This window comes from Cuculus canorus, chromosome 1 (genome assembly GCF_017976375.1).
Source record: "Cuculus canorus isolate bCucCan1 chromosome 1, bCucCan1.pri, whole genome shotgun sequence".
Taxonomy (NCBI): Eukaryota; Metazoa; Chordata; class Aves; order Cuculiformes; family Cuculidae; genus Cuculus; species Cuculus canorus.
Genome location: NC_071401.1, coordinates 71394936 through 71519320, shown reverse-complemented (window position 1 = coordinate 71519320; position 124385 = coordinate 71394936). Strand labels below are relative to the sequence as shown.

General features: G+C 38.6%; 1 protein-coding gene across 1 annotated transcript; it reads left to right on the top strand.

Moving 5' to 3' along the window:
- Window positions 1-3607: 3607 nt before the first annotated feature.
- On the top strand, window positions 3608-69300 carry LOC104063741 (dnaJ homolog subfamily C member 15-like). The gene is made up of 3 exons (XM_054059734.1): window positions 3608-3734; window positions 68875-69108; window positions 69209-69300. The coding sequence occupies exons 1-3, from the start codon at window positions 3608-3610 to the stop codon at window positions 69298-69300; spliced, it is 453 nt and encodes a 150-aa protein (XP_053915709.1).
- The last annotated feature ends 55085 nt before the right edge of the window (window positions 69301-124385 follow it).

Below are 124385 nucleotides of genomic sequence, written 5' to 3'. Positions count from 1 at the left end.
ACAGCAGTGTTGTTAATATAATAATGGATATTATATGGTGAACTATAAGCTATTTTAATTGCCCAGTTATCTGGGTATAAAACAATCCCTGACAACTTAGGAAAAGAGAGCAGAACCTCAGGTGATATAAATCAGCGTTTAATTTTATAAGTTTCTTTACTTGTGAACTTCTCCCCATAAGTTGTTTTCATACCTGAATAACATTATTACAGCAACAGTTATAGCAAACTGTAACACAAGTCATCTTTAGGTTAGATTTTTATTTTTCATTGTCATCAAGGAAATAGGAAAGTGTTTGATAAACTACAAATGTGCCTAACAATTTACCAAGTATTAGTATGTCCAAATCAAAATACCATGCTGTTTTAATGTTTATAAATAGGTGCACATATACTAACAAGCACCATGCATACTTATAGGTTTCAAAACTGGTAATCAAACTTCAATGTATTGCAGAGGGTCAAACAATCAGCAAATATTTCACTGATTTATGGCAGAATATTTTGGAATAATAAAAAAGAAGTCTTATTTCCCAACCTATAACATCTCCATGTTTTCAAACAGGAAAAGTGAGAATAGATATGACCGCAGCACACATTCATTATTTGTACAGATATACTATTTTCAGCAAGCTAAGTAAAAACATTCAGCAGCAACAATGTGTGGGAAAATATTTTACCAACAAGGGTTCATTTTCATATGGGTTCATTTTTACGGTAATTTTTTCGGAGACTAGGGTTAAAAATGTCTGGATAAAGTTGATTTTAGCCTAGGTTACTTGTGAGGAAAAACACATGCTCAGACACCCAACTGCCACTGAATAACATTGTTTTTGATCAGCCAAATATGTGTGCTTGGAAAAACATACCATAAAGGTTATTTGGAGGGAAAAAAAGTGATCAAACAGTATACAACGATACAACTGCAGGTTTTTATTTTCTTCATAAAAACACTCTTTGGAAACTGCAGAGTTTTTAGTCTGACACTCTATACTTGCACACATAAAGCAAATGAAAGTCTGATAGATGAATTCTTCCATTTATAAACAATCTAAAGGGGAAGTATGGAAAAAAGATTATACTGTTTAATGTATTTGTACATAGCATTATAAAAGCTACAGAAGACTGTATTCTGGTTTTATTGAAATATAGCATTCCAGAAAATGGCATTATATTGTCAGATGAATCCACCATTATAATAAAAAACAACGCCTTTGATTTCAGGGAAATACACCTTCTACTGATTATGGAACATAAATTCACTTTAGACTTTTGAAATGCATCCAAAAGAGCTGAATCACGGTAATTTTCAGTGGAAATACCAATAAACAACATGGTTTTACATGCATATGTAAAAATTAAATACTTGTTTAAGGCTAAAATGTGACTAAACCATTTTAAATGGCTTCTCCATTTTGCAAACCACAAGCATCTACACAAAATTATTCAGCTAAGACATCTAATGATTTTAAAAATCACCAAAACAATAATCATAAAACTTTAACCTCATCCTGCCATGCACTTACTCCTGCTATAGATTTACATATATTTAATATAAGTACTTATATTGATAACTGCTCTATCATTCCTCCCGTTCTTGCCTTATGACTCTATGTCTGCTGTTGGATCTCATTCTGAACTCAACTTGCGACAATAATGGCAATGAATAATGTAACTGTACAATTTTACATCTGCAAGTAGTGCATTGATATTCTCTACACTCATCTGCCACCTCTTACACTGTGGATTTAGGTGCAAATTACTCAAAGATTTGTTTGCAAGCTTGGCTTTATGCTATATGACCATTTCCATTGAACCTCCTAAGCTTATTTGTAGTGAGTAGTGTCAAGGATTGGGCTGGTGAATTCCCACAAGCCTGGGACCACAGCTAGTTTCCTAACAAAGAGGGAATGAAAAAGTGATGGAGAGAGCAGGGAGGAGATCAAAGAGCACCTCCTTTCCACCTTCACAAACAATGCGTGCTGAAGCTCATGTACGGAAGACGAATGAACAGTTAACTTCTATACAACGCAGCAATGCATATCAGTAACTTTTACAAAAAGCGACACAAGACCGCTGGCACCAACAGCAGTCTACACAAGCATAAGAAATCTGCATGTTTTAACAGACATTGGTGCAGAGTCAGGGCCAAGTGCTGAACCACACAAACACCTTTCACAACCTGCCAGTTTTGCTTTCTGGAGTGTTAATGAGCAACTGCTAACAGGTCACACAAAGGCTGGTCAGAGTGGGCTCTTTGCTTGCAAACATCTGAAAAGCACTTGAGCACTTTAGGAACATGCAATGGGAAGTTCCAAGCATGCTTGGTGGTGCCACTTAAGTGTACCCACTAAACACAGAATAGAGCTCGATTAAAGAGAAATGAGAACATGGCACCAGCTCAGGATCATTAATTGCAGGATAATGATGTTGCAGCACTCAGAGAAGCTATGCGGTGCACTTATGAGTAAACACAGCTTGAAGAAAATTGAGTATTTTCACATGTAGATTATTAATATACATCCTGATATTAAATTAATATAATGTTTCGTAGATAAGAATGAATGTCCATATGCATACGTGACTGTGAGTATAAAATTGTGTGTATATATATGTGTTTGTGTCTATATAAATAGGCATGTACATGTGCATAAGCAAAAAGATTTTCAGCATGGATAAGTATAGTTTTATTTTCAAACCAGATAGTGGCATTTCTGGGTGTGCATATATAATCTTTGGTGAGTAGCAGATGTAGTTAAATTAGAAACATTTCTAAGACTTTCATATTTTTTAAGGACCATTAGTCTTTTTAGCGCTTTTGCTATGTGAATAACGAATGTGTCAGTCACACTGCAAAGGATAAACCAAACTGCAAACATAAACTTTTAAAGCCTCACTGTTTCTCTCTAAAGGAACTTTAATCTGTGCTTTGCCAGTCTGTGTGCTTATTCCTGGCTATTGAGTAGTGCGCTGTGCATGTTTCAATGGTTTAGCAACACTTGCAACCTAAAAATCTATTATATGAAAAACAATAAAAAATATTCTTATTGCATGCCATAAAAAAAAAAAAAAAGATACAAAAGGTTAAGCAGAGCAGCCAGCATCTGCACACTAATGACATGATTGTTATGATAGGTGTTTGCTTTACCCTGGAGTGGTAACATTATAATTCATCCACTGCTGAATGAGTGGGGACAATTAATGCAGTCAATGTGTCCCACGTGTTCCCTGCAGCATTAACAAGGCAGCTCCAGGCCCCTCAGCAGACACAGGGCTGAAAATTGAGCTGGCTCCCCCATTGAATGTGATCCTGATTACCTCCGCGGGGGCCACCTGCTGCTTCGTGCCTGCTGGTTTTGTGCGCTGGCCGCCTGCGTCCATGAGGTCCCGAGGGATCGCCGCCCCGGGCCACAGGCAGTTGACACCAATCTGGCCAGCCAGGGAGGAACAATCACACCCCGTGTGCCCACCAGCAGCATGCTGCGCTTGGCCACACCGAGCCTGCCACGGGCGCAGGAGCTCGCGTGAATGCAAGATATCCTGCTTTTGTTAGTCATGACAGGCACGACTCACGCAGTACGTGTCTCGCTGTGCCTGCCTACGCCGGGATGCTGGCGTGCTGGTGTTGGTGGGATATTTTTCTGGCATTCAAGATGCTACGAAATTTTGGGGATGAAAATGACTGGCGTCTGCTGTACAGTGGGAGGTTGAAAGCTTGCGCCCTGAAATCTATCCGTATCCCATGATAACGGAGATACAGTTTCCTTCAAGTTGTCGTGGTGCTCATTAAAGTAAACCCATGAAACAAAGTGAAAACCGATTTGCTTCTTTGGGCCAGCAGGTGACGGGCACCCACTGGTATTGGCAGGCATTGACAGACGAGGATCATGCTCACAGCAGAAGCCTGGTGATTTTCATCCTCCCACGCTGGCTCTGAGGGAAAACAGGAGGGTTTTGGTAAGACTGTGATTGGTTATGCACGTCTGTGCCACTGCAGTTGTGGTCAAAGGGGCAGTGCGCAGCAGCAGTGGGAATCCACGCCTGAAAATAGGAGGAGTCAAAAGGGAAGAGAGAGGTGAAAGAGTGCCCAGTTAGGACTGCATTGCAGAGTGACAAACACAGGCTTCATTATTCTGTGGCACGAGCTTCTCACACAGGAAGTTTGAAGGAGTTTAGCAATCTGCTTTCCTTTGCCCTCCACTAAGTGAAGGGCATTTGCTTCATGAATATTCCATTACCCTGCTGTTCCCTGCAAGCCCTTAACCAGCTTTTGAAAATAAACAAGTGTACACACTTCTAGGCAGCATCATCCAGACCTTTCTTTCTTTTTTTTCCTCCCCCCTCTAAATAGTAAAAAATGCTGGTTGGCTTTTGCATGTAATTCAGAATCTCTTAGATACATCTCACACGTAATACAGAAGTGTATGATATGTATGCCCCAAGGAACTTGCGTCTTCTCGTACCAGGCTATTCATCTTCAGTTTACTGATTTACATTATTTTAAAAAACTCATTTCTTCCTTAAAGCTTTCCAACAAGAGCCTCAAAACTCCTTTCAAGAGTATGCCACAATTCCTGGATAATATACCACCAGTCAACATTAACGTGTTTGAACTCTGATGTTTTCCTGCATTACCGTCCAAACCAGATGGAACACGGCCAGAATGATTTTCTCTATTTGTAGACCACACAACGTAGCTAGCACTTAAAAATAAGAAATTTTCCATATATTATTCATATTAATTATTTGCATTCAACCAAGGCTAGACTCATTGTGGTAGGTATTTTAACAGATGTGTCATTTGTATAAATGTGGAAGAAGTGAGATGCCAGTGCTGGAGAGATATTTATGTTTCCAGACCTTGCTTTTCATTCAAGATGGGCACAAAAACCTCTCCAAATTAATAGGTGAAAAAATAAAATCAATGTTTTGGGGTCTCTTCTCCCTTCTACATGCCTAAGCACACCTGGACTTTAATCTAATATTTAGCTGATTCAGCCATTCTTACTGTGCATAGGGATGTCAGTGAGTTTGAGATCCTAGATTTCTGTATCTCATCAATCCTTCAAGAAAGTGGAAAATGGAGATTAGAGGACTTGTTTGACTTAGAGAGAGATTTTGAAGATTGGTATGATGTTGTCGTGAAAGGCTTGAATAACTGTGTCTGCATACTTCTTGGTAGACATAGGAATATTTGGTAGAAATTCTCAAAAGAAGTAATAAGGTTACATCATTTAAAATTTGAGAAGCAGAAGGACAGGGGAAGGGAGATGATTTCTCCACAAGTAATAAAAGTTAATTGATAAGTAAAACACAAGCTTTCAAAAAAAAAAAGCAAAATCAAAACCCAACCTTTTATTTTCCTTCTGCTTACAAAGGAATAATATTGTTTTAATGAAGAAAAAAAAAGATTTAAAAAGAAACAAAACTGTACCCTGAGAATTGTCACTCATTAGAAGTATCTCTCAACTTGTTCCACAGGGCAGAAAACTCAAATGCCCTAACTCCCAGACCAGAGCCCACTCACTGAGTTATCTGCCTCCCCAGAGGACACACATAATTTTGATGTCATGAAAATAATACTAGTGCAAGAAATTCAAATTCCTAAGGATATTAGAATCTTTTCAGTCCTGAATTAATGAACAAATTTAGTTCAGAGCATTCAAGCATTTTTTTACTGTGATGGCTTCTCAGTAGCTGATTCTAAATTGATTTATTTGCATCAGTCTGCTATTTGCTATTACAATAAATATCACCTTTACTAAAATTAGAGATTGTAGAGAAGAAACAAGAAAGTAGCAGAGGTTGAACTCTGAGATAGAAACCATACCTGGTAGTTCCAGGCTGTAACCTATTCCCTTTCCCCAACAACTGCATAAAAAGTTGAAGACATAGTGCTGTGCTTCATTAATAATACCAACAGTACAGCTGGTTGTCTGGTCGGGACGCCCAGAAGAAAGGCTATGGCAGGGTGACCAGCGCATAAGTTGCCGCCTCAACCCAGAATCTAGCCTGTTTTTCTGAAGAATATGGCATCACCTTACGGCCAAGTACACAGCACCGTGCTGCAGAGGTTTTGGTCAGGGCTCTGTTCAGGCTTACGAGTCTAGGAAACAAAAATTCAGCATGAATAAGATTAAGTACTTTATTTTTAATCAAACCCTATGGCATCTGAGGTTTTTCCCAAGTCAATTCATTTTATGGTCTGTTCAGCAGGAACAGAATAGAGTTGAAGAGAGCTCAGCCCCCAAAGCTATGTGAAGTTATGTTTATCTGCTACTGTTGGACTACCAGATCCTAGGAGATGGGAATCTTGAAGGTTCAACGTTTCCTTTACTTTAGATCTGAATATATTTTGAAAAAGCCACACAGTTTTTTTGCTAAATCCAGTCCAGAACCTGACTCGAGTTGAAATAGCCTTTATAACACTTTCTCCTTAAAAACTTAGCTTCCTCCAGTTTTGATATGTATTGAAGCCTTTATTTGAATCTTGTGGAGAATATCAATTTTCAGTCAAAACATTAAAGATCAGGAATCATTTTCGTGCTCTTCAACTTCACTTATTGGAGTGTCCAGTTTGTGGAGTAAAACCTTCTTTGTTGTGATTCAGCAAACACTGGCTATTGGATTCTTCCCTGTGTGGTATACGAGACACCCATACAGAAGTAACCTTTGTCAATCAGGCATAGTCCTGCCTCCATAATGCCTATTTGATAAATTATACATGGATACCTAATGTACTCTCATAAATTATTATAGGCTCTTATAGCCCCGCGTTTTATGGTGATATGTCATGGCACAAGAGCAGACAATATATTGTCCCAGAAGATGCCACAGACTCTGAGATGGCATTACATATTCTGCCAGTATAACATAACAAATTAAGAGCTCTAAAAGTAGAATACTTGACAATACCTCCCTTAATTGAAGACAACGTTCCTAATGAAAGCTAGCTATTGCAGCGGTCGGTGCATTGCTGAGTGAGAGACAGGGTTTGATTTAGGATCCCCTCTGGCTCTCTTGTTCCCCAAGCAATCAGGAGCTTTGAGCGTTGAGTCTCTGGGGAAAGGAATGCCTTACATCACTTATCAACCACGCCTCATGTGATTAAGGGAAAAGGTAGAAGCCTTCGTCCAGTCCTCCTCACTAGAAGGATCCTGAATAATATCTTCAAACTGTGGATTTTAAAAATGTCTAGAAAAGTGTGACAAAGAAGAGGAGGGATCAAACAATTGCAAGATGGAATAGCCATATCATGTCCCAGGGACAAAATGCAATGAGAAAACTGAGGACCAATTTAAATTGGCATACTTTTTTTCTCAGGATTAATACTCATCATTTAGGGTGCTGCTCTCTAATACGTTATATCTATACCTAGAAAAGGCTGTCGAATGACACTCAGTAACAGGTATAACACAGGGTCCGAAGGGCTACCGCAACTCAGCTCAGGGACACTGAAGTTGTCCTTCTGCACCCAAGTGCAAAAATAATAGCCTTCACAGAGAAGTCACATTTAATTTTATTATAAAAGCCTTAAATGATCTGAAACGCAGAGGATGCTGGAAATATCTCTTTAAATGTTGACATACTTTAGGATTTGGACGTATTTTTCTTTTAATGGATTCTTTTAATTTTAAGTCACAGGCACATTGATCTTCGTCCAGTTTTTCTCAAACGCATTTAAGCTGTACAACAGAAATTCACTGTAACTAATATAGTTTCCCACGTATTTTAGTGGACAAATCTCTTTTCCTTTCTCCCAAAAAATTTACTTCAAGGGGATTTTTTTTTTCCTTGATAAAGAAATTAATGTGTTTGATTTACAGGAGAAATTTGAGGGTTCTAGGGAAGATCAACTCTTTGAGGATAACATGGAAAAAAAAATCACTACTTATATAATTCACACTCTGTCATGTCAGCTATAGGAAAGAGCTTGCCGTTCTGACCTAAACTTTTATGGCTGTGGATTTAGAACTATAGTCTAAATGACACTACTGTCAGGAAAAGGCTTGTAATGAAATCAGAAATCCCATAGACTAGAGACTGGAAAAAGTTGTTACCACCAAAAATTAAAAATCCTGTGTCCTTACTTCTTAGGCTGATGTAGAGGTTCAGGGATTCTTTTAATAAACTGATTCAGCAGAATTCTAGCTGTCTGTGTGCTTCGCTATCTGCAAAAGAGTAGTTTTCTTGACTGAGTGTGGAGGGACTGTAACCTTTATTTAAGAAACACCCAGTGCTTTAAACCTCGGGCAGCAGATCCTTCCTTACAATATGTCAGTGGATATTTGACCTGTATAGTAGGGACTTGCTTACCATTTGGGTTGTTTATGTATTAAGATGTTGCAGCAGTTAACACTATAACCAGCTAATGACAATTTTTAGGACGAGCAGACATACAAAGGAAGTTGAGTCGTTAGAAATGAGATGGTTACCAACGCGAGGTTATGTGGCAAACGTGAAAGTTAATAAAGTAACAAGTAAAGACGATAAATGGTTAGGAAATATTATTTTAGAAGACTTTTAAGCTGCCATCCAAGAAATAATATAATAAGAAATAAATAAAGAAATATGGAACCCAATAAAGAAAATGAGACCCAAAAAACCCCACAAAATGCAGTGGTGACAAACGCCACTGCATTTCTTGTCTGTCTTTGCTTGAATAGCCAATGCAAATACTTGTCAGTGACTCACCATGAAAAAAAATGGTTGAATAAGAAGAATAATTTGACCAAAATTAATTGCACGAGGGTGCATATTACACCACGCTTAAGAGAATGTTAACAGCATCACTTCATGCTGGTATAGTTGATACTGGAAAAAAGTGTTAGGTAGAACTGTCCTCTTGGGATCATCTACTGAATCTTTGGCAAGTGTAGCCAGCCCTTCTCCAAAGGTGTGAATAGAATGTTTATCCCAGAATTCACTGCAGGAGGGCTGTTGATTAAAACAGGGATATACACCTAACCACTCTGAAGCACCAGGCAGCTGCCAGTGTTGCCAGGCGGGGAATGAGCCCTGGCACAGAGACCCTGGGATGCTCAGCCCATCCAGTGCCCACTCCACCTTCCAGGGAAATCCACCACCACCCCACTGCACTCATCACGGGCATGAGACCTAGCTTGGCAGACCTAGTTTGGCACCATGTAAACAATCACTACTAATCGATGACGATAGAATTGTTTTAACGGCATAGTCTGTCAAGGTGGGAAGACTAGCATTATGCAACCAAGTGAAGAGTGATGGAGCACCAGGAGACTGTGGGAAAATAAGGAGGCAGCAGTAGGTAATACTGATAATCATGGTTATTTTTTTGGCCTCTGTCTGAATGCAAAGCAGGTTTATAGTGACACAGAGAAGGGAAACATGCTCAGCAACGAGATCAACGCAAAGCCAAGGAAGTTTTAAAATGAACAGTGACCGTTCATCTTATTACATTTTAAGTCTGCTTCAGAAGAAATGAAGAGTGACACAGGGATATTCAAAATAGTATTTCTCTCTAGTGTTTTTATTTTTTTGTGTGGTGGGGGCTATTTTTCCTCAAATAAGGAAATGATCCTCAGTGGCCTCAGGTATCTCCCACTGATGTTAGGCCATTGCAACAACTTCAGTACAAATTGGATTGGGCCAAAGCAGTCTAGGAATGAAAAAGAGTATGGAAGAAAATCAATTTGCTGAAATAGCACATCATGACTGTCTGCTACAGAAACAAAGACTGACAACAAGAGAAGGCTGCTTGGCTGTCATCTGAAAGACAGTCTATGAAGAAGAGGTTATCTCACTGTTTACAAACGCTCCTTATAATAAAAGATATAAAACACAAGCCTGAAGTGAGACTTCAATGGTTCTGCCAAAGGTTTTTTTTAGGCTGAACTAATGGCTACAGGAGACTTAGTCAGTTTAAACTGAATGTTGCCTATTTTATCAAGAACTACAAGTGTCACGGCAGCTGAAATTTCATTCATTGGTATATTTATGCTCGGAAACAACTAGTTAGGTGATCCAACATGGGTAGCTTCATCCAATGGAATGTTTGTTTCTGTTCATGTTAACATGCTGTTTACAATATTTTTCATATTTACTCCCTGAAAACTCTGAGGATTTTTGCTAATTTATTTTCCTCTGGGAGTGGTCTCTCCCTACAGCAAAAAGGGTGTCTTTGAAAGCTTTTATACCTCAAGGGAACCAAAATTCATGCAACTACATCAGACCAGCAATGAATAAAGGAACATCACCATGGCAGAATTTACAGCCTTCTCTGACCGCTGTTAAGTACCAGATCAACAAATCTAAGTTCTGGTCGCATATGGAAGGCAGCTACAAGGATTGGAAGCTGGTTGGAAAAGGCTTTGCATCCCCTTTTACTGTCATGATGTTGTAATGCTGATGTACACAAGCATATGAGTGCAACTGAAAACAAGATGTACCAAGAAATACTCTGGTCTGCAAGGAAGTTCACAGCAGAAGGACATCTAAAATTGCTAGAGAAATAAGACAATACTGTGCCTAACTTTCTGCCGCTCACTTGCAGTGTGTAATATTTTACTTTTTGAAAAATTTCAGAATTCAGTTATTTTATTTCTTAAATATGGTTCAGAGCTTTAACACATCTAATAACAGCAGATCAATAGGCTCATTGTCCTACAGGGTATCGCAGCGCCAGCAAATACCTGTGTTATGAAACTAAGTGAATTTACGGGAGAGTAAACCCCCAGTGAGTTGTCTGTAATCAGCTAGCAGGGCTTCAGGGCAAGAGAATTAATGTATTTTAATATTTTAGGTTATCTTCCATATGGCATAATGCTATACCGCATCTGTATGTGTGAGTGCGCAAGCAAATGCAGGAGGGTTTTTTTCCAGAAATAGTTTTCTCTTAGTAGAAGATCACCTGCCTTCTAAAGTCTTTATCGTCTACTGCTTCAAACTCAGAGAAAAACTTGGAAGACGATGAATCTACAAATAAAGTTAATGTCTACACTGATGTAAAGTTGAATTCAATTATTCCAGAATTTTTCTCTTTATAGTGTTGAAATTGGTGTTCTATTTTATTATAAAGGACTTAGCCACTTAAAAGTCAAGAAAACATTTAAAGATATTTCCATATTTTGTGGAACTTATCGCTGAATCATAAAACAGGCTCAAGGCTCCATATAATCTTTGTAATAGAACTGTGCTGAGGAACTTTACCTCTAAAGTATCCCTTCATAGATATAATGGCATGGCAGCCACCAGCCGTAGGGTCTCTAGTTGACTCAGGAACACAGTTCTCAGTAGAAGCAGGTGAAGGGTGATGCCAAAAGAGAAAAACATAGACACATTCATATTTATATAGGTATTACACTGTTTCCCATAGAGTATTACAGAGAATTTTTAATAACTCTTCCAGCCCAGAGGAACAGTTGTAGTGAAGCAGCAGGAAGGAGAGAGCATCCTATGCTGCACCTTCATCTCCTGATCAGTGACTGTGATTTCACCTATTTCACCTCCTCTGGTGCCCTTCCCTTAGTTTATGCAGACCCATTGCTCAGTGAGCTCAGCAATAGAGGTGTCACTGAGAGCTCTGGCAGGGAACCACACATATTTCCCATATTTGGCTGCATCATGTGGAGTGAATACTACAAAGTAAGTGTCTTTGACATCAGCAGTAAGTAATGTCCCCCATTAAAACAGGTAGATTTCTAATGATTTAAATTCAGGCTTATTCCATGCACTGTACAAATTAGGACAGCAAGATGCTGAGTTTGTACTTTCACTAAAAATTTTAAAAGACGGGCTTTTAAAGTGAAAGGAGAAGCCACAACACTATCAGCAGTACCACTGATTTGGCAAAAGAGACTGCAGCCTGAAGATCACACATCAGTGCTCAGGTGACTTTGAAATAGAGGTATTTACTTCTTAAGGAATAAATAAGCAGCACCATGTGTTTCATCTGCAACTCAGAGAAGAAACAAACTACAGAGAATTAAAGAGTGGCACTGATACTCTTAACTAGCACTATTGGATATTTTCCTTTCTGAAGAAAGAAAAAATTTTAAAAACAAGTTACATAATAGATTAGCTTTTCTAAAATTTTTTTCTACAAATCCTGGAATTAATAAAGCATTGCCAATACGCTACTTAACTCATTCAAGCACTGATGTTGTGAACAGGAAGGTGGAATTTACAGAAGAATATTCCTTTTCCTGAGACATGCAGTCCAGGTAAACATATGAATTATTTTGTTATAACCTGTGAAAAATACCTTTTTAAAAGACTTTCCTCCTTCATTTTCCTTTGGTAGCCATGCGGACAAATAGATTTTGCAGGAGTGTTGGCAACAAAAGTGAGTTTCACAGATGCAGGTTTACTGGCAGGAAAATAGAAACTGTGAGGAGTTTTCATGCAATCCCATTAGCACTACACAGTTTGACAAGCACTTTTGTGTGCTGTGGTGCAGCCATGCACCATGTATCATGGTTTACCACCATGGTACAGCCTGTGCTGCCTCTTCTCTTGGTCTGTGTGAGGAGAACACCTGCAGCACAGAGACGTGCAGCAACCAAAGCCTCAGATTTTGCAGAGCCTTGAGTTGGAGACCTTGGTGACAAGTAAAAACCAGCAGATTTCAGAACAGGAGGTGATCAAATCCAAACAGAAGATAATTTTTTATTGAATTTGGGGGAAGAAATTAGAGCAATTTTGCATACCAAATGATTAAGCCCTCACACTTAATCACACCCCTACACCACCCCTATGTAACTTGATTTAGGCCATGTCCTCTGTGTTCCTGTAAGCCTAGAACCAGTCTTTTCCCACAGCACTACATATTTTTGCATAGACTTCCTTGAAACTATTTTTCAAAGTCCTTATTTTGGGGCTTTGCCTAATGAAAGAGGTTACGTAATCATGTTATCCATTTATGTATGTCTGTGTTTCATACCCTTATTCCTGATCCTTTCTTCTTAATGCAACGTCTGTCTGTATTGTGCAAGTACAACAGCAATGGTAGTGTTAACTTTGTTCAAAACCAAGGTAAAGCTAGGAGAGGTTTGGACATTTTTTGTCATATTTTTTCCTGACTGATCTAATGTTGCTGGCTTCTTTTCCATATGTGACATAATTTATAGTTCTCTATTTTTTGTTGATTTTCTGCAAGAAAAATTGAAGAAAAATTGTAATAGAGGATAAAAAAAAATTAAAAGCAGTGTAGTAACCAAGAAGCATAATTTGAATCTATAGTGCATGGAAAGTACATGCTTGGATCAAAATTATCAGTAATATTTGCAATTTCCTCAAAGCAGCTCCCAACCTACTACTGCATTTAAATTTGATTAGTTTTTAAGTGTACAAGCTCTAAAAAATTCCTTGCAAAAATTAATGATGCAGATCACAGTTTTGACATAAGATTCTTCACAGCTCGGCACTGACAGTTTTAGCTGCTTTTTCCTTTGATCTGAAAACTTGCTTTTAATTTCTCCAACTAGAAATGTTGTTTGTTGAGGTCTTTTTCAGATAAATAGGTCTAATCCTGGAAGCTGATGATCATCCTGTTCCCAACAAAGTTGGGACAGCTCTGTCTTAGAGCAGGCACATTCACCTCAGTGTGAGAAGTTTTCCTTTCAACTACTTATAACTATATCTATATAAACAGCCATTCTAAGATAATATTTCATGAGAAATGCATATGCATAGACATATACCCACCCACCCCGTGTTTTTTGTCTATAACTGTCCCACCTTCAGAATTTCAACTCTGTTGATCCAGATATAACACATATTTCTCTTTAAAGAAACTTTGAACATATCATAGACTTGCAAATACACCAAGTCACAATGATTGATAATGAATATGTATATTGGGAACTGGAAAACAAAATTATTCTCATGAAGATTCTAAAGGAAACAAAAATGGAGAGCAATCCAAGAAGTAAATCTGAGCAATATACTCCTAAAGAGGGTTTCCTCTGCATTGAATGTTAATTGTTCATTAATTTGTCAGATTCTACTTTAAGAGTTCCTTGCATGACAAACATTGCATCTTGGTCAATGCAAATGAAATGAAACTGTGTCAGTGTAAAACAAAAGCAGGAGAATTGCTGCTGCTACCTGTACAGATTGCTGGTTCCATGGAAAGGTACACTGCCCTTTCCACTGCCAACTGAAAGGGTATGCAACCAGAATGAAAGTAATGTGTCTGGCACTCATTTTTAGCCTGTAGGAGATTTTGTCTCCTACAAAAATCTCAGAGTATATTTTCTTTATTATAATTGTAAAAGGAAGGACAACCATACTTGTTTTATGGTTAAGACTGTAGACTTTTGAATTACATTTCATTGGCGCCAACACTTACTTGCTCAATGCCCTTAAGCAAGGTAGCTGAACGGCCTGGGTGGGATTTTCAAGCATATTAGGGCCACGCTTCAGAAAGCTATTTAAAAGCCTGAAGATGTAAACAAGCATACAGTTCATTGAAAGATATGTATTTTGCCAGTTCAGGTGCTTACGAAGATTCTCCAGGGCAACTAATTTTTATCTTTGAGTGCCTAAATTCTAGAAACGATTAAACACTTTAGGTGAAAGAGTTTTCTATCAGAAAAGGCACTTCTTGTGCTACTTAAAATGTTTCATAGAGATGTGTCAAAATGTTAGCTATTTTCCACTAGTCAAACTAAATTGGCTTGTTCTTCTTATCTCATTGTAGTAACTAGCCAATATTTCATGCAAATAATGCTATAACTTTACTGTTTTCTTATATTTTATTTTGACAATTTACTGCATAGTCAATAATATAAAAAGCTAAACAACAAGCATAAATACTTCACAGTTTTAACAACTATCTGACAACTGAATTTTTTGGTGCTTCCAAGTTTTAGATCTAGGAGAAATTTTGAATCTATTTTCCAATTTGGCATAAAAAATAATTTTCAACATTTCCTAAGCAAAACAAATTTTTTTTTTCCAATCAGCTCCATTAAGATCTCTGAAAGTCTAGCCCTTAGATCTGGCTTAACTCTGTTGGCTTTCGTGTTCTTTGTGATATTGCTGCAGACTTGAAAAGAATCAATCATCTTAATGCTAAGTATTTTTTAAAATCTCATTCTCTTTCTGTTCACAATCTGTATAATATGGAAAGTGATTAGAATATGTATACTACAGAGGTATTCTGAAGTTTTAATTAAATTCTAGAAATTAATTCAGAATTCTGAGATGGGAGAAATAGAAGGAAACAACATCCTCCTGTGCACTGGAGCCTCTGGCTGCAAACCGTGAAGCTGTAGCCACTTTCACCTTTTGAAAATCAGGAACTTTTAACTCCCAACCATATGATCTGGTACTGAATGTCTCTCTCTCCCAGTTGTGAAGCCCCTTGCATATGTTCTTCTAATTTCTCACTCCCCTTTCCATCTTGGTGGACCTCTTTATTTCACTGATAACACACCTCAGGCACTTTTATAATTAGTATTTTCATAATTTCCAATGGTGCCTTTAGAAATTCTGTTCCTGTTTGAGAATGGTTAAGACTAACCCCAAATACCTTTGGGGATGGGTGAGTTTGTCTCACAAAATGGGACACATCTTTAGGGGAAAAATTATTCAAATGATTCCCTTGTTCACTGAGAAATCAAAAGGTCCTCAAGTCGTGACACTGTCAGTCTCTTTGGAAACAAGTCTTAAGTGCAAAAGCCCTGTGTGATTGGAGGGAGTGGGAGAAGGGCTGCTCCTCCTCCTTCACTGGTGTTCAGAGACGCAGAAGATGGCACACAATCCTGCTTTTATTAAGACATTGCTTCCCTATAATCCTCACAAGGCAAAGGTGGATCAAATCTGCTGCACCCGCCTCCCTAGAACTGAGAGAAGAGGTTCCCTCCGAAGTAGACATGCAGGAAATGCCACAAGGAGGTGGAATTTTCCTTGAACTGCTAAAGAAGTGGTGAGAGTGAATGATCTATAGACAAGGCACATAGTCAGGAGGTTTTCAGCCAGAGTCATGTGACAACATACAACAGTTGTCACCCCACTCAACAGGTAAAGTAAACGAGGTGGTTTATATCTGCAAACTGATAGTACATGCTTAAATGAGGCACACAATGAGATACAGTTGCACAGCCACCCACAGTCAGCTGATTTTGGAAAGTTTCTAGGCAACCTAGTACACTACTTGTAATACACAAAGCTGGACAACTCTCAGTTTCATTTCCAACGGATTCTAATACTCTGTTTCCACCCCAAGTCTGACATTGAAATTATCATTTTAGAGTAAAGATATTTCTGTAACTGCCCTAACCTTAGAGCTCAACTGTGGGTGTTTTACATATGGGCACATTTCTACACTCTGTAAAGAACCTACCATAAACAATATCTCAGGAACCACTGGTCCTTACAGCATCCATTCATGAAATACCTCTAAAGTGTCAGCTGTTACTGCCAGCTGGGGCAAGTCGGACATAGCTGCAAAGGCGTTGGCAGCACATGGGGCAGGAGTGTGATGGGCAGGGCGATGGGCAAGGCTGGCACACACCTGCAGCCCTGCCACAAAGCAGAGGAGTTTGGGCCACCTCAGCAGGTGTTAATGAGTTATGAACGGGTCATAACTACTAGTTAAAACCCTCACTTGCTGCTTTGGTTAAATTGCATCTCTAAGATCCTTGTGATCAAGCAAGTTAGAAACCTGTCTAGCTTTAAATGGATTGCATCGGTCTGGGTGGAACATGCAAGGGCATATTATCACAATAATACAGTTGAGCTTTGAAGTTCAAAATAAATTTTGGCTGCTTAGGTTGCCCAAGGTCTAGCAGTTTCTACCCAGAAAATACACTAGGAAAATTAAGAAAAAATAGCAATTTGCTTATTTGCATTCTGTATAAATGGCATCTAAGAGTTTTCAATTTAGAAGTGGAAAATTTGAAAAATGACATCAAGGGACTATTTTCATCCTATTTTTCCAGAGCATTTAGTCTCTGTGAAAATAAAAAAGTACGTTTTAAAGAAAAGCAGGTAACAATTTAAAATGCAACAACCATAAAATCTGAAGTTTCTTTTGTTTCTGCAAAGTGCTCATTTGGTTATCTTGTTTGTGTTTCAAATATCTTTGCCTTTAGAACTAACGTTTTCTTCATCTTTTGTCCTAAACTGTTGTATATATTACACTTTCACACACAGAGTAGCTGCACTGGGGGAATAGATGATATAATCCCTACTCTCATAGTTTCTGCAGTGTTGGTTGTTTTATAGTCATGAAGTGCTATGTTTCATGATTCATCAAGGTATTTGTATGTCAAAGATTTCAGATCCCTCCATGACTCATGAGTTCGTCTCACAAAATAAGACCTTTGCATGATTCAGGCACTCTTCTGTGTAAATAGATGCTAAGAAAGAGCAACAAGTTTCTTTGAGCTCTATTTCATTACTGTGATGTCAGACATGAATGCAATTCTTACTCTGCAGGCACCTCTCTCATTTTCTTTTTCATGTCGCTTAGTTACTGTCGCCAGGATGGGGAAGAAAAAAATCAAAATTCTGAGCATAGAAATTTAACTGAAAGCAACAATTCAGAATCCAAAGGGTTGATCTCCTGTCTATGCAGTATGACTAGGAAAACTTTGAAGTTTTTGCTGTCTGTTCCCTCTCTTCTTTCTTTCCCCAAGAATCTCTCCAGCAAACATTTATGGTTATTCAGTTGACAGCCAATAAATACCAAAGTGTTTGGGGGAAATCTGTAGGTTTTTTGGAAAGAAACCTATAAAAGAAAGAGATGCAGAGAGAGAGAGAGAGAGAGAGAGAAGGAGAGAGAGTGTAATCTGTACACCATCTGTTGCCTAGTGCAATTCATGCTGACACAGGGCTTTTTGACATTTTATACCCCGAATGCAAGCACATATATCATTTCTACCTTGTACTTTTCCCGTCTCATTATCGGAATTTATTCCCTCGCTTTGTTGTTGGTGGAGTCCCTATTCTAATTGTTTCTTACATGTGCTGTAAATCTGTCCTCCAATCAGTAAAGCCCTGGAACATGAAACTGAGACCTAGCAATTTCCTTTGCTTACCAGTGCATCTGCTGGAGCATAGTGTTGAAATAAAATGAAACATGTTTGCACTCTTTTTCTATCATATTGTAATGCGCCTTTCATTTTGCTCAAGGAATTTTTAATATTCAAGCCATACCCCGTGCATGAAGTCATTTCCCTTCGATATAATTGTAATGGTAATACGCATGGCCTAACTGGCAGTGGCACAGCTGGCTGCCTGCCACAGCTGAGCCTCTGACTCAAAGACTTTAATTCTGTCATGCCTCATCTGGTTTTATGTACTCTTTTGTAGTTAGTTCACAAATTTATTCTAGGGTATCCATTGAGATGGGCAGGCTATCGACTTTTCTCTAAAGATAGCACACTAAACTAATGAAGGGTACCAAATATGTGCATTGATAACCCGTACACACACTGAATAGAAGTCAGATTATAAGTCAATGTGCCTGTGTGGTCAGGACTTATTGACAGATGCTTAGGCCCTGATTGTACAAAGATTTAGTGGTGGCACATAAAGGCAAGCCTAGGCAAAAGACTTGCCTCATCGCTGCCTGCAGGGTCTGCTGTCACAAGTGGCGAGTGGCATAGGGTCTGCAAAAGCTACATTAACAAGCCCACAGGACCATTTAATGAATTAATAGTGGTGGTTTATTTTGCAGGTTTTAATTAACAGAGTCTTGCCAAACCATGGCATGACCTCAGCCACGAGGAGTTTATAAAGTCTCTCTCAAGGTTTATTTTCACTTGCAGTTTAAGAATAAATTTCTTTGGCCTTACCTATGATGTCCTGCTGCTTTATAGACTTACCACACCTCTTTCCTTGCATCTATCACTGAGCCCAAATTGTACGCTCCTAAAGCAAGGTTCTGTTTTTGTCTTTCTGCTTTCATGCCTTTCAGCTTTCACTGAGACCCTCCATCTTTCTCCCTCTAAGTGTCCTAAAAAAACTGATTGTTTCAAGAAGCCAGAATATCTGACCCCTGCTTCCAATTAATCATTGGGTATATACTTCAACTGGTGGTTACCATCTTCATCCATCCTCACCTTTCTGAGTCTGCTGTTTGTCTCCTCTCTGTTTGTCCATAATAACTTAGAGAGAAGATTTGCTTTTGTCTATAAAGCTCAATTCATATCTACTGAGTTACAAGAGCAATAAAGTGTTATTTACCAGGTTTATGGATCACTCACTTTTAGCCTATCATTCAAATGTAAGCCCCTTCTGAAAGTTAAAAGCTGTTGGTGTGAATCGATTTCGACTTCATTTTATGCTAGCTGAAATCAATGACCAAGCTTGTTTCTTGCTGTGAGAGAAAGTTTTTACTAGCTGAACACGCTGCAGTTTTTCTTGATTTGATGGTCAATCCATAATGCTGAAAAAATGTTATTTGAACAAAACATTTCATTCAACCTGAGGTGAAAATTCTTTTTTAATAGTGGGATAATTATAATTATTCTAAAAGCATGAAGCAAAATCCAAAAGTAAAAGCTGATTCAAAACAAAAAAAATATGACTTCAGAAAAAGAAAATAACTCTTTCCTAGAAAAAAAATATTGTCGTACTTGATCTTTATTTACAAATAGGTTGGGCTTCTTTTAAAATACTTCCTTATTTGGTTTGGTTTTCTTTTTTTAATTTAAAGAAAAAAATATACCAGATCATTTTATTAGGACTTAAGAAAGTGCAGAAAATACAGCAAAGCCAGAGTTCTGTCAACCTCATGTTTACTACCACCCTCAAATGGTGATTCCCCCAGTCTGCTGTATAGATCAGCTCTGAGCAGTAGTTCAGTATTCAGGAGTATATAAGGAGACAGGAGACAATGTTGGCATTTAGTCAGGTCTCATCCTGTTAAGAAACCAAACACACAGTATACACCTAAACCAAAATTCACAGATGCCCTTGATTTAGGTGCAGTGTAAAAGAACAGACTTGGAAAAGAGCATCTCTACCCTTTCGAGAACATAGTCTGCTATTCTCTTTTAAAGACTGCCTTGGTAATAGCAATTACCATAAAGAAGAAAAAATGTTTTTGTAATTTAAAACCTAGGAGCTGAATGAACCTAAAAAAACTGCTGGTATATAAAGGCTTACATTCTCAAAAATTAATGCCAATTTTTATTTGAAGCATCTATTGTTTTACTTACTTACCCACTTGTAAAAATTCAGACAATTTATTCACATGCTCCAGTTACTAAGGACTTTACTATAAACATTTGGTTTGTAAACTTCTGTTTCTTCTCTCTGCTGTACTAATCTTTCCCCCTTCCTTCATCATGAAAGAATCTAAGTTTGCAGTGCATGCCAAATAGCCACTTTGCTAATATTTCTGATAATCCACGCAGTTGACTGATATGGTAATGAGGTACAGGAGTCAATTACATTTGGTGGAAGCACAAAAAAAAATCATTTAATGCCTCCTCCATCTCTGAAATACTATCCTGTCCCATGCTGTTCATACATACCCATGTCAAAGGTAGCCTAAGGAAAAAAACCACTTGTGCCTCAAGTACGTGCTTAGGTTTAGAATTTTCCAGCCCCTGTTTCTCTTTTCACAATTTATTTTCCTCATATCGGCTTTAAATATGAAGTAGGTTCCCAATGTTTACTTAAATTTTTCAGTTTTTAAAAATAGTATTGCAAGCATATGATTCTCATAAAACATCTTGTGCAGGGGGAAAAGTAAGCCTAGAGGCAAATCCTGTAACTCTCCAGACTGTAAAGACAGAATGATGACAAATTGTATAAATATGTGCAAATTGTCCAAATGATGTCATGTATCCAGGCTTGCAAAAGTCAGGAAGAATACTTGAGTGTAGGTTTAGCACAGACTCTTTCTTTGAATAAAATTGAGCAATTATGTTCAATTTGTTTAAATTCATCACCAAGAAAAATGTTTTGTTTAATCTTAATCTTCATTTCGTTTTTCAAGCATTTTAGAATCTATGGTATTATTGCATCATTGAAGGCCTACAGTAAATTCAGGCAAACCCTGATTGGTAGCAGCATGCATTAAGCCTGCTGCCTGATGGTAAGGATTGGTGAAATAGGGCACCATACCTGTGACCTACTACATGAAAATCCTCAACGTAGCTTGAACAGCAAATTGCAGAGGCTTGTAAAAGTCTGGGGGTTTTTGTTGAAACAAGCAGCACTTTAGATTACTTTAGAAAATTGCATATTGAAACATTTTGCAGCTAGAGGACAGGCATGTGTCTGGACTCCAACTGGTCTGTAAAAGCTTATACTGAAATCTTTTCAATTTACATTACACAGATCTTCATTCTTGTCTTCCTCTTTCCCTCTCTCCCTTTCTCTCTCTCTCCCTCTTTCCCTCTCTCCTTTTCTCTCTCTCTCCCTCTTTCCCTGTGTCCCTCCCCTTACAGTACTGGAGTCAACCTTCTCCAATTATTCTTCTGCAAACCATTTATTTCTTCAAGTTTTCCCATTTACATTACATAGACTGGTGTCTGCTTGGGTCAAGATGCTTTAACTTCCATTGCAGCTCCTGCTCACCATTCAATGCTTTGCTTCCTATCACACCATTCACTCCTAGCTCTTCCAGGATCTCCTAATCAGGCTGATCAGAGACAGCAAATTAACATAAAAAGGAAAAGAAACCAGGATTATTTCTGTTTCCTGACAAATTTCCAGCTGTAATCATCAGAACACAGGCCCAGCTAAACGTGCAGCTTTTTTTTACCAATGCAATGAGCTGTTCATTGTCCTTTCACATATACACTTCCTTGTAGAGGTAACAAAATTCATCAGCTGTCGTTTGGGTTGTATGCCTTGGTGGTGTGTGTGAATGCCTATGGATATTCTAAAACCTGTTGGTGTCAGGACCCTTTGGAGCACCTCAGCAATATTCGTGTAACAGACTGTGAAAAGGTCACTTCTGAGAGTAGATCTCTATACCCACCATCAACTATACTTCAGTTCCTGTTATTAAAAGAATCAAAATTATATTTACTTCTTTTTACAGGTGTATGAATCAGTGTCCGAAAAAGATGACAAATAGAAAAAAAAATTTAAAACACGTCTGTTCTTGACTCTGCTTGTGTGATTCACAAGGTTTGATATATTAACAGTAGTGCCCACTGCATTTTGAAAGGTCAAACAGATTTGTTGTAAACATATAACACACACTTGCCTCTATCCAAGGGCCAGACTGCTTGCACCCTTTTGTAAGCCATGACTCACACAAAAAGTAGATGTGAATAAAGAGTTTGCTTTCTAGTCTGCCTGTTTAGTCAAGAAATTAAGAACAGATGGAACCTGTTACTAAAGAATTTCTGAAGTACGAGCTTTAAAAATGGAGGCTCTTTTTTAATTTTTTAATTTTTTTTTGAGAAAAAGAAAAGCTCTTGCAATGTTAGTGAGATGATATGTAGTGTATGGCTAATTTGGCATCATGCAATCCAATCTACAATCAAGTTAACACTTAAAGCATCTGAATAAGCCATTCTCCAAACATGTTTCAGCTGCAAATGTTAAAGTCCCTGTAATTGTTACTTTTAAGAGTGCATTAAAAAGGTTGTGAAAACTGGTCGTTGTAATGATTTCTACAACAGGATCTCTGCAAACACACAGCTGGAGGCTGTCAAACACACACCTCCCTAATAGACAGCACTGTGTGTACAATTAACACATTAATTTATGGAGTAAACCGATCAGGGGAGACTAGAGCTTCAAAGTCAAAAATTCGCCAGTAAAGAAGAAGGGAAGTTACGTGGAGTTGCATTGCTCACCACAACCCTTCCTACCACAAAGGCTGTGCCTGTATTGAGAAGTCCAGCGTTACACCCCAGCTCTCACATCTACGTGCCGTGCTCCATTGGACCCCAGTTCCACATGGGTAGAGGAGCAAGGCATGCTTCTCTCTGTCATTCCTTCCCATCCTCCCCCTGGCATTAAAGGAAACTTCAGGACATAGACCAGACGGGCATGGTGCAAACAAATACTCCGTATGACTGACTGTGGAGGAGGTAGGTATCACATACCCTTCATTTGTGTCATGCATCCACAGAAATGCCAAATCTGCCAAAGACAACATGAGATGTATCACCATAATAATTTAACAGAGGAACACTTTGCACCTTGGCATGTGTCTGTCCGAGCAGAAGGTAGTTTTCTGGCTGGAGCTGTGCTCAACTCTTACATGGAAGGCGGGAAAGTATGGTGCAGAATGGGACCAAGACAGCTTTCATTAGACAGAGAGCCACCAAAAGATGGTCCCATTCATCATGCCAGGACTCAGAATTAGCCAGCAGGGAAGAAACATGGTCTGCCTAACCATCATCACTTCTCAGTGCCAGAGACCTAATTATGAATTAAAGACGCAAACTCTGGAAACTTCTCTTAAAGCAGGATGTTTAGGCTTCTGCTTTACAAGACAGCCTCTCCTATTTTCCTTTACTATATGAGGATTTAGGCTCCTTTCGTATCATAGTCTGCCAGTTATAGCATTCACAAGGAAATGAGTGACCCATGCTGAAATCTCAACCAGAGACATTGAGATTCATTTCTACAGCAAGGTGTGCTTTACTCATTTTGTTGAAGGCCATTTCAGAGAGCATCACTCTGTCTTTTCCTACTCTTATCCTTTCCAGATCCACCTATTTTTCAGTAACTCTGTCTCCTTCTCATGCCTTCTCTAGGCATGCATCTGTGCACGTGCAATTACCCTGCTCTTAGAATCACAGCCTCCTTTCGTTTCTCCTGAACATCTCCCATCAGGAGACAACTCCTATGATTTTCAAGGCCAAAATGACTTGCTGGGTTTCTGTTCTGTTTCATTAGCTGAATATCTGTTCTGCTTTTTCCACTGTCTACAACTGTAACTCCTCAGAGGAGAAAGAATTTGGATAATTCCTCCCACAGTTTTCAGAAAGATCCTGTGCTGCCCCACTACACACTCTCGCTTCACTAGAGGTAAATGTAGTGATTGTGGGCAGGGTATGTAGAGCACCAAGAGCTAAACAGATCAGCACAGCAGTGACGAAAATATATGACCTGCCAGAAGGAAGAGAAGCTCAGCTTTGGGTAACCAGAGAAGTAGTCTTTAATGTTACTGCCTCTACAGAGAGTATTCGCTGGCTGGTCTGGCCAACATTTATTTGTATGGTTGGTCATTAGATTCATTTTTGTGGTAAAAATAAGAGTATTGCTGAGAGTCGGATACTTGGAGGTTAGGGGTTTGGGAGCTCAGCCTTTTTATTTCCTTCCTTCTGCCACAGTAACAATAGATGCAGGCCAGGTGTAGCCTCCATAAATGCTTTCTTCTTGGGGTTGTTTTCTGGGTGTTGGTGTTTTTTTGAGCAGAACCTGTACCTGCCATCTCTGACACTCCTGGCCATAGATTTTTCTGAGAGTCATCTGCCTCCCCTTTCTCATATTGATGTTGACTTCTTGTGGGGGCAAAAGGAATTTGGTCATTTGCTCATAGTTTCTGAATCTAGTGAATTTCTGGGCACTCGCAAATCCTAGACAAATGCTCATGTGCCTGTATAAACCTGTTTAACATCTCACATTTATGCTGGGTTCATTGAACTTGCTGAGCATAGAACATACATTTCACAGTGACAACACAGGAAATCAGGTGTATCCTGGGTGTACTTGTATTCTTTGTCTATAAAACTGTGTATAAGTCCTGAGTAGATTGATGGACCTAGTGCACCAACCTACTGGTTTTGCATTTCATATAGTGCCTATAGACTCACAAGAATCTCTACCCGCCAGGGAGAAAATGATCTGTTTAAAGCAAAGCAGGACTTTTAAATCCCATTTGGGGATCATAGATCTGAAATCAATTCCATCTCCTATCCTACTTTGCTTCATGCCTAAAAGACATTTTTCTGCAATGTCTAGTGCATTCACCACTCCCCTTTGCTAAATAACATGGTAATGGTTCTGTTAATTAATTCCCTTTGTAATATATATTTCCACTTCTTTAACTGGTGTTCCTTTCAGTGCCCTAGAAATATTCCCGCCAATGCTAGACCTCTGGCCCAATGTGCTCATTTTGCAAAATTTCTGCTGCTGCTAAAATGATAGGCACACAGTCGTTGAAGTAGGGTACCCTCCTCAAAGGATCAGTGGTGTCTTGCCTCTTCAAACAATGGCAGCAGGAAGATTCAAGGAGGGAGTGCATGATTTTCCAGGAGAGAAAGCCAGCCTCCAAGAGCAAGAAGCTGCTGACCTCTCCAAGAAGTGTGGAGAGAGAGGGCAGGAAGCTCTGCAGGAGCAGGCAACCATAGAAACCAGACTCAGCCTATCTGCCAAGTCTACCACTTTGAACATTTGAAATGTTGGCAGGTTTGCAGCCAAAGCATGGTTTCAAGAGCATTTGTAACACCCTGGTCTTCTCTCACACCTCTGATGTTCACTGACAGCTCTCATTAAATTAATCCCTATAAAGCAGTGGGGATTTGAACAATTTTGCCACTCTCTCAGAAGGTGTTACACCACTACTTCACCACCATTGAGAAGCCTGGCCACCCAGTGTCTTACCCCAGAAAAAGCAACTATTTGAAAAAAATCCCATCAACATAATTCTAGGAAAAACAGAGGTGCCCTGGGAAGTCTCATGGACTCAGAATAAACAGAGACCTACAAGAAGCTATCATAAAATTAACATTTTCATGGAAACTGAGGGAGATATGTTCTTGTAAAATTCAAAACAGTTTCAGCTGTGGGATATATCAATGTCTTTAGTAAGAAAGTTTTCAATACAGTGATTTAAAGCTTTGTAGTTGCATTCTGGATTTTAAGATTTTCACAGGTAATATTTGGATGTGTACAGCCAACTGTCATTCGGACATTAGTTTATCAGTGGGCATAAATGATGAACATTTTGCCTTGGTTAAACCATTTCTGCCTCCGGATGGAGATAAAAACCTATTCACTATAATTTTCAAGCTACAAATGCTTAGACTCTGCCTCAACTCCAAAAATTACTTCATAGAAGTATTTTCTGCCAGGAGGTCATGAGGTAAAATTAACGACAATAAATTCTTTGCCTGTCCTCTCCTCTTGCCTCTGTAACGCCAAACTGTCCTACGCTATAATATACATCATCAAAAAACCCCAGCTAGAAGTAAACCTATGAGAGCCCTGCTGTGATAAGATGATGAAACACAAGGGAATATGGAGAGCATGATTCGTCTGCAGTGACTGGCAGAGAGATCATACATTCACCCTGCCAGCATCTTTTACTGGAATAACTAACCACTTCATTACACAGTAAGGCTCAGTCACATCTGAGAAGTCTTACTAGCCACCAGGAACAAATCAAAAATAGCCTAGAAGTGTAATATTCTTTGTCCAAGGACATGACTTCTTCAGACAAGTTGTCATGGAACATGGAATATCGACAATTCACCAAATAAACTGTTCAACTGACCCCTGGAAAGCCAGATGTAATAGAGAACACATGTGATCCCTCCCCATGGATACCAAAGACAATTTTCATAACTAACCAGAAAACAAAAGCCCTGTTTTCAAGGATGCCTTTTACTGTAGACTGTGTCCTATTTAAAGATTTAGAACCCCTCTTTAGGGTGTTTCTTAAATATTTAGTTTAGATTTGATGTTTAGCACAGGATCCCACAAGTGGATATCTTAGCCTTTAGCTCTTATCTGATCAATACCCAGAATATGGATTCAACACCAAAAGAGAGAAAAATCACTTAACTTCACTGGTTTCACAGCTTAGAGCAGACTTTTCCATTTGTTAACTTCTTGAAAGTTTTCATTGTACAGAGTAACTAGAAGTCAAGTGTTTCTTCCTCAGTAGGGGAGAAATTTTGTTATTTGAAGTTCTTTTTAATGCTTAGAAGATCTGAGGGGCTCCAAGTTTAAAGAAATTTAGATTGGGTAGCATCAATCTGCTTAGACTGGTTAAGCTGCAACTAGATTTTGAGGGTTAAATTTAAAATGCTTTGCACACTCCAGGCAGAGGTACTTAGCAAACCTAAGTCAAAAATAAACGTGCTTTGTTGACTGTAAAATTCAAGTTGGAGAATTTTCATTAGCTTTGCGCATTTTGCTGTTGCCCCAAAACAAATTCAGACCAAAATACTTTCGCACTTGAGGAGATACCTGTTCAAACCTTCTCATCCAATTCATTACCATTAGAAGCAGGATTTAACACACAATTCCAAATCCATAATCCATGGGTTACATATAATATGAAGTAATATTAATAATTGCCAGCTATTAGCCTGACTTCTTAAGGTGTATGATTCTAAATAAAAGCCTTTTATTTCCTTTGCATTTGAACCTTACAGTAGGTGTGTGAAGGAGCAAGCTTTGAAACATATGACAGACATTAGTCATCTTAATGTTGATTCCCATTTAGCTAGAAGAAAGAATGTAAAAAATTTGGTAATCTTGTACATCTGACTAATAGGCAATGATAAAATCTTCACTGGCTTGAGTGCAAAAGTGCATTTGATATGTAAAGGGTCAAAAGCATCTGTATTGGGATAAGTGCAACAAAATCCAAGGAGATCAACAAATACTTATGGAGGCGCTGTTTCAAACAAAAAGCCTGGATCATTTTTAACCCTTATTCACTGAGTAGTTTGCATGTTCATATCAGAAATTAACTGAGATCAGGTCTCTAAATTTGTGTTTAGTTTAAATTTCTGAAGCTAACAAAATATCTGAACAAGTGAAAAATTCATGCTTTATCCTGGGTGGATGATGGTTTTCTGGACAGGATGGAATCACCAACAGCAATTTGAGGGAACCTCATCATCCTCTAGATATCCTTACTTTGAAACACATGCCATTTCTTTTTCTTTTTTCTTTTTTTCTTAAAAAAAATTGGGAATTTCTACCATGATGGAAAGCTAGCTATTCTATTCACCTCTTGGTTTGCAGTACTGCCATGAATTTCAGCTTTGTGCAGCTTATCAACCTCAACATTATCACAACTGGTAGTGAAAAAAACAACAAAGCTTCTTAGGTTGCCAAAGTGGCAATTGGAAAAGAAGATCATTGTTGTAAAATGGAATTATGCTGGGTTTTTAGTAGTCATCTGCTAAAGAGTGAGTTCCTCTTCTCACACTGCCTTGGAGACACCTGTGGCAGCTTGCACGGGGGAATTTACCAATGGACTCAGGGCAAAAAAAATTGGCTTAGGCAGGAACCATTTGCTCCTAACCAATTTACTGTTGTTTCGAAGTTGCTTTTTGCCAACCTGGTATCAAAGAGATTTTTAATTCTTTTATTGCTGGCACCCTCAGAACAATCAGCACAATCACAATTACTTTGACAGGCATGCTGGAATTGGAGTAGGCAGAAAATGGCCTTAATGGGAATCTTTTACAAAGCAGCTGTTAGAGTGTGGTAACAAGACCCTGAATAAATGGCAGCTACATAACTTCCCCTAATCAGATTGGAGCAATCAGCTTGAAAAATTTTCCCATATGTTGAAGAGTGAAGCTTAGGCCCAGGGTTATGGCAAGGACACAGGCCATGGTAAGGTTACAAAGTCTGGCTACAATTAAACACTCACTGCAGAAATTGTGATGATGCTTCAGGGAGCTATTGCACTTTAGCCATTTGTAATTGCACATTCGGAAATTACTCACTCCAAAATTACTCGGGGCCCAGTTACATGGTTTACAAACATACATTCTCAGTGAGAGGAAAAAACATTATCCTTCAAATGGGCACCATTTATAGATCTGTTTATAATTATTAATGAAATGTAACTTTGTGGGATTGTTTATTAATAGCTGCATGTGATTTTGGGGTGTTCTGTTTATCATTAATTTAACTATTAAGCAACATTTCTGCCTAGGAGGGGCAAATCTGCAATACTTGCAGTCTGTTAATGCCCTGGTCTAATGCCTCTCCTGTCAGCACCCATTGAGTAATCTAGCCAGAGAGTTTTCCTTAGTCAAGGTATTTCTTCTTAATTCTTTACAGACTAAACCATGCTTCTGTGGGTCGCATTATCTATGGCAGGATATGCAGGCTGGCACCTGATCTGTGTATCATTGCTGCTATTTCAGATATTTTAGGGCTGATAAAGTGTGAAAGTTACGTAGAAAATTAGCGTTGCACAAGCTTTGTAATTATACAGCTTTTTATGAATTTAATGAAAAAAGACAAGGCCTTCAGGGTGTCTCTTTTTTTCTGGTAGCTAATGCAAGGAAATTTTCCATTGTGTTCCAAAGCCTATCCTTTGCCTATTCCTGCATTTCCTGAACCTGGGAAAAAGACAGCCCAATGCACTTTGCAGGTCTAAAGAACAAGATGTACTAGTGACTGACAGCATTAATGACCTTTCCATTTATTGCATGTGAAAGTAGAGATGTAGGTCGCCGAGTATGTTCATGTATGTGAAGGAGGATGATCATCAAACCCACCAGAGGAGGTGTGTTGTTTGGAGTCTTTTCTCTGTACTGTAAGACCTCCACTAGTTTCCAAATAAATTTTTTGTACAAAAAACCTGGCATTACACTCTATATACAATGGAAGTCTCTAAAAGAGAGAGAATTTTTCTAGCGTTGTGGGCCACCTGCTAAGATCTGCAGTGGCGTCTGATGACAGAACCTGGATGCTAAAATAAGGCAATGAACAGCTATATCATTTGCTTTAAATGGCATAGATATTTTTCGTGATGGCTTTATTTATTTAACTTCCAACAGAGGTGCAAAGTTAAGTAACTCAGAGAGGAATTTGCAAAAAATTTGTCCTTAAGTAGGTGACTGAAGTTAAATGAGTGGTCTCCCTCACATTCATACCTAGTTAGGAAACAGAAATCAGCTCTTTGTGAAGGGAATTTAAATCTGCTCCTCTGAATAGACATGGTTTGACAACAGAACACATTTAGGTCTGGGATGACACCTCACAACATAAGTGCCTTCCCATTAGCAAAGGAGCTTCCTGCAAGTATCTGTTTTTACCTCTCTCCATGTGTAAAATAAATTGCTCTCACCTTCTCAAGTGTTCTGCTAAATGGCATAAACTATTATAGGATCCTGCTTTAGGATTTCAGATGTCGCAGCCCTCCCTTTTCTACATCTGTTTCCCAAAGAGCAGAGTTAAATCTGTTAATTTTTTGTAAATTTAAATTACTTAGAATCTTTTCACAATCTGTTTGAGTTCACCCATCAGGCCAGATGTTTAGTTTTGCATCTTTTTTCACAAAAATGTTTCAAAATAATTTCACAATTCTTTTATTCATAAAGAAGTTGTTCTAGCTTCCTTGTGTCTTCGCATATGGTTTTGGTGGTTTTTCATCCTTCTCAGTCTATGTGCTGAGATATAGTAGATGGGCGGGACACCATTAGAAAGTCCTCCTATTAACAATGTGCTGATACCTGTTGCTACACTTTTTATTGGAAACAGAAGCTACTAGATTTGCATTGCAGTTTCACTTGGAAGTACATGTTGGATAACAGAGATTATCATGGAAACCATACTAAAGTGTACTGTACTTTGTCCTTGCATAGATGCATAACAAAATAATGTGAAAAAATATTTTTCTTTTGGGAAGAATTAAGAAGAGGCCTGACAAGATTATATTTTTAATTGAAAATTGTTTCCTTTCCAGTCTATCTTTCTTTTCTTTCACTGTTGTGAAGAAAAAGTAATTCAGATTTTGCTAAAGTGTCTTAAATCCGTTTGGTGTGAGAATTCGAAAGAAAAGGATATTCGTATTTTTCAACAGCACTTGTTTAATTTTCACTCCATTCTGATGCTAACAGAAAAAGAGGGGTGGCATAAATAGAGAACACTTTAGTGTAGACAGCTTTCTGGCTCAGAAGCTATTTCCAGGATACGCCGAGCACGCAGAGCACTGCCGATGGCTCCTGGAGCCAGGCAGCTGTCTACACTAGGGTTCACTGCCCTGTTAATACCAGGCTAGTGGAATAAGTGCCTCTTCAGATTTTAATCAAACTGCCTGAAATGTTGCTGAATACTGTGTGAGCTGGGGGACAGAAGGACTTAAATTGTTTTTAGCACTGTTCAGCCACAGTCACTGTTGACACTGGTCGTCAGTAGTGAGTACTTTACCCAAAGTACATGAGGCTATAACATCCTTACAGCTTAAAAATCAGTCATTCTCACAACACCCACACATTCTCCTTCACGTGGTACATTTTCTTGGGGCGGGGGGAAGAGAGTCCAAGTAAAACAGATTCTGGCATTAAAAAAAAACATGGCTATACACAGGGGTTGTAGAAATGTACTCATTTGTAAATTGGTTGCAAGGGTTTGAAAACTTAAAGAGACAGCCGCAGCTTGCGGTTGTTAGACATATGGATTTCTCTCTCCCTCCTAGAGAAAAGAAAACATTTATTTTCGGCTTGAAAATTGGTTTGGGAACTGAGCTGCAATTGTGCATATTCATTGAAAGAGATCTGAAGTAGGGTGGAATAGTAGTCTGTCACCTGAGAGCCCCCAATGTAAATGAAAATGTTTTAGAAAAAAATCATAGCTATCCACCCTACTATCCATCAGTGAAGTGTTAAGGCTAAAAATGCATCTCTCTTGGTACCATGTCTAGTATTTGTGTAATGTGAGGAAAGTGCAGAGCTAGACCATAACCCGATTCATCGGTACTTACAAACACAAAGTTTTCAACACCCTGGCTATGTGCCAGGAGCAGAAAATGGATCTGTTTCTAGCTGAACAAGGCATAATCAGCGACATAAGCTCTTATGAGAGTGCATGGATTGTTCCCATCTTAGGCTAATTCTTCTTTCAGAGCTACTTACCCTCTGGGTTTGTGCAGCCACTAAGTTCTCTAACCAGCTGCCATGTACAACCTATGTCTCCCAGCGTACTTCAGCTGCCCCCTCTTTTCCACATGGGCAACTGACTTGTCCCTCAGAGGGAAGGTAGAACTGCCACCCGTCTTGCTTATGGGTCTTACACAGCACGTAGTAACAGCAGGGGCAGTAATTCTGAAGATAAACATGGCAGTCATCTCAGCGATACCTGAAGAATGTGAAAGGCCAGAAGTGAATTTCAGAGAAGTTGCTGCATGAAGGGTGGCAACTTCTGTTTGCACAGGCATTGAGACCATGAAGGTTTAATGTATAAGACTCCACTAATGGTTCGATTAGCTTATATTAAATGTAATATAAGCTGTATTGAGAGAGAGAGAAACAGAGAGAGGGAAAGAGAAAGAGAAAGAGAAAGAGAAAGAGAAAGAGAAAGAGAAAGAGAGAGAGAAAGAGAAAGAGAGAGAGAAAGAAAGAAAGAAAGAAAGAAAGAAAGAAAGAAAGAAAGAAAGAAAGAAAGATAGATTAATTTCTGGTGGAAATTTACAACTGGTTAAAATTTCACAGGTTTGACTCCAGTGCTGTTAAATGTGTTAAAGCAAGTGGGACCCACAACCACGGTTTTCATTAAACTTATTGGAAAAGTAAAGTAAAATGGTGGTAAAAATAGCTATATTCATAGACGTCTTGTCTACCTTGTGGCTCTTGCCAGTGGGAATTTTTTCCTTATTCGCACATTTCCACAAATCAAATCAAGCCTATAAGCATGGACATAAGGTATTTTACAGCCATGTTAGGCTAAGCACTTCACATTTCAATAGTTTAGACAAAGCTTTAGGAATTGAACTAGAAATGAAAATGAATCCCTAGTCAATCATAATACTTTCTGAAATGGTACCGAAGAGTTTTTGTCTGGTTTGCTGTACTCTGCTTCTTTTTCCAACTGGTTCAAGGGAACCTCTGGTTGCAAGAGATTCTTCCATATTTCTTTATGTGATCCAACTTAGTGTGATCCATTTTAAAGTCTACCTCAGTAAAACTTGCAGAAACATACTTTACCATTACAACAGTGGCAGCTCTTACAACCATCATATTTAAAAAGCAGAACGATGTACATAGACATCTCAGTTTTTGTTCATAGGTCCTGCCACTCTGAAAATTACAGTGATTATAAGTCAGGAAGTCTGATGGTTAGCAATCATGGAACAAAATATCTTCCCCAACCTAAGTAACTATCTAATTTTTTCAAAGGAGAATCTGCAGCTCTATTTGTCTAACTTCTACTTACACAAAGGTAAAGTGTTATTCAGCTCTTCAGATGGCATTAATAACTTGATGGCCAGCACACAAGCCATTTATTCCAATTGCTCCAGTTTCTGAGAAATAATAGCTGAATCTACTTTCTCTTTTATAGCAATAGGAAAAGATGTTGAGTAGGTATTTCTCCACTAAGTTGTCAAGAATCTTTAATATGCTAATGTATCTTATCTGTTTATAGAACATACTGAACCACATCCCCTGGTGTCCTCTTCCAATGTCAGATTACTTCTGTACCATATAACTGGAGGAGGAAGGGAAGGATTAACAATGAAATTCTGTCCACGAAAGAAAGCTGGGTACCCCTACTTACATGTGAAGTTCAGCTGTTTCAAGCACTAGAAACACTGTCATATCTCAACTTCTCAATAAATGCACTGTTTGGATCCCCCCACCAAAGTGAAGAGCTGTTGCTTCTTTAAAAAGGAGAAGATTTCTTGATGGAGTCTTACTTGTTTATTCATATTGTCTTGGGTGTTTTCTCATGAGAATAATAATCTGCATTAATGTTACTTTGGAAAATTTTAAGAATTTCATAAAGATGAGTGATGCAGACAAATCTTGAAACACAAACTATGATCTCGGCACTGGCAGTAAGAGAGAATTTCTATGGTCAGTGTTAGGAGCTGTAGTAGAGTTTTTTGCACCTGAACAATACACATACACTCTTTGCATGTATCCCCTTCTACAGCCCTCTTTTAGTGACAAGTCTCTTCCAAGGTGGGACAACCACCAGGCTCCAGACCTCTGTCCAGGATGTGAGGAATAAGGTCTTCACATCTGCCTCTACCACTGGGGAGTCCTTGGTGAAGGTGAAGCAAAAGTAGCTCAAGAGAGACCAGAGCAGAAAGTTGCAGTTTCCCAGGAGGTGGAAACCTGCATATCTCCAACGACATTAGTAGAACCACGCACACTAACAAGCTAGTTGTCTGCCCTCAACAGCACTCTGTGGTCCTATGCTGTCCAGTACACAGGCTTTCACTCTGCTCCCACATCCTCCCAGAACAGAACTCATGTGCCAGTTGAATGCGTGCTTTCCCCTCCCTTTAAAATCCTAGTTTCTTTCCTCACTTCAGAGCAGTAATAACTTCAAAGGGTTTACACAAGAGACACCAATGATAGGCTCTGGATGAAGCTGCTGACTTCAGCAAAGACACTGAAGGTCTTAGGGCTTAAGTTCTCTGTGCTAATATATTAATGATAATTCAATATTTACAGCCTGAGAGTCTGAGCTTCTCAGTTTTTGGTGGTTTTTTTTTTTTTTTTTTAAGGAAAACAACACACACTTATATTGTGCTCCAAAGGCTAACATCAAAATATTTCAAGGCTGATTGCAGCTATGAGTTATCAATATAACTCTGCAAATTTAAGTAACCTTTTGTAATATTTTACCACTCATAGGAGAAAGGGCCAAATTCTCCTTACTCTATGGCAGCTGATACTCTTCTTGAAGTTAGCAGAACTATTCTTTTGAGCCCAGGGAGAAGGTTTTGTTCCCCAGACACAAAATTTTACAGATTAGCAAAACTCAAAGGAGTCCAAGTAGGCAAAACAACTCCTTTGCAAACTGTGTGCCTGCAGGAATGTTTGAGCTAACTGAGCACTCCAGAAAAATGTGCATTGAGATGCCTGGTAATGGGAGCACTTACTGCATTCCTGCTCGCAGAAGCAATGTGACACAGAGGCAGCAATGCACATTCCACCACATCACCCACAGGTGTGGCGCAGTAACTGTACAGCAAAAAAATTGTTTCCTGTCCCTTTAGTTGACAGCCTTCCAGTCACAGCTGCCAGCAATAACTGGAATTATTATGGCGATTTTAGTTGTAACTCCACAGTCCAAGTGAATTTCAGTTGGCAGTAACAGAGACTACATGAGCACCTTAAATTCATGAGAAAAATTAAGTACTTTTCTTTACACAACCTTGCTGCCATCAGTAGCAAAGGAGAGGAAAATGATTAGTTCCCTGTTTTTTCTAATTTACATTTTAATTCAGGCTTGGTTGTTGGGTTTTTTTTCCTCCTGACTGTGAGCTTGCTTTTTCCCCTTTCTTTCAAAGCTTCCTTAAGACAATAAGACTGTCACAGATCACACCGGGCAGAATTCAAATTGAGATCTATGAGATGCTGTGAGCAACATTTAAACTTTGATCATCAGCTTGTCCAACTTCCTCTGTTATTCTTTATTTCACGGTGGTTGAAAGGAAAGTAGCATTAGTAAAAAGTGTCATGTGTAAAATATTTCGCAAAGCCTGGTGTACAATTAAATGATTACTTTCATATGCTAACTCTGTGCCTGACCAGGTAATGAATGCTCTGCAAATGGACATTTCCAATATTTGTGAGGAAGAGACTCCTTGAAAAAGGTTCATGTTAGCATTCCATGTCTGGGAGATAATTACTAGTTATAGGTTAATAATTTATGAGAAAAATCATATTTGCTGAATATACGTATCTGTTCATGGATTGTCTCTGAAAAAAACTGATTTTGTCAAAAGTATTCATAATTCTAAAAAAATGTTAATTATTCTGCAAGTTCTTGATTAGCATGTAGATTATGCCTTATTCATCTCTACCTAATTGTCAATATATTTTGAGGTGTGAAATTGGGATTACATGATATACATTCCTGTGTCCTGGCTAGACAAGAATCAGCTTAGTTAATCAAATACTTGCAATTACCAGTTTCTCTCTCCTGTAAATATTCTGTAGTCTCTCTGTATATATATATTTGTTAAATAACCACCAAGAGTAACTAGAAAAACACATGAACTTAATTGAACTCTATAGCCCAGAAGACATCACTTTTTTGATTACAGCAGAATTGAACTAAGGATCGCAACATAAAGCCTTTAAAAAGAAAGGGGATAGTGCCTAGTCAATATAAGACAGAGGCTGAACAGCTAATACCATCTTGATCTGATTATTAATTTTACCACAGAGAGGAAAAATGGGCAGAAAGATTTTTTTATTTTCGTCTACATTTTTTGTGGTCTTGTCAGGATTTACTTCCAGCTCTGGTAAAATCAGTTGTAATCCCGCTTCACCCTCATACAATTTGATGTATAATGTTAAAATATTGGCCCTAGTTTCTTACAAAAATATGAAGGGAATGACTTTCCAACACAGACATTGCATGATGCTCACAAAACCATTGAAATCCCAAATTTCTGGATAGGAATCTGAAAGTGCATGCCCAGGGTATCCGTAAGTGTACAGATGTTTAAAGTCTGTGTAATATTAAAACTGTAAAGGATCCCTGATTGCTTACAATATCAACATCGAGGAATGCATCAATGAGCTTTTCTGAAATTGGAATTAACTATAAGACACTCACAAAATGTGTAAGACATTTTCTAGGGAAATTTTACTGAAATGAAAATGGCATGAAAATATCCTCTTTTTATTAAATGAAATTACCTGTGTCATTAGAAAAAAATATGTACTTTTATGTTTAGCACCTTTCTGATGTTACCTATACAATACACAAACATACTTTCTGCTCATTTAAGAGGACAGATAATTGGTTTTGGCTCATTTATGCACCATGAATCATATCATATTTGCTACATAGAGTTGTACAGTTCAGGAAAGGAGCAAACAATGAGACAAGAAGAGTAGGAAATGATCCAAATAGTCATTAGTTAGTCCCCAGGTGGAAAAATCAGGAAGACAAAAGTATCAGTTGCATAACCTAAAATCTGTAGACAAATTAGTACCAAAGAACTCCTGCTGTTTCATGAAAAGCTAGCAGACCTTGTGGACATAGAGCTATCAGCATGTATCATTATGTTCTTTGCAAACAGTGAGCCACCTACAACTCTACAGAAAAAATGTAGTTGTAATCCAGAACATGTAGCAGATAGCCCAGATTTATTTGTCTGCAAATCACACCTCTCTAGAGGAAAAGATGTAAACACCTCTTCAAAGTGCTTTTAGCCTAGAATAGCCTAGGACACACTGAGAGAGAGTCATCCTCACTTTCAGGGATGAGTTGTAGGCAATGTCAGTAGAAAAAGCCATAGTTAAAAGTTTTTCAGCACATTTTTCAGTTCATGTTGTTGTCAAACTTAAAGCATTTTCAACTAAATGGTTTCTTTTTGTGTCTGCCTGCTTCTGAAATTATTACATTGACAGTATTGACAGTTTTGAGTACATGAATGAGCAGTGCTAAGTAGCAAGATTCAGAGCTTGCATAAAGTTTACCCCAGAGCAAATGGAGAACATAGAACCACAAGACTCAAAACTGCCTAACAGTTGAGCAAATTAAATCTGTCTACAAGGAGATTCACTTGTTGCAGTCTATTGCACTAGTGAAGGAGTTTTTATAAACCGGATAGGAAGAGACTTTTTTTCTGGCTAAAGACGGCTGAGAGGATTCTCAGCTCAAATTCACTAAAAGGATGTTCAACTAAAAAAAAAAAAAACAAAAGAAATCACAAATGTGATTTATATCTCTATACTGCACATCACAAAAAAAAAAGATACTAAAAAAAATGCAGAGAAGAAAGTTATCAGTTGCTATATGGCAGTATTTGCTCACAAGCCAGAGGAGTCTGAAGTTCTCTTTGCTGAGGAGAAATGCACTGCAACTGAGAGGGGACAGAGCTTTATTAAAAACAACTTCTCTTCTCTTTGAGTTTTTCCCAACAGAAAATGCAATCTGTATATTAGGGATCATTGGCCTAAAAAACTCGTGACTAGCAGGCAGTGGTTCAGAGGGAAGGGAAGGGAAGGGAAGGGAAGGGAAGGGAAGGGAAGGGAAGGGAAGGGAAGGGAAGGGAAGGGAAGGGAAGGGAAGGGAAGGGAAGGGAAGGGAAGGGAAGGGACGGGAAGGGAAGGGAAGGGAAGGGAAGGGAAGGGAAGGGAAGGGAAGGGAAGGGAAGGGAAGGGAAGGGAAGGGAAGGGAAGGGAAGGGAAGGGAAGGGAAGGGAAGGGAAGGGAAGGGAAGGGAAGGGAAGGGAAGGGAAGGGAAGGGAAGGGAAGGGAAGGGAAGGGAAGGGAAGGGAAGGGAAGGGAAGGGAAGGGAAGGGAAGGGAAGGGAAGGGAAGGGTCCACTGAGACTTCAGATTAGACCATATAGATAGGAATGCAACACGTTGGAAGTCACATTTAGAATTAGAAGACTGATAAACTGAAGCAGAGTCCACGAAAAATGATTGATTCATGACTCAATAAAGAAAGCTACAGAGTTATGCTCTTAGATGGGAATAATCAAATAGTAGATAGAGAATGATTTGTGATTTTCGTGTATTATAAAATAACAAAAAATCAAAATATAGAAATAAAATCTTAATAGATTTGTATGAGTGTTAAGAAAGCTCCTAGCAAACTGAGTAAAGCAGATGCTGAAATAATCTCCTGAATGAATAAGGAGACAAAAATTAACCTTCCATTATTGGTTTAACCTGTCTATCTCAGATGACTCAATAGTTAAATGGGGACAGCAATATTAACTTACCTCATCAGAACTTCACCTGGGTTAACTACGTAAACCTTTTAACACAACGTGATCAAAAATATTGCTAAATATTCTGACATGTTATATAGAGTGATATATAGATGTGTGTACATATATATATATGCGCATTATGTACTGCTACACCTTCGCAGTCATCTGTCACAACTCTCAGTTTTGTTGCATAGCTCACTCCTGATACGTTGTGTTCACTTCTTGTCTTATTTTGTCTTCTAATTCTTTTCTAAAACATAGAAGAGTCTTTCTTACTGTAATTTTTTACTTAATACAGCTTTTTGCTTCATTACAAAGGAGCAGAGGTTGAATATAGTTTCTTTATTGTATGTTATGTAGTTTCTCTGATGCTCTGGATCTGGTTTTGACATCTCTTCCACCTCAGAGTGATCTCCCAACTAAACGATAAACAGGGCTTTTAATCTGAATGTATGAGTTAGCCACAGGGATTTAAAATAGACTTTTTGACCTAAGACTGTAAAATTCTATGTATTGTTATACACCTCTCTGTGGGATCGTTTGATCACTTTATTATTTATAGATTAAAGAACATTGTTGCTAATTAATACTGTTCTAATTGTTGGCAGTGTATACGTGCTTGCTTTGATGTTGGTTTTTTTTGATCCTGTATTTGGGGGATTTCACTTACTACTTTTTTTTTGGATGATTTGGGATTTTGGAACCAGTATTTTCAAGCTCCTGTTTCATTTTCTTATTACTGAGGTCTTCTGTTTTCTAACTTCTTTGCTTCTCATCATGGCATTCCTTTTTCATTTTAATCAAGTCTAATGAAATGGGGCAGCCTCAATTAATTCTTCAACATTATATGAGTAAATTCATTTTTCATTGTCTTTTGAAAAAGTGGATTGGTATAAAGGTTAATATTTTGTTACCTATATCACATTATCCTTGTATTGTAGCTTGTTAGGAAGAAAATCTTCCCAGTTAATGCAATGCAGTGATTTCAGGCTAATCATTAGGGGCAAGCTAGCAGTCTGCTAACATTTAAGTTAGTTCTTCTCATGAAGTAGTTCTCCTATGTTCTGCTGAATCAAGCTGTATAACCCAAAAATGAGTTATAAAGCAGGTATGTTTCTTTCCAGCGCTGGGGTGCAAGGGGGTTCTCCTCCTAGCTTGCACACCGCATGACTTAACAAACAGTTACTTATAGCTGTGAAGTGTAAAGTGTAAAGACATGCATAGTTATAAGCGCCTACTACATATCCATAACTTTTCACTGCTTCATATTATAATTAGTTCTGGAAGGTTCGCTCCAGTCTTGTGCCTGTGTAGTGCTTCCTGGTGGCCATGGGCCATGGTCTCAGGGGTGAAATAAGAAGTCTTCCTCAGGATGAATTTTTTCTCCTTGAACCACGCACAGGTGCAGTCCCTTCTAGTTGTTTTCAAACTACTGAACCAAATGCAGAAATGCAGTTCTGCATTCCAGTGCCCGCTTATCAGTAAACTTCTGCAAGCTAGCTCTCTCTTTTTATCAACTTCCAAGGTCTTCAAGGCCGTCTCTGATGAGCAGTGCAAGTTCCAGTGAGCATTCCCAACCCCTTTGTCTGCTTTTGCTCATCAGTTCCCCACTGTCCTTTTAACATGGGCAAATTCACTTGCCAAATGCATAATCTATTTCTCAAAGGGGAATTGGATAATATTTTGTTTGAAAATTATTTTTAACACATTCTCATGGGCACTAGACATAGAAGTCAAAATTGTTACTCATTGTAGCATTTTCCAATTCCAAATAAATAACATAGCAGAGAAAACAAAGATAACTAAAGCTAGCATCAAAAGGACAATAATGGGGTGACATAACTTATTTAGAATACCAGTCGCGGTAGGGAACCATACAAACAGCACATCCCACCAATGATGATTCGCGTCTTCTTTTACCCTTTTTAGGACCCTATTTCTTTCCTCTGTGTCGTTGTGGACTGTTGTCAGGGTCTTTTCCCCGTTTTCCTGGACCTTGTCCAATATTTTCATGAAGTCCTGATGTTTCATTAATTGTTTCACCAATGTAAGATTTATTCCAGTAGGTACAGGTGATAACTGGTGATAATTTGTATAATTGGATTTTATCAGCTGATGGGATATGACCGGTGCTAAATAAGAAAAGTCAAACCCAACAATCTTAACAAAATTACAAATACAGAAATTAGAGTGATTCTTATTATCCATAATTCTCATCTGTTACTATAGAGGTACAAGCAGTTCTCAAACACACAACCCTGGGCCATATATACAAGTACAGCCCTCTGATTAGTGTCTGGTTGGATCTCAAAGTGACAGATGCTTTGCTCAGTGTCGAGGCAGATTTCTTGAGCATCGATTGTATTACTTTTGCAAATGAATCCTTGTTGTTTTTGTCTAATGCAAGACTCTAAATTTACAGTTTGCCATCTCCCATTCACCATTCGTGCCCATGTTCTGTGTTCAGAAGGATAGAGCACAGTTTTATCATGCTTTAATCCTAATGCAATCATGGGGTGGATTACGTATTGAAGCATTACATATGGTCAACACAAAGGCTGTGGCCGTATTAGTGATGGGGGTCATAAGTAAAATTTACAAGAGTCTACCGGGATTGAAGCTTCCTCTCTAAACCAGTGGCACTGTCCCAAACCACTTTCTGGATTTCGGTGGGGAAAGTACCTTCACCACCTTCTCTTATAATTAAGGTGGCCACTGATTGCATCCATAATTGTGCCTGTGTACAACTGAGGGCCAAAGAAACATTATCTTGGACTGCTGAGTTCATTTACTATCAATTCATGGTCCTGTTCCTCCACCTTTTCCCACTTTGGTACCACTTCCGATAACAGTCAATGATTAGTTCCTAAAGCTAATAGAGAAGACTGAAAAGTTTGTCTTAATTTTGTTAAATCACTAGTTGTGGTGGCCAATTTGTTCATTAGTATTTCTGAGTCAATTCCATTTAGGACCCCCAATCCTGTCTCTAACACTCCTCTTAGGCCCCTTTGTGTTCTGCCCCTGAAGGGCACTTGTTTTCACAGCCACGTTGTCCAGCCCTTGAAGGATGTTTTTAGAAAATGAGAGCATGCCGGCTGAATTTCAGAAATATTAGTTTGTATTAGCAGTTCAACACGTTTAAGAGACCATTCTGGGCTGAACAGCTTTTGCTGTTGGCCTGTATTCTTGATTATATACTGACCATTCTCATAAATGGTTATGAGTAACAGGCTTTATTTTAAATTTGAATGAGAGCCCAGTAGTACCATAGGCCCAAAGACAAACCACTTTAATGGTCTGTACTAATGTAAAATTATGCCAACAGTCTAATTATGCCAACCGGAAAAGGTACCAGTTAATACCAATAAGTACCAATACTCCTCCCCCTTTTTTCTTGGGAGTTCCGAAAAATCAATCTGCCATTGTTGCCCAGGCCCATTGCCTCTTCCAATCTGGCCCATTTCTGGTTTGGGGTAATTTTGGGATTAGTCTGGAGGCAAAGGTTACGCTGCTGAGTCACTTGTCTCGCAGGGGTGTATAAATTTCTAGCTGCAATCTCATTAACTAGGTGTTTATATAGAGCTTCTGCCCCCCCCCTCTTCCTGTGTTCCTCCATCATCAAAGACCATGTTAAATAAGAAGGAACAATTAGTTTCCCTTGTGGTGTGAAGACCCACCCCTCTTTACTATATGACCCTTCCAGGTCTATAATAAGTTTCTGATTATCTGATCTTCCTTGGTATGTTCTGGCTTACCTTCTAGGGAGATTCGCCTGTCAGGGATCAAAGCCCCTTCTGTTTTTACCTCATCTTTGGCTGCCAGTTTTGCCTCTCTGTCTGCCAGCTCATTTCCTCTCTCCAATTCCGAATTCAGGTTCTGGTGTGCTTGATGTGCATGATTGTCACTTTCTCAGGTAGCTGGACTGCTTCCAGCAGTCTCAGGATCCCTCTGCAGGCTTGATATTTTTGCCCTGGCATATCTTTCATTGCTTAAGACATAGCTGATTCCATCTGTGAACCAGCTCTCCACATCTTCCATGGGACTCTCTTTCAGGTCTGAACGGCTCAAGTATGTGGCCTTGATGGTCTCTAAGCCGTCCTGGTGCACTGGTTCTCCTGTATTTCCACTGAGAAAAGAAGCTGGGTTGATGATGTTAGTAACCACAATTCCCACATCATCATGTTCCACCATTCTAGCTTGGTATTTTAGGAACCTTTGTGGAGAAAGCCCAAGCCAATCTTTCACTTCCAGACACTAACACAGTCATTTTCTGGCCCAGAGTAAATCTTCGCGCCTCCTGGATGTTTAGCACAATGGCAGCAACCCCTCAACCGCTCATAAACAGCCAGGCCCTAGGGCAATCCCTTGCTTCTCGTGAGAGAAAAGGAAAAATGGCTTACTCACATCTGGTAGTTCTAAGGCCGAGGTCAACACCTGGGCTTTCTTCAGCTCTACAAAGGCTTGCACAGCCTCTTTGCTCCATTGAAGGTATTTCTGTTTGGCGGTGGTTAGTGCATACAAAGTTTTAACAAGCAGTCCATAGTTATAGATCCATAGCCAACATCACCCAGTCATCCCCAAGAAAATTCATAACTCTTCCACTGTCTACGGTCTCAGAGTTTGGTATATTGCCTCTTTTCAGGCCTGTCCCAAAGTTCTTCATGCAGCACTTATTTCATAGCTCAAATAGATCACCTCATGTTGCACTATTTTGGCCTTCTTTTAGCTACATGGTATCCCTGGAGCCCCAAAAAGTTTAACAGACTCACCATCCAGGTCATGCAAATCTACTGCAACAGTCTCCCTTCCTCAGGTGGGGCTTCCAGGCCTCAAGATCCTTTGCAAGCTGATTACCAAATATCTAGGTGAGTTGAGTTCTGCTCATGTTTTCAGGGTTTTCCATTCAAATGCAAATATTTTCTGGCTGGTTTCATGGAGAGGGACGCAAAAGTAGGCATCCTTCAGGTCTAAAACAGTGAGCCAGGTTAGTTCAGGTATTAATACAGTCAACAGGGTATATGGATTTGCCACCACCGCGTAGAGGTTTTTGGTTATTTTATTTACAGCCCATAAGTCCTGGGCACATCGGTGGCCATACCTCGGGGTATACCTGATTCATGATGTCTTTGCTGATTTTTCCTTCTGTGGGAACACTGGCTAGGGATAAACTCATTATTTATATATACTGCTGGTCATTTACCTCCAGAGTAATCTCTCCCTTTTCAAATTTAATTATTGCACCGAATTGTTCTAATAACTCTTTCCCAAAAAGTGCCTTCAGGGAGTTGGGCATATACAAGAATTTGTGGATGCTGTATGGTTTTCCCAGTTTATATCTTAGAGGTTCACAAAAATACGTCTTTTCACTTTGGCCAGTCCCTTTTACCATGATATTGTCATTTCCTAGGAGCATCAAAGCTTGGTTCAAAACCAAATACATTGCCTTTGTGTCAACTAAAATTCTACTTTCTTCTTCTCTTTCCCTGGCTTCATTATAACCAGTGGATCTGCTAGGGTGGATTCCCCAGGTCCCCATCAGTCTTCCTTCACATGAGCCACTATTCCTCTTTTAGACTGGCCCAAACCCCAAAAAAACTAGTTGTTGTATTCCTACCCCTGACCCAGCATCCTGCGGTGTGTTGCAGTGCTTTATATCCCTCAGCCAATTTAGGAATTCGGATGGTGACTCAGAGGGCCCTTGTTTAGTTGTTTGGGAATGGCCCTTTTCATTCCCTTCAAGATTCACCCCTGGTACAGCTGTAATTTTTCTACATGTTTAGATCTGTCTGATTCCCACATTGAGATTTTCCCTGCTTCGTATTATGACTAGTCCTGGCAAGTTTGCTTCAGTCTTGCGCCTGTGTAGTGCCTCCTGGTGGTCGTGGGCCATGGTCTCAGGGGTGAAATAAGAAGTCTTCCTCAGGATGAATTTTTTTCTCCTCGAACTGTACACAGGCACAGTCCTTTCTGGTTGTTTTCAAACTACTGAACAAAGCGCAGCCAGCTTTCTGCATTCCAGTGCCCGCTTATCAGTAAACTTCTTCAAGCTAGCTCGCTCTTTTTATCAACTTCCAAGGTCTTCAAGGCCATCTCTGACGAGCAGCAGAAGTTCCAGTGAGCATTCCCAACCCCCCTGTCTGTCTTCTAGATGCACACATTTTGTAGCAAATACAGACACAAAAAGGGAATTTCTCTTTCACTCTCTGCCAGATGAGCATTTGAGTGCATAAGGTCAGACTGCAGGATTACATCAGTTCTTATTGATCTTAATATCTATGAATGATTCAATCAAATATCCCAGGTTTTGGATGCTATAATCAGAAATCTTTGGGTTTAGCACACTACTAAGATGTTAAGTTGCTAGGATGTATAGCTACTACACAGAGCTTTGCATCACTATTTACACTCACTAAGTAATGTGTTTCCCTAGTTCAGCATGACCAACACGAACTCATTGAAACACTGTTGTTGATTTTGTTTATTCCTTTCTTTCTCTTTAATGGTGAGAAGAAATTTGAACTTTTCAACAGACAAATAATAATTTCTAGTTTCATGAAAAAATCCTACACCTACCACTCAATATTAGAATTCATATTTATCACACTCTTAATTTATATATATAGAACATGATACCACATTTTTAAAAGTACAAAAATAACTGTACAGAATGTCTCAAATAAGAATATTAGAAGGCATTAGGCAGACAACTACAGTTAAGTTATAATTAGTTCCATTGTGAGTTTCAGCTTCAAAGAAACCCAAAACTTCTAAGAAAAAATTCAGCTGACTCTACTAAGCTTTGCCTACATGTTATGGCCTAGATCCATGGAAAGAATTAGGAGTCTAACAGCCATTGTAAACATCTAAGTCCAAAATGTAGATCTTCAAAACCCCAGCTGAGATTTTGCCTCACCCCAGGGGAAGATAGTTGCCTTCTTATGGCATCTAAATTTCTGCTAATAATGTTCTGTAGATATGTAAGACCACATCCAGAAAGACAGGTATGTGTCTCTAGCAGAAATTAGGAAAAAGTGTATTTATCTGTATGCTAAACTGTAACCCTAAGGAGCTTCACTAAGATGCCACTTGACCTGTCTGGCATTGATCGCACCCAAGCAGCACTCTTTCCCTAAAAGTTTCTGCAGGAAACATACAACTTCTCCCTCTGTAAGTGCCCTGATATATCTTAGTTTTGATCTTAGTCTTGGGTCATGCTTACGTGTAACCAACATCCAGAACTTTCTGTTCACAGTTATGTTTTCTGAGGATATGGCTGCACCGCTAGCTAAGAGTTCAAAGGAATAACTTTCTGCATAGCCCACACTGCTTTATTGTTAGTGTGATCCCTGGCTCTGATTTGGACTGCTCCTAATAACTTTCCACCAGGCAATGCCTGCACAACAGTTCGGGGATCAGCCTGTATGTTGACAGGAAATATTGCACCAGGTCTGTCTCGTTCCAGCCCACACAAGACAAAGTATTATCTCCCTTGTCACTGTCTCAACAGGATTTACACCCTTAAATATTGCCACATCTTCCTCATGACACTGTCCAAGACATGCAATGTGTGCCCTCAGATTTACACCATAAAATCATCACTCTGCTTGCAGGCAATACAGAAATATAGGAATATTTCTGTTTTGGAGCCACCTGTTCAGAACACAGGTATAATGTGTGAGGTCAAGTCTGAAAGCACTGCTTACATTTTGGAAAGATGCAGCTCCACAATGGGCTCATGGGTTTGGCTTTACTGAGAAATGTAACTACAAGAAGAGGGACTCCACCCACACCCTCTCTGCTTTATTTAGTAGCTTAGTCTATGGTCAAAAGTTCTTGTCCAGGGTGTGAAAGACCCTCTGCATCTAAGGAAAATTCAAACACACATATCCCAAGAGCAGGTGCATATTCATCCTCACTTGCTCTTCATGAGTCAGAATGGATTCATCATGAAGAGGAGTTTGTTTTTAAAAGCTGGTGTAGATTGTTAATTCAAGTTGAGAGTTAAAAGCTGAGACAAGAATTTAGAGTTTCTCTAAATGGTCATCTTATGAGGCTGCCGATGTAGCACACTGGATTTCATGGAAAACATTTCTGAGACCTATCTCATCTCACACGGCATATAAAGTTAGGGCATCTATCTCAGACCTGATTATTGAAGATAAGAATCACGCAGTGTTAGGTGATGTTCCGTGCAACTATACATACATTTAATTTGCCATTTGATTAAGTGAAAGCTCTATATTCTTTCGTACTTCTCAGCCCTTGAAACACGAAGCGGCTTCCACTAAAAGTAAAAACCAAATCAGGGACAACCTAGAAAACTTCAATGAGCTTCTAAAATGGCAGAAGTCAGGGTTTGAGTTTGATTTCCTTTGCAGGATCTGCATATCTTCTGCAGAAGCAGTGGAGGTGCTAGAATAGAGAAGAGAGATGTCTAGGACATAAGGGCAACCTTAGTCGTGGACGATAAATGTAGAGACTCCTATCTACTTCAAGAAATGCAGAATTTCATTCCCATTTTCATAGATCTTCCACACATAATCTTCAACATGTTAGTCTGCTTACTATCTTCTCATTCTGCAAACCTGCCCTCTGATTTTTTTAGACAGTTTTTTTTGTGGAGTGTGTCTACTCAGACCTAAGTTGCCAGAATAGTTTTTAAAGTACCCTTCCATTTGATTTAGTCTATGAGGGGAATACAAGATATTCGTTTCTGTAGGAAGTGGAAGTATAGAGCACAGTAAAGAGAAGAGTCCCATGATAATGCATGCTATTAATGATTAATGGTTTTGCCTGCAAAAACGGTCTCTAATTTACACTCCTTTATGTCTAGAAGACAGTTCAAATGAAATACTTACATTTCTTTTTGGCGTAGAAGAAAAGAGCTAGATTATCTTTTAGTGGGGAACTCTGATAGGTGATTGTGCTCTAACAGAAATGGAATTTAACTTCTTTCAGTATTACATATTAGCTTACTGACACCAGCAGTTTCTAAAAAAAAACAGCAAAAGTTTGATCCTTCTCCCAGACACCAGAGTTAATAAATAGAGAGACTCTGGCTGAACTCTATTCTGATCAAAGCTTAAAAGAAAACTGTTAAAGAGGTTAATAAGAGCAAAGCTAGGCCAATGTTGAAAGCACTTGCAGATCTCCTATTACTTACATAACTTTCTCCTTTAGTTTATTTTGCCCTCATAGAATGGAAAATTATTTTAATATTTTGAACTTTCAGGAATAAAGCTCTAGTTTCCCATATAGCAAAAATCATACACCACTGCTTCATCTCTTCTGCTTACATAATTCTCTTGCTCATATTTATAGTCTTGTTATAATTTGGAGAATTCTCAGAATGGCTTAAATTAAAATCTTTTACATTTTATTTTTTTAAGTAAAGAGGGATGCACAGGCTTTTCTAGGCTAAACCTTGTAACTAATAAAACATCAAAGAAAGATGATGAAAGAGATACAAAGATAGTATATGTAAATGCTACCAAGTGATCATTGGTTATAAGAGGAATTTAGTATAGCAAAGATTTGGAATTGCCAACTGAGGTTTAAAAAATATGAACCACTAAAATCTTACCTCTAGATTCACTAAGGAGCTTTAACTATGTATTTCCCTCTAGAATCCTTGGAAGTTGCCTAAATACTTCTCTGCTTTGCTTTCTAATTTTACGGCTGGTGCGCATTCCTCTCACATACTATGCAAAAAGTGACCCAGGCTTGCCCTTGTGGTACATTCCTTCCACAGGCAGAACCCCAGAACCTCATCCCCAGCAGTGCTGTGTGGGGCTAATTTTCAGCTGACATGGACAGGTACCATGACCTGCCTGTCTTTGTTGAAATTCTCTACCTACCCTTGAGCTTGCAGGGAAATTTATAGAAATCTGTGAAGGGTAAGCAGTGCAACTTCTAGCTCCACTGCGTGATTGCCCTGATCCAATTCCTCTGCTGTTAGGCAGTCATCAATCATTTTTCCACCTCAGTTATGGCCAAATTCCACTCTCAGATGCGCATTTGCAAATCCCATTGACGTCAGAAGTTAGCAGTGTACCAAAGGAGAAAAATTTAACTCTTCATATAGTTTTGTCCCCTTCTCCCCTCTCTGAAGGTGCTTTTTGCCTTTCCCAAGGCAAGATTTTTCCCTAGTATTATATCTAGGCTTAAGAGTCATAAAACATTACAAAGTATGGCATTGCTACTCTCAGGTATCACCTCACTGAGCTGTATCCTTTAAAACTTTGTAAAGCTGATAGCAATCTCTTTGCATTCCTGTTTTGCTCGGTATGAAATACCCTGAAAGGGAACAGGGTACAATGGCAAACTGAGTTTTACAGAAGCTTCAGGGGGAAAGAAAGATAGAATCTTATGTCTTAGAACACGTTAAAAGAGAACCAAGGAAAAGAGTCTGTTTAAAAGAAAAACTTACAAACATTCAGCATTTCTAAGTACCTTGCAATAAGATCTCAAGTCATCCAAAGGGCCATATCATTAGGGACAAGGCTGGGGTTTTTTAATAAAACTTATTTTATGTGACTGATATGTAAGCTAAGAACTACATTATCTTCCTGAGCATTTAGTTACTGTTTCTAAGGGCTAGGATGAGTCCTGGTGAGTCTGAAGGTGTTTCAGAGACAGATATATTCTAGTTTTGAGAGTCACAATTTTGTTTGTTGGATTCTTTTTCCCAAGCTAGAAATGAAAATGTTCTTTAATTTCAAATGTGGAAAGTGTCCTGGCTTTTCTATTCATTCTCAATAGCCCAATTTATGGTTGATTCAACAGTTTTAAATAACATTTGGAACTGACTCTGAGGCTTGTGGCTGAAGTGGGAAGATGTTTTTAATCCTCAGACCTCAGCTATTCCTACCAAGTAGCACTACCAACTGGTAAAAGGTAGTCCTCCAGAGCTGGGTCACCATGACACATCAGATTTTCACCAGGATGGTCTCACTTATTCTCAGAGGTCACAAAGTATTAAAGGGAACATCATCAGTCTCTGGGAGGAAAAAAAAAACCAAAAGAAATGGAGAAGAATAATAAGGATTTGATCATTCACGGCTCCTTTAAAAAATCTGGATTTCTTCTCTTCCAACAGTTTTCTACTAGCTGAACCTGATTCAGGGCCAGCCACTGAATCCTCACACTGTAGGCTGCAGCTCAGCTGCACAGTAGTATCTTTACATCTGTGCCAGCTAGGGTTATTACTGAGTTTTATAACTTCTGCTATAAATAAAGCCTTGTCATCTAAGCATTCAATTTAAATACCTCTCAGTTTATTTTTGAACACTGGAAGTTAATAATAAATATCATCTTTGTTTTCTAATTTTTTTACTGAGTTGATTTAAATGCTCTTGACAGCTCCAATCCAATCCTCCCATCCAAGCTGACAAGCATGACATGCATCTCTGCATACAAGCTCTCAATTATGCATAATCCAATGTTTTCTAGGGTTTTAATTGAATCACTAGTCTCAAACTTGTTATTTTTAATTTACAACATTTGATTTCTGACACCGGCCCCTCTATGTCATAAATTATGCAGGCAAGAGCCTTAGTTGTGTGGGTGATTAAAAAAAACTAATTAGGCATGATTAAAAAAAAATAAAACAGAGACCTCTTAAATATGTGCATGCTACCATGTAAGAGAGGCTTATTTTACTGGAAATGCCTGGGTGATTTTTTTTTTTTTTTAAGATATTATGTTCAGTTCGGTACAATTTGATTGATTTTGACAGAAATGAAAGAAAATGTAGGATTTTTTTCTTCCTGCATATATACTAGAAATTGCATTACATGGCCCGTTGATGTGAATTTCTCCCACAGCTCATTGAATGTAATTTTGTTAAGTGGGCAGGAAAATGAATATGAAGAAAACTGAATAGAATCCAACATTTTCCTTGGCACCAGCAGCAAAGCTGAGACATGGCATATATAGATATAAATATATGTGTATATATACATGAGGTACAATTAGAGGGATTAACCTTTTATGCCTCAGCTAATAACAGCAAGAAGGAAAATGTGCAGAATGTTAAACACCGCTAAAAGGTAGATAGTAGAGGAATGATGTGTCTGCAAATTCTGTACCACTACCGCAGCAAACTAAAGGAAAATAATGGTTTTGTCTTAAATGAAGTTACAAGTGTACTTGCTACATGAACTTGCAGATGCTTGTAGTTTATTCACTAACAGCTTAAATCAGGCTATTTTAAGTACACCGTGTCAAAAAGAACATGAACTCCCCCCTTTTTAACATGTTGTTTTTCCAGCAATCATGGATAAAAGTGAAGAAGAATCATTGCTTCCCTTCAGCTGTGCTACATGATCTCTGTTCTCTGAGGTTCCAGTCCGTACACCACAGACATACAGAGTAGAGCTGCTCTGTGCCCCCTAAATCAGGCTGTGATGATAATCTGAATGAACTAAGGAGTTGCTTTGTCAGAAACTTCCAGTTCAGGGAAGCATTTATACTTCTGCTCAATGTTGGACCTGTACACAGTTCCAGCAATGCTGCTCTTCCACTCACATAAAACCGTATGCTTATACAGTTTGCTGGATTAGGACCAAAGACTCAGATGGAGGTGCCTGAGGAAGAGCTGGCAGATTTGTTAGTCTGAACACCCTTAACAGCTTAAAAATTTATGGTGCTGTTGGAAAATGGAGGATGATCAGCTGATCCTCAAAAAAACTCACTGTGAATTCTGCAGCTGCTATGACATTTCACCTGCATCCAGGGGGAGGAAAGCGTTTCATGAGGACAGGGGTCTTTTCAATTGCTAATGTCCCCAGAAACATGGCATTGAAGAATTATCCTTCTTTTCCCACAAGGAAGCCAAATCAGAAGGAAGACAAGAGTGTGGAAAAAGGCTGAGGGGAGACCAGAACACTCAGCTGAGCCCATGCTATTTTTCTACAGCGGGCAAAGCTACTTTAGGCATTCTTCACTGACATTTGTAAAATGGACAACAAGACAGGAGCTGCTAAGCAAAAGCAAGAGAAAAATCCATCCCTCCTGCTCCACCATCCTGGGGTGCCACCATGGAACGGTGGAGTCCTGGGAGACTCTGACAAGTAGGAGTTGTGGAGCACTCCAGTTCTCGGCACATCATCTGCATGAATGCCTCAGCAAAGCCGCCTGCTACTTCAGATGATTAGGAGAGATGTTGTAAGTCAAAGTTGGTTGGATTTATTTGAAAATTTAAGATGCTTATATAAGATATAAAGAAAAACTTAAATGATTGACAATGTATTTCAAATGATACTCAGCCACAGAAGAAGAGTTCTGAACTTTCTTCAAAGTGATCCTTTTGCAAGTCCTGAGAAAGATTTAGAATGTGCCTTGGAATTGGTGACAAACAGTGAGAATAAGAGCTTACCATACTCAAGCATTTTATCTTTTCCTGCCTGAGGGTCTGTCTGGACTGGCCAGAACTCTGTTATAAAATTTGGAAATGGCTTATATATTCCTAAGGAGAAATTAGTGGAAAAAACAAAGACCTATCTGCATCAGGTCTCAATAAAGGAGAGATTAGGACCTATCTGCAATCTCAAAGGGATAGCAAACTACAAATATTGAAGGTAGAATAGATATGCTAAATTCCCATTTATGTGCTTCCATACCTTCTTTCTAATTCTGAATTCTGTGTTCAGTTATTGTGCACAGTTTTAGGAACTCAGCTAGAAATGCTCAACACTTTTACAAATCCAAATCCTGTTTAAAGGGGATTTTCTAATGTAGATAGATGTAACCAAAACATTTTTCTTTTTTTTTTTACCCATAAAATCTAAAGTTTCCCTCAAAAGAGAGAAAGCATGTTGCCGAAGAGGTAATTAGAGACGAAACCATGCATTGTCAAAAAGCTCTTCAACCACTGTGGTCAAAGCAGCCATAAATCTCCTAAAGTCTGTATTATAGTTAGCTTTTGTATTAGTGAACAGGGATAAGTAGAAGAGGCAAGGGAGAAACAACTTCCTTCTCTTGAGTAGCCTGTTTTCAAAAACTTCACAAAGCAGATTTTTTGGAGAATTTGACAGTGGCCATAATTTTCTTACAACGCACTTCAGTCAGAAAGCTGCTAAGATCAAAATAAAACTTAAACCAAGACTTAAGACTGGATCAGCTTCAATCCTTTACCATAACAGACAAATCTACATTATGTAAAGCTGTTAATAAATCTGTCACGTATTTTAAAATTTAAATTAGATAGGTTTGTAATTCCAGATAAGTCTTCCTCAGTTTATTTCTTACAATAATTAGAAACTTTTTTCTAATTTCTCTGTGGACTGTTTCTACTCAAATGTTCTGTTTCCTGCTTTGTCCTTCAGCATAAATAGCTCTTCTCCCTTTCTTACTTTGGAACAGCTGTCTTATTTTTTCTCAGTTTTGTTTATGCCAAATTTGATTAGTCTATTCCTCCTTCTTTGGCTTAAATATTCAAAAACTCAAATGGCCTAACACACCTCATGTGAATCTCTGTCCTCTTACATATGTCCTAATCTAAATTCATATATATACAGATAGATACCTACATATACATTAATAAAGATCTATTTCTTTTCTCTCTACATTTCCTTTCGTAGCTCAACATAGGCCTGATTTCTAGTAATTTTTATTTAATCTTTCTCACCACAATTCATCTCAATCACATTGAGATGCCTACAGTTTCCTTTCCTGTATCTGAGCTAGTTACCCTAAGATACCTTTACACTTCGTGGAGATAAACTGGTGCTTTTATGATGTGGGTCTTCTGACCTCTTCCAGATTTCATGTACGTGAAGAAGATTCATGGCTGAAAAAATGCTTGTTTCTTCCTCTTACTCCAAAAAGAGTCTAGTGTCACTAACCCAGGCATAACAATACATTGTTGATATCTGTATTTGGCCAGAATCATTCCACCCAGTAACATCATAGCCTTTCAGACAGAGCCTTATTCAGTGAATAATTCTTTGGGAGCCTTCTTAAGCTCTCTGCTTACTTTTTGGGTGCTTATTAGGGGCAGATATTTGCCCAATTCTCTTGGAGCTGTTCCCCACAGTGGCAGAAATTCAGTTCTCATTTCCTCAAAGCAAACCTACCTTTAAATATGAGAGAAGAAAATAACATTTTTCTTCAGTTAGCTTTAGAACTAAACCCAGGAATTCAGCAAGATACTAGTTTCCCCTCCCTGTTAAGAAAAAGTATTCACCTGTGTGAGAAGTTTTTTTTTAAAGCAGATTCTTGTTAAAGTTCCTGCTTCACAGACCCATTGTGTCACAGACCACAAAGACTACTTCCTTTGTGGCCTAAATGAGGAGGATGCATGTGTAAGAGAACCCACATATAATGGCTGTGTCAGTAATATCTTTACATACAGACAGTATTTCCAGGAGAAAGGACTCCGAAATTTCATGGCTTCTGGTGTGCAATTTCTGACACCTGGCTTTACTGGGAGAGGGCATAATCAGTTCATATGATAAAGCTGTAGATATCTACCAGTTCTTCTATGTGACCACAAGATCAGGCAAATCACTTGTGGGACAATTTTATAGAAAAGTATTTGTTTCCAAGGGGGATAAATAAGATCATCAATAAAGACTATCCATATTGAATTCTGCCAGCTGGAGGATTCTGTGCAAGACTGGTTTATTCTATCAAATTAAATAGTCAGTGCATGTAAGTTCCTAGTTGTGGAATTGACACCCATTTCTGTGCCACATCTGCTCCTCATTTTTACCCACCTGTTTCATCATGTCTTCAGCTGTTGGCCTGCTGTTATATTCTATTCAGCATCTAGTACTTTGGAGTGTTAGATCTCCTAGGGCCTCTAGAAAAGTGGTAGTGTAAATAAGAAGAAATAATCTAATTTCCACTGAAGAAGCCAAACAAAAATGCGATCAGATTAGAAGATTTCTACTAAGTATCTGCATTTAGCTGTTCTGGATATTTTGCTGTTATAACAATCCATGTTAGTATTCTATGGTGGAGATAAGGATGGCCAGGTTCAGCGCCAGTGTAAAGAAAAATATTGAATAAAATAGGACCTACATCTACTTCGGGTCTGTATTTCACTGTTTCCTATGACCTCACCTTTACTAGCATTGTGGCATCCAAGTCAAATAGCTTGCCTTCTTGTCAGAATTGTTTCCACTTTCATCATGCCAGGCATTTATTTGCCTCCTGAGCTCTGTATACAACTTTGTTCTCTATATGGGAACATTAACAATTAATTCTGATTTCAACAAAGGAAAAGAAAAAATCTTGTCCAACACAAATAACAACAACTATGACTGCAAAGAACAATGAAAACTGGCTAACAGATCTTTCTCTGTGTTTTTTCAATAAGAATTTGGATGTCTACATTACTGTTTGTTGAGGACACGGTAAGGTACAGTCCCTTGTCTAACACAGAACCTCAAAGGGAGTGCAGTGAGTTCTAGCAGGAATTCCTGCGATGGCATGGAAGACTGTAGCAGCTAAATTTCCTGAATTGTCTGATTTGCTCTGGAATAAATCACCCACAACTCCAGAACATGTTAGCTCTGTAAACCTGTCAGTCATGATCAGCAAATTGTTAAACATCAGAATACTGAAGAGCATGGCTTTGATACACAAGCCCTTGATACGGGTGTTGCAACTTCAACACCAAAGACGTATGGTTTCTGCAAGCATGTGAGATGAAATTTTATACCAAAAAGCCTCCAATATTATTCCTTGAAGACTTCTCAGCAAGGATTAGAATATACATATTTCATGCAAAAATCAGACATAAAAAGCAAAATGGCTCTTATTTATGAGTAGGGAAATTCAAAACCTAGAGCTGCAACCTTTACTTAATGCCAAGGCTATGAAAATGCAATGATCTACAGAAATTCACACTTTTGTCTCTGGGGGCATTGTTACAGGCTCATAAAAAGTCAAATTGCTGTTACTTGAGCTTGCAAATAATTTATACCTATCATTTGTCTTATAGTCCTAGCATTTGTCTGCTGTGCTGACCACTTACTCACGGATGTATGTTGTAGCAATCATGTTCTTGACACAGCCACCAGAAGAGAAGAATGTGTTATTTGAAAGTATTTGAAATGTCCGGGACTAATCTATGAAGCAAAAACTACAAGTTCATACATTGGAAAAAAAAGGTATTTTTTCGAAGTATTATATCATGAGTCACCAAGTAATTTTTTCAAAGATAACAGGTCACTACAGAAGACAGCAAAGAATCCCTGCTCTGATTGTCACTTAGTTATTTAGCAGTTAAATGAATATACAAAATCTTTTGAGAAAGAATATGCCAACACTAGTACTCCCAAATAAATACAGGCATAAGGCTACACATTTTAGCAAGCTTATTATTCTTATTATTGCCACTTTTTATATTGTAATTCTTTAGATATTAGCCTTTCACAGCCTTTACCATCATAAATATCAGAATGTTATTAGTCAACAAGAACTGAGTTATATTTTATTCTTGAAATGAACACATTTTTCTGATATCTTATATACATTTTCCCAGAGTTCATGGGTAGGAAAGCTTTAAATTAAATATTTTATATCACACAGTGAAATCTACACTTTTCAGTGCCTATGATTTCCCTTTTCCTTGCAGGATAATTGCTGCAAAAAGCAAGCTGAAATCTGAATTAATATTATCTCTGTTAAATAGAGATTATTTGTAATCATTCCAACATTTTCAAAACAAGGGGACAAATGTGTCAGTATTTTTCTTCTTTAAATTTACGTAATAGAGGTTAGATAGAAAAAAGGGAAACACTCATTAGATTGCCTAGTTCATCCTGCTATTCTCTGTATCTATCATCTCATCTTGGGAAAGTACTGTAGACAGCCTCTGGGTGTTCTTTACAGATAATATTGGCAGAATATGGCCCAAAGTTTTATTTTCTCTCTACACATCACCAAAATAAACAAACAAAAAAATCCCTCTGAGCTGAAACTAAATGAAAAAAGAATTACAACCAGCTGACCTAAAAACGATCTGCAGGAGCTGTGTATCAACTGAGTTTTCCACCCTTTCACTATTCATTTCTAACACAAAAGCTGATCTTAGTGAATTTACAATGATGTCAGTCAGTGAAGTACAGTCCTATTTTTGGCACCAAGAGGAAAGAAGCATTAAACTTTCATATAATAAAATAGCAACATTCGGTGTAGAGAATATAAGAATCAAAATATTCTAATGTTTCCCTAGGTTCAGTTTAATTCATATCTGTGCCATCAGGAAAATAGTTATAGGAACATAGCATTGTCAAATTGCTTCTGTCCCATTCTTTCCCCTTCCCCGGTAAATTCAGAAAAGAAAACTGCTTCAAATCAAGCACACTAGTATTTTTTCTTTGTTATTCAAATGGAGGCTGGGACTGCTGAAAACAATTTACTTCCACATACATTTCAATCATGCACTATCAAGTTTTACGGCAGAAAAAAAGCACCAAATGGCGGCATATTCACATTTTAAAAAGCCTTGAATATTTTTATTTGCCATATAGAATGTTGATCTTAATGACTGTCTCAAGTTTTTAAGAGATCATAGCCCATCTCAATGTAGCTCCAGAGAATCACAGTTGTGGCTCAGCCTCCTTAAAATTATTTGTCTCACAAGACAAGAAATGTATAGACCTTTTGTGGTGCAATGAAGACTCACATTGACACCAACAGGAGGAAAATAAAGTCCTTGTATAGACAAATTCATTAATTTTCCAATATTAATTTAGTTAGCCCAGATTGCACAAAAAAAAGTCAATATTTAGCTAATGGTATCATCAAACTGATTATTGTATATTCCATGCAACACACATGCAGACATCTCAACTGAAAAAAACAAATTCATCAATGACAAGTTTCCTCATTGTTAAATTCTGGAACTGGGGGGCCCGTTCTTGCACTGTGATGGAAACTCAATATGAAATCTGAAAATCACTTTGGCCTTTCATTAGCCCATGAACAGGACCAAGTGGTTTCTGGATCATCAAGAGGCAGGTCTCCCACCCACAGAGCACCGTATGTCTCAGCCCATATCACCTCTGCCTGCCATTGAATGAGAAACTCATTCATTGCTAGAAAAAAATCTGAAAAAGCGATAAGAAGCTGAAGCCAAAGCCTTGTGAATTTAACAGAAAAAAAATCCCACTGGAAGGAAGAGGTTTAGGAGGATCCAGCCCTGAGGTAATTTACAATACATCTTCTGATCTGTATTTTAAGCCTGGGAGAAATAGAATTTAAAGTATACATTGTATATGTATTAGATATGTTTAATATATTTCCAAGGCATATCTTAGATTAAGATATTGGGAATGTATCAAAACAAAAGTAATGTTATAATATAAGGCATGTACACATTCATTTTAGTATAAACAAATGCACTGATAATATTCCTCTGAATTTTCCAGGCAAGCTTTAATTGAAAACAGTGATAAATGTCACTTACTAGACACCTTCACTGATCTCATACTAAAAAAAAATTACAAAACAACAAATTAACAAATTTACACCTTCAGTTTAACTTTTGCTTAAGACAACCAGATGTTGGAGCTTCAGTTTACATAAACTTCTTTCCCACCAAGTGTTTCTGAATAAAACTAAACCAAGTCAAAATGTTTTCTGCTTTCAGATGAGGTCTGTCTGATTAGGAAATGCTAAAGCTACTACCAAAGATTTTTATTGTAAAAACCTGAAAAATAATACCTTTGCTAGAAAAAAAAAAATATCTGTGCAGATAGTATACTATCTCTCTTATATAAACAAGGACAATATGTGACAAAGCAATTTAAGTCTTAGAGGCTTGTATCTTCTTCTTTCCAGTGTATATTACTGTAGATCTCATGGTAGCTCTCAATGCTTCATATGATTATGTAAAACTTCAACTGTCCTCAAGTCATGGCTGTTTTTTTGAAATTGGGAAAAATAACAAAAAGTCTATAGAAGTATTGGAAATCACTACCACATATACATCTCATTTAAATAAAATACTATTTTTGACGTTGATGCAGCTATGATTTTAAATCAAACAATGTTTTACAAGTGATAACTCTTAAAATTATATCTGAAAATCCAGATCTAACTAGAATGGAAGCATTTAAGTGGCTATGAGATGGTTTTCCTAAATTTGAATATAATAAAAGCTACAAATAAATAAATCCAGATTCAAAACTGAAAAAGTTATCCATGAAGATCATTTGGGGACAATAGAAAAGCTGCTCCAAACAAAATTACTCTTTTATGTATGTGCAGTGTAGCTTGAATGTTGCAGTATCCTCCACAGGCAAGACTTCTCTTTTTTTCCTTGTGTTGTTTGGATGCAACCCAAGGTAAGAGAGTTTATTCCCAAAGAAACTCAAAGAACTTAGTTCACCTTGCAGTTCTACACAGGAAATCATTTGGTGCTAACCCATATTAGCAAAAGAAAAAAACGCTAGCCATAATGACCACCTAGCAGCAAATGACATCCTCCCTTATCCTTAGCAGAGGAAGAAGTTTGTGGGCTTGAGATAGTCAAAGGCTTTAGGATGGAAATTTTCTCAATAATTTTAACCATGCATGCTAACTGTAAGTCTTCTGTGACTAGACGTTTCAAACTTTCTCTATAGCTGCCAGGGGAAACCGGGAATTTCTAGGACACATCCATCTTAAGATGGATGTCTTGAAATACGCATCAAGGAGAATTGGGATAAATTACCATCTACAGGTGCCTTTTCCACCAGGCACCAGATTTTAGATAGTAGAAGCAGATGAGTGGTGTCCTTTCAGACAAATATACATGTTCTCTTTCTATATGTAAGCCTCGCTCACCCACGTTCTCCAGTACAGGACAAAGTGTTACCACCAGCTGCAACCCAGTTCGCTATCTACACTGCAACACTATGTTACTGTGCAGGAAGCTGCCCTGTAGCAACACATGACGATGTAACCAGAAATCATAATGCATTACTGCTGCCTGAGACAAACTCAAGCATTCCCAGGCAACAACACTTCCTAACTCTTAGGTGGTTTTAACCATGTGAGGAACTTCTGAAAATTTGCCCAATGATCTCATCCTTAAATAGCTTCATCATAACATGTGCTGAAGAGTCAAAGCAAGTGGATGGAGATCAGCACAAAGGGATTTTACCTCAACACATCTAGAGTTGTATTAATTACACACCTTTTCCCTCACGCACATTTCCTTGGGACACACAAGTCTGAGGACAATTTGTCCCTTTCTAGTGAGTCTGCATTTTGTAGCTACATACCACCATAGGCATGTTTGCATAACTGTCCATTGACCAGTGATGTGACAGGAGGTGCCAGTGCAGCCATCTATGTTTTTTCAAGGAAAACATTGCTTAAACTTCTATGTATATTTTATTTGAATGTAGTTTTCTAAACTAATTAGAGAAAGGAATAGGCAGTTACTTCTTTTCATAGAACAGATCAGGGGGAGGATGGGGTAATACATGTCATAGTTTCTGGATGATGATTTGCCCTTTGTTTTTAAGGGCATCTAAAATTGCTGCAGAATCTCTCTTTATATATTTCCAGTTAATATTTGTGTCAAATATGTATACAATTCATTAACTAAAAGAGAATTTTTTCATTACTTATCCCTATTTTTTATTTTTTCTGCTACCTATCACAGGCTGAGATCATCCACTGGAAGGCAGAGCTTTCCTCTTGCCCCTGCTGAAGGAGACATAGTTCTTCCACACGTCTCATCTTTGTTTGAAATCCAGAGACTACAATAAAATGTGCTCTTACGTAGCATACCTTGTTCTCTGTATCACCTCATCATTGCCAGCTTCATGCTGACAATCACTGATTAACTCAGCCTCAGCACGTCTAAAGTTAATTGCAATGTAATGACTGATTTCTCAGCAACATTTCACAGGGACCAAATTTTCTCTTTTAAATACAATTTAGGTAAGTAAATGTGAACATACTGTAAGGTTCAAATAATATACTGTACATTAGACTCCCAGATGCAGCCTTATCATATTATCCTTCATAAACTTGGCTCAAAATCCAGCGGGACTCTTGACTGCTTAATATTTAGTTAATATCTGTTTTGATTGGAAAGACGAAAGTAAACCTTTTGGAAATGAATTCATCAATTCAAACTGCATAACAGGCTTTATTGAAATGCAGTCTGCAATGTTCTTAAGTCAGCCTTATCACTGTATGTTGGGACTTATCTTAATTATAGTTGGTTGTAATACTGTACTTATATTAATAACGTTCTTATGTTAAAGAGATTTTTTTGACCTTTTGGAGTGCAGAAATCAATGAGAAGTTGATAAAGCCAAGTTCATTGCTGCCTAAAGTAAAGCAAGCCTGATTTGTTTACTTACCTAAGCCTTCATCTGTCAGACTCATTCTGAAATGATTTATAGACCTCTACCCAATGAAATCATTTAAAGTAGATTAGATTCAAGGAACAATCACCTCTAATATGACAAGCTGATGGAGGCTGACAGGTAACCAAGTTGTTCTGGATGGCAAACAAGTTCCTGAAATTCTGATTAAATTAAAATATTAATGGTACCACTGGGAAAATAAGATTGAATCATGTTAGGCGAATTCAGTATTAGAACCAAAATGCAAATAGCGAATCATTCTGTGTGAAGAAAGCCAGCTGAGGTACCAAGGGAAGTTACCTCCAGTAATCGAGAGAGCAGGAAGTGAATTCAAATGAAAAACATTATGTCAAAATCTCACCTTCACCTTTCTGAGGTCTCTAAAACAACAAGGCCTAACAGGCTCTGGGATTGGTCTGAACACTTTTGAGAGGTTACATATTTATTTGGACTTGCAGCCTAGTTCTAATGAACAACTCCTGCTTTCTTAGGGTTATAAGGTTATTCTTTGAAGCACTGATCCATGCTTTTTTTTCCCCTTTTTTCATGTTTGTTTAGTTTCTGTTTTCAATCCTGTACATTAAGTGGTTCTGGCTGCACTGTAATTGCTATATAACTAAATGTATTGGCACTGCCTGCTTTGGAATCTGTATTAATTTTGACATACAGGGTAATTAAATGTGCTGTTTGTCTCATGTGCATTAAAGGAACAATGGGTGCCTTATCTGCCAGACACATTAAAGTGTGCAATTACAACATGTTAAGAGTAGTTGTGTTTTGCTTCACAACACCTTTTATTAAGCTTCTTTTAAATATCTTTAAATGTTATTTAATGGCAGCTGTGAACTAAAGACTATCCATCACAAGTCTAACTTATGGGGTTTATCTCGCCTCACTTTAGACAGGGTAGACTTCTTCATCTGCTCTAATTGCCTACCTTCCCTTTTTAGTCCCCAGAAAGAAAGAGCTGATTATAGATTGCTAGTCATCTGGTCTGTTTTTTTATATTTGTATTTGGATAAACTGCAGCCTGGACATACATATCCCAGTATCATTCTGTATGTTTCAGGAGGAAGAATCTTGGTGTAAGCAGCAGGAATCACCTAGAGAAAACGGTGGCTGCACTCACAGCACCTCTCTAAATAGTCAAATACCAATCTAGCTTCAGAGCAACAGTTTTCCTGTATTTTCCCAGCAGGTACTGTATAAATTATGATGGCAATGGTCAGTCCAGTGAGACCCAGAGCTAGAGAAAAAATGTGATTAACAGGAAAACAAAATAGCAGCCAGACAGCAGCACAGAGAAAGAGCCTCCTAGAGACACCTATCTACAAGGAAGGTTAGTTTCTCTGGACCGAAAAAAGGTGTGCAGTGTGGAAGCAGGAGAAGGAAAGATAGGACATGCATGAAGACTCACGATAGTGTGGTAAAAATGAGAAACCTGAAGGTTTTTTTATCATCTCAGTGGAGGGGGAAAGGGCAAGAAGAGCGTACTGCCAGGAGAATGCCTCAAACAATGCTCAATCAGCTCACAAAAGTGTTTGATGAGTTTTGTTACTGCAGAAAAATTGAAGTGATGGAGAGATGCTGATCTGGAGACTTGGGAAGAAGATGACACTGCTGTTGTTTTTTGACCTGAAAACAAGCAGAGGAGAGGAATGTGTTCACAATTCAATACCACAAACAATGGCTATGTCAACACCCACATTAGTAGATCAAAACCATATCCAAATCTAGCTTCACTGCTAGGACCACTGCAGTGTGATCTCACCAGTTTTACTGGAGTAAACATCAGAAACAATTAAAAGAACCTGAAGCAGGCTGGTCAATCCAAAATACTGAGGTGCAGATGGAGCCAGGAGGGCCATCAGAATGTAGAACAGGGAAAAGAAAAAGAGTCCCACTGATTGCTTTAGAACACGCAAGTAATGTATCACCAGCTGGCCAACCAGCATAATGAACCTTAGAGAATGGCAGCAAAGACTACTCTCTTGGGGTGAATTTTCCACTCAAGTATTCTGTTTGAAAAATAATTGACAACACAAACTATAAAATAAATAAAGAAGTTTCTTGGTCACTATTACAATAAAAGAAAGGAATAAGAGAAGGAAGAGGTAGCACTAAATCATCCCATAAATATATGACTTGCACTTTATCTGCAATCTCTCCCAGTTTGTAGGTACTGTAGTAATAGGGAGGAAGTTTAATCTTAGCAACAATGGAGTCTTTGTATTCTTACCACATGTGGCAGATGAAAAAGGATAGAATATAGTAGAATGTATTAGTGTATAACCTATATTAAGAGCCTTGCTAGGAAAAAATGCTAGCTATTCAGAAGTTTAACTCATGCCATTAGGGAAAAGGATAGTAAAGTTCACAAAATGCACATTTTATGTATCTTTCCCAGTGTCTGAAATAAATTCTCACACATCTGCGAATCATTATTTCCACAGTTCAACTACTTCTGTCTATACAATGTTGCTCTAAGATACAGAAAAAACTCCAGTGGCCAAGCGAGCAAAGTACCATGGGAAAGTACTGTTTTCCTACACTCACTGTCCAGACCATAACAACCTTGTTATGTTGTAAACTGTGATGGGACACAATGTTCAAGTTTTAAAAAAAAACAAGCCTAAGTTTTCATTTCCTAATGATGTTAGAAATTACTTTTCTCTCAGATTTTCAGCATGTTTCATCAAGCCATCATTTCATGAAAGCTTTGAAAATTATTCAGTATCCTTAATAACTAAAGAGATATCAGGTTCTTTGAAGTTTTCTTTTTTAAAAGGTTTGACCTCTAGGTACACTTCATGTTGTAGTAATGGAAACGTGTCTATAAAGTATTATTTCTAGTCTTGCTACGTCTCTGTCATTCAAGATATTAACTACTTAGTCATTAATTTCCTGTTCTATCACTGCCTGACACATGTTGTCATACAGGACAACTCTAAATGTTCATTTTCTCTTGAAAGCTTCAAAGCTAATACAGTCTAATATTTTGACAGTTAGCTTTGATATCACAACACAATTAATCCCTCATTACATGAAAAGCAGCAAACAGAGTATAGACAGGAGGTAGAAAATCTGAGTTCTCCAGTAAAAGCTCAAGCAAGAAGATGGAGCAAAGTTTCAGAGTAAAGAATCAGTGTAGTATACTTCATCCATAAAAGCAATCAGCAAAGGGAAATCCAGTTTTGAGAAAACTAAAGTTCAGAGTTCATGGAAATTTCTTTTACAACCTTAAACTTGTCACATGAATTTCCTTTAAAAATTGAAAATTTCAATGAGACAGAAATAACATTGTCTTGAGTGCTCCCTGTAATTGTGCCCATGAATAAAAGTTTTCTTCTGCTTTAAGGAAGGTGGGCAATATTCTGATTGTATTGATAAATATTAACACTTCAGTTATGTCTCATATTTGTATTCTTCTTCTTCATTTTAAGTCTGTCTCTCTCTTTCTCTACATAGATCTAAATAATATATATCTGTACATGCAATCTTAGAGGTGTGTATTTATTTAAGTGTATACATTCCTATACGTAGGCATTATGGACATATCTTAATAACTATCTGCCTACATAACTACAGTGACAGAGGTTTGTTTGGATTAAGAGAATAATATTCCACTACTTTTATGCAACAGAAAACTGAAAATATAATTTGTACCAAAAGCAATATACCCCAAATGGTCTGGTACTTGTGATTAAATATGTAACTTCTGTTTGTTGTAGATTTGACGGTTGTCTTATATGTAAGATCTTTATGTGTAATCATAGAATAATCAGGAGTGTATGGTATTTTTTTCTGTCCATTATACAGTACAGATTGATAGTATATAGTTTGACACATGGTTCCTATTTTTTATACACTCACCCCATGCATAGACCAAAAGCGCTGAAAACCTGTGACTGGCTGTTATTGACACTGGGTATATATGGAATCCATATACTAAATTTCAACGCCAACTATGCACGTCTGAATTCTCTGAGGCTTTGATTCTGATGTCCTAGTAATGTTTAATCTATCAATATTAACTTACATATTAGCTTTGGACCTGAGGGGTGGGTAAGATTAAATTGCTTTCTATTCTAGCAGAAAATTTTCTAACTTTCTCCAGAGCTCCAAATACTACAAGACTGCTTCGTGGCCTGCATATATAACAATATCCAAAATTTCAGCTACTTTGGCCAATGACTCACTGTCTGTAGTGCATTCCAAACAAATAACAGTCAAATGTTACTTCAAATGTCAGATTTTTTGCCTAATCTTGCCACCTTGTGATTTGCCTCATCACTTACGCCTGCAATATGTGGGTTTCACATAAAATCAAGAACAGGAGCCTCATGGCTCTTTCCTCGTGGACTTTTGTACTTGATTCAGCTTGAAAATAAGACTGATCAGGCAATGCTGGTGGGGATCACCAAAAATATTTCAGCTTTCCAAGTGCCTTCTCTGGAAAAGTCTCACTTAAATACAGAGGCTTCACGGCAATTCTTGATGCAGACAGATTCTGGATTCACCTGGGTTCCTCTATTATCAGACCTTGGAAATGGGGAACAAGCTGTCTTTGTCCTTCAGATGCTCAGTTCTCAGTTTTGTGATCTACCCCAGGAACTGACTTTAGCTGCAGCTTGTCCTATAAATTGTTCTGAAAATTAAGACTGAGTTTAGAACCAAAAGTTAACATTAAGAGATGATAGGCTAGTGGAAAGATTTGAGCATAGGCTTACCAGAGCAAGAGGCATGAAGAAATGGGGCAAGCTGCACCAGCTGCAGCCTTTTGCTTCAGTTTTATGTTCAATTCAGTAGTGCAACTGTGGTTGTGCAGGCAAGAGATGACAAATACACACACACTGCAGCCAATTCCTTTTCTGAAAGGAAAGATCAATGTCCCCTGTGAGAGGAGATAGGGAGAAGTGTTCCTGGAAAGTGGAACTCCTTGGTTCTTCAAGCATAACAAGCACTCAGCAGGGCTTCAAGATTTTGAATGGTACTGACAAGTTAATGGTAGTTGGAGACAGCATGTAAAGCAGTTTATAAGCTGCCTCAGTGCAGCCTGGTCGTGTTCTGACCGACAGCTTCTTTTCACCTCTCTGTCCCATCCTCAAAGCAGCAACAGGTAAGAGTGAGCCTACTGTATCGGCTAAGATAGATAGCTGGGTGTCATACAAGCAGCTAAGCCCATAACACTCTGCTGTCCTGTCCAGAAGACCGCTAAAGAAACTGAAATCTGTCCCTTCCATGACATGACCCAGACATCTGAGCCATACTGGAACGTTACACACCAGATCCCAGCAGCCTGGAGGGAAGACTCTCCTTCTGTAGTAGTGCAATGGAAGTACCGTACACTCCACTGCTGAAGCAAAGCAGCCTCTGTGCTGTACGGCTGGTGCTCACCTGATAAAAACTGCATCTTTCTAATCTTATTCCCAGAATTTCAAACGCAGTCTTAACATTGGCTATTTGAGATACCACATCCACTCTTCCAGGAAAAGACATAAAAGATGGAGAAACATAAGCTAAACTGGCACTATTTCTTAAGGGCCACAGGTCAATCAACAGTGCCATTTGTACATCTAAAAAAAAAGTCTTAATGCTTGGTGAAAATATTGCAAGACTTTCCAAAAGATGTGAACATTTTTTCTTGCAGAATCTGTAGTTAAATTCAGTTTTATGGGAAATAAGGAGTTGGGCTTGCAAGTTCTTAGATAGCTCAACATTTCCAAAACTGAAAAAAGGTTCCAACTTTGAAAAGCCTGCTTCTTCTCAATTTAAATTTTACAAACAAACATACTATTAGAACTCGGAACAATGTGTTTTTCTGCTTTTGTGTATGTCATGAATAGCGGAGCAACTAGAGGACCCTTGAAGACCAAGAGAACTCTCTCATTAGAAAGTTTCTAGGTGCCTACTGCTCATGACTGTCCTGAAAAATCATATGCAGTCCTACAAATAGGCTTCCATGAATTCTAGAAAATGTATTTACACCCCAGGTTCTCAACCTTCTGTTTTTTTCTGTGCTGGATGCTTTATGAGTTCTTGGTCTCGAGCTTTAATGGTAATGATTCACATTGACAGGTCTATTTTATCTCAAAACCTCTGCTGCAATATTTGATGCTTTTCAAATAGTTTTCAAATGTTTTGTTTAAATCAACAACTTTAATGCTAGCTTATTTCTCATACAAATATTATTAAAGTGCATAATTCAGAGAATATACCTAGAGCAGCTAAATTCAGGCTTCTGAATGCAAAAACCTGTAGTTGGATGCTAAAATAAAGTTAAATTCATTTTTAGCATGAGGTAACCAAATTGCAGGTTTAACCATATTTATCCATAAAGCCATCTCTGGTCTGGTTGCCATACTAATATAAGTCTGCCTGGCAGAAACAACCTCCTTAGACAATTTAACTGTGATCTTTAATTTGCAAATATCATTCTCCTTTATTCCCAGTCTTTGACTTGTAGCAACATCTAGAATGACTGATTCTTATCTAACAAAATTCACTTAGTTGTTGGAGTTTCATACCTAACCTTGATGATTTTGTTATGGTACAATTGCTAAGGAATTTCACACCATAGTGATTAGATGTGGTTTGAGTCAGATCAAATGCTATCTGTAATGATTTTACACTTGACAGATTAAAAAAATGTTGATTTCTGGGATTTTTTATTTGTCTTCATAGAGATTCTTATGTTCACTAATCCATTCCTTAAGACAAATAAACTTTCATATGTTCTTTCTTCTCTCTGTGGATCTAGGATACTTTCAGTCATGCAAGTAAATCTTGATGATTCCTTTTAGATACTCACTGTCCATTTATACAACATTTGCTTCTAACTCTGCCATGAGGGGAACAACTGTTGCTGTCTTCCATCTGGTATGATCTGTTCCCTAAACAAGTTGATTTTCTAACAGTATCTACACTGATCTTAAATGCATGTCATGTCAGTGCTTGCTTGTTGCTACTCATCCTGCTGGTGGGTCTTTTCCAGACACATGCCCAAGTATGAGAACTGATCAGATCAGCGTGCTTAGCCAGATACTGCAGTTCTGCAGACAAAATCCGGAGCTTTTCTCAGTACACAGCACTCTACTACTTCCAGCTGGGGATGCACAATAAATTGTGTGAGCTCTGGTATTACCTCTTAGGTTTGTTCCTTCTCTGTTACCCTTATTTATATGAGATCAGTGTGTACACAATGATGTTTCATCCCTGCTGTGCCCACTGAGGAGACCCCTGCCTGGGTGCAGAACATCATGCTTCAAGCCTGGGATGGACAGAAAAAAAAAAGCAGACAGACAGGGATCCTTCCCCTGGCAGGAGTGACAGCTCTGCCTAATGGAAATGCAGATGTTTATCACTGATTCAGCACAGCTGACTGCATGGACACTGCCCCATCTTCCATGGCCAATCAGTCATCTGAGGACAGCAGCAAAGAAAGAGGTCTTTGCATATGTCTTTCAACTCAGCGTTGGTGTACCTGACGTCTAGCCTGTGACCATGCTTCACTGTTCCTTGATGTCACTGCTCTCTTAAAGAAAAGGAGGCATAACTTCACAGAACATCGAGGTTGGCAGGGACCTTCCTCAATGTGAGTGGAGAGAGATTAACCTCCACAAGTAGATCTTGTCCCATAGCCAGTAATTAACCCAGTGGTTAATTAAAATATTGTTGTCTTGCATTGCCTCACCAAGACCCTAAATGGCCACCCACCACTAGTCCATCAGCCCTGGAAAATATACTGGATCTCATGCCTCACACGTTCCTGGTGCTGGGAGTGCATTTTCTACTATTTAAAATTAATGAATCTTGGTCAACATGATCTTGCCGTGCCTGTTTGACTTAGCCCAAGGACTACGAGTCACCTTATAAATACACTGTCAAAGAAGTAGTGCCCCTCCATCACAGAAAGAGTGATGGCCTGCTCCAAGTGCCTGCGCTACGCCAGGTACACCAATCCCCTAGCAGGCACCAGCAAGGACCAAACGGGGTTGGACTACGGGCTGGCCAGAATTAAGTAGTTGGAATTGACTTTGCAACTGTTGCATCTGCAATTCATTATGCTTTCCACATTTGGAAACCAGTGGAGCAGGCAGTTACAGAGACAGCAAAGAGGATTTCAAATTCTAGTCTTTCATCAAACCGTAAAGGAGGATTTGAGCAGAAAATGAGTAAGCAAGAGGCTAGTCTTATTTTATTTGTAAGTCCATTTACTGGCAGGACCAAAATCAGAACAGCCCAAAGAAGAATCATGATTTTCACAGAACCATAGAATCACTGGGTTGGAAAAGACCTCTTGGATCATCAAGTCCAACTATTCCTATCTACCACTAAACCATGTCCCTGAGCAAATAGTTTTGAATCATCCTGATAAAGATGGATCACCTCACTTATCAACAAAAATAAATGAAGCAAAAGACTTGTCGGAATCCACTGACAATGACTGAAATCCAAAGCCTTTCAGCCAGGGTCAAAAGAGATTCAGCAGATACATTGTGTAACAGCTTTCATATCTACTTGCTCTGCAGAGTTTTTTAATTCTGCCTTCATTGTTCCTATTTATTGTCCTAATTAAAAGTTTAAGATTATTTAAAAGCAAACTGAAATCTTTTACAGTCACATAAAGTTACATACAATTATGCTTCTGCAAAGAGTAGGGAGTTGGACTCGATCTTTATAGGTTCCTTCTAACTCGAGATAGTCTGTGGTTCCATAGCAAGGTTAGAAGTACATAGTCCATTCCTCTGCTCCAAAATAAGATCAACAATACACAAACCACACTTAACAGGTACTTTGCTAACCTGTTCTCAAAAATATCTGGTGATGGAAGTTGCCATAGCCTGTGTCCTGGTACGCCAATAACTTTGACTGGCTTCTTTCCCCCCCTGCGATTACTGTGGGGGACTTGGGGCAGAGCTTATGGTTTCACACTGCCTTTGCAGGCATACGTAAAAGAACTCCAGATTCTTCTAAGCATACCAGAAGAGGCATTACTCTAACCCTCCCTCACTATTGATTTTTCTCAGCTGAGAATAAACCTTTGCCAGTTGTACTACTTCAATCGGCAGCTGCGGGATTCTCATGTAATTGACCAACTGGGCAGCCCCACTCCCTGCACCAGGGATACAAACTCTCTGCTCTCCTTAACTTTGGCTTGAAGATTTTGGCCTTCTCCTCCCCTTTTCAAATTGCATTTTGTATTGAGGAAAACAAAAAGTGATAGAGGGGTTCAGAAAATAAAGCTGGCTACATCCCAGGTAACTCCAAGTTCTAGTTCATAGACATTTTTGCAATTGCCTAGCACTTATTGCAAGGGCAAAGTGGAATAGTCTCTAGGCTTCATTGCAATTTAAACATCACATTTTATTATTAGCAGTCACAGCCTAGTTTTACATTATAAAATATAGACTCTAGCTGCAATAATAATTGTAGTATAGAATGTAGAAGCAATAAATATAACTGTAACTGAGAAAGCAGCTATATTATATCCATCTCTGCAGTATTCAAATCAGTCCTCTACTAACTTTGTCCATTGTTTTCCATGACCCTGTATCTGATCTTCTGGTAATGGCTCCATTCATCATCATGAGTCCACATGTCCTAGAAATATATTATTGTCCAGATGGAGAACATTTGTTACGTAGCAGGTATATGAAATACATATATTTTTATATTTATGTGTATGCTGAAAGGTAAAATATTCATAACTCAATGAAGAAAGCTTAGGCCTTTCTTAAAATAGGGTAGCTTTAATGAAAATAACTGTGATATGAACTTTGCTTCCAGCTTCCTTTGGTAGATTAAAGGAAGAGCATAGAAATAAAGATATTAACATGTTATTAATGTTTATTGTTGAAATATGTATATATGAGATGTGCTCCTTCATACATTATGTAATGTCTAAATTACACAAATGTGGGGGAGTTTAATAAGTTGTCCACATGGTTTCATCTTTTAATGTAATTTTGCTACATTCTAGATGAAGCAGGGAAAAGTCAGTACTTTTAACGATTTTAAAAATTGTTTTACATGTGAAAGAAGCTGAATGGTAACACAGTGAAAATATGGTAGGTAACATTGCATTAAGATCATTGATCATCTTTTTCTTCATAAAAGCAGAGTGCATGGAGAACTAAAGAAAACTGTGATGAAAAATGATACAAATGTCCAACAGAGGAAAAGGAAGGTTGATTAGCAGTAAATCTGGAATAGAAATATGCTGTCTTTAGGTGGTAAATTATTTTCTGTCATTGTCTGTTAATTTTTTTCTTCTTCAATGCACTTACTGAGCCATAGTACTGAGTGCTGGATTGATAAGAGAGGTTTAGTCCAGCTCTTGGCAAGACTTGAAGGAGATATCTGGAATATTTCAGGATAGCACTGAAGAAACAAAATGATGTTTTGAAGCTCATGCTACATGGATAATAACTTAAATAAAAATTTTCCTTAATGACGACTTCAGATTTTGTAACAGATCTGTAACAGATCCTGGGGAATTTTAAACACAAAACTAGTCTTAATTATTGTTTTTGGAAATGTCTTTCAGGTAGTGGTAGGCCTAGCAAAGCGCATGCTTCCCACAACACTGGAACAAATGGGAGAGGAGTGATGAATAATTTTAACATTCATTTATATACTTGTCCATTCTTTCTTACTAATTTAGTCTGTAGCTATGGGCATTTAGTAACTTAACAGAAGAGCTATTGTAATTAAAATGTATTCTGGTTTTGCATGAAATCTGCTTCAAACAGACAATTTATCTATCAACTGATGTAGGAGCTCAAATCAGAGGGCATCTAGCCATTGATTTTAATGAAATGAGGTACAAATATATCTTCCCTTACTGCCACCATCCATGAGGTTGGGAAAGGGAAGTGGACATCCACAGCAAACAAAAACATACTTCAGGATGTCTCGTCTCCATGTTATAAAGACTCTTTGGCTAACCAGAAACTCATATCTTCTTTGAGAAAACTAGCTATTTTAGTATCAAAAGCATTCAAGGCAAAACTCAGTCTTAGGATTCACATTGTAGTTCCCTTATTGATTTCAAAGGGAAAACGGCCTACAGAAAGTGTGTAGAACATTCAGAATACACTGTAGGCCAAAACCCTCTTGTATTTGACTTAAACTAGAAACGAAAATTTATTGTTTTTACAATCTGTAGTGATATAAAAAAATGTGGCTTGTCTTACTTGTTCCAAATTTGTCATAATCACCAATCTAGTATTGGCACCAGGACTTTAGTTAAGTCTTAGCGTAGTTTGCCTCCAGTTTTGTCTGAGTCTCTGTCCTTAGACATCATGATGAAGGTAGCATGTTACAGCAGTGAATGAGCAGGTAATGTTGGGTTGCAAGATACGATTCAATCTGGAAAAAAATGGGAAATAATGTTGCATACAAAAAGTATTCTGCTTTCAGTGAAATCACTTAAAGCTTTTAGACAAGATTTCCTCCTCTTTTCTCTTTTCCTTGGATATAATCAGCTAGAGAAGTTATGTCCCCTTCTGCTGGGGTGGTTCTGTGGAATTTTGATGTCTCAGATCAAAGAAAACCGGAGGTGTAGAATTAGCTAATATTTTAAAAATAAATGTCACCAGAAATTTTTAATCATTGTAGCAAGTTGTTTAAGTTAGAATTTCATAAAAAGCCTTAGATTAGTGGTCTTTTCTCTGTTGCAGTCCCTTGAGTTCTCAAGGTTCCAACACCCCTGTCATTAAGCTACTGCTAAGGTTACTGGACAATTGTAAGGGGCAGTTTGGAAACTCTGTGAAATGCTCCAGCCATTGTCTTTCTCGACAGTGCATCGTCTTTCTCTACAGTGATCAAAGAATTTTATTTTGCTGTAAAACTGCCTACAGGTTCATCTTGAGGGCAGGTGGCCATGAGGTAGGGGTGTATGCAGATGTGATAAAACACTCTTTGTGAAGGTAAAATGGCATATAGAATTATAGAATCACCAGGTTGGAAAGGACCCACTGGATAGAGTCCAACCATTCCTAACACTCCCTTAAACCATGTCCCTAAGCACTTCATCAACCCGTTCCTTAAACACCTCCAGGGAAGGTGACTCGACCACCTCCCTGGGCAGCCTGTGCCAGTGTCCGATGACTCTTACTGTGAAAAATTTTTTTCTGATATCCAGCCTGAACCTCCCGTGGTGGAGCTTCAGGCCATTCCCCCTTGTCCTGTCCTCAGTCACTTGGGAGAAGAGGCCAGCTCCCTCCTCTCCACAACCTCCTTTCAGGTAGTTGTAGATAGTAATAAGGTCTCCCCTCAGCCTCCTCCAGGCTAAACAACCCCAGCTCCCTCAGCCGCTCCTCATAAGACTTGTTCTCCAGCCCCTCACCAGCTTCATTGCTCTTCTCTGGACACACTCCAGAGCCTCAACATCCTTGTTGTGGTGAGGGGCCGAGAACTGAACACAGTACTCAAGGTGTGGTCTCACCAGTGCCAAGTCCAGAGGGAGAATAACCTCCCTGGACCTGCTGGCCACACCGTTTCTGATACAAGCCAAGATGCCATTGGCCTTCTTGGCCACCTGGGCACACTGCTGGCTCATGTTCAGTCGGCTGTCAACCAACAACCCCAGGTCCTTCTCCTCTGCACAGCTCTCCAACCACTCTTCCCCCAGTCTGTAGCACTGCATAGGATTGTTGTGCCCCAGGTGCAGGACCCAGCTTTTGGCCTTGTTGAACCTCGTGCCATTGGCCTCAGCCCAGTGGTACAGCCTGTTAAGATCCCTTTGAAGATCCTCCCTACCCTCCAGCAGATCCACACTTCCTCCCAGCTTAGTGTCATCCGTGAACTTGCTGAGGGTGCACTCAATGCCTTCATCCAGGTCATTGATAAAGACATTGAACAGGGCTGGACCCAGTACCGAGCCCTGAGGAACCCCACTTGTGACTGGCCTCCAGCTGGAGTTAACTCCATTTACCACCACTCTCTGGGCTCAGCCATCCAACCAGTTTTCAACCCAGGAGAGTGTGCGCCTGTCCAGGCCAGAGGCTGACAGTTTCTGAAGCAGTATGCTGTGAGAAACTGTGTCAAAGGCTTTACCGAAGTCCAAGAATCACACAGAATCACACAGAATCACAAGGTTGGAAAGGACCCATTGGATCATCGAGTCCAACCATTCCTAACACTCCCTAAACCATGTCCCTAAGCACTTCATCCACTCGTTCCTTAAACATGGACTACATCCACAGCCTTTCCCCCATCCAGTAGTCGAGTCATTTTGTCATAGAAGGCGATCAGGTTAGTTAGGCAAGATCTGCTTTTTGTAAACCCATGTTGACTGGGCCTGATCACCCGGTTCTCTTGCATGTGCTTCATGATAGCACTCAAGATCACCTGTTGCATGACTTTCCCCAGCACTGAGGTCAGACTGACAGGACTGTAGTTCCCTGGATCCTCCCTGCAACCCTTCTTGTAGATGGGCACAACATTAGCCAGCCTCCAGTCTAGTGGGACTTCCCCAGTCAGCCAGGACCACTGGAAGATGATGGAAAGGGGTTTGGAAAGGACACCCGCCAGCTCCTTCAATACTCTTGGGTGGATCCCATCTGGCCCCATAGACTTGTGGGTGTCTGGCTGGGCAAGCAAGTCTCTAACCTCCTCCTCTTGGATCATGGGAGCCTCATTCTGCTCCTCTCACTCCTGGGTTTGTACACGGAGGGAACAACTTTCCTTGCTATTAAAGACTGAGGCAAAGAGGGCATTAAGTATCTCAGCCTTGTCCTTATTCCCTGTCACTGTTGTTTCTTCTGCATCCAATAGGGACTGAATATTCTCCCTAGTCCTCCTCTTCTTGTTGATGTATTTGTAGGAAGATTTTTTATTATCTTTCACAGATTGAGCCAATTTGATTTCTAGTTGGGCCTTAGCCCTCCTGATTTTTTCCTCTCACCTCGTCCCTGTAGTCCACCCAAGACGCCTGCCCTTTCCTCCAAAGCTCATAGACCTTCTTCTTCTTTTTGATGCAACCCAAAATCTCCCTGTTCAACCAAGCTGGCTTTTTGCCCCGCCGGCTCCTTTTCTGGAACACAGGGATGGCTTGCCTCTGAGTTGCTAGGATTGATGTATATATATTGATGTATATATACTGCTATATTAATGTATAGAGGAACCTGAAATCTTGCATCAGGAGCAACTAGAGAAAGTCTTACAGTATGATGAGTGAAATGGTTTCAGTGGCTCCCAAAGGGTAGAGAAGACCATGGAGGGAAGAACTGAAGGTGCTGCCTAACCCTCAACTGTCCATGAGAATGGGCAGGCAGCACCTTAGCTGTATTTCATTTGGTTAAAATCAGTGTTTTTCACAAGCACTGAAGAAAATAACAATGGTTCCTCCACTCCCCAGCCAGTTTACATGTCGCTTCACAGCTTAAGCACCATCCACCAGGCCAGCCCAGTCTTGAGGAGCCTCCTACCAGGTCAGACTAGTGCTTCTTCAGCAGCTTAGGATGGGGACCATGGCCCTGAAACTCAATATTAGTTAAAAAAAAAGCAGGCTCAATTCTGAGTGAGTCCTTGGCTCCTTTGCAGTTCAACTCAGGGTAAGCAGACCTTAATGCAAAGAAGGGTTCCTCAATTTGGAAGAAGAACAGAGAAATTTTAATTACCTTCACTGAGGTGCAAAAGTTTACAAGGTCTACAAGTGATGATTGAGAAGAACAAGAAGTTGCCAGAATAGTTGCAAAGAGGGATTGCTCAAAGATGCAGCTAAGAAAAATACCTGTACAATAATTAATTAAGCTTCAAAATGTCCCTCTGAGGTAGGCAAGTATTATTAAACAAGAATATATAGAATTAATTAAGGTTTGCAGGGAAAAGAAAGGGCAGCAAAAGAAAAAAAAAAAGCTGAACAAATTAATGCTAGCCAAAGGGGTAAGGAAAATAAGACTCCCACAAACAGAATCAAGGAAGAAACATATCACAGGAAGAAAACATGCCCATTAATAATGGAGCCATTATTGGAACTGATTGCCAAAGCTTCCTTCATTATTGGAGCTGATTGCCAATGCCTCCCTAAGGGAGGGCAAAGATGCCAGACTCTTTGCAAGGAAAAGGAGGAGGGAAGGGCATTACACCATTGCTTAGCTTATCTTTTCTTTTATGCTGACATTCAGTCAGGCAATCACCTCATTTTCAGACTTTCAAGAAGGCTGTAGAGACGCATACTTAGGACACCTGAAAGGTATTTCTGGGACTCTATCCCTCAGCATTAAGACTCCCAACGCTTAGCACAGATATTAAGTATGTCCATGGAGGTTTCATAGGAGCTGCCAATCTAGTACTGTTGCTATCACTGCCAAAAAATGAGGGAATCGCCACAGCCACATCCCTTTAAATTCTGGAGGTAATTTATTTCACCAGGACATAGAAAGCCAAGAACACCCATTAGAAGTAAAAACAACTTAAAACCAAATAAATCTATGTGCAATCTTCTTGGTAAGAAAATGAGAGACAGAACCTAGTATATGACCCCATCACCTAATATGCTGAAAAAAGACTCTTAGTATGATGCTGCTAAATAGGTGTACTGGTTCCAGTTGGGATGGAGTTATTTTTCTTCACAGCAACCTGTATGATGCTGTATTTTGGATTTGTGACTAAAACAGTGTTGATAACATACTAATGTAGGGCAGTGCCTGCATAGTTTTCTTGTTCCCCAGCACTCCTTCCTCCAGAAGCAAGTTGGGTGAGGGCAAGAGGTTGAGAGAGAACACAGCAAGGACAACTGATTCAAAGTGACCAGAGGAATATTCCATGCCATATGGCATCATGCTCAACAACAAAGGCTTGCAGAAATAAGAAGAAAGCAAGGATGTTTGTGGTTATAGAATATGTCTTCCCGAGTAACTGTTACATGTCTGAAGGCCCTGCTTTCCAAGAAGTGGCTAAACATCTACATGCTGATGGGAAGCAATGACTAGATTCCTTATTTTGCTCTGCTGTACATGTAGCTTTTCTTCATGTATTAAACTATATTTGTCTCAATGAATGTGTTTTCTCACTTTTGTTTTTCTGAGTCTCTCCCCCATCCTGTTATGAGAGAGAGAGTGAGTGGATGCTTAGTTGCTGGTCAGGGTCAACTTGTTGCAATAGGCTCGAAGAACTTAATAAAGCATGATCACAGATCTAAATCAAGCAGAGTTAACTATGAAGTGATTTGATTTGTCTTTTATAGGTAGCTGTATGATGTATATGGATATATACAGTGGATAAATGAAAATCATACCGGCAAATCAGAAAGTGCTGTCAATTCTAAGGTATGCATAAAATTTACTAACATAAACTTTTATATTTTTATATATTTGGAATTAATTAATTGCCATAAGAAATACGAACTCTTTGACATGATATATTCTTTTCTTCCAGAATATCTGCCATGCCCAAATAAAGGTGTCTTGGGCAGATTTGGGTGTAGGGGCTTGTCCATTGAAAAAACTCACACTACTTAGACATTGGAAAACTCCCGATTAGGAAACAGATAGAATAACATTTTCTTTTTTCATTGTCTTCATAGGAAATTTCCACATTAAAAAATCTTTATGAAAATACAATCTTTCATGTCTTTATCAGTAGAAAGTTACAGAATTTTATCATACTCTCCTACTACCTTGAACATTGCTTCAAATGATGTTTCTAACACTGAGGCTACCTTCCACTGATGTGTTTTTTCCAATTTGTCTGTGGTTAATAAATGTGTTTCTCTACGAGAGTGTTAATTACTGCCTTGCAAAGAAGGTGCATGAAGATACATATACATACACTCAGCAGGATTAACCAATGAACTGTCTGGGAAATCATAGGCACTTGCGAAAGAATCACCATAAAGAGAAGCTTCAAGCCTGTAGTCCACTGCAAAGCTGGTTTTCTTCCTGATTTTGCTGCAAGTTAACAGGGACAGAGAGGTAAGCCTGGGAAAAACTGTGTATTATTTCCCTCTCAGCAAGAGGGAAAAAATTAAAAAAAAAAAAAAACAAACACACTGCAGAGGGCAACAGACAAAGGCACAGTGGCCTGAGACAGTAATTTCAGTGAGAATATATCAGAAAGTGACATTACAGCCCTGTGCAATAGGGTGCTCATGTTTCCACAGACCAACATCCACGTTCCACACAGCAATATTTTTTGCTGCTTCTGAAAGATGGTCCAAAATAGTGCTCAGTGCCTTGGCATTGCTATAAAAAACAAGTATTTGTTAAAGTTGAAAGATACTGTGTAATGCAAAGGCTTGGCTTCTTCTGAACTATGTGAAGAAAAAGGTTTATATTGCTACTGTATGAGAAGATTATGTCCTCAGAATTGGAAGGAAAAAGCAGTGGATACCAGTGTTATTTATGACCTCCTTCCTCTCAGTTTAAGAACTAGAAGAGCTGCATTCTTTTATTTGGAGAAACAGGACTCCTAAAGGGTCTATCTAACCACTGAGAATTCATAGTGAAGGTGGAAGAACATACCTTACCTTATCTTTTCCCATGCTTCCCAGTGAGCCACAATACCCAAGTCTACTGTTCCAGAGCAGCCCAAAGCAGTTAGGAGCAGGATCCCAAGTCTCTCATGTATGCACACACTAGAGTGCATATTCAAATGTGTAATTCAGGCACAGGCCTGAACCTATCTATCCAAAGTCCTCAGAATGTTCAGAATGACTGCTGAAGAGTGGGCCCTTATCCAATAGTATGTTTGGACTAGAAATTAGGTTAGCCACAAATTTCAACAAAAAAATGCTGGAGATGCAAATTGTGTTATGTTGATAAAGTAATGTGAAAAATACTGTTTAGAGGCAAACCACATAATCTGAACTCTGGCTCAAAAACAATGGGGATATTTCCCTATTTCACACAGTTTTCAAAGGAGGTTTATCATTGTTGCTATTATTTCAGTGACATCTGTATTCCTTCTTCATTTGCTGTGTTTTTCAAATGTTTCAATTTAATTTTTGTTGATTCAGATCTGATTTTATTAGATGTGGTCTTTACTGCAAACTTCGGCTAATCCATCTTTCATGTTTTTAACATGTTTGCCAGCTGTTTGTAAGAACTAACAAAAAAGTAATGTTAGCTCATCCCATAAACAAACAGAAGCTATAATTGCAAGATTTCATTAAATGAGCTCTAACCTTAGTATATAATTTAATCATCTGTAGATAAGGTTCCTCTTGTTTCAAGAGGAGCTGGATCTGGCTTCATACAAGAATTTTGTGCTTTGGCAAGTGGAAGAGAAAAAAGCATACTTTCTAGGTTTTTTTCTTAGTTTTTAGTCATATTTCCATCTTTATATTTAAATTGTTATGACTTAAACAAGACTTCTTAAAACAAGAAAAGGCTAAACTTACTATGCCTATGTGATACAGCTCCTGAGCCCACAATAGACACAAATAGTCATTTGGAAATTGAACTTCTCATGAAAACACCTATTCACTAGCATGTGACCTCCTTGTCAAATGTATTGAACAAGTAAAAACAAAATTAGAATATTCTTTTTCTGCTGTTTGCAACTGAGCAGTACTGCAACACGTTAAAGGATAGTATAACCTATTGTTAGACATCTAGCAGTTAGCATCTTGCCCAAATAGTTCATCTAAGCCTGTCTTACAGTGACCGAAAAAGGCAATATCTTACAGTGCAATTAATTATCCTCTGGCCTCTGTTCTCCTTTTCTGTTGCCCGCACACAAACTAGACACAGTCAAGCCTTGGCCAAGTGGAAGACTGAACAAGCCTAGAAGGAAAGACCCAGCATGTACTGGAGCTGCCCTGATGGATCAGAAGAAGGAAACAATACTGTGTGCTGTCCATGAAACAAGATGGAGCTTTATTTGGTTATTCAAGACACCACTTTGGGTGTTGTGTTCCTCACTAATTACAGAAGTAAAGGGACACATATTCCTTGGGAGAAAGATTAAGTGTTTCAGAGCAGCTCTGTTTCGTAGACATTTATAGTCCTATCAGACATTAGTACTCTATCTGAATGTCTAATAGGAGTCCTAGAAACACTTCATACTCCAGAGAATTAAAACCAGGACAAACTCTGAAAGCAAAACTCAACAGACACGTAAACTTCTCTGAGTCGGTCAAAGCGTATAAAAGATAAAGAAGGACAAACATTTCATAACTAATAATTTCCTCTGTTAGTGAAACTCTTTTTCTTTGGTTAAAAATTGACCAAGAGCCAAAAGGTTCTTACAAATGTGTTTGCAGTTCAGAGTTGTTTGACACACTTGTGCAAATAAATTCCATCTCATTTTGTTTGCAGTTAGTTTGCTTCAAATACTCATTTAGGGAATTCATTATTCTCAAATCATGTTTTGATGTTTGTAATCATTCACCTACTTAGGCACTCATATGCCACAATGATAATTAGAAAGATATTGTTGTTTCTTTTCACCAAGTAGACGACCTAACACGAATAGACAGAAGCGATGCCGCAGCAAACCACAGGGGCTCATAATTCTCCTAGGGAGCTTGGAGAAAGAGAAAAAGATGAAGATACCTGCGTAAAAGAGAACTGCAGGTTTGTTGGGTTTTCATATTTGTCTGCATTCTCAAATGAAAAAAAAATAGAAACAGTTGTAAAATATTAAAATATTTTCATTTCAAGAAAAATATAAGAGTCATACACATTATTTTCAGCTACACTGTTTTTTTTTCCCCTTCACAGTCTAATTACAGTCATGGGAAGTACCAGCTAGGGTTTGACTGTATAAATATAGCCTTCCAAAGAATGCAGGCACCACTAACATTTGATTTGATGGCTTGAAATCTATCTAGAGAACAAAAATACATGGCAAGCCTTCATTTTTTTTCTTTGAAATTATGAATACCTTTGCAAGTAAGAAAACTTTGTAAGGAGAAAACTTTATTGTCAGGACGAGAGGGAACAGATATAAACTGGAGAGCGGCAGATTTAGACTAGACATTAGGAAGAATTTCTTCACTGTGAGAATGATGAGACACTGGCACAGGTTGCCCAGGGAGGTTGTGGCTGCCCCATCCCTGGAGGTGTTCAAGGCCAGGTTGGATGGGCCCTTGGGCAGCCTGGTCCACTGGGAGGTGACCCTGCCCATGGCAGGGCGGTTGGAACTAGATGATCTTTAAGGTCCCTTCCAACTCTAACTGTTCCATGATTCTATGATTCTATGATTCATCAGAATAGTTGTACTAGAGCGATTATAACTTGGACTGGCAAATCTTTACAAATTAGGCTAGATCTTTGCAGAATCCTAACAGGCAAACAAAATGTTCCTTTGCACATGGTACATATGATGAAGAGGACATAGCGATAGCATACACTTATGGTGCTTTTGTTTTTTTGGTCTATAAGAGGGGAGCTGATTGCTTGTTTTAAGAAATTAAATGTTTCGGTTAATTAAAGAAAATATGAATGTTTTCAGGTTCTGTTATCCAAAATGGAATTCAAGCACCAAAGAAGATCTAAAGAAGACAGCCACTTATATTTTCACAGAGTCTAAAAAGCTACTTTTAATGATTGTATTTTACTTTGATTTCTAGTTTATTTCAGAAAATACGTGTATTCATTGATTATTGTTCAAGCTGTTCTTCCATAGCATTAGGTAGGAGCCTTCAGCTGCAAGCTGTAAATACCTCTCATACTGTGTATTGTAGAGCAGGAAGCCACACTTGAGATCTAGACAGCCAATAAGACTTCATTCTCAAAAAGTCCCTTGTATGAGAAAGCTGTGTGGTGCAACTATGATCTTTATTTCGGGAAAGGAACTTTGTAAGATATTCCTGGTTTACTGAGGTCTGATCTTGAAAGAAAGGATGTTCTGTTTAGAAATTAAAAGGCAAGCATGGATGTATTGTCAGAATCATAAACCATGTCAGAAAAATCAGCTTTCTTCCTTTCATTCCTCAGAAAACTGTCAGCTTCAGCATATAGAAAATTGTTACTGAAAATAATTTTTGTATTCATACACTAAAGATTTCAAGGGAAAAAAAAAAGACCCGAAAATATTCTACAGATGATGTTAGTTACTTTTGTCTAGCTGGTGTTTCCATGAAAGAGTGCAAATTGTGTCTGTATCTTAAAAATTTTAAATTAGCAGCTTCTCTTTGAAACTACTAGTTGAAGATCTTGTATTTGTAGCAACCTACATGTGTTTGTCTACTGCCTTTATAATTACCATAATAAAGTGTCTTGCAGTAGAGTAAGGCCCTGTATAGTGCTGCAGTTGGTTCTTAACACAAGTCTTTTGAGAGAAAAATCTTCATCATAATAATAGAAATATTCATAACAATATAGAAATATTTACACAGTAATTTTTAAGCTCATCAACTTCAGAAATATAAAATCATTTTTAGAAATACTGTTAAGAAAAAAAAGACTTCAATCACTCTCCAGTTCCTTCAGCACCTCTTGGAGCTTAATTAAGCTGGAAATAATATTCTGAAATCTGGCTGACTCATATTGAACAAATCTGTTTAGATATTTAAATCAGAATTCTAATGCTTATTAAACTCTGAAACTAAAATGATATAGCAGGAAAGACAGTGGTTAAAACAGCTACTACAAAGATGTGAAACTAATTTTAAAATTATTTATAAGCTTTTCCACCTACATGAAAAAGGTAGTTGGAGTATACCGTGTATGCGTTCGACATTCTGCATATTCAGAATATTTGAGACAAACCCAGGAAAGTGGTGAACCAGAGAAAGCAGTAACAAGAAAGTAACCCTATCAAATCCAAACAAACCTGAGGGAAGTAGGTATTCCTCTTTCTATAAAATCATAAAGATGGACTGTAGGAAACTCTTTTAGTGGCACAAGCAATACTCTTTTTTCCTTCCCTCAGTCCTGTGAATTCAACAACACTCCATCTATTTCTTCTTCAGGCAAGTCACCACTGGCCAACTTAAAAGGAAAAAGGTGAACAATATGATGCACTGATCAGCACGATGATTGCACTGAAAAGCTTTCACAGTGAAGAAAATAACACAAATTTTGATAAGAAATTGAACGTATTTATTTCTCTTTGACAGCTTTTAGTTGGCCACAGTGATTCTGAAATTTAAAATTCTTGCAGTGTCTGTTTACATAGTAAGTTCATTAGAACATGGTACAGGCTAAAGATTAATAACAGAGATACAGTGGAATTTCATTTGGATTTTAACTTCTTATATCAGCGTGTCAATTTCAGGATAATTCTGAACTGATCTAATCTGAGTGCTGGATTTGAACTCCCTCTCTTCATTCTGTTCCAGAGGAAATGTGTAGAGTAGGATTCCATGCAAATGATCTTAGAACACCAAAATCCAACATGATCTTCTTGGAAGAAATGGACAGGCCTTCTTTATGTTGTTACCACACTGCTCCTTTTCTAAAAACAAATAAAAATTTTGATTAATTTTTAATTTCTTTGTTACTTTAATCTGCTTTCCTTTTGTTTGTAGCCTTGATTGCAAGTGGGAATTCATATCTGTTCTTTTAAAGCTAGTTTTCTGAGGAATTTTGTGAACTATGCTCTGACAACTCACAGTCATAATCCTTGCAGTGGAGATTTGGAAACACCAAACTAAACAATGCTCATGTTTCCGAGTTAGTTTACATAAAACTTACCATTATATAAAAGTGTATTTTGTAAACAAAAGGAAAAAAAAATTGGGTCAGTGAGCAGTTAGTTACCTTGTTGTACTAAACAGAGTATACCCAGTCATCAATTGCATTATGTTGCCCGCCTAGAATTGTTTTAGTTATCTCTGATAAAATAAACATTCACCACGATACCCACAGAATGCCATACAACCACTGTTACCACTCAGAGAAATGTAATTTCCTATGTGTAAATTTATTTTGTTTAAGTAAGCAGGTTACACTGTATGTCCTTCATTTTCTTTCTTACCCCTCTCATATAAAAGAATATAAATTCAGTCAGATCCTTAATTATCACAGACGGGACACTGTGAAACAAACCTAAGAGAGAAAAGTTAAACAAAAGCCCATATGATGCTATGACAAAAAAAGAGACTTCTCAGAGAAGAAACAGAAATTAATCAGAAGCTAATGTTTTGTGGATTGTCCCGTGGAATGAACATAAAACCAGTCACCTGGATATTAAGACTGCTGTAATTAGGAAGCAAAAACAGAGCAAACAATTGAGATGGCACAACTCTCTGAGCAAGTCACAGAAATTCTCCTTGCCTTTCAGCCAGGAGCTAGGGTAGAGATATCATGCAGACATCAATCTTCCCATGTGTAATCTGTATTATTTTGCTACTCCATTTTGTTTAAACTGCCAATAAACCAATATATCATAGATTCATAGAATCATTAGTGTTGGAAGGGACCTTAAAGATCATCTAGTTGCAGCCACCCTGCCATGGGCAGGGACAAATATCCTGTGTGACTGAAATAGCCCAAGGTCTTGCTTGATGTTATTGCCCATCCACCTACACCTGCTCATGTAACACCAGGGTAGATAGCCAAAGTTAAGCTCTAAGCAGAGCACAGTGCTTCATGACTGGAAATCTCCAGCTACTAAAGCAAGGAGCGAGGTAGAGTCAGTCAGTAGGAAACACCAAGTAATTCCATCCCTCTTCAAAGCTCCTGTTCTGAAGCAGGAATTAAAGAAAAACTTTCTTCACTAAAATCCCAACCCCATGATTCTTTTGCAAGCATAAATACCTACCATCATTATCTGACAGCAGAGAGAAAAGAACAAATCTTTTTTCTTTTCTGAAGTAAGCTAGAATTTCCTTATATGGGACACTCTGCTTTAATTGCCTTCTTAGCTAAGTGGATTCATGCATCCATGTCTTTTATTCATTCATCTCTTCACTCCTAAAAAAATGTCCTGTACAGAAGACTCTGTGACATGCCCTCAGCTCCCAGAGCTCACCTCAATCTGCTCTTGGAAATGGGTGGCTAGCAGCTGGGTCAAAATTACGGCACAGAGAGCCGTCTCTTGAACCGCAGACTCTGCTTCCATTTGTTTAACAATAGTCTCACCATCTCAAAACCTGGCTAGGTATATGATAGGTCTGCCTACCCTCACAGTCGATCTAAATCACATCGAATTCACACCTAAAAATCTCTGATTCTTTTAAGACGTGAGACTGGTGAGGACCACCTCCTCCAGAACATCTGGTGAGCACACGATATAAACATCCATATAATACCTGTATGGAAGTGAAAAGTAGTCAGGACTTGTGTTCTGGGCAGAAATGTCTCTGTTCACATGAAAGTCATTCAAGCAAATAGCTGCTGCTGTTCTCTTATTCACAAGCATAAGCATTGAGTTGAGCTGGTGTTTGGCCAATGGTGTGAATATAACTGTAGTCTTCAGTGTGCTGTCTCATATGCAAAAAAATGTTCATATACCAAGTGAATTTATTTGAATGCATTGGTCTCCATTTTTAGTCACTGCTATCACCTTTTCATGACAGTCATTTGTCACAAATAATTTAGTAGATTTTTATGTGTTCTCTCAGCCCTAACTGTAAAGGACACATTAAGATCTTTATAATAGCTAATGTGCCACAATTTTTGGGAACAATCCACCCCTATGCCATATTATATTAAACAGTGTTCCACTAATAATGTTATATAATTGGTCATACCAGCTCATATAATAAGATACTACAGCTGTTACAACTGAAATGGAGATAGAAAGGAGCTTCACCTGACTTAAAGACATATTTTGGTTGCAGACAAAATGGATAATTCCTGACTTGGACACCAGAAGCATAGATTTGTTCTCATAAGCTGTCACATCTGGGAATAGTAAGCACAGATTAACTGTTTCCTCAAAATACTGCCCTAATTTAGAAAATTTGAAATTGGGAAAAAGAAGCTTTAAGAAAGAGATGCAACAAGAACTCTGTGTAAGATACCTATCCAGTGAAATTTTTAAAGATTTAGATTGTTGATTTTCCACAAATGGACAGAAAGAAAAAATATTTGAAAATCTGTACCCAAAGAAGGAAAGAAATGAAAGAGGAGTTGTCAGTAAAAGATGCAAGGTGTTGATTGAGACTGATTTAAACTTGCTTCTTGCATGTGGGAGATAAGGTCCCTTGAAAGCTACCGTGAGGAAGCACCTAACTCTCTAGAGTTTCTGCAGCTCAGAATCAATTCCTGACAAAAGTTTAGCTGAAATAGGTATACATTCATTCAAAAAAATTAAATGCTGCTCAGCACTTCCTAAACAAGAAATGGCCTTATTCATGCTGTGCCTGGATCCCTGAGCACAGTAGAAAAGCACCAGTCACTGCTAAGATGCAAAAAGCATGTAAGACTTAGCGGTTTATCCTGATGAAGTAGAGAGCGTTAACAGAGAAGAACACAATGTTCTACACCATTAGCATCTTGTTTTTCATGACAGTCCCATAAAGACATGAAAAAGTTGCTAAGACTAGTAGGGAAATTGAATCTGAAATTACTGGTAAGGAGGTTTCAGTCTATTTTCTCTAACATTTTTTAATGTCCTTCCAGTGTTTAGCTTGCAGGGCAGCAGGGCATTAATGAAAAGCAATTAACCCTTCTGTTCCATAGAGGTATTGATAGACCCAAAGAAAACTGAGATTTGCATTGGAGTACAACAGCATATATTCAGGTGCCTAGAAGAACCCAGGAATGTTCTAAAAGAATTGGTGAACAAAGACGATAAAAAGAGAGAAACGAATGACTGTTAATCCCAGATGTGTTATATAAGTTTGTGCTGCAGTGTACATCAGTTAACCTTTCATTTCAAATCTAAAGTTGATCTCCCCCAGAATATCTCTGAAAATTTTAAGGCATCTTATACTTGGTTTTATTATACTTTTCAGTTTCTGTTAAACTAAATAATGATAAATTCAGGAAACATACAGGAACTTTTCAAAAATGTTCTGTTTCCTGTAATTGCTACAGTGGAGTAACAGCACCCAGAGGGAGCGGTTAATTCTGAGATACTTGTGTGTGTCAGCTTGTACACCAAAACCAATACATTAAATAAAGCAACTGTGAATAATTTTTCTTGTCCTTTTGATTTTTTTTAAAGGTTGCTTAGAGTCATATTTGGCAAGCCTTGCTTAACCTCAGGAGCAGTTAACCATAGCAAGGCTACTCTGGGAGAGGTATCTGGGTGAAAGTAGTAGGAAATAAACCTGTATCCAATTTACTTTTAAGACTTCTAATATTTAAGGACAACTGTTTTGTGTTATTTGTTTCTTCTTTGGGTCCTCTGGAAAAAAAATCTAGAGAAGCCTCAATAACATTAAAGTGCACTGAAGGAGTCTGAATTGCCAGAGAGGGTACTAAATCATGGTGGCATCTTCTTTAGTTAAGAAAATAACAGTATATGTGTAGACTCAAGACTCATTATTTTCCGAAAAGTGTGCTGTGTGGCACAATGTAAAGAAAAGGGGTATGTCCAACTGAGAACTAGAGGCTCAAGATATCCTGGTATTGTCACAAGTGTTCTTCCTGTGATGCCTGCTTTGAGAAAAGGTATTCTTTTATTTGTATCTTCACTTTTAGATGTTCAGTATTCAGTGACAGTATAATGATCATCATACATTACTGACTGCAGTCAAGTATGGTGCTGAAACCTTGGCTGAGGTTTGTTCCCTGAGGACTTTGACCAATCACTCTCTTAACACTAACAAATGGTGGCGTATTTTTGTGATTGGGATTTATGTCCTTGTGGGTCTGATCTAAGAACAGAAAATTCATTTTTAACAGGTGATATAAGTTACATTTAAATTCAGTCCCCCAGAAAATGAAATATCAGTGTGTTAAAATGCACTAGATTTTAGACTATAAGGCAAGTTTTCATAGACCGACTAGTGATCAAAATCTAATTAGTCTGTTTACTGAGCTTAGCATGTTCTATTGTGTTCGTTAAGTCGGGAAATGATATCTCAGAAATTATGCACTCCTGTAGTACGCCTTATGAACACAGTACTACTGTAGTTTCGGTAACCATTCTCGCTAGACTTTGCCTAATAGACCTTATATTTTATGTTTTCAATGAACAACTCATACAGGGTTGAGCCAAGGGCTTAATCACTCTTAATACAATAAAGCAGCACTTTAAAATATTATTAACCTCATCTGTCTAGATTTGGAACTAATAGACCATTGTGTGTGCATTGTCTTTATCCCTGCCAGTTATGTACATATTTATTAATCCACTCTTCCAGAGGAAAAATTTCTAAAGGAAAACCAACAGTAACCTTCAAGTGCGCGGGCACAGGTTAGAAGGGCACTAATTAAATGTCAGACTTGACAGATTAAAATTATGAAATTTAAAATCACCGTGGAGCTCTTTGTCATTGTCAAATTAGGAGTCAGTGTGATGAGGAGCACAGAAGTGAATGGTTTAATGGATTGAATGGGAATGTGGCTTAACAGCAGCCTTTTCTTGAATTCAGATCAGCCTCAAGTTCAGATCAAAGGCTGCTAGTTCAATTTCACATTCAAAAAGAGTTGTAGCTTACCTGCATCAGTAATAGATGTGTGTATATGTATGTAGGTTTGAAAAAAAAAAAGAGAAAAATAATGAAGACAAATGTTTCATGATAAATAATTTTTGCACAGATGATTTATGTATTTAGATTCGAGTAGTAACATAATTTTTCCTATTATTTAGCTATGGGGCATTTAATGAGATTTAAAGTCAAAGTGTTCATGCAGTGCTCATTATTTGTTCAGTGAAAGCAACTTTTTCTGTGTAGCAAAGTGATAAACAGGGAACATTTATTGCTGAATTAGGTTATGTTAAAAGAAACAAAATTAAAATCAAGTGAGTGGGCCATGTCCTGACAATACCTGTTCTGATGTGCTTTTGGAAGAATGCTGCTGACTTCGACAAAGGTTACACCAGTAGACATGAATGCACTGAATAAAATGAAAAATTATCATGTCATGGGTCAAAATATTGGTTTTAGTTAAGTTTTCTTTATGAGGAAATGCACTTACACCATTAATACCATTAAAGTTTCATTTGCACATAAATATAGATAGACACAGATGTAGGTGTATAAATACTTGTATATGTATAAAAACTGTATTCAATGTTTTTCAGATGTCAGTTGCAGAAAATAGAATGATCCGACTCCCATAAATCAGGTCTGTAAAGTACAAAATTAAACTATTTCCCTTTCTTATGTCATTACTTGTATGTTCACTAAAATTTCTAATCTCATTGCCTTCTTTCTTAAAAAAATCAGAAAATTATTATACTGCCATTCTGAAAAACTTCTAATAAAGTATCTCTGCATTCAAACATAGCTTCAAATTATATAGAAGATACTATACAAAAGCAACTGAAATCAATAGGGTAGGAATTTAAACAGGATTTGGTAGTTATTTAAACAAGCGGGAAGTCTTTTAAACCATTGGGAATCTTTCTATTGAATTCAAAAGACATTGCATCAAAGCTGAATTCTTTAATCAATATATCTAAATTTACATTACAAAAAGACTCAATAAAAATGTCAAGCCATTAATCACATTCATAATGTTTGAGGGTTTTCTTGAGACAAGTGATATGTTATGACAAAATTATACCAGGTAACTCTTGCCCCATTCTCCGTTTTCATCCAGGCACTGCTTAAGACATTTGACAGAAGTGGCATCTTCAATTCAAATACTGATTTGGAATGAGATGTCTTTAGCATACTGTGAATCCCACAATCAAGGTATCTACCTTCCACCCTTATGTGCATGTATGTTGAACAGGAAGACAATACAATTGAACAGCATTTCTAGGGAGTACTGCTTAGTACTCGCATGTGAGATGATTCAAGTGCAATCCCAGCCGGTCTCAGATAAGTCACTAATCTGTCACAATCACTGACCCGCCCCCCCCAGGCAAACACAGCAATTCTTCAGCCATCACTTGGAGAAAATTTCCTGAATCCCCAAACTTTAAGCAGGTTTCTAACATTTTTTGACTGAGGCCAAAGAGATGACAGGGGCCACATCACAACCTTTCAATAATCTTAACAAAAAGAGGAATATAGAACAGTTATACAGAACAAAGAAATTATTTCTTGAAAAAATAGAGACATCAGCTAGTGCCATCATCAACAAAATAAGTTCCACTACATATTTCACCTATTGCAGTGACATTGCTCCAAAGAAGATGTTGTGAAAAAAAATGTCCCTACACCTCTACTACCTCACTGAGCACCAAAGGACTAAAATTAGTGGAGAAAAAAGTGCATATACCCTCTTTTTCCCGTCCTGCATTTACAGAAGCCAAATGGACCAAACACACTGAATTCTAACCACAATGCAACCAGAAGTTCCCAGAAAAGGGGAGGAAATATTATTTAGGCTAACCTGAATCCAAAAGTCTGGAGAACTGCTGTTGGATTTTGTGGATGATACCATAGAGGACAAAATAAGTGCTATGATTTAATACTAAAAGGAATTATAAATTAAATGTCACAAAACAAAACAAAATAAATTAAACTAAACAAAACTAAACTAGAATCTTTGTGGAGCACCTAGTAGATTTCCTTGTATGACTTCTGCCATTGACCCTTCAACTATACAGTCTTTCAGTCACAAGCCATTTTCAAACAAGGTGGTGTGTGAGGAAGAAGACACTTAGCATAGTCACCCAAGAGAGACACTTCCAAAACAAGAGATAGACAACTGCTACAAAACCATATTCAAGTGACTTATCTCAGAAACAAGAAATTCCATGGGGTGTTTATGTAACTATTCAAGTCTCTTTAACCATCTGAGTTAGACCATGTGAACCCATGTGTTAGTTTTTGCTAGAGTTATAGAAGGATATTGAATTTTTTCTATTATAGAATCATAGAACCATAGAATCATAGAATGGAAGGGACCCACTGGGTCCCTTAAACCATGCCCCTCAGCACCTCGTCCACCCGTTCCTTAAACACCTTCAGGGAAGGTGACTCAACCCCCTCCCTGGGCAGCCTGTGCCAGTGCCCAATGACCCTTTCCGTGAAGAATTTTTTCCTGATGTCCAGCCTGAACCTCCCCTAGTGGAGCTTCAGGCCATTCCCCCTTGTCCTGTCCCCTGTCACTTGGGAGAAGAGGCCAGCTCTCTCCTCTCCACAACCTCCTTTCAGGTAGTTGTAGAGAGCAGTAAGGTCTCCCCTCAGCCTCCTCTTCTCCAGGCTAAACAACCCCAGCTCTCTCAGCCGCTCCTCATAAGACTTGTTCTCCAGCCCCTTCACCAGCTTCATTGTCCTTCTCTGGACACGCTCCAGAGCCTCAACATCCTTCTTGTGGTGAGGGGCCCAGAACTGAACACAGTACTCAAGGCACGGTTTCACCAGTGCCGAGTCCAGAGGGAGAATAACCTCCCTGGACCTGCATTAGTCAGCGTAGTCACTTTTAGACACAGAAACAAGTATGGCATGAATGAAAGAACAAAGAAGAAAACATAAAACTGAGAAATCACTTAGTTCTATCACAGGTTCTACTAATTGCTCTCAGTATATCAGCAAATATTTGTGTTTCTGAATAATTAAATAATAAATGGTGGTATTGGACATTAATTACCCAGTAGTCGCTGGATAGCTACACTTTAAACTTCAATAAGAATTTCTTCTCTTGTAAGAAATGGTTTCAAGTTTTGCAAGGAAAGCAGATACTTCTACATTTAAATACATTTATAACCACATGAAGTTAATAAAAAATACTAGTCACTCTAAAGAGGTTATGATGCCAAATAAGTGACATTTATTAAAGGCTTTTTCCTCATTTTTCTCTTTTATGAACACTCCCTAAATTATTTAAAAAGTACCAGTGATTCCTCTTGAGTTCAAAACTTTCATTTGCCAGTCATGCATTATTTATCCATTCCGAAATATCAGTGACATATATTTCCAGTACATTATCTTACCAAGGTGTGCAAGTCACTTAGAAGACAAAGCCTTTAGTGCTGCTCTGTGTTGGCCTTATTTTAAAAGGGGCTGACACATCCCTCCATGAGAAAAACCATCTGTTCAGTAAAGCCACAGTGAGAACAGCCCCCTATCAACAGACCCCAGCAGGGAACTCAAAGAAGATGCAGTTGGCCTTGGCCAACATGTGGGACATCTGCACAGTGACTACTCCTGTGGAACAGTCCAGTGAATTATCTGTTTCTCTGGAGGTGTCCTAGGAGGGACCAGGCCTTTATACAGCCCTTTACTGAGACCTGCAGCCAAGGAGGTGCAAACTTGCCTTGTGTTAACATCTGTTAAATTGCAGTACTGGATTGTGCTGATCCATGCAGATAGATCAGGCTAAACCCACCCCTGCTGTAGACCACGTCTTGCACCTCAGCTTTGAAATTACTGGTAATTTTTATTATTATTATTATTATTATTATTATTATTATTATTATTATTCCTTTTTTTATTTATTTCCTCCTTACTTCCCAGATTCCTGCATTAGAATCCCTTTTCTTTGTTACCAGCCTTCAAGTTTGGGGGTGAAAGGATGAATGCTACTCTTTGTTGTTGGATTTGCTGGGTCGCTTGACAATCACATGAAGCCATCTCTCCACAGGCACATCATCTCTAATACTACCTGACATGACACTGTTGGGCTAGGGAAGCAACACAGAAGACCTGTGAAATTACTCCAGATGGGTGACCACCATTTCAACTGAAGTCTTTTAGGTGGTTAGAAGGAGAAAAGGATTACAAAAGAGGCTTCCAAAGCGCAAAATGGATCCAATAAAGGTAGGGTATTTTAAAGAAAATGTTTTGGGTAAATATATATGTCCATCACCTGTGACTGCCACACAAGTTTCTTGTGGTAGATGGTGAAGGTTGATGCAGAAAGATATCATTTGGTGAACAACACAGGTAACAGAGTCTGGTTTCCTGCAGATTTGTGACACAACTGATCAATTAGTTGACTAAAAAGGGCTAAGGCTGACTAAACTTTTTCCTACAGCTGGGATATTTGCAGTATTTCTCTCCTGCTTAGAGTCTCTGGTGTCTAACAAGGACCAAGCTTTCCCTTCAGTAGACTCCATAGGAAGATTTCTCCTCTGTATATAGCTATTTTAGTTAAACTTACAGGAAATTAATATCTCTGGGATATTTTCCCTTCTGCCAGCTATGGCTGCAATTGGCTGGGGCTTCCAAAGTTATTAAGAAGGCACACCTAGAAAGAGAGAGTAGAACAAGCACAGTAATCACATGAGCTGCTGCATGAAAGAAACTGAAGATCATAATCATGACTCAGAATGGATAGATGTTTTCCTGTCTCCATGGATCAAGGATAACATTCAAGAAATATGTTTGTCATGCAAAATTTCCTAGCAGACATCCTAAGGCAGTGCAGAACCACATGGATTCTACAGCTCCACCAGCCGTGCTGATATAAGACTGCAGGGCACTTAGTCCTTTTGGCTATGTAGCAAGCGCGTCCTGCCAGTTACATTTGGCAGCTGTCACTGAAATGAACCCACAAAAATAATAACAGACTACCTGGCTCAGGGAATTGCTGATGGGATATAATGACTTTTGCCTTTGGGTGACTTGAGCAAAGCAGGTATACAATTTAGTTTCTTGTTGGCTTACAAAAGGGAGGACAAGCTGTAGCACTTGAGCAATATGCAGTTCATGAGCTACTCAAGTACAATTCTCGGTCTAGATGGTATTACACAGCCAGCAGTAGGGTTGTGCTAGCATGGAATCTGCTTGGTATGCCAGTGATCAAGCTGTGAAAACAAGTGAGCCATGGGAGCCATACAACAAATTTACTTTTTACAGCAATGGACCAGTGGGGGCTCTAAGGGAGACACTATTTTTCTTTTCCTGAGAGCTATCAGGGACATCAGGAGGTAATGAGTACCTGGCCTAGTGTCTCTCAAACGTGAAGGTTTTGGAAGGAAAACTGTAGGAGCACATAAGGGGTACTTTTACAGGTGTCCACATCTTATTGATGCCCTAACTGCATCAGTAAGAGTTCATAGATTTAATTCAGAAGCTTCAGAAGTCCTGTTCAAGACTGAGGTGTGTTGGTGGCCACTCATGTCTGCCCATCCTGAAGACATTTAGCACCTCCAGCAAGCTGCCTGCTCTCCCTCATTCACTGTGAGCAAAGTCAGACTGACTAGCTTAACTTACAGAACTGCAGGTTCTAGTGAGTCTATCCTGCAGCAAAATGGGGATCATAGAATCATAGAATCATTTGGGTTGGAAAGGACCTTAAAGATTGTCCAGTTCCAAACCCCCACTGTGGGGAGGGACTCCTCCCACTAGATCAGTTTGCTCAACGTCTCATCCAGCTTGGCCTTAAACACCTTCAGGGATGGAGCATTCAGAACTTTTCTGGGCAAACTGTCCCAGTGCCTCATCACCCTCACAGTAAAAAGTTTCTTCCTAATATCTAATCTAAATCTACTCCCTTTCAGCTTAAAATCATTAGCCCTCATCCTATCACTACAACCCCTGGTAAAGAGCCCCTCCCCAGCTTTCCTATAGGCCCCCTTCAAGTCCTGGAAGGCTGCTATAAGGTCTTCCCAGAGCCTTCTCTAGGCTAAAGAAGCCCAAATCTCTCAGCATGTCCTTGTATGGGACAAGGATGTTCACAATAATTTATCTTTGCAGAGGCGAGGAGTGCTTCTACAGAAAAGCAGTTACAAGGACTAACTTTAACATCCGGCATTGCTGGACTTAAAAGAGGATGTTTGCCCAAATGAAAGCATAAGGCCAGAAGGAAACACCTGGGTCACTGAGACTGTCCCCTGAGACCTTGGAAAGTACATTGCATAATCTTTTGCATATATATATTGAGCTCCCCCTCCTCCCAACAGAAGGCAGTTCCTGAAATTGAATATTTCATGATAATGTGTGTAAGTGCTGAACAATCAGATACTAAAAATGTTATTTAAGAGTCTGTATTAAATGCGGATGATGAAGAGGTCAAATAAGATTTGTTATTATGATTTTTAAACTGACATTCAAATGGTTTCTAATTTAGGACAGAAGCGATCATCTCAGAAATCATCCATAAATTTAAAATAATTACTCTCACTGTGATATCAAAATTTATCAGCAGATTGCTGTAAACCCACAAAGATCAAAGAAGTAGAGATAAGGCCACAAAAAACAATGTGGAGATTTGTAATTGTGTATCCTTAAGGAGCCATATCACTAAAGAAAAAAAAAGATATTGCTCCCTAAAATGAGCAAATTAATCAGACAACATTAATTTTAGTACAGTAGCTGCTAACACAGTTTAATCTGCAGAGTCATATTTCTATTTATAGGGCACAGTTTTTTTCCTATTTTTAGAGGCAAATTTGCTAGTTCTGGATTCTATGAAGACTACATATCAAAGCATAAACAAGGTGGATCAGGTCCCCACCAAAGGTCAGTGAGATCTGGTAAAATTTCTTGCATCAGCAAAGGAAGTGGAGCTAGTTTGTCTTCCAAAGCTTAAAAATACAGCATAGCATTTTCCAAGCAATGCCAAATAACCTGGGACCTTAAAACCTGGTGGTCAACTGGAATTCATGTGTCTGTATTTACTGGGGAGAAGGGGAAAGAAAAAAGTGCAGGATTTAATGTTTTACCAGTATTTACGTAAGAAGTCTAAATATTTTTTTAAATGCCATTCCATTGTGAATGAGATTCTATTCCTTTTTCCTCAGGAAAAAAAATGCAAAAAAGTATGTCAAAACGACTCAACAACGTAAGATGTGTTTGTAGAGTCCATCCTCTGAGTCTCATGTCATACACCAAACATGAGAGCCTCTGTATCCACCTTTCATTCTTGTAAATTAAGAATGGATAATTCATCTACAAAATGAATTGCAGTTTCAGTAAAGATCCCAAGGTTCAAATGTGGCAAAAAAAAAGCAGCGAGACATACTAGCAACATTACTACAGCCTCATGAATCATGTTGGCTATAAGAAATCATATATTGCTTCTGCTCTGTATATAAATGAAGTAAGTAGTCTCTTTAAATAGATCTTTGTAGCCTAGGACTTTCCAGGGCCTCTAAAAGAAATCGATGAAAAAAGGTAAGTGTGATGACAACAACACTGTCTTTACTTCTGAGATCCAATAATTGAATTATAAAACATTGTAAAAATCAACAAAGCAGTGCAAAAGGAATTGTTCTCAGTTCTTTGAAATCGATGGGATGTTTGCCAACTATTTTCAGTGACAGTAGTCAGGATATTTTCTTATAGTCAGTCTGATCTTTATAAATAATTACTGCATCTTTTTATTCCTGCCTCAATATAACAGTATTATTCCAAACAGATAAAATTTCTGTGGCATCATTAATAAGATATAGAAACACAGATGATGCAGGAGTCACCTCATTTTAGGTACATCAATTTAGATATTTAAAATTTGGATGAGTAGTACAAACTAGTTATCCAGGTTCCAACTATAGTGAATGGAAAAAGCAAGTCTTCCAAGCATGGTGCTTGCCACCTATTTCAGAAAGGATGGGTTATTCTTACCTTCATATTCCTCCTTCAGATCTCATGTCCTAATACGGCCACGAATACAGTTAATGCAAGTGTTACTCCCTCAGGAAGCCACAACAGGTCAGTATGAGATGCCTTGCTTTGGGAACAAGCAGCAAAGAGAGAGGATAATGATGGAGCACTGACCCCTACAAGATGCTGATCAGGAGAGCAAGCTCATCGACACACAGCAGACAGACAGACCGAGCATGAGAAAAGCCATATGCACATGTTTCAAGCGGTCCCACAGTGCTCCTGACTTAAGTGTGAGCTTTACCTGAATGAGGAGCTGATCTGTAACAATAGTGGCTGTATTGCTTCGACCCATAGACATGTTTGTGTCCACCTACAGGTCATTGTGTGTGAGCTCCTTTTACGGAACAAATGTATCTTTAAACCTAGGTTTCTTAGCTGAGCAATCCCGAAGTATCAAGACAGATATAATAGATATAAGACAAGAACAGACAGTAGTTATGCCCTTCTGCAGTAGCCAGTAGAGGTCGGGTGGGTTAAGCTAGGACATTCCATCTGCCGCTGGATGCCTGTTTGTAGGGCAGCTGAACCAAGTGCTAGAGCTTCATTAAGCAGGCACTTAGGTACCTCTCTACTGCAGAGACCCCAATGTGTGAAGACACATCTTCATCTGTGCTCTGAATTTCACTCTAAGGGCATCAGGTTCACCAGCCCTGTGCAGATGCCTTGTGCAACCTCAGGCACTTCAAATAGCCCTGGATACCCATAAGTGGAAAGCTGAACAGAACCTTCTGCATCTGGTTACAGAGATCCTCTCCCAGGTGTATTGGTACAAGAGCCACACCTCTGTAACTGAAGAGGCTGTGAGCAGCACAGGCTACATGCGCATAATGTTCCTGTTCAAGACACTTGTGTTGCCAGCAGTTTGCAAAATGTAATTATATCATATCCATCTGTTTTATCACAGAATCAGGGGACAACTACTGTGCTGTGAAGGACAGTCTTACATCTTTAATCGTTCTGTGATGTCGGCACTAAGTGACCTGTCTTCTAATCAAGGATGCAATGATACTCTGTTTCACACATGAAATCTGAGTGTACAAATTCCTTCAACTGGCCTTAATTTGAAAAATGGACATTAGCCACTGTACAATTTATGACAGACTGATCCTTTTTATGATGTGTCTGTTGGTATGGCCAATATTTTCTCTCTTCATCACTTGCACTTAAATCTTCCTTTGAATGCTGTGCATGTGCATGTGCAATGTGTAGTGAAGAAACTGAATTACCTCTCACCCCTGGAGAAGGTGATCCCTCCGAATCAGCATGGTAGCTATTTGCAGGCAATACACATCATTTGCATTGTGGCTGCCTGCACCCTGCTTGACCTATGTATGAATACTGCAGTTCACCTAATCCTTACTGCTTGCCCAAATAACTCTAATATAAAAAAAGTATGATAACTGCTGCTGCTATCTGTCGCAGATATAGAATCATACTGTGGTACTCAGGGCAGCTTGTGCAAAATGGCACTCAACGGGCAAGAAACTTAAAGAGTTAATAAATTCAGACCTATTATTTTTTGCCAACTGAACATGTAGGAAATAAAGGAGAGGTTTTCTTTTGGCGATAAATTAGCTCCCACCCTCCTTTTGTTTGTTATTACAGTCATGGTTCAAAGCCCTCTACAAAAAACAAGGTCCCACTTTATTATAGGACAGTCAGGTTCAGCGCACAGCTTGCAATAAAGAAATTAGCAAACCAGAAGCTGCAATTCTGTAGAAACACTCAAAACCGAAGAGGATTTAAAGTGACAAGATCCAATTAAATTTAATTACCCAAGCTGTATTTTCATTTTAACTGACACTTTTTATTAAGGAGCCACATGCACTAAAGCTAGAAACCTGGGCCAAATTGCATCCCAGTAATACAGTTATCTTATGCAAAATTCTGAGTATCTAATTTTCTAAAATGAAATTAGAGACATGGGGTTTGTAAAAGGTTCTCTTTGTCTGATACTATAAGATGTTGTTTGCAATGTTCATACACTACTGTATATCTATGCTACAGAGCACCTGATGTATCCAATAAAACTTATCATTGGGAACGAGTCCTCACACACCTTTATTATTTTTTAATATGGAAGTATTCAGTATAAGTCAGGGAGACTTAACAACAGTAAATTTAAAACTCTTGAAAACTAAAACATAAAGTCTTGATGACTTCGACTTGAGAAAGTTATTTATGCGTCTTTTACTTTTAGGCTTAAGCAATCACAGAAAAATGGACCAAATGACTATTTTAACTTCACCTTGTTCATCCCCAAGGCAGCAAAGAGCGAAGAGAAGCTACAAAGAAAAACCCAGTAGGAGGTTTACTCTTAGGTTCTGATTCCATGCCTGTATTTTTTAACAATATGTAGCTAAAAACTTGAAATGAAAAAATTAAAAGGCAGCAGATGAATGGTTGAACAACTGATAAGAAAACAGGAGAATGGAGGCATTTGTTTAAGCAAACTCAAGGCAGTCGGAACAGACTGGCATCCATGAGGCTTTAAGAAATGCATGAGGCTGCAAGGTCATCCTCCTCTTCCAAGGGCTGAGTAGGATGCGCCAATGCCTTTGGTGGCTGAAGTGGGGCTCTCGCTGGTACCAGTACCTCAGAGCCCACACCCTGTGCATTGGCAGCCTTCCCTACAGTAGTATTGCCACTCATCTGGTAACAGCAGGAAAAGTGAGTGTACATCATCCCTCCCTCCTTGGCAGGGACCTGCATTGCTGAGCCTTGCCCCCTCCATCCCATGAAGCTTCTCAGGCTAGTGGGAATATGCGTGGATGGTACAAATGCCCCTCCTGCCAAGAGCAGCAAGGGATAGCAGAAAGGCTTTTTGAGGGATACGCACTTCCTCACGTGGACTATGTCCTGTAAATGTATACACTACAGCATTACCACGACCATTACCACAAACTGCATTCATGAAAGTGGAGTTGGCTTCCTTTTCTGTTATGTACTGCTGCTAGACTTCTCAGGTTTCTAAGCAGAAAAAGGCTCTAGCTACAAAATCTCTGGGTTTGTATGGGACAAGGGAGAAGAAAAGACTGGGATACAGTCCTGACCTCTTTTATTTGTAAGGTGTGAAAATAAAGGATTAAATTAACTCATAGGAGCGAATTCAGAGACAAAAAAATGACCTGCAAAGTATTTTGAGAATGGAACGAGGTATATACACATTCCAATGGTTCTCCATGCAAAGTTTCTGTCTGTATCATTCTCTTTTGTAATTTTTCAGTTTAAATTAATGTGAAAGCAGTAAAGGGTGCAGGCATTAACACCTGCCTGAACAAACAAGATGATGGGAGGTATGTTAACAGCATCTTCTACCCACATTAGGCCCAGAAAAGTACAGATAGCAGAAGAGCTAACTTATTTATTTAATAATTTCTTATTTACCAAAACTCATTTGAAAAACATAAATATTGTCATATACACCCTTCCTTCCAAATTTAGTAGCTTCTTTGAGGTAGTGTCATGTGAGTGTATCATGGGAGGTAGAAGGCAAATGCTTTGTACCATCACTTTCACCTTGGAGAGGCTCCCTGGCTAATTATGTGCCCCTAAACACAATACCAAAAAAGCCCAGTTGTGATCTAGTAATTTTGAAGAGAACTCATGGTCTGTTACCAAATATTTCATTCAGTGGGGGATATTGGACCAAACGAATAAATGGGACCATAAAGCAAATAAACCATAATATTCCAGAGATTCTCTGACAGTATTCTCACATTGGAATTTTATATTTTCAGACCCAGGTTTGAATTTCCTTGGGGGAAAATAAAAGAAAAAATCCAGGTGCTGATATATTCCAAACCTAGGGGTATTCACAACTAACTTCATAAATACTTTATTTGTCAGTAACAAAAGTATGGTGATGGTACGGTCAGAAAGCATTCATCAAAAAACCACTGGGCTTGAACAGCTAGATTAGGCCAGTTCCTACAGCTTATAGCCACCCAAGGGGTTCATATGGTTAGCATCCCTCCCTGCTATCTCTGACCTCCTATCCTGAACAGCTGCCACATACTCCCAAGGACAGCCTATAACAATAATCCAGAGAAAGTCTCAAGTTTGCCTCCAGATCCGTAGCATGACTTTTACTGGATCTGCCAACAAACCCCAAAACCATCAGATATGCATCAAAGATCCTTTGTCAAACACATTCTTTTCATTCCTCCTTTCACATCAAAATGAATGAAGGAAGAAACAGACTTTTATGGAGAATGCAAACAGATCACTATGAAACACACTTTTTTTTGAAAAGGCAAGAGTAAGGAAGAGAAGAACATACTTCTGCAAAGTAGAAGAAGCTACTTTGTCTGAAGAACCTAAACTCCCTATCGGAGCTGACCCCTGTTCATACATGTTTATGAACTTCATGTAGATGAACTCACTTTTGCCCCATGTCCACCTTTGTATGACTCCCAATTTCTCTGAGACACATCTCCACGGGGCATTGTGGGACAGCTGGGCAACAAGGCAAAGGTCTTCACCTTCCCAGTGCCATTGCACTTGCACTCAGCTTACCAGTCCCAGGAAATCTAACTGAAACATGATCTGTCAGGTGCTTATTTGCTTCCTTTTTCTCACCTCTCTCTCAGCCCAAGTAATACAGAATTTTATACACAGGGTACCCCAATTCAGTTTTTAAATTATAAAAAGACTAACCCTTGTCACAAGATTCCTTCTAAAGATACTGCATGTTATAGACTGCCTTCAGTAACACTTGCTGTGAATAAGACTACCTAACTCTGATCCACTGAAGCCCAGTCCTGCTGCTGGAAGGGCAGGAGAAAAGCTCACAATGGTGAAAATGGACAACTGGGGTGTCAGCTTCATACTCAGAAAACAATAAAAACAAGTGGAATCTGATTACCATCCTTGATGACTACCTAAATAATAATTTCCACTTTTCTACCAGCCTTTCCTAAAAAGTAACAATAATAATAAAAAAAAAATCTTACTTTGCATAAGACAGCAGTTTCTTTAAGGTTTTCTAATTTTCCTGTTGTTCCTGTCACTTGAGGTATGTTTCCACCTTCACATACTCATTAAATATATTAGTGGACATACAGAATAATCAAAGAGCTTCTTACTCTTCCAGCTGAGGGATATTTTGTGATGTGATGTGATAAATCAGTCTAACCAAGATAACAAACATGAAGCAGATTGTTACACTCTTTGCTTGATAAAAAAGTGGCTGGATGGCTGAGCCCAGAGACTTGTGGTGAACAGTGCTAAACCCAGTTGGCAGCTGATCCCAAGTAGTATTCCTCAGGGCTAAGTGTTAGGGCCAGTTCTGTTTAATATCTTTGTCAGTGGTCTGGATGAGGGGATTGAATGTTCCCTCAATAAGTCTGTACACAACACCAAACTGGGTGGGAGAGTTGATCCACTTGAGAGTAGAGAGGCTCTACAGAGGGTTCTGGACAGACTGTATCAATGGGCCTAGGTCAATTGTATGAAGTTTAACAAGGTCAAGTGCTGGATCCTTCTCTTCAGTCAAAACAACCCCATGCTATTCTACAGGCTTGGGAAAGAGTGGCTGGAAAGCTGCCTGGTGGGAAAGGACCCGGGGGTGCTTGTTGACAGCTGGCTGAACGTGAGCCAGCAGTGTGCCCAGGTGGCCAAGTCGGCCAACAGTATCCTGGCTTATATCAGAAATGGTGTTGTCAGCAGAACCCGGGAAGTGGCTGTGTCCCTGTACTTGGCACTGGTAAGGCAGCACCTTGAATACTGTGTTTAGTTTTGGGTCACTCACTACAAGAAGGACATTGAGGTGCTGGATCGTGTGCAGAGAAGGAAAACAAAGCTGATGAAGAGTATGGAGAACAAGAAGCAGCTGAGAGAACTAAGGTTGTTTAGTCAGGAGAAAAGAAAGCTGAGAGGAGACATTATCACCCTCTACAACTACCTAAAATGAAGTTGTAGAGAGGTGGGTTTGGTCTCTCCTCCCAAGTAACTAGCAATAGGATGAGGCAAAATGGCCTCAAGTTGCACCAGGGGAAGTTTAGATTGGATATTAAGAAAAATTTCTTTACTGAAAGAGTGGTAAAGCATTGGAACAGGCTGCCCAGGGAAGTGGTATATTTTCCTTCTCTGGAGGTGTTCAAAAAACATGTAGATGTGGCACTTCAGGACACAGTTTAGTAGGCATGGTGGTGTTGGGCTGACAGTTGGACTGGAAAATGTTAGAGGTCTTTTCCAACCTTAATGAGTCTGTGATTCTATTCTACAATACTATGATTCTGTAAGAAAAAAAAGCACAAGCTATTATACAAGTCATACCCATTTTAAATTTGTAACTTCAAATTGCCTGATCAAAAAGAGCTTCTTTTATTACTATTAAAAATCCCGTAATTAAAAGTCACAGGTTTAAGAACAATAGCTCAAGAAAAAAATCCACATACTTGTTTGGAAGGGTGAATGAATGAAGGGGAAAGGCCCACCCAGCATCGAGTCGCACACATACCATGAATGGCTCTAAAGTGCCTTTCAGGTGAGCAAATAAATCATGTAATTCTATCGTGTGCTGATTCAAAAGTAAATGCTGAGCAGACTGCATTAGCTCTGCCTGGATGAGGAGGGTGTCTCATTTCTAGCGCCAGGGAGACTTAACAGGTTTGTAGTTATTTCCATGCTAGTCTGTAGAAACAACTATAGAAGTCTATGAAAGGTATTCATTAAGATTGGAAATGCGAGAAGCAGCTTCTCTTGGCTGCTTGAAAATACGTTGTCTAGCTGGTTAGCTAGTCTTGCTCACAGATTCTAAGTGAAATCAGTCTTCAGATTTCAGGTCAGGAGATTTCCCCCAGCTCCAGACTGGCTGTGCTGGCTGTGCTTGCTGGGAGGCTCTTCCTGGGATAATCAGGGCCAGGGAGAGGGGCGGGTAGGGAAGTAACATGCAGGTTGTGTCTTATGTTTTAAACATGGAAAAGTGCAGTTCAGTTTTACTGTTGTGCCCTACATCTTCAATAGGTCATTAATCTCCATGCTGGTCATCTCAAAGTTGAGAAATTTTATTGGATGCATATATACATATATACATGTATGTGTACATGCATACATATTAAATCAATCAGAATGGAAAAGGTACACATAATTAAAATTGTGACTAAAGAATGCTGGAAGCAGATCTAAATAAAAGCCAACACTTTGTCAAGCAAAGCAGGACTGGGAAAAAAATCCAGTGATCCCATTTATTTGCCTGTTTAAGCTGTATTGTTATGCCCGGTCCTCCTTATGCACCCCCCAACGTATTGTACTAATCTTCCCTACATCTGCTGCCAGCTAGGCCAAGCTCAAACAGCAGTGTCAATTCGAGGGTCAGAAAGGTCAGTAGTGACACCCGATTTAAGTGTTATTCACTCTGATACTGTGACAAGACAGATACAGCATGGCCTGACTAAAGTGATGTATGTTAAATTTGTTGCAAATTACTGGCGTGATGGATCTATTGATGACCCATTGCAGCTGTCAGGATGTCTCTATCAGTCTCTCAGTTACGCTTCCTCCTGCTGTTCAGCCCCATCCCCCTCTGCCTGCTCCCATCAAGTGCATGGTGGCTTTATAGTCCCAGAGAATCTCAAGGTGCAAGGCATGCAGAAAAAAGCAGCAGCATCTTCTGCGAACATGAGCAGAACTGGAAGTCATCTCAAGAAGTGCAAAGGTTTGGTGGTTTACAGACTTGAGTCACTGTTCAAGTTTATGTAATCTGAACACCTTTAAAAAACTAACCATTAACAGATTTTCAGGCTAAATCTTGTCTCTATCCAAAGTATTGGAAGCCTGATTATTTGAGCTCTTGCTTGAATTATCTTACTCATCTGAGAAACTCTTTGAAGCGTGACTTTAAGCTTTTTCCCTCAAGCAGAGCAGAGAGATAGCTGACCCGGATTCTCCACAGGAGAAACCAGGGGAGCAGAAAAAGGCAGACGGAGAATTCCCAAGAAGTTCCCTTCCTACTGCTTCTCCTCTTCAGAGCAAAATCATATCCATCTTCTCTAGCAAGTGGCACTACAACCATTGGAGGGAAGGACAGCAGCCCCTTGAGAGTATGTCCCTCGAAGAATAGCGGCTTTCCTGCTGCCCATAGAGGCTGAGACACTCCTCTTCATACCACGTGGAAAGCAAGCTGTGTGTGGGAACTGATGTTTGACATCTGTCTTTGCAGTGCTGTGAGGCTGGATCTTGGAAGCAGCATGGAAGCTCGAGCTAGTGAAATGTTTTAAAACATAGAGACCAAAACCTCTCAAGTATCATAGATCATGTCTACTTTCAAGACAGTCCCTCACAGAAGTGCTTGTTCTTGGGCAGGTGCAGCAGTAATTACAGAAGTACAGCCCTTCAACTCATTTTAGCACAGATAGAGGAATCTCCTAGTCAAGATGATAAATTATATCTCATTTCATAATAATATTTAAGGAACATCTTATGCAAATTTCTTCTGTTTAAGGCATTTGATTTGTTTGGTTTTTTTCTGCATTAACTCCACTTAGCTCTGAGGCGTCTCAAGTTAGTTTTGTTCTTGCTTCTAATTGTCATTACATCCTGCTGCTGCTGCACGTTTTGTTCTTTTGTTCTGACCAAAAGATTGTCATCTCTTTGGTCTAGTGTTGCAGAGTTCTTTTTAATAACAGCTAATTTCTTTATAAGCAAAGGGAGAGTACAACTCAACTGCAGTCCTTGTATTCTCTATTATTTGCCTTGGCAAGGCATGGGACAGGTACTTCTGCTCTGCTGTTTTCTGCTGGTTTATGCTAAATACCACCCAGAAAACAGAGACGTTCAGAGTTGGTGAAGTAAAATCCCCCAAGTGGGGAGACTCGGGGTAGTCAGTGTGCCAAAGACTGTCTGGAAATCTGAAGATGTTTTCAAGAACAAACGTCTTATGAAGGACTGTTAGGGAAAAGGGGAAGTAGAGACAAGTTTTATTGCTTTGAACTGAGTTTGCCATTGGAAGACCATTATGGGTATTAGAATTCCAGTTTCATCAGTATCTTCAGTATCTTTCACCACGACATATATCTGACTTCTTCCACTTTAACTTGAGTAATCAAAATCCTAAGGAACAGAGAAGCAACAACGAAATCTATGCCACTTCATTCTAGAACTGGAATAATATCAACGATGGTTGTGTTTCTTTTGTTAATTTTAATCCCCTGTGGTTGCTCATTCATGGTAGAGGTGAAACACTGACAATCAGGAAAGGATCTTGAAAAAATAGTGGGCCTTTCAACAGCTCAAATATGTTGGTAGAAGTAAACAAATTTTTCCTAGTTACGTGTGGATTGCATTGAGCCCCAAACTAATATGAAATATGTACCTAAATGTTATACTTACAGCTTGAAGTGATCCTTAAGACATCTTACAGCATTATAAATTATTATATGTGTAATCCCAATCTACCTCTCCTTTATCATAATTTATCATCACAGTCGGCTGGATGGTCTAGTGCCTGAACAAGAGAGCTCATCCCAGCTCATACTCTAGGAGCTACCAGATGATGCTGAGAAATAAGAGATGGGAAAGAGACAAGAAAATAATTTTGAAAAGTCTGCAGCTATAGTTTGATCTCCTCTGATGGAAAATAATACAACCACAGTTGTTTGCATGAGCTCGCCAGCATAGAACCATTTTGAGACTCCTTAACAGCAGACTTTCAAATCAGAGCAATTGTGGGTATTTATCTGAACTCTACCACATCTTGAAAATTAACAACATTAAAGTCACTGTCCTCCTCAACTAGACTACAAAAACTGCTGTAACTCAGTTCACAGCATTTAGGAAACAGGCTGGCAGTGAACACTGCACCACATCTTATCAGCAAGACTAGCAACCATGGATATTTTGTCCCTGTGCTCTACTTCTTCCAAAAGGCTCAATTAGATTACCATCTTCAAAGAATTTGTCTCTATCCATCCTCTTAGTGGCACTGGCCAAAAAGATTAAAGTATAGCTTTAAGTTTTAGGATAAGGGAGCTGACTTTTTAAAGAAACAAAAGTATGGAAAAGTGTAACATCATGACTTGATATTACTGCTTACTAGTCAGAAAGGAAGAAAAGTCTACTTTTTCTTTTTTTGCTTAGTGCCATAACTTGGCCTATAAATCAAATATGGATATTTTATTGTAATGTAAGGGTTTTATTATGTTAATATGTTTCTCATTGTATCGGAGAGCTCTGTTCCTCTAATATGGTCCAGCAGGCATCCAAATATGAAAGCAAATCCTGGCTAACATGATCCAAATTCCTTTAAGATTATTACATTAGTGACATTTCTGTCATGTTAGCACCCTTTTATATTACGTTAGTGAAAACAACCCATGAAAATTTGATAAGAGAATTACATATGTAGTATGCACACAGTGAATAAGATTAATCAAATTACTAGTTTATGGAACAAATTTTCTACCAACAAAATGAGTAAAAATCACAATGTCATCTCTAACAGTTTGACCTCTTGCAGAATTGCCACTCATCATCTCATGCAGAAGACTACCTGCAGGTAAACTCCTGAGACTAAATAATATGCCTAAAGGAGACTAAAGTACTCTGGGAAGTATAAGTGCTGACAACAATTGTCATTTACCATCAGTAGTTCCAGGGAATTTGGCATTTGGATGAGGACAGCTTTCAGCATAACATTTCTTCTAAGTTGCATGACCACATCTTGAGAGCTCCAGGTTAGACCTATTGACCACATCTATATAACTCTGATCATCACATGCCAGCTCTTGATGTCTGCGCACTGGGGAATGTCCTCACTGTTCAGACGAACTGGTATGTACCCAAGCCTACTAAGCAGGGCTACATAAATAACAACTTTTAACTATTACCATTAAACCTTTCAAAAGTCTTTCCAAACGGTGTTGTAATGATGATCAGATTAAAAACCATCATGTAATAATAAAGGGTAATGAATAATATATCTTGATTACAGCTCATCTCAGGCCAATTATCACTAAAACAGATATGAACAAAGCAAGCCAGATGGTCTGGTAAAGAATGTCCATAAATATCCCAGCCATGCACCCTCTGGCATACAGTGCCAAGATCTGCTTCCCCTATTCACAGCAGGGAGCACCTTTCTCAAGAAATAACCTTTCTAAGTAGTTTGCTGAAACCAAAGCCCTTATTTGAAGGATAAATAAAAGGGGGTAATAAGAAATTAAGCTGGAATAAAATAGAAATGTAAATAGAGGTAAGTCTTGTCGTAGAGTGTCTCTCAGATATGAAAAGATCTGCACTGTCTCCCATCTTTGTGACCCTGATGCTAAGCAATCAAAATAAAATAAACATCCCACGAGATGGCTCAGTAACAAACAAAAAACGGTTGTGTATGAAACCACTGAAGTTATAATGAGACTAATCTAATGGGCAGTGCTTTAAATTGCCGAGAAGTCTGGAATCTTTTATTCTTTGTCTTTCCTTGGGGCTTCTCCATGTGCTGTAACTTCTCTATGCATGGAGAGCATAGTTAGTATTTTCATTTGCTGCCTAAGTAGCAAATTACCCTGTAAACAGCCCACAAGAGCTGGTCCATAATTGAATCGTAACTGTTGACTTTAGACATTTGGTATATTTGCTGCAAGAAGTAAATTTTCAAAACTTCATCTTGATGCAGTCAGACAAAATGAAAGGTAATATTCTTTATCTGCCACAGATTGCTGCAGATGAACTGCTTTCATATAAGCTTAAATAAGATTTAGTGTATTCCATCCTTCAGCTGGCCACAATTGAAAGTGATCAGGATCAATATAGCTGCCCCTGAATGCAGCCCGGTATTGTGCATTACAATAGAGGAAATGGCTGTATTCAAAATTTTCCTGTGTCAAATTAATTTCCATGTTATCCCCAAATTCAATTAGATGGGAACCCCATGTAACTAAAAAAGTGTCCGACATCCCTTAGTGACAAATTACGGTGCTTAGTGTGCATATCAAGGTGAAGTGTTGAGCCTTGCTAATCTTCTCACTAATTCTCAATTACCGTAAAATGAAGCCATAAATCACACAGACAGGGGATCGATGGAAATGTTGTTTTCAGGGTGATTGGCAGCCTCCCCAAAGGTTTTCTGTAAGTTGGTTTAAGGTTACCATTCTCTAAGGGGAGGGATGAGGTAGTCTTGCTCAATCTCTATGATATAGGCCCACAGGCCTTTTGGGGATAGTGGGGAGGGACAGCACCAATTTCAGCCCATCAGACATCCAATTTTTCTCCTTTTCATACCTGCTGTAGTAAATGAGAAACAAATTAAATTTCACTCCACTATCTCCACAGAAACCATTTAAATTTTTCATGGAAACTAAATTGTCCCTAGACAAATAGCCCCCTGATTCTATGAAAATATACTGGAGCGCTGGGGACAGAAATAAATTTGTGTCACTCTGGATATGCCATTCTCTGTAATGTCATTCACTGCTGGCCAATAAATGAGTCCCTCTCGGAACACAATGGTAAAGCCTTGTGCTCTGGTGGATTTGCATTGTTCCCCCACTCTGGAGCAGTCTAATATTCTTCCTGTTATTAATTTGCAGCCTAGGTTTTACATTCATGAGGCCAAGATTGAAATGTAAATGAGGCACAAAATAAGTAGTCAGCAGTAGCCCTGGCCGAGCAGCCTGTGTCATAGACTCATGGACTTACATGAAAATAGTTATCACTCAGAGAGATTAGCAGCTCAGAACATCAATCACTGCTGCAAGGAAACAATGAATAAAATCGCCCCGACACGAGGAAGGAAATTACAAGAGCTTTAAAGTGGAAAGGGAATATGTAATACTGCTACCTGTTGTTGAAGCACTAAGATGGCTGTAATGAAAGAAGCTGGGCTCCTTCTCTCCCTCTCTCTCTCTCTCTCTCTCTTCCCCGCTCCTCTGTTCCTGTTGATCATTGCTATTTAAATTGTGCCATTTTCGTCATCTCAATTTATCTATTAAATGATCTGCAGTCCCTTGAACAGAGGTATATAATATTTCACACTGCAGTAAGACCACAACTTTGAGTTTGAAGATGCTTTAAAATTATTATATCCCGTATATCACCTAGTAGCTTGGCAAACAAATAGATAGATATAAGGCTTGAGTTCTCAGGATTCACAGAGGCTCAAGGGATGTTGCACTTAAGACCAGCAGACAAAGGTGGTTTTACTCCACAGTTGTGGTTTCCTGATTCTCAGGTGGTGGAGAAGTGGTGCGGCACACAACGTGAGTGGTCAGTCTCAGGCCAGTTCTTCATCAACAACCTCTGAGCAGCAATAAGGAGTTCTCCCAGGAGCTGTTGATAACCACAACTCAGACAAGATTTAGCTAATACTTATTATTTCAGCATCTCTGACCATCCTCTTCAGGAGGGGAAGGGCCGTGCAGCCACTCTTCCGAGTCAAAGCCACATCAAATATCTCCAGATACCTGGGGAATTCCTAGACATATGTATCCACTGATCAAAGTGGCTGTGTTGAATTTGGTCTACAATTTCTGTTCAGATAAATAACTTATTAAAATGAGCTAGCTCACATCTGTATCTATTACATATGTAATACATAGCTATTTCTACTTTGATATGAAATAAATATATACATACAGCGTAGTGCTCCAAATCAGTACATTTTCTGGACTAATTCTTTACCTTACTACATTACTTGTTGGATTCTTTTCTCCTCATGTGTATTCTGTATTCAGTGAATTCAAAACACTATTCCATTCACCATGTATTATACTGTCTTTATGAGGAAATGTGTCTGATGATCACAGCTGGACAGCAGGAACACTTCAAGTTCATCCTTCAGACACCAGGAATATAACCATGTTTTATTTAAATCCTGCTAATTTCTGGTCTAATTTTCATTCACAAAAAAATTATGTTTAGAATCACAAAAGTAGCTTCAAAAGTGTGTCCTATTAAGAGGAGTACAGAGAAAATGCCAAGTACTCTAATCCTTCCTATTCTGTGGTAATTTGCTACTGTGACTGGTCACAAGAGTGACACACTCGTGTGCTTCTGCAATGGGCCCAAGCATCTCTCAGACCTGTTTTCCCAAAGATGTTGGACTTGTTCTCATGTACCTACCTCCAAAAATCTGTTTGCAGGGAGAATTACTTATCAGGAAGTGCTTCAGTCTGGATACACTTTAGATTGCCATGCAGCTCTTAAGACTGTCCAATAAGGTATCAAATTTGAAACAGTTAAAAACATAATGCTCTCCTCCTGATGCAACTGGATTCAGAACTTAAGATAAATTATTTATATCTAATTGTCTTAGATAGCACAGTCTATGTAACACCTTTTATTTAAGATGTAAATTATTTTCATTCAAAAATGGCAAAGGACTCTGAAAAGCTGGGTATTTTGAAACCATTTTTTAAAGCAGGGAAACTGAGTCTTAGAAAAGTGGCAAGTTTTGCATATGATCACACAGCCTGACAATGACCGTGAGATTAGAAACCAAATCTTCATTTTCTGTGCAAACCACTAGATCATGCTGCCTTCAGAAATCAGCTTTATATTCCATTCCTCATCAGGAAGAAGGATTAATTGATGTGTGTAAGACATTGAAGTAAGCTGGTAGAAAAATTCAGTGAATGCAGAGTATAATGAATATTTTCTATTATGTGGACAATGGATATTTTGGTTAAATAATCTCTGGAGAATCAAGACTGAGCTGAACAGAAGCATTAGCATATCTGAGCTGTTGCATATCAGAGAAAGCAACACTTTCCTGAAATCTCCTTTTTTTCAAAATAAATATGCTACTGGTTTTGTTGCATGTTCATTTTTAAAAGCACAATACAGCCATATTATAAAAAGCGAGTTTGGAACAATAACGTGTGGCAATGTGTCCAGTACCTATATTCTGGTTTTTTTCTACAGAAATTCACTAAGGATAATGCATACAGCTAAGAAAAGAAATTTTAAATTTAAGGGAAGTAAAAAGCCAGCATAAAATTAGAGGTTCAATTATGTACTAAAACATTCTTTTGAGAGGTTGAGAAATTGATCCTGGGTGAGTTAGCAGAAGATATTGACCCTTAAAATCTTTGGGTTTTTTTCTTTTCTAACAAGTTAGACCCAACTTGTTACTAGAACTTTAGAACCTCACTGGATTTGTGACTAAGGAGCAGGAGCAACTCAACTCACTTAACATGGTTCCCACATCAGGCAGCAGCTTCTGCTCTCAAAGCCCTCCTCCTTTCCCTGCATTGCCATTGTATTCACTCTTAGTGTCTCAGAGAATCTTTTTAATTGCTTATCAAATGGATAGTTATTGTATCATAAAATCTTCAAAGCCATTTCCTAGTCCCATTCAGTTGTGGAGCTGAACTTTTATACAATGATATATCACAATGGATTATGCTAATAAGCTTGTTAATAGCTCTAGTGGTGTTAACTGAGAGCATTAAAACAAACTGGTTCTTGCAATAGGTTGGGAAATGTTTTATAAGGAGCATGTGATCTAAGAGCAACCATGACAAGGCTAGTAAATAATAGCAGAAACTGGCATGACTAAAGAAATACTCACCTAAATTATTTATATGTTAATCAAAAATACAGTTGTTAAGCAATATCATTAGTTCATTACTAATTGGTTTATGGATTTGTGATTAATTACTTATTTACATGCAAAGTAATCCCTCAGCCTTTTGTTCATTTCTAACCTTTGAATCTTTGCATGTTTCCTCTCTGCAGCCCTCTTCCTGCACTAAAATGATTACAACATCTTGTCAGAGAAAGTACATTTTCAAGGTAAAGACATAATTTTCTTCTCCAATGTATGAAATATATTATTGTCATATATTTATAGAACTCATAATATATCAGCATTTTGTGCTTAAGAGATATGCAATTAACACTATACAGTATATATTTCTCCTTAACCCCTACCAAAACTCCTATGCTCCGAACATTTATTAGTAGAGGAGACAGTGATTGCGTTTCATTCATATATATCACATTAGGCTGCCAGGCACATTATTGTGGCGAATGTTAAATTCCACTTTCGTTATGATCAGATTGGTCTGGATATAACCTGAGGACTAAGCTCACCCTTGGATTTGTTATGAGACATCCTAGAGGTATGGGAGGGTGATCTGCACAAAGGTGGAAGTAGGTCTTCCATGTGGTTCCTGAACTTGTTGGTAAGTTCCTCAATTATGAGGTTTTTGGAATCACAGTCTTTCAAGAAGCACATGTCCTTTTCTCCTTTGTTTCCCTCTCTTCCTCTTCTTATTGCAGATCCTTCCTGCCCTGTCTTCTGTTTTTCTATTTCCCTCTGTGAAACATTTTTCTTCCTGACTGCCCTCTCCACCCAACAGAGTAACCTGTGTTCCTAGCTCTCAATCAGTTCTTTTCAACCCCACTACTTCAGACTGAAGTCTGCAAACCTAGGAACTATACTTGCATTACTCTCACATTTCAGCACTCTTCCCTGTAAGTAGGACTTAGAATCTACTTTCTCCTTCCCTTCCTTTCCCTTCCTTTCCCTTCCTTTCCCTTCCTTTCCCTTCCCTTCCCTTCCCTTCCCTTCCCTTCCCTTCCCTTCCCTTCCCTTCCCTTCCCTTCCCTTCCCTTCCCTTCCCTTCCCTTCCCTTCCCTTCCCTTCCCTTCCCTTCCCTTCCCTTCCCTTCCCTTCCCTTCCCTTCCCTTCCCTTCCCTTCCCTTCCCTTCCCTTCCCTTCCCTTCCCTTCCCTTCCCTTCCTTCTCTCCTCTCCTTCTTCAGTTTTATTTTCAAAGCCTTGCTACTACAGAATCACATAAGCCTTTAATGCAATTAAATGAAATAAATATTGTCCGTCAGCATGGCACACTTTCTTTTGAACGAATTTAACTTTTCTCTCTCGGAATGCAAGTAACAAGAATAACTATTTCATATTTAGGCAAGATACTCTTCAAGGAGGTGGGGATCAATATAAGATTCCCAGAGATTTTTCACCTGTTATTGTTAAGAAGAAGTTCCAGATGTACTAATGAAAATAAGCCCAGCAAGGACTAAGAGTTCAGGATATGAAAGCAAGATTCTGTAAGCAGAATATCCTCTGAACTGGGGAGAACTCTCTTCCAATTGGTCACTCTATGTAATGAACTAATCAAATCCCACCTTTAAAACATATTCTACTCTTGATTTGCATTTCCCTTACAAAAGTCTATCTCCTGAATATCTTGAAAACCCTTCCATCAGCTGACCTTCTACTGTTTTGTCTTTGCAAACACAGAGATTGCAGTGCATTTTCCAACAACTGCAGGTTGTTTTTCTTTGATATTTATCATCCGTAATCTGCCTCAGCCCAGCAAGACATCACAGTCTAATTCAAACAAGATTCACAAGTGCAGTAGGGCACTGGCAAAAATTAAAAAGAAAGTGAAAATTAACATAGAAAAGGACCACCCAAGATAACGGGCAACTTTGAATGGTGTGGCAAAGCAAATATAATTATTATCATTATCATCATTATTATTATTGGTACTCTTATCATTGGTATTATAATGAGAATTATGATAATCACAATGATAATGATAAAGGTAATGATAATGAAAATTAAAATGATAATAACTATATGGCACAGTGTGAAGGGATAGCAAGGGAGGGCATCTGCTCCCCAAAGATTTCTTGTCCTAATAGGTGAACGTAGACAAGCTTTCAGGCTATGAAACCTCACATTTGCAATGTTCTGACTCAACGGAGGCTGGCCCATCATCTGGGCTAAATGCAGGACGCATCTACACATCTGTTGCTAAATGCAGGACATGTGCACAAGGTGGCCTAGCAAAGGCTCCGGCTACTCAATGTCCCATCCATTCCCCAAAACAGACAAATTTCATCTCCTCTGTCATAACCACATACCAGATTTGGATGGCAATCTAGCATGAACCTCTGCACAGGTGTACAAGGTGCAAAGTGAGTGTGTGATGGAGTCCTGTGGTCTGATCCACAGCTGTAGCCAAAGAGCTGAAGCAAATTGCCCAAGTTTGCACAGGAAGTCAGTTACAGAAACAGAAAACAGCATGCAGTTCATCCATGCTTTGGTTCAATACTAGATACAAGTATATATTTTAAATAACTTTGTACAAATTTCAATGTGGTGTATTATGTCAACAAATCCATTGCCAGAGGTCCTCTTTAAACTAACGCTGAATGAATGCAGAAACTCTGATGAGGTTCTTTAAACGTCTTGTTCCATGTTGAAAGAGAAAGGATGTCTATTTTTGAAGAAAATTAGGACTATAGAAATGTAAAAACTGGTTCTGAAAAATGAAATTTCCCACTAATTTCTCATAGAATAAGAAAGGCAATGTGTACATTAAGTCCCTTTTTTTACTGCTCATATGTTGCAAACATATATTTTCTCTATAAATCTTCAGTTCTTAGCCCTTTGCTGACACAAGAAGACTGGTAATTATATTAGCTTCCTTCCTTATGCCCAGAAAGCAGAGTTTGTTTGAGCCTTTTAGTAATAAGCTGTTTCTGAAATCCTAAAAAACTTGTCAAAAGGCTTAACTTTCACTAAATTTACCATCCTTTCAGCATAGAATATGAGACCAACCTCAGTCAGCAAACGGAAACTCATTCTCTCTCACTACTTTCTTACAGCCTTTGGCCTGCCTTCATCCCTCTATCTTGACGGCCTACACGTATGTAGAGGTTTGTGGAAGGCATCAGCTTCAGTCCAATGTTCTGGCTGTGGTTCACCCCGGACCTCGTAGCTGCTGCCAATTGCAACATGTGTGCCAAAATGTGACCAATATTGGCTTTGCTGACACAACTGTCATGGGCTTTGGGGTGTCGGGACACCCCTAGGACACGCATGGACAGCCTCAGGCTTTGAAGCCCTGGAGGAGTTTTAGGTAGTGGGTAAACACCTGCAGAATGGCAAGTTGCCTATCAGGAAAGGGGTAACAGGGACTATCCTCGCCCCCTAAAGCTGCTTTTTCCTTGGCTCCTTCACAGATCTCACTTCTCACTTCAGTACTCAGGGAGTTGTTTGGCCAAAGAAAATGGTACAGGTGAGAACATTCACTGGTGTGCATCACTCATGTAAAAGGAGGTGTCAACTGGAACCGTTTCACAAGGAGCAAGCCCAATACATGCTGATCTTACTACCATTAAGGAAAAAAACAACAGGTACCAGTAGATGTCTGCCTATGAACAACACTGGGATGAAAAGTGGAGGAAATCCCACTTTTTTTTAGCTTGATTGTCAAAAAAAAACGCACACAGAAAGATTCAACTAGCTACAAGGAACGAAGTGAGTGATCTCTTCCCATTATAATCAGGACACAGAGCCTGTGATATCTCTGGGAGCTCAATCTAAATAAGGCCCTATCCTCTCGTCTCTTTCACATTATGAATAAAAACATGAAATTAGTTTTATGTCAGAAGAACAACCCTTAAGACACTTGTAACTTATAATTATAATTTCTAAGCTGTTTGGCTTGTCAGTATCAACGAATTCAGAGCCCAAGACTTCCAGGACTTTATAGGCTGAGACATGCTGTGCTAGCTACTGAAAATTAACTATGAATCTCTCATCTGCATCCTGATTTATTAACTACAGTGAGAAACAGAAAGTTGAAAAGTGTACTGTATGTGCATAGCCTGCTAGCATGGAAGAAGCCATTAGCTGTGTTCTGCTTCTAGTCAATAAACTACTAGAAATAGATAAATGTGGGGGTATACTTCCTACAAAAGTATTTGGAGGTTTTTCCTGATAAACAAATACTGCAAAATTTTCACTTTCATTCAAAAGCAGAACTGGCCAATGACAGTTTCAGAAATTCTGCTGGAATCACAGGTAGCAAAAAAAAAAAAAAGAGATGAAGAGGTGTCTTCAGACTCTCTTTACTATGCAAAATTCCATTCTCTTACTAGATCTGGCTCAAAATTTGTAGCATCACCTGTGATGTATTTTGAAAGAAACAATATTTTTTGCATACTTCGAATAAGGATTCTGAGAAGGAAAGCCAACCAACAAAAATAAGGAAGAGAAGTCCACTTCAGCTTTTCAGCTTTCACCATAAAACACAAAAATAAACTACAAAACTAAAATATTGTTTGCAAAATAAATCATATCCAAGTTACTTCAAGGGTAGTCTTTACTAATATTTTGTTCTTCCAAAAAAAGTACTTAACTTGCCAGGGTTCTATTTTCCTTCCAGGTTTGAAAATTTTCTTCTTATAGTAACACCACTGAAATTCTATCCCTTTTTTTTTTTTTTTTGAGGATACAAGGGGTTTGTTCATAGTTCAGATTTTGGTTTGTGGGGCAGAGTGGGACTTTTTATGTCAGTCATCCAGTTGCATATTGCAAGTGAAACACTTTGCAGAAGCAACACAGTCTGGGTCTTGAGGATCCATTAAATAATAGAACTTAGTGTCCTAAAATAAAGGCAGGTAACAATCGTTCTCATCATTTTTCAATGAGGAAATGAGGGCACACAGGGCTGTAATGACTTGCCCAGCTTCTTACAGTTCTCAGTACCAAGGTCAAGGGAAGGACAGATGTTTCTCCCTGTCCCCTGCACTCTGCAACAGGACCCCACAAGAGATACTTCTTTAATGAAGTTGCCAAATATTCTTTTTTTTCCTACAGTTTATTCCCATTCTGGGTTTGGTTGGTTTTTTTTTAGCAATGTCTCCTAGTCCCTCTTCTCCCCCTCCCTACTTCTGGGGTTTTATTATGAACTCCTTCATTGTTTGAAATTTTTTAAATTCTGATTGAACAGAAATGGATCAAAGCCAGAAAGAATAATCTCCAGAATTCCAAACATTCTGATAACATCAGATCAATTTCTAAATCACTCTTGATTTTTATTTTGCAAGATCAAAATCCAATTACAATAATCTTCATAATTTAATTACTATTGTGCCACTTAAGTGTACAAAGTCATATTTAGACCTGGACACCGACGTTAATTTTCCTTTTTTGTGAACAGAACATTTCTGAACTTCTAATAGTATTGGCCTTCAGCCAAACACAAAATAGAATTGGAAATTAAATTTTAAGGAGTGAAGGAGCACGAGTAAAGAGAATGTTCATGAGTCTGGTATTAAAAAATGGCTTTTCAGGGTTTATATATTCTGGTTGTGACAGAGTTAAAGGGCTGATCACAGACTTGTGATATATATTGACTGTACCAAATTAAAAGTTAGACTTTATTTGTAGCATAAATCTGATGGATGAATATGTAATGTACTTTCTTCTTTTATTGCTGTCATAGAATACTATGAAACTTTAACCCCTAGAATGCTATCTACATATTTCCCTCCATATTTTTTATTCACTGAAATAATCACATTAGTTGTTGGATACCCTTTAGTAACACACTTTTCTTTTGATAAATAAAAAAGACTGCTGCTTTCCAACATTTCACAACACCTAGAAATACAGTAAAATCTTCAGAGCAATTGCATGTTTCTTTTTCTTGCTCTCGCACACATTCCCTCTAGAGAAGCAGATGTTTGACTTGTCTCACGTAAAAGGTAAAAATTGAGTTACAGCATCAGAGTGCAAGATTTGCAATGTTTGCTACAGTTTATTAATGTTAACCAAATAAAAATGACATTAGTGAAAAAGATCTACATGATATCTCAGAACTCCCAAGATTAGGCCAGATGGTCACTTCTAACTGATATAATCTAGTAAGCTCTGTTGAGAGACAGGCTATTGATTGAATTTCTGACTTTAAATGCAAGCTCCATATCTGCACATGTCCACAGTGATATCAGTTGCTTGAAATCCAATACAGAGGTGTAGATTGGGAGATGATGTTAGTTGCTACCTATTAAAACTGTCAATTCCATCTGTTGTCTAACACTTTAAAACACTGAGTGTAGTTTTTAATAGATCAGTATTAGATTAAGAGGCTGTATATTAAGGCTCTTACTAGATGAGAAGCGTGGGCAAATGTGTAATTAAATGACACAATGGAAAAGGAACTCTGTTGGCTGGAACTGGCCCAAATTAGCAACAAGCAGGAAGCGAATGTTGTGATTTAGGATTTCTGCAGCCGCCAGACTTCTCTAAAAATGAATAATGTGCAACCCTATTGAAATTCTCTTTACAAGCAAGTATATCATGATTAAAATGTGGAAGTGTTGTGAGTGTTATGATTACCCAGCTCCCTGTACTGTGCTTCCACAGGTACTTCAGCAACTCTGTACATCTGCCAAACTGCCAGGCTCTGATGACATTCCCAGAAGGGCTGTCTCAGATGGCTGATGACAGACCCATCAAAGCCATGTTTCTGAAAAGTCATAGTCCTGAACAGTCTATATCCCCCAGAAAATGCTTGAAAACCATGGTTGTGGATCTCAGGGGTATGTAGAAGGCAGTGATTCAACCTGTCCCTTCCCTTCAGGTGTAGAGCATCTCCAGGCCCTGGCCAGATACCAAGGGCTGATGGGGAGGGAGGGCAATGGATAACCCTTTCCAGCATTGCCAACCTGACATCCAGCAGCTGTTACTGCTTAAATTTAATCAGAGAAGGAAACTGCCCACCTCGAGCCATATGTGCCAGTGTGACCACAGGAAAGGGAGAGCTTCTGTGTTGGGATGGTGGAAGAGAGAAGAAATGTGGGAATGAATCTTAAATGCACACACATAGACAGACAGGGGAATTTTCTTGGTTTAGAGCTACCAATGTTTGTAATGTAGAAGCAAAATAAACATACCAAATATGCTGGAAGAAGAGTAGTCAGAGTCCTCCTTGAAAAAGGCCTGGAAGCAGGTTTCTGACAACAAACAGTGACTTATTTTTCTCGTAAGGTTTCTCCAGAATGACCAGGTGATCTCACAATTGCTGACCCTAGCTGGAGCAATGTCTCCCAAAACAGATTTGTAGGCTCAGATGAAACGCCACTCTGGGGTTTTATGGGTTCTTTTTGCATTAACTTTCAGAAGACATTTCTGTTTAAATACAAGTTGTGAGAGCAGCATTATAGTGGCCTGTAAAGGATGCGGAAGAGGATTTAAGACAGAAAAGTCTGGAAGCAACTCAAAAAATTCTGCTTGCAAAATGCTAGTAAGCTGTTGTCAAAACAGTTTTATTAATACCCCAAATACACCACAAGAAGAGTTTTGGAAACATGAAGTCTCTTCATGTTATTAACCAGTACAAGGCACATGAAACATTCATGGAAAATTAATGTTAAGCGAATGCTACAGTATACTCATAGAATACAAATTGTAAATTCAGAAACACTGTATTCCCAGCAGATATGCAATTTGAAGAATTATGCTCATTCCAGATAGAAATAGAGACAATACTGTATGATGTAGCTGACAAATTAACCAGCAAAAGTCCCGTTCTTTGCATCAAATACTCAAAATAAATCTGTAGGACTAGAAGTAACTCTGGGTAGCATTAAACTACTTGGAATACTTAATGTCTTCAAGAAAATCAAAAGTTCCTACAGATTATACAATAAGAATTCAGTGAGTGGATTATTTACTCAGCTCTGCTTGCTTCACACAATGATAATAGGAGAAACTGTCCTTCATGAAAGAAGAACCTTCATGATCCCTTTCTCATAGGTTTGAAACACTCAGTATCACATAGCATTACAGATGTGATAAGTATTTCAGCTGCTGGTAGCAATTCTATTCTCATTGTGGCTCTCTCTTATGGGACAATGATTCTCCAGCCTGGCAACCTTGGTGAACTCCCCCTGACAAGACTGGTACCACCAAAACCACCAACAGAACTTTTATGGATTTCATAAAAGCCAAAACTTTATGACATGTGAATAGATAGAGAGAAGATAGAAGTTTCAAAGCTTTCAGAATGCTTTAAACTATAAGTCCTAACTTTAATTATCACAATCAGCACTGAAAAACCCTACTAAATAACCCAGAGTTTATCAAAGTAAAGGATAAAAATCTCACTTCCATTTTAAACTCTTTTCATAACCCAAAGTGTAGGAGAAAAATAATGCCTGTAATAAATGGTTCTTTTAAATGAATGATAGGCTTTTTAACTGACATTGTCAAATGAAATGTGGGAAATGAGTAGATAAATAAAAGAAATATCCTTGTAGTGTAATATCTCTCTCTCCCTTCTCCAGCAGAAATGGCAATTCACAGAAGAAACCAGCACAACGGCTGAATCTAAGCCATGGCAAAATGCTTGCTGGAGCTGCAAAGACTAATAGTTTGTTTTTTGGGTTTTTTTAATGAAGAGGATGGATTTAATGACAGCAAAGATTGGAGGAGTTTCACAAACATAAGCAACTCAAGTTGCAACTTATGCCATGACACACATCACATGCAATGGGTGTTCCAAAATTTACAGACAGTGGAGGCTCCCTTACCATATGAATTTTGGTGAATTCTTACCTTTACACCCAGGACTTCTAAGCAACCAGTTGGACTCACCATTCTCTCCAGGACTTGTTATGCTTATGAGTGGGTATGTATTTATGTCCTTGTAGGAAACAAACACTAATTTTAAATAGAAAGGAAACCAGTAGCTGAATTTCCAAAATAAGACACTAGAGGAAAATGACAACAGATATCACAAATTGGGAGTTGAAAAAAAAACAATTTAATATGGTATAAACTAATTATAGCGAACCGTAAGTACATGAATGCATACACATACACATATTTACAGCTAGCCACAAAAAAAAACAAGTTATAGTGTTTCAGCAGACCAAGGGAAAGCAAAATCCCAAATGCTGCATAAGATGATTAAGAAGATAGTATCTAACAAACGGAATATTCTTGTGCTGTAACACGCAATGGATTCCATTTCTATTGAATTTTCACCTGCTGCCAGCTTTGCTAATACTGTTAATATCACACATGGATGGGACAGGCTTTGAGACTAGCATCAAGAGAGATCAACATTGCTGAGTGCAAAGACTTCATCAACCTCTTCACAAAACTGTCCCTAACCTATACTCTTCAGCCACGATCTTTTACACCCCCGGCTCAGAGCTGCTATTTCTTTCTAGTTGGAACTCTGCTGAAGATGATGGGATTGCAGCAAGAGAAGAAGACACAGAGTCTAAGAGAAGGATGGAGGGGAAGCAAGAAACAGGGGCAACTGAATGCTCTTCCTACTTCCTCCTCTCTCCCTTCCTCCTCAGGCAATGTGCATGTGGTAGGTATTAGACTTTGGCAGAGGATGCAACACCCAACAGCTTCCACAGAGCATTGTTTGCCCAGTGAGACCTGCTGAGAGTAAAACACAGTTGAAAAATCTGTCACCTTTTGAAGAAGTTTTCTGAGGATTAAGCTCTTCTGAAAAATCTGACCAGAGTTATGATCACACAGCACTTTTGAAAACTGGTTCCCTGGAAGTCTGAAATGCTTCATATTCACCAGCCCGTAAGGGCAAGCACACAACAAGGACTTCCTCCTCAGGGCTGAGATAAGTGAGTCTTTGATTTCGCATAGTAGATATCATCAGGTTAACTACACCCCTGTCCTTGTCCATCCTCGCATTAGTAAAGCTTGCTCACATAAATAGTGGTTACTGAATCATGTCCATTTTTTCCCTAGTATTTTCAGTTCCAGATGAAGGAGACAGTGACCTGCTTGATATGCAAATATTGAGTAAGACTGTCCTTTCTAACAAGTTATTGCAACCACGATGCTCTTTGTAAGCTGTTTAGGTTTATTTATTTGTAGTATCACTTAGCACAAATTTTTTTGCCACTTATATCACTATTGTAACAATAAATGTCATCAATGCAGTGGCAAGAGCAACTCAGAAAGATTACAACTCATTATCATTCATTACTGTAGTGAAGAGAGATTAGAAACATAATGGAAACTGAGGGAAGATGTACCTTAGTGTCACCTACCTTGTACTTCACTCAAAACCAGAACTTCCATGGGCTGTGATGGTGACTCGGTCACTGACTGCCAGACAGTAACCTCAGCTGGGTCACTTGACCTTCCAACGACGTCGTTGCTCCAGCATAAATTCAGATAAAAAGTACAATCACATGGAGACACAGTATTGTGTTTGAGAAGAGCTTTTCTACTTTTACAGCTTATGTAGGTAGAGCTGCTTTGTGAGTTATAGTTATTTAATACTTCCCATTATAAAACCTCATTTTCAGATGTTGTAACTTGGCCAAATGCTAATAATCTGAGCAAAAATGTTTCACGTTGTGTGACTGCCACAGTGTGACAAAAGAAGTAGTAGTAATATCTAAAATTTCAGGGATAGTTTGTAAAGATGAATAGTTCCTAAAAAAAATTACCCTGGGATTCACTGTGTTAAAATAATTCTTACAACAATATTAAAAACAAATCCTCTGCTTTGATAGAAGAATATGATATTTGTCAAGGAATGTTATCTTAGCTTGGAACTTGTTTTTTGCCACCCTCAGAAGGAAGTAAAGAGTCTTGGTCTGTTATCTTGATGAGGGAGACAAGTTCTTGATCTAAGCAAGGACGAGCATTGTGTCTGAGTTTCCTTCATCTCAGGGGAGCTGACCTGACTGCTAAACCTTTGTCCAGAAGGGTCAGAGGATCTTTTATGCACAGCACTTGGCTTTCTAGAGTCCTATTTGCTTTTTCCTACATGAAGAAGGCTGAAAAATTGATATTCCAAAAACGTTCAGCAGAAAATTTATGGTTCCCTATTCATGTTTATACATAGCAAGAAAGGAAGAATATTGTCAAGCCTACACTTTCACAAATAATGAGATGAGCTTTCAACATCATGACTGGCTTAAAAATCTCAATCTGTTAAAATGATATCATTGAGGTTCTTGACTCATGGATTTGCCCTCGTATTTTCTGTGCTAGAATCTTTTGTTTCTTAGATGACCACCGATCTTTCCACTTAAGTCAGTGAATTTAAAGCTTTGAGTTTTATACATCCCCAAGTTAATACGAAGAGGATGACTCAGCCTACATTGCAGAGATTTTTGGAGGCAGAGGCACTGAACAGATTAAGTAACATAATACCATATTTGAAGCCTTGCAGAAGACATTGTATTCAAGGAGCTACTGATCTTGGGCAAGCCATGTCTGCTTTATTCAGCCCCATACTCAGAGCTTGAGAAGCCCATATGTCAGCATGAATAGCTGCTGTATGGGAATCTGCTACAGTGCTCCGTGATGGCCTGTGTAGCACGCTGGTGGGGGTTATGACAGGCATAACATTCCTACCTCTCAGGAGAAGGTATATAGTTTCATTTGTTGCACAGACTTCATGGTATGGGAGGAAGAAGAAGCCTCTCCATGGACAGGATCTGCACAGCAAAACATGAAAAAAACCATCCAGGGTTGATTGGCACCTCATGAACATGGGATTTCCAGCATCTTAAGTGAGGTAAGATTTACTCCTTATCTGTATTCCCCTTTTTTTAGTCTAATTTATGAAAAAAGGGCTATTTTATTACCCCCCTTGTTTTCAGGTCTTTCTTGCTGACATCCAGAAAGAGTTTTGGCCTGTGTGTCCCTTCCTGGTGCAGAATAAGCGTGAACTTCAAAATTCAGGAAGTCAAGAACCATTTGTGCCTCAGTTCAGTTCAGCAGTAGAGATCACCAGTTTGCCTCCTCTTAAGTACAGAATGGGTATGGCAAACTGTCTTCTGATGGTGAACAGACATCAATGTGGACAGAAAGATCACAGACTGAAGCATTTAAAGTGCTGATGCTTGTTGTGAAACCCACAATGTTCAGATGTAGGCAGAACGCCTGAATACATTAGATAGTTAAACAAGTTAATAGAAAGTACTAGTAAAAAGGCATTAATTTAATCTAAAAACATTTTTCAGGTCATAAGTAGTTCCTAGTGGTTTCTGAGTTTGGAGGGTTTTTAAGCAGTGTTTGTTAGAGAAAAACACTGCTATTGTTGCCTTTTTTGAAATAAAGTACTGCAGCTGCTAATTCAAATTCTAATTAAATGCACAAGTCTGAATTTTGTATTTGCTGGTGTCTCATGTCATTTCTTAACTCAGACAGCAAGACAGACTCAAACCTGACACCTCTGGATCTTTCATAGAATATTCTTCCCTCCATACAGACTTCTATGTCATCAAAAATGTGGCTCATATATTTGTGCATGTGTGTGGGTTATAGAAGGAAATTTAACAAGCTTTTATTATCCACTGTTAGC

Bases quoted from the DNA above. Each gene is read 5' to 3' on its own strand.
- LOC104063741 (XM_054059734.1), top strand. From the start codon at position 3,608: ATGCTGGCGTGCTGGTGTTGGTGGGATATTTTTCTGGCATTCAAGATG. The intron at 3,735-68,874 runs GTATCCCATGAT...AGAATTAAGTAG, and splicing joins TTGCGCCCTGAAATCTATCC to TTGGAATTGACTTTGCAACT. The intron at 69,109-69,208 runs TTTTCACAGAAC...CTGAGCAAATAG, and splicing joins AGCCCAAAGAAGAATCATGA to TTTTGAATCATCCTGATAAA.